The 144,179-nt window shown below is 39.2% G+C and overlaps 1 pseudogene; it reads left to right on the forward strand.

Annotated features, from left to right (window-relative positions):
• The first annotated feature begins 16,338 nt into the window (after positions 1-16,338).
• Positions 16,339-91,945, forward strand: LOC142162342 (wax ester synthase/diacylglycerol acyltransferase 11-like; annotated as a pseudogene).
• The last annotated feature ends 52,234 nt before the right edge of the window (positions 91,946-144,179 follow it).

Here is a 144,179-nt window from a genome sequence, read left to right on the forward strand (position 1 = left end):
CCAACTGTCAGCAGCAACTCTTAGCTATTTCTCCACGACTTCTCAGATAACAAATGGCACAAGGATAATCGTTAATAAGTAATAAACTTAAAATAAAGGTTTGATTACACCAACCAACCGACTTTTGAGTGCTGATTTAAGATTAATATATTCTATTTCACGTATGTCTGAGAATTTAATATTACCACTGCATTCACTTTTCTTTTATATGAAAATTGATCACTGTTTACTATATATAATAAAATTTCCAACTACATATTTAACATCTAAGACCATGTAACAAGTGCAAATGCACAATTTTTGGTTATTTACGTACATTTCCTGGCTCATTTATACATATGTTTTTCTCATGTTAAAAAAAAATAGATCTTCTTTCTTCGTTTTCATTTCCCACTACATTAATTATATTAATTAGAATAAGGACTGATGAAATTCAGCCCTTGTAGCTGACCACGGGAAACAATCTCCTTTGCCCCAAATCAGGGCACCTAGATCCACTTCAGTAAAAGAGTTACCTACATCGAGTGTTTAAATCAAGCTATATCATAGTTAAGTGATTTAATTGAAATGAGAATATAAAACAAGTAATCTTGATTAAGTTATAAAAGTGTATGTCAAATATAATAATATATATCTATCGGTTTGGTACAAATATCTGGTGATTTTTACCATAAACTTATCTATTAGCATATTTGCTACGATTGAGGTGACAAGAGCATAATAAATAACTTATATAAATCCTGTTTGAAAGTAGATCTTGAAGAACAATAAATAGAATCGGTAGCTTATAGATAGCGTCCAATTTAATTTGGTAATAACTAACTCTATTCTTTATGTGAGTCAATACTTTAATTAGATCAGAATCCCCATAACATGAAGATTGAAGGCACCACTAGATGGTGTAGGTAAACTTCCTAAAATAATTGTATATATATAGTGGTAACAAATTTTCGCAGAGTTCTAGTCCCATATATATTCCTTTTCTACTTTTGTCTTTAGAAAATATACTTGAATTTAAGAATATTAGATAACTTTGCTACTGCAGTAAACTATTCATTATTCAATGAAATAGCAGAAGACATATTTGTTACACAATCTGGAAGAAAAAATAAAGATAAGGCATAAGAAGCAAATGAATTCTAAAACCCAATGCATGCAGCTTGTTCGTCAAACCTTCAAAACCATCTTGTTACCGTTATAACCAAATCTTAGAATTTCTCTTTTGTAAATTTTCCCTTTAAGTTCATAATTAAGCTTTTCTCAAAAATATATTTTCACAAAAAGCAGTTTAAACAACTCTTGAAACTTCCCGAAAGCTTAAATTATCAAGGCAGTTGTGCTTTTAAAGAAAGTTTCCTTCTACGGTTGAAATATGTCTACTCTGTGTACACCCAATAAATCTTCATTTCTTCTTTAAATAATTGGAGCCTTTAATCAGCATTTGCTTGTAGTTCGATAAGTGATAATAGTAATAATATTTGCTCTAAGATATGGAGTGTGTGGAAACAAGATGGCTCTCAAACCTATACGGGCATCAAAGACATTAGAAAATGGAGAAGAAGAAGAAGCATTATTGAGTCCAAATTCTAGAATGTTCCATGAACCAAACTACAATATGATGTTCACATCGTAGCAATCATGGGCTGGAAAGTACCACTTGACGTTGAAGCCATGAAAACTGAAATACAATGCAAGTTGCTTAAACACCCACACTTTTCCAGTTTGCAGGTAACTAACAAATTTGAAACATGAAAATTAGTACTATATATTTGTCTAACTAATCACAATTAATCTTGCATGGTTTTGCATGGCAGATACAGTTCCCAAGCTTTTCTTTAACCTTTTTTCTTAAGATCATGTCGCGCCTCCTTCGTTAGCCCGGAGGACCTCTTTTTCGTTTTTATAGTTAATTATTAACTAAGCATAATTCAATTTGAAATGATCAATAAAATTTGCTCCACTAATACTAGCATATACGCTTATAGGTTGTTTTAGCCTGCTTACTGCTTGTGGGGGACATATTCCAGATATCATGTAGTTTTGGCATGCTGTTAACTTAGGGAAAATTATGTTAGTTGTGCACATTAACTGTGTCAACAATTTTGACACTATCAACGAAAATAGCAAGTTAATAATACTTACACCTTACATTTCATATAGACAAATACTCGTAATTATATTGTATACATGGTATTGTAAAATCTTTACAAGGTTATTTAAACTTTTTAATTTTGTGTTGAAACGTCAAGGCTGTTTAATATATCTCTACAAGGTTTATGCAGAAACTTAGACCTTTTAATTAATTTGTGCTGAAACATCAACAGGTAATGGATGAGAGTGATGGCAGCGAAAATATGAGATGGGTTCCCACGACAGTGAACATACATGATCATATTACTGTCCCTGACCTGAAGCCAAACCCCAATAATATGGATACCGACAAGTTGGTAGAAGATTATATATATGTGACGACCCGACCCGTTGTCTCATGAGGTATCGCTCTGTTCCCCCATTTTCAGCTTCTTTATGCTTCATTATCAGTATTTGGTGTGATCGAGTCAATTTGGATTGGTTTTGGTAGGAAATGAGACACTTAGTCTCTTTAAGGAAGGTTTAGTTGGAAAAGTCAACCGGATGTTGACTTATGAGTTAGAGGGCTCAGATATGATTTTCGGTGGTTCGGTTAGCTTCGGGGGATGATTTGTGACTTAGAAGTGTGATCGGAAGTGGTTTTGGAGGTCCAGTGAAGAATTAGGCTTGAATTGGCGAAGTTAGTATTTTGGCGATTTCCGATTGATAGGTGAGATTTTGATTCGAGGGTCGGAATAAAATTCCGAGAGTTGCAGTAGCTTCGTTAGGTGATTTGGGATGTGTGTGCAAAATTTCAGGTTATTCGGAGGTGATTTGGTTGGGTCTTTGATCGAATGCGTGTTTCGGAAGTTTTAGAAGAACTTAGGCTTGAATTCGATGTAATTTGATGGTTTTAGTGTTGTTTGAGGTATTTTGATGATTGGAACAAGTTCAAATGATGTTATAGGATGTGTTGGTGCTTTTTGTTGAGGTCCCGGGGGCCTCAGGGTGATTTCGGATGGCTAAACGGGAAGTTTTGGAATTGGAAATGTAGCAGAAAATGCAGCAGCAGTGCAGGTTAATTTTTGGTCTTCGTGATCGCGAAGGACCCTCGCGATCGCATAGAGGGAATTGGGTGCCTGAGTTTTTACTCTTTGCGTTCACAGCCTGGGGCTCGCTTTCGCATAGGTCTGAGAGCTGGTGCTTCGCGTTCGTGGAAGGTTGCTCGCGTTCGCATAAGTCTGAGAGTTGGTGCTTCGCGTTCGCGGAAGGTTGCCCGCGTTCGCATAGAAGGATCTGAGGTTCCGTTGGTTTTTTGCATCGTGTTCGCGACCATGGGAATGCGTTCGCATAGTTGAGGTTGCGGAAGCTTCGCGTTCGCGGGTGGGGGACCGCGTTCGCGAAGGGTAATTTGGTCAGAGACAAGTTTGTTCATTGCGAACGCGAGAGAGCCCTCGCGTTCGCATATAGTAAAATGACAACTGGGCAGAAGGTTTTTAATAATATTTCATCCGCGAGCCTAAGTTATTTTCCACCATTGTTGATCGATTTAAGAGCTTTTTGGGAGAAATTGAAGAGGGTTACGACTGAGATTGATTGGAGGTGAGTCCTATGAACTAATAACATGATTTAATTGTGGAATTAACCTAGAAATTTATGGAATCTTAGCAAAAAGGGGAAGAACTAGGGCTTGGGTTTTTGAATTTTAAATTGGGATTTGAAGGAGCATTTGAACTCGAATTTTAGAGTTTTTGATATGTATGAACTCGTGGCGAGATAAGGAACCCATTGATGTGAAAATTTCTAAGTTTCGAGAAGTGGGTCCGGGGCTCGGGTTTTGCCAATTTCGGAATTTTTGATATTTTTCGATTGAGTTTTATTCCTTTAGCATATTGTGACGTATTCATTGTGGTTTTAATCAGATTCGACGCGCGAGGAGGACGATTTGAGAGGCAAGGGCATAGCGAGCTAGAGTCTTGGCCGGCTTGAGGTGAGTAACGATTATAAATGATATCCTGAGGGTTGAAACCCCGGAATTGCACAACGTAGTGCTATGTTGAGTTGAGGCACATGCTGTATGATGAGCGTGGAGTGCGTTACTACTGGGGATTGTGACTTGGTCCATCCCGTTGATGATTTTACCGTGTTTTTGACTAAGACTTGTTTATTATCATTATGATTTGGGCTAGTCGCCATGTTTGGGGCCTTGTGCCGACCTGTAGAACTCTTAGGGGCATTTTTATTGATTATCCTCACTTTACTTGTTAAAAATCATATCCTCAGTCATGTTTCTAACTGTTTAACACAATACGAACTGGTTTTTGAAATGCTAATCCTAAATGAAAGTAATATGTGGGTTGAGATCCCTATTTTATATTAGTATGCCCGAGAGGCTGTGATTATATTGACTGAGAGGGGTTGAGAACCCAATTGAGGATGTTTTATATGTTATGGATCGGGCTGCACGCCGCATCAATATACTTATATGGATTGGGCTTGACCTGAAATGTATATATATATATATATATATATATATATATATATATATATATATATTATGGATCGGGCTGCACGCCGCAGCGATATAGCGCTTGGGCTGTAGGAGCCCCTCCTGAGTCTGCACACCCCCAGCGAGCGCAGTCGACTATTGTTATGGATCGAGCTGTGCGCCACAGCGATATACGGGTCGGGCTGCACGCCACAACGGTATATTTATGATTTCGGTTATTGTGAAAAGTATATGAATTGAGTACTGAGGAAAAGTAGCAAACAAGTGAACATTATGCTCGAGGAGTGGATTTTATACTTTATTAATGCCTGTTAAGCTACCTGTTCTACCTGGTTTTAAGGAATTTCACTTGACTTTTCATTGTTTGCTGTTTAAATGGTTTTACTGTCTTTGATATAGAACTGCTTAGTGCATTTACGTGATTTCATACTGTCAGTTCATTATTTATTTTTATTACTCACTGGGTCGGAGTACTCACATTACTCCCTGCACCCACTACTAGTAATCAGGTGATTTCCGTCCAAGGATTCCTGACCGAAATCGGTCGAAAACAAGAGTATTTGGTCGCAAAAGTCAACAGAAGTGACTGACAGCATAAAAAATAAACTTTCCAACCGATTTCGGTCGGAAAATTTGTCAAATATTTGGTCAAACTTGTATATAATGTAAAAAATAATTATTTATTAAAATATTTTCAAATTTCCGACCGAATTCGATCGGAAACTGGTCAATTTTTTGGTCAACCTTGTATATAATGTAAAAAATAATTATTTATTAAAAAATTTCTAAATTGCCGGCAGAATTTTTTTGTTTCCCGCGCAAGTCAAAATATTGAAATAATTATAACTCAGTATTTTCGACTGAATTCGGTCGGAAAGTTGTCAAATATTTGGTTAAATAACTATTTATTAAAATATTTTCAAATATCCGACCGAATTCGGTCGGAAACTGGTCAATTTTTGGTAATTAAAAAATTTCTAAATTGCCGGCAGAATACTTTTGTTTCCCGCGCAAGCCAAAATATCGAAATAATTATAACTCAGTATTTCCGACCGAATTCGGTCGGAAAGTGGTCAAATATTTGCTGTACATAATCTACAAAAATATTTATTTATTAAAATTAACCAACTGAAATAATTATAATTGAATATTTCCGACCGAATTCTTATATACAAATTAAAATATAAATTTAATTATATTGTGTGTGTAAATAATAAAGAGGTTTTAAATAAACAATATTTAATATAACTTATATATATATAAGCTATATTCGATCTCTCTCTCTCTCTCTCTCTCTCTCTCTCTCTCTCTCTCTCTCTCTATATATATATATATATATATATATATATATATATATATATATATATATATATATATATATATATATTTAGTAGTATCCTTAAGTAATATTAGGTTTGATTCGACCGTAAATTGATAATTATATTACGTAGAAGTGTATTAGTGACAATTAGCTTATATAAATTGATAATTACACTAAGCATAAGTGGATTGGCCGATGATTTATTCTAAATTCGTAATCATACTACCTAAATGTATAGAATATCGCTTATATAATATACACTTAGTGTATATATATACACACACATCTTAAATTGATAATTACTGTAAGTAGAACTGCATTAATGGTATCCTTAAGTAACGTTAACAATCAATGAACTAGTGGTATCCTTATATAAGTAACGTTAATGATTGATTAGCCGATACATTGATAATTATACACTAAATGGAAGTGTATTAATGATATTTGTGAGAAATGTTTGTGATTCTTTATCTTTAGATTGATAATTAAAGTAAGTGGAGGTTTATTAGTGGTATCATTATGTAATATTAGTGTTATTCTGTAGTAACGCTAGTGATTCATTAGCCTATAGATTGATAATTATAAGCTATATTCGATATACTATATTGTATATAGTATAGTATACTATACTATATATACTATACACACTACTAAAAATATTTGTTTACCGGCGCAGCAATACCGACAAACGTTTTTGTGTCGCTTATAGTAATTAGTAAGTGTATTAGTTGTAATTAGCTTATAGATTGACATTACACTAAGTATAAGTCCTTTAGTAGTATCCTTAAGTAATATTAGGTTTGATTCGACCGTAAATTGATAATTATATTACGTAGAAGTGTATTAGTGACAATTAGCTTATATAAATTGATAATTACACTAAGCATAAGTGGATTGGCCGATGATTTATTCTAAATTCGTAATCATACTACCTAAATGTATAGTATTTGGTCTATAAAGCACACACACATATAATTACTTGATTGAAACATATTATGTGACACATGAAGCCATTAGTTGTAACTACTTAAACAAGAACTTATTATCCAAATATTAAACAAGATCTTTAGGTTGACTTTGTCTAATATTGACAAAATCCGATAGAACTTTAGGTATTAGTTTGTCTAATATTGATCTGTTGCTACTTTGATTTTTGGAATTCATTTAAAAGCTTGGTTCACTGCATAAATTGCAGGTTCTTACAAATGGCATAGAGGTGAAACTACAAAGGAATGCTTTAGGTAATAATGAGATGATGATGACCTTGAATTTGAAAATGTCCACTGGAATGGTTCAGATATGGGTAAGTTACCTAATTTATGATTAACCTCAATTTTTTTGGGTTTGGCTTGCTATATAGTAATAATTTTGGTTATTTTGAGTTTCCAATTCACAAAATTTGAAGTTTGACTTAATTCTATTTCAAATTAAACTCAAACGATCAACTGCTTTCCATTTTCTTTGTCTTCTTAGGTTGATGATTTACTTATAGTGTTAGATGCATCGAACAGGTGGTTGGCAAGATGGTGCTGCTGCAGTATGTGTTTTGTGCCTATATTTGTACACATGTAGAAGTACAAGCAGTTTGTTAACTATTCTATCTAGGTGAGGTATCAAAGTTTCTGGCTTGCCCGGCACACAGAAGAAGCAGAGAGTTACTAGTTTGGTCAATCATTGCTATTGTTTATTTGTTTGGTTTCAATTAGTTTATGTGTCGATGCTATTTTGGTTTAAGTACTTTGAGAGACATTTATTTAGTTTATAAGCTTGTTTGGCTGGTGTGATAGCCATATTGTTGCATTCCAAATTAATATTCCGATATTTCTTTTAATTGGTAGTAGTTCATAATGAGGACTGTTTTGGTTGTTTAAAGCTCTAATTGATAGTATTCTGTTATTGAAAACCCATGGGAAATGTCTTTTTTTCCCTCCAGAAATTCAAAATTTTCGACCGAATTCGGTCAGAAATTTCAAATAAATTCTATAGATTTTTAAAATTTTCGACCAAATTCGGTCGGAAATTATGAATTTATATTTATTTTTTTAAAATAAATTAACAATTTACAAATAATTATTTAATTAAATAAAATTATTATTTTTTAAAATTTTCGACCGAATTCGGTCGGAAAATTAAATTTTGTTAAAAAAATAATAATATTTTCCGACCGATTTTGATCGGAAATTTTAAAAAAAAAAGATATTCAATAATTTCCGACCAATTTCAGTCGGAAAATAAAGTTTGACAGCCAAAAATTAAATATTTAATAATTTCCGACCATTGAAGTTTCCGATCGATTTCGGTCGGAAATTTTCGACCAATAGCGGTCGGTACGCATTTGCGACCATTGTTTTTCCGTTCAATTAAAATCGGTCGGAAATTGCAGACGGAAATCACCTAATTTCTAGTAGTGACCGTGTGTGCAGGTCCAGGTGTCCCTGAGGTGTAGTGCGAGCTCTTCAGCAGTTTAGTTTCCACCGGAGTTATCGAGGTAACTGCATGGCGTCCGCAGACCCGATGTTCTCCCTCTATCTTTTACATTTTTGTATTCTAGACATATCTCTGTAGTAGGCTTTTGAAACCTTGTATTTAGAGGCTCAGACTTGTGACACCGGATCTAGCGGGCTATTGTAGAGATGTTTTATGATTTTCCGCAGATTTCCTATATACTGTTTAGACTTCTATTGATATTAAATTGGCATTTAACTCTAGTAACTAATAAAGAATTCTATATAAAAGGGTTGCTGCGTGTTTGATGGTCGGGCTTGCCTAGCATTGTGTTGGGCGCCATCACGATCGGGGTTGGGGTCGTGACAAGATGGTATCAGAGCCGAGGTTACTTGGTCTTGCAAGTCATGATCCGGTTTAGTAGAGTCTCGCGGATCAGTACGGAGACGTCTGTATTTATCCTCAAGAGGTTGCAGAACCTTTAGGAAAACTTCATATTCTTGAAATTCTTGTCGTGCGCCTTTGTTGATCCGAGAACTAAACTTCTGTTATTCTATTCTCTCGCAGATGGCGAGGACTCGTGCTACCGGACGAGGTGGACGACTACCAGTGCCACCCACTGAGGCCACTAGAGGCCGTGGACGCAGTCGTAGTCATGGCAGAGGCAGGGTAGCGGCACCTGTTGATCCACCAGCTGTCCCAGCTCCAGCAGCAGTACCAGTTCAGGCACCGGCAGCGCCTATTGTGATTCCGGGTCTACAGGAGACTTTGGCTTAGATATTGACAGTTTGCACCGGCCTAGCTCAGGCAATATCAGCCACCACAGTAACAACTACTTCACAGGCCGGGGGAGGCAATCAGACCCCCGCTGCTCGCACACCTAAGCAGGTGGTACAGGGATTGCAGACACTGGAGGCACCTCCAGCCCAGCCGGTTGCACCAGCCCAGGAGTTCGTAGTGCCAGTTATGCCAAATGATGAGCAGCGTCATCTTGAGAGGTTTGGTAGACTCCAACCTCCGTCATTTAGTGGTGTTGAGGGCGAGGATGCCCAGGGTTTTCTTGACAAGTGTCAATGTATGCTCCGGACAACAGGGATTCTTGAGTTTAGTGGTGTGGCATTTACCACTTTTCAGTTTACTGGGTCTGCCTTCACTTGGTGGGAGGCATATGAGCGGCGTAGGCCGGTTGGTGCAGCGCCCCTTACTTGGCAGGAGTTCTCCACTCTCTTCTTAGAGAAGTATGTACCGCAGTCCCGCAGGGAGGAGCTGCGTAGACAGTTTGAGTGGCTGAAGTAGGGAGATATGACTGTGTCTCAGTATTAGGCGAGGTATTCTGAGTTGGCTCGTCATGTCAGTTGGATGATTCTGACCGACCGTGAGAGGATTAGGAGATTTGTGGATGGCCTTAACTACCATCTTCGTATCTTGATGACTAGAGAGAGAGTATTGGGTGTCTCCTTTGAGGACGTGGTTGATATCGCTCGTGAGATTGAGACGGCTCGCCGGCAGGATAGAGAGGAGAGAGAGGCCAAGAGGCCTCGAGGTTCTGGCAGTTTCAGTGGTGCTCCTTCGAGGGGCCAGTTCCAGCATGGTAGAGGTCGTTCTTTCAGGCTCGCTCAGTCGACCAGTCCAGAGTATCGTGGGGCATCTTTAGGCCATAGTTTTGAGGGTTCTCAGCAGGGCCAGTCATCACTCAGTGCCCTCCCAGCTCAGAGTTCATCTCGTGCCCCATCAGTCCAGGGTTCTTCCGTGGCAGGTCCTTCTACTAGTCCTTCTGGTGCCAGGGGTTCCCTTCAGTCCCTACCTCCAGCATCGGGTAGTTGTTATGAGTGTGGAGAGTTTGGGCATATGAGGAGGCAGTGTCCTCAACTTCGTGATGGTCAGTATCAGTAGGGGGGTCAGCCCTCAACTTCTGCTCCAGTTACTTCACCACCTGCCCAGCCAGTTAGGGGTGGAGGTCAGGCAGCCAGGGGTCGTCCAAGAGGTGGAGGTCGATCAGGTGGTGGCCAGGCTCGTTTCTATGCTATCCCAGGCAGGACATATGCCATTGCTTCAGATGTTGTCATTACATGTATTGTTTCAGTATGCCACAATGATGCCTCTGTATTATTTGATCCAGGTTCCACCTATTCATATGTGTCTTCATATTTTGCTCGTTATTTGGGTACGCCCCGGGAGTCTCTTTCTTTACCTGTTCATATATCTACCCAGTGGGTGATACTATTGTTGTGGACCGTGTGTACCAGTCAAGTGATGTGATTATTGGGGGTCTGGAGACCCGAGTTGATCTATTGCTATTGAGCATGCTGGACTTTGATGTTATTTTGGGCATGGATTGGTTATCTCCGTGCATGCTATTCTAGATTATCATGCTAAGACAATCACTTTGGCTATGCCGGGTGTATCGAGGATCGAGTGGCGTGGTATAACTGATTATGTTCCTAGCAGAGTGATTTCTTTCTTGAAAGCTCAGCGTATGGTTGGGAAGGGTTGTCTGTCATATCTAGCTTTTGTGCGAGATGTTGGAGCTGAGACTCCTAGTATTGATTCTGTCCCAGTTGTGAGAGATTTTCCTAATGTATTTCCTGTAGACCTGCGGGGCATGCCACCCGATAGGGATATTGATTTTGGTATTAACCTGGTGTCGGGCACTCAGCCCATCTCTATTCTGCCCTATCGTATGGCACCAGCGGAGTTGAAGGAGTTGAAAGAGTAGCTTCAGGAACTCCTAGATAAGGGGTTCATTCGGCCTAGTGTGTCATCGTGGGGTGCAACTGTTCTATTTGTGAAGATGAAGGATGGCACAATAAGAATGTGCATTGATTACAGGCAATTGAACAAAGTAACGGTAAAGAACAAGTATCCCTTGCCTCGCATTGATGATTTATTTGACCAGCTTCAGGGAGCGAGGGTGTTCTCTAAGATTGATCTCCGTTTGGGCTATCACCAGTTGAAGATCAGGGATTCAGATATTCCTAAGACTACTTTCAGGACTAGATATGGTCACTATGAGTTTCTTGTCATGTCTTTCGGGCTGACCAATATCCTATCAGTGTTCATGCATTTGATGAACAATGTATTTCGGCCTTATCTGGATTCGTTTGTTATCATATTCATTGATGATATTCTGGTGTACTCGCGTAGTCAGGAGGAGCATGCAGAGCATTTGCGAGTAGTATTGCAGAGATTGAGGGAGGAGAAACTTTATGCAAAGTTCTCCAAGTGTGAGTTTTGGCTCGGTTCTGTGGCTTTCTTGGGACACGTGGTGTCCACCGAGGGTATTCAGGTTGATCCAAAGAAGATAGAGGCGGTGTAGAGCTGGTCTAGGCCGTCCTCAGCCATAGAGATTCATAGTTTCCTTGGATTGGCAGACTATTATCGCCATTTTGTTCTGGTATTTTCATCCATTGCATCGCCCTTGACCAAGTTGACTCAGAAGGGTGCTCCATTTGTATGGTCGGACGAGTGCGAGGAGAGCTTTCAGAAGCTCAAGACAACTTTGACCACAACTCCAGTGTTGGTATTGCCATCAACTTCAGGGTCATATACCATATATTGTTATGCTTCGAGAGTTGGGATTGGTAGTATGTTGATGCAGGAGGGTAGGGTTATTGCTTATGCTTCTCGTCAGTTGAAGCCCCATGAGAAGAACTACCCTGTTCATGACTTAGAGTTGGATGCCATAGTTCATGCTTTGAAGATTTGGAGGCACTACTTGTATGGCGTATCTTGTGAGGTATTCACTAATCATCACAGTCTTCAGTATTGTTCAAGCAAAAGGATCTTAATTTGAGGCAGCGAAGGTGGCTAGAGTTGCTAAAGGATTATGATATCACTATTCTGTATCGTCCGGGAAAGGTTTTGAGCCGAAAGACAGTGAGTATGGGGAGTTTGGCATATATTCCAATTGAGGAGAGGCCCCTTGCAGTTGATGTTCAGGCCGTGGCCAATCGGTTTATGAGATTAGATATTTCGGAGCCCAGCCGGGTGTTGGCTTGTGTGGTTTCTCGGTCTTCCTTATATGATCACATCAGAGAGCGCCAGTATGATGATCCGCATTTGCTTGTCCTTAAGGACAGAGTTCAGCATGATGATGCCAGAGATGTGACCATAGGTGATGATGGCGTGTTGAGGATGTAGGGCCGTATCTGTGTGCCCAATGTGGATGGGCTTAGAGAGTTGATTCTGAAGGAGGCCCATAGCTCACGGTACTCTATTCATCCGGGTGCCGCGAAGATGTATCAGGACTTGAGAAAGCACTATTGGTGGAGGAGAATGAAGAAGGATATTGTGGGGTATGTAGCTAGGTGTCTCAATTGTCAGCAGGTGAAATATGAGAATCAGAGACCGGGTGGCTTGCTTCAGCATATGGTTATTCCCGAGTGGAAGTGGGAGAGAGTCGCTATGGATTTTGTGAGTGGTCTTCCTCGGACTTTGAAGAAGTTCAATGCTATTTGGGTGATTGTGGATTGGCTGACCAAGTCCGTGCACTTCATTCCGGTGTGTACTACTTATTCTTCGGAGCGGCTGGCAGGGATCTTTATCTGGGAGATTGTTCGATTGCATGGTGTTCCAGTGTCTATTATCTCAGATAGAGGTACTCAGTTTACTTCCCAGTTTTTGGAGGACTTTTCAGCGAGAGTTAGGTACTCAGGTGGAGTTGAGCACATCGTTCCATCCTTAGACGGATGGGCAGTCCGAGCGTACCATTCAGATATTAGAGGATATATTGCGTGCCTGTGTTATTGATTTTGGAGGTTCATAGGATGAGTTTTTGCCGCTTTAGAGTTTGCCTACAACAGCTATCAGTCCAGCATTCAGATGGCACCTGTGAGGCCTTGTATGGAGACAGTGTAGATCTCCAGTTGATTGGTTCGAGCCCAGAGAGGCTAGGCTATTGGGGACAGATTTGGTTTAGGATGCCTTAGAGAAGGTGAAGTTGATTCAGGAGAGACTTCATATAGCCCAGTCGCGTCAGAAGAGTTATACGGGCTGGAAGGTTAGAGATGTGTCTTACATAGTGGGTGAGAAGGTCTTGCTGAAGGTTTCGCCCATGAAGGGTGTTATGAGATTTGGAAAGAAAGGAAAGTTGAGTTCGCGGTTCATTGGACCTTTTGAGGTACTTAGGAGGGTTGAGGAAGTGGCTTATATGCTTGCTTTGCCACCCAGCTTGTCGGGCGTGCATCCGGTATTTCATGTTTCTATGTTCTGGAAGTATGTTGGGGACCCGTCTCATGTCTTGGACTTCAACACGGTTCAGTTAGATGGTAATTTGACCTATGATGTGGAGCCAGTGGCTATTTTGGATCGTCGAGTTCAGAAATTGAGATCAAAGGATATAGCTTCAGTGAAAGTGCAGTGGAGAGGTCTGCCCGTGGAGGAGGCTACCTGGGAGACCGAGCGGGAGATGCGGAGCAGATATCCTCACCTGTTTGAGGCTTTAGGTATGTTTCTTGACTCACTCAAGGATGAGCGTTTGTTTTAGTTGTGGAGGATGTGACGACCCGACCTGTCGTATCATGAGTTACCGCTCTGTTTTCCCCATTTTTAGCTTCTTTATGCTTCATTGTCGGTATTTGGTGTGATCGAGTCGATTTGGATTGGTTTTGGTAGGAAATGAGACACTTAGTCTCTTTAAAGAAGGTTTAGTTGGAAAAGTCAACCGAATATTGACTTATGAGTTAGAGGGCTCGGATGTGATTTCCGGTGGTTCGGTTAGCTTCGGGGGATAATTTGTGACTTAGGAGTGTGATCAGAAGTGGTTTTGGAGCTCCGGTGAAGAATTAAGCTTGAATTGGCGAAGTTAGTATTTTGACAATTTCCGGTTGATAGGTGAGATTTTGATCCGAGAGTCAGAATGGAATTCCGAGAGTTGCAGTAGCTTCGTTAGGTGATTTTGGATGTGTGTGCAAAACTTCAGGTTATTCGGAGGTGATTTGTTTGGGTTTTTGATCGAATGCGTGTTTCGGAAGTTTTAGAAGAACTTAGGCTTGAATTCGATGTAATTTGATGGCTTTGGTGTTGTTTGAGGTGTTTTGATGATTGGAACAAGTTCAAATAATGTTATAGGATGTGTTGGTGCTTTTGGTTGAGGTCCCGGGGGCCTCGGGGTGATTTCGGATGGCTAAACGGGAAGTTTTGGACTTGGAAATGTGGCAGAAAATGCAGCAGCAGTGCAGGTTAATTTTTGGTTTTTGGTCTTCGTGATTGGGTGCCTGAGTTTTTACTCTTCGCGCGTTTGCAGCCTGGGGCTTGCGTTCGCATAGGTTTGAGAGCTGGTGCCTTGCGTTCGCGGAAGGTTGCTCGCGTTCGCATAGGTCTGAGAGCTGGTGCTTCGCGTTCACGGAAGGTTGCCCGCGTTCGCATAGAAGAATTTGAGGTTCCGTTGGGTTTGTGCGCCGCGTTCGCGACCATGGGGACACGTTCGCATAGTTGAGGTTGCGGAAGCTTCGCATTCGCGGGTAGGGGACCGCGTTCGCGAAAGGCAATTTGGTCAGAGACAAGTTTATTCATCGCGAACGCGAGAGAGCCCTCGCATTCGCATAGAGTAAAATGTCAGCTGGGCTTTGACTGGGATTGATTGGAGGTGAGTCCTATGAACTAAAAACATGATTTAATTGTGGAATTAACCTAGAAATTCATGGAATCTTAGCAAAAAGGGGAAGAACTAGGGCTTGGGTTTCTGAATTTTAAATTGGGATTTGAGGGAGCATTTGAGGGAGCATTTTGGAGTTTTTGATATGTATGAACTCGTGGCAAGATAAGGAACCCGTTGATGTGAAAATTTCTGAGTTTCGAGAAGTGGGCCCGAGGCTCGGGTTTTACCAATTTCAGAATTTTTGATATTTTTCGATTGTTTTTGATTGGGTTTTATTCCCTTAGCATATTGTGACGTATTCGTTGTGGTTTTGGTCAGATTCGACGTGCGAGGAGGCCGATTTGAGAGGCAAGGGCATAGCGAGCTAGAGTCTTGGCCGGCTTGAGGTGAGTAATGATTATAAATGATGTCCTGAGGGTTGAAACCCCGGAATTGCACAACGTAGTGCTATGTTGAGTTGACGCACACGCTGATGAGCGTGGAGTCCGTTACTACTGGGGATTGTGACTTGGTCCATCCCGTTGATGATTTTACTGTGTTTTTGACTAAGGCTTGTTTATTATCATTATGATTTGGGCTAGTCGCCATATTTGGGGCCTTGTGCCGACCTGTAGAACAATTAGGGGCATTTTTACTGATTATTCTTACTTGTTAAAAATCATATCCTCAGTCATGTTTCTAACTGTTTAACACAATACGAACTGGTTTTTGAAATGCTAATCTTAAATGAAAGTAATATCTGGGCTGAGATCCCTATTTTATATTAGTATGCCCGAGAGGCTGTGATTATATTGACTGAGAGGGGTTGAGAACCCAATAGTGAGGATGTTTTATATGTTATGGATCGGGCTGCGCGCCGCAGCAATACAAGAATTTTAAGCTCCTTAATTAGCTCATTGTATTCTTATTAGAAATTTAATTTAATTTTATGTACAAGAATTTTCTGGAGTTCATCCTCTACCAAGGACGACCAAGTAATGTCCTGCTCAATTGCACTCTATCTCTATAACACAATAACATATTGCAAAAGGCATAATCAGTCTGTCATGAAGAATATTAACCGAGGAAATAAGTAAATAAACAGAATTGGAATTCGGCCTAGCCTCAAAACCCTTAAATCATGCTAGGTGATAGTCATAAAGTCACTTTTGCAATTTGGAACTATTTTTTTTAAGGGCAAAGGAATTACGGTTGACATTGCTACATTTTAAATTGTGGGTGTGTCTAATACGTAAATTTACTTTTGTGTGTGTGGGGGGTAGCAATAATCTAGAAATTTAAGGTGATTATAATCGAGATCCAATTCGACCGATCTTTATTGGAGAACGAGAAGGTTAAAATGCTTTTCACCATGAAAGTCAAACTTTCTATAATTATTGTTTCTTCATATATAACATGGCAATAGAAGTTGAAGGCAAGAGGAAGTTTTCGTTAGAACAAATGAGATGCAGAGCCACTGTTCTAATGAATCTGCGACCAACTTTAGGAGTCCAAGTGAGTAGTTCCTCATCTACAAGCTTAACATTATAATCTTCCAAGATTGTTTTTAGGGATAAAAAGATTGATGCAGATTGATAATTTTGTTATTGCAAAGTAAAATTTCAGACTGGTATGTGCCTAATCAATTAGTTTCACCTGACCATATGACTGTGATGACCCCGCCAGTCGTCTCATGAGTTACCGTTCCGTTTCCCCTATTTTTGCTTCTTTATACTTCGTTATCCGTGTTTTATGTGATCGAGTTGATTAGTTTGCGTTCGGAGAGGATTTGGTAAGAAATGAGACACTTAGTCTCTTTTAAGGAGGTTTAAGTTGGAAAAGTCAACCGGATGTTGGCTTATATGTTAGAGGGCTCGGATGTGAGTTCTGATGGTTTGGTTAGCTTCGAGAGGTGATTTATGACTTAGGAGCGTGATCGGGAATTAATTTTGGAGGTCCGGAGTAGAATTAGACTTGAATTGGCGAAATTGATATTTTGGCGATTTCCGGTCAATGTTGAATGGGCATCGCATTCGCGTCTGGAACGTCGCGTTCGCGTAAGACAATTTTTGGTCAATGCGAATTTGTGCATCGCGATCGCGAGGTTTTGACCGCGATCGCGAAGAAGGAAGGGTCAGACCTGGGCAGAATGTTTTAAGTCATTTCATTCGCGATTTTGGGTCTATTTTCTTCCATAGTTGATCATTTTGAGAGCTTTTTGAAGGAGATTAAACAGGGATTCAAGGAGAAACGTTTGGAGGTAAGAATTTCGGACCTAAAACTCGATTCTATTGTGAAATCTACCTAGAAAATCATGAAACGTAAACTAAAAATGGAAGAAATAGGGCTTGAAATTTTGGACTATTGAATTGGGATTTGAAAGACCATTTGAGGTCGGATTTGAGAACTTTTGATTTGTATGAACTCGTGGGGAGATAAGGAATCTAATGATGTGAAAATTTTTGAGTTTCAAGAAGTGGGCCCGGGGCTCGGGTTTTGCTAATTTCGGGTTTTTTGGTATTTTTCGATTGTTTTCGCTTGGGTTTTGTTCCCTTAGCATATTGTGACGTATTCGTTCTAATTTTGGATAGATTCAACGCGCGTGGAGGCCGATTCGAGGGGCAAAGGCATCACAAGCTAGATATTTAGCCGGTTCGAGGTGAGTAATGATTGTAAATGATGTCCTGAGGGTTTGAACCCCCAGATTGCATATCGTAGTGCTATATTGAGGTGAGACATGCGCTTGATGACGAGCGTTGGGTCGTAAACTACTGGGGATTGTGACTTGGTCCGTCCCGATTACTGATTTTACCGCGTACTTATTTGTTATCATCATGATTTGGGTCGATTGCCATATTTGGGCTTCGTGCCAACTATTTGAACCCTTCGAGGATTTTTTATCATTATTTCCTCACTATTTTGACCTATTATTGAACTCAGTCATGCTGTTTTCCACTGTTTTACTACTCAGCCATTTTTACTCAGTTTTGAGACTTAAATGATATTTTAAATGATGTTTTGGGTTGAGAACTACTGTTTTACTAATGCCTGAGGGGCTTGCGATGATTTTCAGACTAAGTACGGCCGATGGCCAGATGTGAGGATATACTGATACTGATATGAGGCCGAGGGCCTGAGATACATATATATGCCACGAGGTGGTTTGACTGATATGAGGCCGAGGGCCTAGATTTGATGCCACGAGATGGCTTGATATTGCGCTTGGGCCGTAAAGGGGGCCCTCCCGGAGTTTGTACACCTCCAGTGAGCGCGGGTACCCATTGTAATGTGAGATTGAGCCCGAGGGGTTGGTATTGTTCTGAGATAATGCCCGAGGGGCTGGTACTGTTCTGAGTTGTTGCCCGTGGGGAGGATTTGTTGATACGGTTCCCGAAGTGCAAATTTCCATTTGTTATTTACCTGTCAAATTACTGGTTTTACTTGTTGAAAAAGGGATTTACTTGATATTTCACTATTTTATTGTTTTAAGTGATTTTTTTTACTGCTTCGGTATAGAATGCCTTGTGTTTTTACGTGTTTTCTTACTTTCACCCATTATTTATATTTATTACTCACTGGGTCGGAGTACTCACATTACTCCCTGCACCGTGTGTACAGATTCAGGCGTAGCAGGTCTCGCTCCCGAGGGCTGACTCATTCCAGCTTCAGACGGATGATTCGAGGAGTCTTTAGGTAGTTGCTGGCGTTCGCAACCTGGAGCTCCTCTCTATCCATTTCTTTTATGTTCTATTTCAGTACTTGAGACTCTGTAGTTACATTTGAGGATTTAGTATCTTAGACGCTCGTGACTTGTGACACCCCGGTTAGGGCTGTGTCGGGCGGTTTTCCACTTTGTTACCTTTATTTCCGCGAAATATTACTATTAATCATGCTTTAAACTATTTTTATGTTGATTAATTGCTTAAAAGGATGGATTGTATTAGACTGGCTGGCCTTGTCTTCACGAGAGGCGCCATCACGATCGGGTTCGGGGTTAGGGTCATGACAAGTTGGTATCATAGCCTAGGTTACATAGGTCTCATGAGTCATGAGCGGGTTTAGTAGAGTCTCACGGATAGGTACAGAGACGTATGTATTTATCATCGAGAGGCTGCAGAACCTTTAGGAAAAACTTTATATTCTTGAAATTCTTGTCGTGCGAACTTGATGATCCGAGTACTAATCTTCTGTTATTCTATTCTCTCACAGATGGTGAGGACACGAGCTACCGGACGGGGTGGACGACCCCCAGTGCGATCAGTTGAGACCACTTGAGGCCGAGGATGCGGTTGTGGTCGTGGTAGAGGCAGAGCAGCGAGGGCAGCACTTGTTGATCCACCAGCTGCCCCAGCTTAGGATCAGACTCCAGCAGCACCAGTTGTGCCCATCGTGATCCCGGGTCTTCAAGAGGCCTTGGCACAGATCCTATCAGTTTGCATTGTCCTAGCTCAAGCAATTTCAGCAACTACAGCAGCAACTACTTCATAGGCCGGGAGAGGCAATCAGACTCCCGCTGCTCGCACACCTGAGCAGGCAGTGCAGGGACTTCAAACGCCGGGGGCACCTCCAGCCCAGCCGGTTGCACCAGCTCAGGAGTTTGTTGTGCCAGTGATGCCGGATGATGAGCAACGTCGTCTTGAGAGGTTTGGTAGACTCCAGCCTCCGACATTCAGCGGAGCATAGGGCGAGGATGCCCAGGGTTTCTTAGACAAGTGCCAGTGGATGCTTCGTACAGCAGGGATTCTTGAGTCTAGTGGTGTGGCATTTACCACCTCTCAGTTTTCTAGGGTTGCCTTCACTTGGTGGGAGGCATATGAGAGGTGTAGGCTGGTTGGTGTAGTGCCCCTCACTTGGCAGCAGTTCTCCGCTCTCTTCTTGGAGAAGTATGTACTGTAGTCCCGCGGAGAGGAGCTGGGTAGGCAGTTTGAGTGGTTGCGACAGGGGGATATGACTGTGTCACACTACGAGTCGAGGTCTTCTGAGTTGGCTCGTCATGCTGTCTGGTTGGTTCCGACAGATCGTGAGAGGATCATGAGATTTGTTGATGGCCTTAATTATCATCTCCCCAATGGCTTTATAATTAACTCTTAAGATTATTCCCAAACTTTGCGTGCATGTCATGTCGCTAGAATTGGCGTTTGAACAAGGACAAAACAAAAAGATAAAAAGAACTAAACAAAGAAGATGACTGGAGGTAACAAAATTCCGGAATTTGCATTAGACATGAGACCTGTACCAGCCTTCCATGGCTTCTATGTGTTTGGTTCTATGGTTTCACGACCAGACTTCGAAGGAGTTTGGTCTAGTCCTTACTCGACTGGTGTTCATGGCCTTTCTCCGACCATCCACCTCTTAACATCATGGTACCATGGCTGGGTATTTGGTCCCGCCACGATTACATTACAATAACCGTGTCTTTCCCTGATTTGGATTTCCAAGGGATCGGACCCCCCTTCCCTTTTTATTTGTTTTCATCTATTCCTTGTAGAATTGTTTAAATCTTTCATCAAATTCCTGCCCCTTTTTACCCTTTCTCAAGTACCGACTTACTTGTAATGTTGTATGTGAACCTCTTTTTACTTGAGCCCTTAATTGCTTATTTGATTATGTGAAGTCAAATAATATATAAAATAATAAACTAACATATAAAATAATAAACAAACATATTAAATAATAAACAAACATATAAAAAAGTGAACTAACTTATAAATATTAAAGTAACATATAAAATAACAAACTAACATATATAATATAAAATTATAATATAGAAAATGTATCAACCTGATGAACAATTTAGTAAAAATATTGAATAAATTTTAATATTAAAAATATTACAATATATTTAAATATGTTAAGCAATGATAAAGAAAAATACTTTAATTACTATTGTTCAATTTACAGTAGTCGTGAAAAAATCAAAATTTCTATCATAAAGAACTAAAAAGGATAAAATTTATTTAAATTTGATATAAAAAAGTTTTTTTTAAGTATGATAAAAAATGTCCATGATGTGGATAAAGCCACATAACTGAAGTTTAATAGATTAAAAAATTTAAAAAATCAAAATATTAATAAATTAGAGATAATGTGAAATTATTTATACTAAGAATTAGTTTTAAAATAAAATAAAGCAAATATATAATTCTTAAAAATATTATTAATAAATTTAAACAATTTGATAATTTTGGGTATTAATTTTAAATAAAATAAATATTTATTTCAAGATTAAAAATCATACATCTATTTATATAATAATATTAAAGGATATAAATAGATTAAGATATAAAATAAATAATAATGATAATAATATCCTGGCAAGGGAACAATAATGATAATAACATCACTGCAAGGGAACAATTATGATAATCATCATATGAAGCGCAAATTATTTTTGCTTGGGCTTCGTTCCCTTAGCATATTTTGACATCCTCGTTCTGATTTTGGATAGATTCGATATGAGTGGAGGCCGATTCGAGGGGCAAAGGCATCGTGAACTAGAGATTTGACCGGTTCTAGGTGAGTAATGATTGTAGAACTCATGTTGCCTTCGCAATTACGAAGAATTTGTCGCAATTGCGATATTAGAGAGCTGTGTTATGCAGAAATGAAAAATTGGAAATTATTTCTAAGGCTGGTTTTCGACTGTCCAATTCCTCCATGATATCCTAATGCTTGTTCCACCATGGAGGGGGCGGATTTCTCTCACATGACTGCTATAAATAGAGCAGAAGTTGTAGAGAAAGAAGAACACACCGGAAAAAAACACTCGAAACACTCAGTATACAATTGATATACACTCTGTATACACTCAAACTACACTCTGTATACACTGTGTGAACTAGATTGATGGTACTAGGCTGTTGGTGAATTGAAAGTAGAAGTTAAAAATGGAATTCGACTCCAGGTATGTATGACTAACTTTAACCTTTGTAAATTCACCTTGTTGGTGTACGAATAATTGGTATGTGTATCATGAATGGCCATGTGGATAATACCGAATGCAAGAGTTTTGCCAGTTGGTGCACCAATTGTGCATGGCGCTGAAACTTTTGCATTTCTGAATGACCTCGGATTCGAGTTTTGATTATTCTGTTAGATCCAGATGATAATTTTGGACTCCGGCATATGCACGGATTTGCAATTGGATATTTCTAGAAAGTATAAAGCGACTTATAAATTGCATTCAATAAATGCGACTTATAAGTCACAAAATAGCAGGATGGGACTTCTAAAGGGCCTTATAAATTGCATTCGGTAAACGCTAACTTACAAGTCGCGTTCACCAATTGCGACATATAAGTCAAAATCCTCAGAAGCCACGTGGACAGTAGTAAAACATGTTTTTCAGTCCAAAATATCATTTAAAAGATCATGTAAGAGTAAAAATAGAGTAAACATGGCCTCAAATGTTGGCTGATGCTCTTATCAGTCTCATAACCTACATCTCTTACGAATACTTTAATACTGTCCTTGCCATCTAGGCAGCTGTTCTGTGAATTAATCCAAAGGGGGACATCTCCCGGACCTTCCACTTCTGCTGGTCCCTCGACTTCAGCTGGCCCGTGGATTCCATCTTCCCGGGCCCATCCTATCACCACCCACCAGCTGAGCCAGACACTTCATAGCTTGAATAACTGGATAACGAATCGGTCAAACACAAACTACTTATTTTGCAAAAGTACTTTTTCATAAAGCACTTTTCAAAATGAGTACTTTTCAAACGGGCTCTTAGCCAAACACCCCCTTGGTCGTATAACCATTTTTGGTTCAAATAAATGAATTGTTCCAATTTAGAGTTTAACTTGCCAAAACTAAAGGAATATCAAAGTAAAAAAAATCATATCGAATCTTAAAGTCCTAAATTTAGTTTTACCAAAAATAAATTATTAATTGTAAATACAAAGACCTTCAAATAAATTTAAATCTCAATAATAGAAGATGTTGAGGGGGAGTGGAAACAGTATCTTTCAACAAAGGTAAGAAGCAACTTCCAAAGGGCAATCCGAAAAGCTTCAACAAATTAATGGAGAATCACAACATCTCAGGTTGTAAGCATTAAAATTTTATCGAATTTAAATCGATAAAATAATATGAACTATATTTTAATATGCTAGTCCAAATAAATGGCATGAGTACACCACAATAGTATCTAGTAAGTGTCAAGCCTAACCTCGATCGAGTAGTGACGAGATAAGGTCAAGGTCCTACTGATATAAATATAATGAAATAAGACAGAATGAAATATCACAGTCAAAATAAATACAAAAATCTAACAGAAATAGAATCATAGAATGACAACAACTCAGAATACAGAGACAACAACAGGGGATCTTCCGAGATATCGTCTCGTAGTCCCAAACGTAGATGTGCAGGGAGATCTCCTGGAATACCATTCTGTAGTCCAAAGTAAATATGCAGAACAGGGAGATCTCCCGGAATACCATTTCGTAGTCCCACAGTAAATATGCAGTATTTACTATAATCGTGGAGGAGCATATATTCACAAATGACTTTTAAACATTGTAAATGATATTTTTTACAAAAAATATTTTTTTTTGAAATATTTTAATTAAAAAACGAAAAATACTTAATAAAATACTAAAAAATATGAAAATTATTATAAATATAGAAAAAACAATGGAGAACGGATCCAGGATTTAGAGACTCTGGGTGCCAAAATTTTTGAACGTAGTCATATTACAATTTACTAAATAGGGTATAAATTTAATCGGTTCGGTCTATTTGGATTTCGGTTCGGATTATTCGTCTTTGGAGTTAATATAAACAAATCGATCGAGCAAAAAGATTACGTAATAATTATGATAACATGGAAAACAAGTAAAAAAATTCAACTGGATTATGAATTTTGTATAAGAAAAAAGGCTCGTTATCATTTTAGCTACTTAAGGCAAAAACTTATACTAATACGCACTCTAAAGATTAAGGAAGTTTACAGATATTTTTCAATTTATATTTTTTATGAAAATTAATTCACTAGATATTATATACAATTGTCCTACTTTAGAGCAATTTGACAACAAAATAAATCCTGGAGAAAAGAAAAAAAAGGGGGCGGAAAGAGCGGTATACACTCGATATACACTCTAGATACACTGGATATACAGGGGCAGAGAGCTAAGAAAACATTCTGAAAATACTGGGAAAAAAACTAGAATTTACTGTTTCATTGATTTCTATTTTTGGTTTTCAATTTCGAATTGGCTGAAACCATCTTCCATATACTGTTTCGGTAGTCTAAACTTAGAAAGAAACAGGAAGAATATACCTTTGGAATATTCTTTGTGCTGTACCTTTCAATGTTTTTTGGGGAATGTCCCTTATAAATAGGAGATAGTAAACAAGAAGGGGACCGACCATTTTCGAGAACTGAGAGATATTGTAAGATTTAGAAAAGAACATACGAAAAAGTTGTCTTATTCATTTCATCCATGCACATGTTGTTCATCATTTATCTATAAATCTCATGATCCCATATAGATATTGACTGCTTTCCTTTCCACGTCGTAACGAAGTGCCTTGGACACATTATTTCTTCTGAAAATATAAATAATAGGGGCAAAGTGTGAGAGAACAATAATTATGGGACATTTGTTTTTTTTTTTCTACAAATAATCAGATTAACAAATCGAAATAGAAAATTTTCGTGCATTTATTATTTTTATGTAAATAATAAATTAATACTATGTTTTCAACTATTACTTAAATTAATCAAGACAAGATACGTAGAATTATTTATATTCTAAGTTATAAATATTACTATTTTTTTAAAAACGAATATTTTTGCTACACTAGAATATTTTTTGTATCAAGAGAAACTTTTTATATACAACAAAAATATTCGTTTTACACTATTGTGCAAAATAAGCTTTTGGCAAAAAATACTGTTAGAATAATTTGCCAACACCTAATTTTACTCTTAATCTCATGAGCTAATTTTTGAAGCGAAATTAGTTACTGTATTTAATTATTAAATAGTAAAGATCTAGCAACTTCAAAAATCAACGAGAAAAAGCGTTTGGTAGTTGTCTGCCTGTAAGTTTATTTATTTTGCCGCCTTGATATGTTGACCGTTCACACGGTCTTTGGATTGATCAAAATTTTCATTTAAATACTTTCTTTTTTGCTTAATATTTTTTTATTTCATTTTGTTTTATTTGTATGTTAGAAAAGACTTCCTAGAAAAATTTACTATTTTTAATATCGTGAAAAAAAAAGAGAAAATAACAGTGTAGAGATATAACTACTTATTTTTAAAAGAAAAAATAAATAAATGTCCAAGTAGTGGCGAAACTCTGCCGAATTTTGAAAAAAAAAGAGATAATATTACTATCCAAAAAAAAAATAAGTAGTGTCTTGGTCGTTTAGGAGTATTTTAATCAGTTAGAATAAGTAATTAACAAATCGAAATTGGGAAATTGCATGACTTTACCTCAGGCAAGTCGCATTTGACACCTGCGATTTGCCTCTGCCCCAGAAAAACAACAATCTTTCCCGATACGAAAATGGGCATAACTCTTTTATACGATGTCCGAATTCGACGATTCGTTTTGCTATGGCTCTGTAATTTTAATACGAATCTAATGATTCAATAAAAATTGAATTTGGAGCTCATTTTCTTAATTTTTAAATTAATATTTATATATTATTAATTGTCTCAGTATTTTTAGTTTGCTTTTAAAATTATATTTTACTATTTTTATAAAATAAAAGGGAAAACTAGCTATTTAACATCTAGCCTCATTCCATTTCAAATATAGCCTTTTTACCTTTCAATTTTAACCATTATTTGACCCAATCTTAACCCATTTGGACTGGCCCAATTTTTAATTTGACCAAACCCACAACCCGATCCAAATGACCCTTACCTGGTTTCCACCTACCCTCCTAAATCTGGGTCGTTGATCACACAAGATCAACGACCATAACTCACCCTTCCATAATTAAACCAAACGACCTACCCTAATCTCCCTCATTCTCACCTGACCCGCCGCCTTTGAATCCCAAACGCTCTCAAATCCTCTCATCAGCTCTTCGAAACCCTAGCCTCCTCCTACCTTATTTCACCATGTTTCCATCGGAATCAAGTCAGTACCCAAAAGCCTAGCCTTATCCGGCTCAAACGATCCCACCGGAGTTCGACGTCATCTCACATACAAATACTCATACGAAGCCATCTAAATGCTCGTATAGTAGTTGTTGCTGTAGGCAAACTCCGCTAATATATTTAACTTATATTAAAAGAATTAAGTACTTTTTAATTTTATTTTCATATTTTACTTAAATAAAATGAATTATTTTTTTAATTATTGCATGTAATAACAAAATTTTGATATTATTTATTTACTTATAGTATTAATTATTAAGTAAATCTATTCATGTCCTTATTCGTAATTTGACACTTAAAAGCACTTTCTAAAAAGCTTGGCCAAACACAAATTATTTCTCAAAAGTGTTTTTCAGACTGATTAGCCAAACACAAACTGCTTCTCTCCAAAAGTACTTTTTTCAAAATTTCTTCTGAGTTTCGCCACTAATTAATATTCCTAATTCGAAATTGAAAACCAAAAATAGAAATTTTGATCTCATTTCTACTTCCGGATTAGGTAATTACTACGAGTATTAATTAATTATGTTAAGCCTCTATTGTCCTTTACCTCCATTTTAAGACGTGTAGTAATTTAAGGAGGGAACAGTTTTTGGTGTGTAGTTAATCAGAGAGTTGAAAACGAGGCAGAACATGTGAAAGCATTAAATGATTTTGGTTTTGCTACTTTATACGCATGTCAAGTACTCTTCATTAGTGATGAAGTTCCTCATCTTTTAAGAATTTACGCTCTTTCAATTTAATTCAAGGCACAACAATATTTTTTCTATATTTAGAATTAAGCGGCGAAAAATTACTTATTTTGTTCAATAGTGTTTTTCGAAAAAGTACTTTTGAAAACTACTCTTTATTTAAGAATTACTTTTTTGCAAAATTTGACAAGCAAATTGTGTTTGGCTAATCTTTTTAAAAAGTACTTCTGAATATCAAATTACTATAAAGGACAGTAAAAGTTTGTTTACAAGTAACATTATTTAAAAAGAAAAATTTTAAATTTTTATTTATAAAATAATTTAACTTATTTTAGCTATATTTTGGCACAAATATGAGAATCCAATGAATGAATTACCAAAATGATAATATTGGAAATATTATTGGATTTTTTATGAATAAAATAGGGAAATAAATTGGTTTAAAAATCTTTAAAAATTAAGAAAACAATTAGACATACCTATATATGTGCACATATGCTATTTTAAAAGTATTTTGCATATTAAAATATACAGGGAAAATTGGGTATCAACAACTGCCCCTCTTTACTCAGTGCCACTTCTGGGCACGTTGTGCGGACCGCGATCGTTTTTATGCGGTCCGCGGTGCCCTAGTGCGGTCCGCAATACCACTTTGTGCGAACCGCACTGATGATATTGTGTTATTTACATTATACAATTGAATTGAATATATTCAGGCCATTTGGAGTCGGGTACTGGTGGCAAGAGCGTGGTTTCAGATTGAATTTGAGCGGGTTCGAGGTAAGTGGCTTGAACCTTATGTGGGGGACTTTCTCCTTAGGATTGGTATTGTGATAATTGAAATGCCTTGTACATGAGGTGACGAGTGCATACTTGTGCAAATCCGACAAAAGTTACAAAACCCGAAAGCTCATTCCCTCACGAGTCTAACGATACCAAATTTACCAAAATCCGACCTCATTTGGTCACTCAAAACCCCCAAAGTCTGAAGTTGATAGTGCGGCTGCACTACATTTTGTGCGGTCCACACTGGTGTGACCAATGTGAGGACTCTCTGAAGTTTGCCACCGCGGCCGCATGACATTTTGTGTGGTCCGCGGTGGAGCTCTGCGGCCGCAGTTCATTTTTTGCGGACCACATGGGCCTGCCTTATCAGGTTTGATTTGAACAAGCCCAGTGCGGACCGCGGTCCCAAGGCGAATGGGTGATGTGATTTTGGTCCGAACCTTGCGTTTTGACCAAGCGGGCTCGGGATCAATTTTTGGGATTTTGGGAAGAATGCTTGGAAAGCTATAATTAGGCATTGGGTTCGCATTGTTTAGCATTTATTGATGTATTGAAGTCATTATTTTATAGATACAATCGATTTTCGTTTTTTATAGATATTTAAATTTATAAATAATAACTAATTATTTACTAAATAACTAATTAGTAACTAATTATGCTATGTGACTTTTTTTTAGGCTGCCTACTTGGTTTAAGGAGAGGGTTTTGTCCTCTCCTTTTAATAATACTTGTATTGATAAACGTGTGTTGCATGTTAATAATAACACGTGATGATTTAAATATTTATTTATATGAAGTAACAAAATAATTTAATTAATTAATGAGAGAAATTTCATGGAATTGGTTTCAAATGATTCTGGGGTTAGATTGGTTGAGGCTAATGTTGAAATAAATATGGCTGATTTTATTGATCTCAAAAATAAGGAAAATATAGAAACTGAGCACGTGATTTTTGCCCTATATATGAGTAATTCCCAAAAATTCAAACAAAATAACTTTTTTCTTTATTTTTACAATTTTTTGTGAATTTTGGTGTCATTTTGGGTTAATTGTTTGCATTTTATTTGTGCATTTTTATTCACATGAAAATACAAAAAATATGCATTTTTTACTCGTTTTCTTCAAACATTAACATCTTTTCACATGATTTCAACTCAAAATCAATGATTTTCATGAGGGAAATTGGGTGTTTTGGGTAGAACCTAGGTTTTTAAAAAATTAGTGATTTGGACCTCAATTTGATGTCCGATTTCAAAATAAATTTTATATTTGAGTTCGTGGGGGAATGAATAATCGGGTTTAACAAAAGTTGTAGCCCTTCGTGTCTAGTTTCCAGAAAAGTAAAGAAATCACAATTTGGACATCTGTAGAGAAAGTTATGGCCAAAATACTAAAGTATGTCACTGCAGTCCACATGAGAGCTGTGAGAAAGTCTTTTCTTATAAAAGACGCCACTCTACGAGGGAAGATGCAGATAAAAGGTCAATAGCCTGATGTCAGCTTCTACGGCATAAGCTTTAGATCTATCAACGAATAATAAACATTTCATAAGAAAATTGTGGATCCCGGTAGCTCGACCAACATTATCAGGTCGAGGGTGGTGGAGCAGCTCGGGCTGCTCGACCAGATCGTGCCCGCCTCTCGAGTCCTCAACGGATTCAACATGGAGAGCGAGACAACTAAAGGGGAAATCACCCTCCCGGTCAATGTGGCCGGACGAAGCAGCAGCAGCCATGGTGGTTGTTGAGGTCATTCATGGCTGCTAGACGAAGAAGAAGAAGCAGCGAGGGTGGTCGACGTCGTTCATGATGGTTCGTTTCACGACGGAGAATGAAGACGAAGCAGCGGCAGCAGCTGGTCGGGAGGGGGAGACTGGTGGACTGGAGGGTGGTCAATCCGTAAAATCAAATTCCGAACCGAACCGAATTAATTTGGTATTTTGGTTTCGGTTTATTCGATATTTCGATAGGTTCGACAGTTACCAGCACATGGGGTCGGTCTTGCTGATACTACACGATGCACTGTGTGCAGGTCCCGGTGCTGGAGCATTTAGAATTAATCACCTCTCCCCAATTTTTCCTCGGTCTACCTCTACCTCTCCTTACACCTACCACTTCCAACAATACTTTTTGCTATTGTTTCAAGAGAACTTTTGTATCTTCATATCAAACTATTCGTGAAGTTTGTCCCATAGCAAACTGTTTCAGATTAAATTTTTTTTTTTTGTATTTTCAATTTTTTTGTTTTTTTTTCTGCCCACCCACCCCTGCCCACCCACCCCCACCTCCCCCATTTACTTTTTTTTTGTATTTCAAAAAAAAAATTACGTTTTTTTCTATTTTTAATTTTCTATTTTCTGTTTTTTTTTCGTTTTTCTATATCACCCACCCGCCCCACCTCCCCCTCCCCCACCCCCACCCCCAAAAAAAATTTCGACTTTACCATGTCCGATATCGAGTATGTCGTTCAGTCTTCCAAGGCCTCGATACGAAGGATCTCTGGCCTCGATTACGATCTAGAGGATCCGTACTCCCCCTTCGTTCTCTCATCGGAGAATCGGGGTAGTCATTGCCACGCGAGACTGCGTCAAGCACCTCTCTATGGGGCTCACTAAGGCGGTTTAAGATATTTGGACCTATATAGGATGCCTCCAACCCGTTTTAAGTCTAGAAATTTTGGTTTAATTTCATCAAGTCGCGATTGGGTTTTTGACGTGAAATGTGAGTTAATTGTTTAACGAGCGAAATGGGTATTGAACTGGGCAAACAAGCTCCGAATTGAGTTTCGATTAAAGGGTTGTGTTCATATTATTATTTGTGACTCATAGGAATAAGAATCGTCTAATTCCGAGTTCGTATGATTGGGTCAGATGGAGATTTTGAATTAGGATTTTGAAAGGCTGTTCGCCGACGTCAACTGATAGAAGCTGGAGAAGGTTCCAGTAGGTGTTTTATGCTTTTAATATAGTATAGATTTCTATTAGGGGTGGTGGTGGGGGGTCGAGGGTAGGGTGGGGTAGGGGGTGGGGGTAGATGTGTGGGGGATGGGTCGGTGGAGGTTGATAAACCTATAATTTTTAGATTTGTTACACTTTTTATTATAGGGTAAAAATACAAAATTTAAAAGGTGAATTATTACTATTAATATTATTTTATTTTTATTTTTATTGTAAAATAATAAAACAAATTCCGAAAAATATTAATTTTTTTTTAATTTTTGGGAGTGATTTAAAAAATAAGAAAAAGGGAAGTATTGAATAAAAAAATAAAAGTAAAAGTAGGTGGAATTCTCTTTTAAAAAGTAAAAGAAAGTAGAAAATTAAAAAAAGTAAAGTTTTGTGGAAATTTTAAAAAAATAAAAAGTAAAAGAAATTTAGAATTAAAAAACAAATATAAAGGTATCTGAAAATTAAAAAAAATTAAAGTAAAAGAAAATAGCATTTTTAAAAGAAAAGCAAAAGAATGTGGAACTCTGATTGCTTTACTTTTTCTGCACTTTGCTTCTTCAACTGGTATGTTCCTAGTTCAAATTCTGAAATTCAACCCTATGTAATCCCTTGTTTGCCAATCCCTGTCTCTTGGCTTGGCGGTGGAGGGGGTGGTGCTTTCCCAGTTATCCATGCCTGATACATGTCTGCCATATGCTGTCTCAGCATTTTCACTTCTTCTACCAACCCGTTGTTCTAAAATGCTATATTTTACAATAGGCGCCAAAACGCTCCCGGGTTATCTAAAACCCGATCCGCCTGCACCTTCATAATCGTTTTAAAGCCAACAACGCCTAGAAATCATGCCTATAGGAGTAACCTTTGAATCTGATTCCCTTATGTCATCTTATCTTATTTTTAAGATGTATTTCAAAACAAACATTCCTTCTTTCGAAATACATTTTTCGATCACAAGATAATCAGCTTGGGTTTTATCGCCTAGCTGACTAGCACATGTGAGCCCATATTCAAGCTATTGAGGAAGGATGCAGCGATCAAATGGACGGCTAAGTGTCAAGAAGCTTTTGACAAGATCAAAGAATATCTTTCAAATCCCCCAGTTTTGGTCCCGCCAGAGCCAGAGAGACCCCTGTTCCTGGTGAAGGCTGGAATTTTAGCCTTCGCGTTCGCGAGGAAGGCTCTGCGTTCGCAACGGGCTGATTGTTTGGGCATCGCATTCGCGGGTGAAGCTCCACGTTCGCGTAGAGGAAATTGGCCAGTTGGGCTTGAGGTGTTTTATTCATCGCGTTCACAAGAGATGTAACGCGATCGCGAAGGGTCAAGCTGAGGAGCCATGTTTAAGCTCATGGATGAAATATTGATTTTATTTTATTTTAATTTGAAGATATTAGGGTTTACATTAGAATTTGAAAGACAATAATCTAAAAATCTTCGAGTTACACCCTGAAATAACTCGAAATGCAGAAAAGATGGCAAGACTGAACTACCGGGACTCCCGCCTAGCTGGGAATGAAGTAACCTTCCAATTTTGAAGTTTAGCATTTGGCCCCATATATTGCACCTCAGCAGTGCTTGAGCCTTCACCCAATTGGACCATGTGAACCTCGTACAAAGAATAAAGTTAGGCGGGAGTCCCAAATTCTGTCACGACCCAAACCGATGGGCCGCGATGGGCACCCGGTACCTTACTTGACCGAGTACCAAATTCCAAACGATAAAGTTCGAATCCTTAATCAAAACCCAAAATCGACCAAATATTACATCCAGGCCCGCGCCTCGGAACCCGACAAAACTCAAAAAATTTGACAACCCATTCAATTACGAGTCCAACCATACTAGTTTCACTCAAATCTGACTCCGAATCGATGTTCAAAATTCAAAAATTCACATTATAAAACTTTAGGCCAACCCCCCCCCCCCCTTAACCAATCAGGAAACAAGGGACTACTTACGCTCGAGCCCGGTATTCGGACTGATCAGTAGAGTCACGTGCTCAGATTCTTCACAAACGTAAATAAAGGGAGATCCAGTACAAATCGGAGAAAAATTGAAGAAGCATTTTTGTAATTATAAACGATGATTACAAAAGCCCACAGAGGGTCCTTACACAGAAACAAAGAAGCAAAAAAAATTTTCAATTGGGACAATTTTAATCTTGGCGTGAAGGGTATAGTCACATGCAAGACAAGAAAATCAAAAATTTAATGACTGCTATTGAAATAGAAATACTCACCTTGGAATGTCCCATAATTAATAGAATGAGTGAGTATTAATTAATTATCTTGTAGTCATAAGTATTTCAAGTAATGTCCCATAATTAATAGAATTATTTAGGGCTTTTTTATTTGCCTATATTTTGTCCTATCCAAAAACTCGATAGGACATAACCGATACACCATTCACCGAACAACACCCAATTACTCTTCCCGCTCGACAAAATTTTTAAGTATATGTTACTTGTTTCACCGTAGGTGTAATGAATTTCTTTGGTTCCAGACATCAAATTGGGCGTGGTTGTCAATTTTGAGCACAGTGACTTGAGGTGTTTCATGTGGAGCAGTGTTTGGGTAGGATCGCGCATTGCAGCGAAACTATGTGGAGATATGACCTTGCGGGTTAGATTCGTGTGTTGTATCTCTATGATGTGAGATGAGTTCTCAGCCTCATGTTGTGGTGGTTCTGGTGAGCTTGAGGTACAGCATTAGGCCGATATGGCCTTAAAAAGAATGGTTTTTCTCCCTTTTCGGCTTAGAAAGTTAATCGTATAAAAATTTGTTATGCCTTAACACGAGATAAATTTGTACCCATTGGGGTTTTCGAGGGTTCCCTGCCACCTGTTCCACCCCCTGACCCTGGCCCCACACTCTATCCCACCCGAGGACATGCCCTTATTCTATCATTCCAGACTACAACCACTACACTTACGACAATCTAAAGAAGACTTGCTAGTGCACAACGGACAACAAATCAAACTAGAAGGAAACAAGTGACTACTAGTACACTATTTTAAAGATCAAACTATTGTGAACTAAAGTAACATCCACGAGTGTTTTCTATGATTGACTTGTGCTTAGTTTACCATCAGTTGAAGATTCGGGAGCCAAATATCCCAAAGACTGCTTTTATGACTCGGTATGGTCATTACAAGTCCGACCGAAGGGTGAATTTTTGATAACGAGGTTGGATTTTGATTACAAAAATGGTAATATCTCCCTTACATCAAATATGACTTGTGTAAAAAATTTGAAGTCATTGCAGATTGATTTGATATGTTTCGACGCAAAATATAGAAGTTAGAAGAATTGAAAACTCATAATACGATTCATGGCGCGATTCAAAATTTTAGTGTTGTTTAGCGTGGTTTAAAGCCTCGACTAAGTTCGTATTGTATTCTGGGACATGTTGGCATATTTGGTTAGAGTCTCGAGGGGCTCAGGTGAGTTTCGGAGTGGTTTCGGGCCATTTTTAGGCCAATTTAACTTGTTGGTTTTTGACAGCATGGTTCGAAAATTCTGATGCGAGGAGCATATATTGGAAGCTTATATCTCGAAATATATAAAAATTTTGAAAATTTGCAAAGCATGAAAGATGCAGCCCTTGCATTCTAGTTTCCAGAAAAGTAAAGTATTCATCATTTAGATATTTGTACAGAAAGGTATGATCGACTGAATGAAAGCTTACCGCCCATGGTAGTTGGAAAGACACTCCATTTTTGGGTCAGCCGGAGAGGATCTTTGATGGTTTATTTTGTTGTCATTTCTGCTGTCTGGATTATTCTTAGGATTGTAATCCGGATATTGTCTTGTGTCAAACCCTCTCATCCTTCCATTTTTGCCACAATGGTTTATTTAGTTTTGTCCAGGTTTATGGTGTACTTTGGTTTGTTTTGCTTACTTTGTTATTCAAACCATTTCACCATTAGTCTAATGCAAAATCCGGTCTTTAGCAACCATTTTTTGTGAATTGTATAAATCTTTATTTTCAGGTCAAATTTTAAAAAAGATTAACTAAAACTTTATTATTTTTAGCCAAATAAAAAAAATAGCCTAAGTAATATATCCGGGTTTTATTATAAACTGTATTCGAACAAAATTATCTAAAAAAGTAACATACTTAAAAATGTAAAATATATTTTATTTTTCAAACAAATGCCACATATAGAGAAAATCCACATGGCAGGGGAGGTTGGTTTTTGCTTCATCTGCCGGCCTTGCTTTGCTCCGCCATGGAAGCCCCTCTTGAGTCCCCTTAGGTAGCACTTGACTGTTATGAAAAAATAAAATTTTCAAAAGATATGCATTCATTGATAAAATAGAATTGTTTTTTTGTTTCTTTAATTGAATGTAATTGGATTGTACACAAAATATTAATTTAGCATTTCATATAGCAGTATAGTTATAGGTACGCGCAGGTGTATAGCAAAACAACTATATACTCTGTTGGTATACTTGTATAGCATACTGGTATCATATAATATTTGAAAATATTTTTTGTTTCTTTAACTGAATGTAATTGTATTGTACACAAAATATTAATTTAGCATTTCATATAGTAGGGGTACATACTTGGAATTAGAAAAGTCGGGAAATCACTCACTCACTCTATTGAGAATGTGTACTATGTCAATGGTCTTAAGTATAGTCTCTTAAGTGTCTCTCAGATTTGTGATAAAGGAAACAAGGTGGAGTTCTTGTCCAAGATATGTACAGTTACAAAACTGGTAACTGGTGAAGTGGTACTTGTGGCCAAGACATACAAGAACATCTAATAGCCACTTTAATAGAGTTTCAAATTTCACAACTGATACTCCAAGATATTAGAATTTGAAACACCATGACGTTGCAGTGATGAATTAGCCAAAATTATAAATAAAATAAAAAAGAAGAAGAAGAAAATATGGCATTGACTATTTTTCAATTAAAATCGAGTCTCTACCAAAGCAAATGGTACACCAGGACACTTTGAACACCATTAAGAACAGATGCTCGACTTTAGATTTAGCTGGTTCCGCCATAACACTTTTACAGAGGCAATTTCCTTAGTTCTCAATTTTCGGACCGCACAGAATGGACCGCGGCCGCGGAGGCTTCCAATGCGGTCCGCGCAAAATGGACTGCGGACCACACAGGCTTGAACCCTGGCACTTGACATCTCTCTGAACATTGCTTCTGCGGACTGCATGAAATGGTGGTGCGACCGAGATATCTTATAATTAGCTTTATTTAAAAAATAAAAAAATAAAAAAATAACTACCATTCAAATTGGGGAGTAGTTTTGAGTTGGAGTTTTAAAGTTATTTTAAAAAAAACCTCTTTAAAACATCTTTTAGCAGTTCAAATGAGTGAATGAAAACAGGGAGTAAAGATAGAAACATAAATCAGCCCCTCGGGCTATCTCACATTCACTCATACCAGCCCTCGGGCAATAACATGGAACAACAGCCCCTCCTCTTCTTTTTTTTTTTTGCTATGTGGAGAAGCCTCTGAATTTTTGACTTTTGCAACATCAAATCACTAATTTCACATAGGATTCAAGCCTAAGAACTCCAAGAACTCTTAAATTATGTTTTCGGGACACTAGGTTTTCTCATTCTTAGATATCTGAAGCACAGATATAGCATAAATTTAAAAGAACAATCAGAAAAAACCTCGAATACCTAGGGTTTCAGAGGAACCCAGGAATGAGAAAGGCTTGATTGCTTGCACAAATTTGCATACCCAATTGGTCTTGAGAAAGTCAATTCGGGCAAAATCACTCGAACCACCGAGAGGTGTAGAGTGAGTAGAATCGTGCAATGGTTATATCATATTCCCCAAATGTGACAATCCTTTTACTGGATCTGACATATGCCAGATAGACTGTAAAACACATTATCTATAATCTTTAAACTGGAACTCTTAAATTTTTAGAGCACAACGTAAGCGAGATCGATTTGATTTTGACTATTGGACCTGTGGATTTTGAGGTGACCTTTCAAGTCCTAGACATGGATACTTCTTATAATTTCCTCTTGGGAAGGCCTTGGATTCACGCGGAGGAAAAATAGTTAAAATGCCCCAAAGGGTTTCTACAGGTCGGCACAAGGCCCCAAACATGGCATATAGCCCATAATACAATATAAATATCCAAAATACAGAAAACTGCATTTTGTATAGATTTGACTTAGAATTATGTTAGCTTAATCCCTGTATCAACGTGATTTTGATTCAGTTTCAGCTTCAGCTTCAATGATTCTGTTGGGTTCTGTGTGGTGTTAATATGATTTTGATTTAAATTCAGTCCATTTGTTCCAATTAGAATTCAGCTTTAGTCATTCAGTTGTTAGGCTCCGAAGCAATCCAAAATTTGCAACCGTGACTTCCACACTAGGTAGACCTTCTGTAAAATTTAAAGTTATTTCTCTAACTCCTCTGATACTGAAGTATTGGATAAACAATTTTCTTCAAAAAATTATTTCTTGGGCTTGAGAACTCAGAATTCAATTTCGGGCATACCCCCAAGTTCCATATTTTCCCTATGGACCCTCCGGGACCGTTAAATTTTGTATTTTTACCCTATAATAAAAAGTGTAACAAATCTAAAAATTGTAAGTTAAAACCCCTAAAATATTTACATAGAAGAAGTGATAAAAAATTAAATATATTAAAAAATTAGTCACATGACTCACCTTATCTTTGCTTGAAAACTCTTCATGTTTCCAAACAAAGAGAGGCAGCTGTGAGCACCTAATTTTTGACAATATTTAATTTTTTAATCAAAACTTGAGTCGGTGTTCTAGACTGTGTACCCGAGCGGACAACTCAAGTCGAGGAGGGGGCAACTTACCGGGCAATTCCCTTACTTCAGCATCAACCACATCGGCTGTTGCCATGGAGTAGTCTTTCTGGGTTGACATCTGAAATTAAACAACGAAAATGTTAAGGCATGATTAACAATTCTTGCAGCACTGAAACGAAAAAGATAACTTGCATGACGATTGTACCTGTTGACCAGTATTTATTTAGTTGAGCATTTGGCTGTTTAAAATTTAAGAACCAAAAGCAGTTTAAAATTACAACCAAGTTGAAAGCAAGAGGCACTGACCACATCAAGTTCATATTTTAAAAGAAGGTATTTATAGGGAATACAAACTAATCTCTCATTTAGGGACTAAGTGTCCCAAAACTCACCGAAATTCAAAACCGAATATCCCGGCAATTCACATTAGCAGAAATAAACTTTGGGAAAGCAGTTAATAAGGGATCGGGGCGTTAATTCTTAAGACGACCGGCCGGTTTTGTTTCCTCGTTTTCTTGGATATTTAGGTGTCAGGTGTGAAAATTAGTGATGTTACATATCAAGATATCTATGGAAGTTCAGCAACACGAGTCGCAATAAAATTTGATTGCAGCAAAAGAAATCCATGCCAAGGAATAAAATTGGAAGATGTACATCTCACTTATAAGAATCAACCAGTTGCTGAAGCTTCATGTGCTAAGTACTGCAGCGTTTTCGAAGTGATTTGATCACAAAGAGCTTCTAAATTCAATATCTTATGATGTGCCTGTTGGAATGATTATTTGGTTTGTTTTGTGAGCTAATCGGGTAGATATTGAAATAAAGAGAGGACTATTGGGCTAAACTCTAAGAATGAATAAGTTGAGAAAGAACTTGATAGGCGTAAAACCTTTTAATAACCTTTTCTGTTGTGTGTGGCATGATTACGGGTTCCAGAATTAAGACCCACGTATGCGCAATGTTGAGCAAAACAATATTAATCTTTAAAATACAATTGTGATTGTGTACACTGTATTCATTATTTGTATAATAATAGAGTTAATGAATTACATTCATTTATCACTAGGTTATAAGTCGATGAATCAGTTATAACAGCTGCAGAACGAGGTTCCTGACTTGCTGAATGGTGTCGTAAGCTGGCAGCTTGCTCGACTTATGATAAGTGCAAATGGAAAGACCTGTCCAAGGCACTTATACTACCCGAAACTTATTCCAATTAAGCACTTCTTTGATAATCAGCCAAACTTACAAAGTTTGTGCAATGCACTCGCTGCTGGCGTGGCGAATGACGAATAAAAAAAGGACATATATTATTCTGAATAAAAAAAAGGAAAGAAAACCTTGTATTCAGTTTTTCAAGTTATACAGGCGGAGGTGGCAAGTCTAATAGAAGCCAGAATCCAACACAATCATCAGAATTCAGGCCATTTTGAATAGCAAGGAAGTGCAAACCTCCACATGCTTTCTTTGCTGCTTCCCAAGCTTCTGCTTCACTTGTCGATACAGGGTTTTTCTTGTAAATGGCATAAATGTAGCGAGTAGAGATACCCACAGACAAAATTAAGGAAGCTCGGGCAACATCAGCTTCAATCGAACAGACTTCCAAACCATTCATCCAAGCTGTAGTAGTGCACAACAAAAAGAATATAATTATCTTTATATGCAACAGAATATAATTATTCACACAGGCCGTCTCGAGGATGTAGCTTAGAGTGGTGGGGCCCAACCCCGATGTTATGCTTTCCCAGCCAAGCCTGAGGCTGAGGCATCCAATACCGTTATCACATGTACGGGTTGGGTCATTTGAATTGGGTTAGGGGTCGGGTTAAATGGAACTAGGCTGGTCCAAAACTGGGCTTGAAATTGGGTTAATTAAGGGGATCAAATTTGGCTATAATTGAAATAAAAATGGGTCAGATTTTAAATAGCCAGGTTTTCCCTTTCTATTTTATAAAAATAGTAAAAATGATTTTGAAAGCAAATTAAAAGTACTGGATCAGTTAAAAATATATAAGTATTAATTTAAAAATATTGAAACCAATTTCATAATTATAAAATGCTATTAGTCTTAAAATAGGCTAAAATTGCAATTATATGCAATTTAGCTTTTAAAATACCAAATAAATTTGTAAAAAATGTATAAAAATTATCCTAGCTATCATCCAAGTGAGTAATACAATACCAATAAAACATCTGTAAGTTAAAATACAATGTCCCTTCTGAAATGCACACCCATTCTCTTGAAATATCAAGCAGTAATAACATTGATCTAAATATCTAAAATTGGCCATGCTGTCCAAAATTTGTATCTTTTTCTTCAAAACTAAACTACCACCTTATACATGCAGTTCTCAATCCCACATGACACACCACCCCTATTAGACCATCATAGATCCCCAACAGAGTCGCCAGAGCTGTCACACCTCCTTTATACCACCCGAGAGGGGGTATATAAGGGAATTTTTCCAATTAAAGTGACATTATTTGATATGGGATTATTTTATTTATTTTCAGAGTCGCCACTTGGGATAATTTATTTTGGTGTCCCAAGTCACCGGTTTATTTTTAAATCCCAAATCGAAGAAAATCGACTTTATTTGGAGGCAAAACCATCGGAAGAGGCAGTTTTGGTATCGTCACTTCAGCAACGACAACAGACTTCTCCATTGATATTCCGTCGACAATCGCAGTATCTTCTTGATGTTTTTGTTAGCGGCTACTACGGCTCCATTCATCTGAGGTCTATAGGCTGTGGAATTCTTGTGTTTGATTTTGAAAGTTTCACACATGGCCTTCATCAGATCACTGTTGAGATTGGCTTGTCTTTCTTCATCTTACGCCACCAATAGTGCTGCCTCAGATTCAAACGGGTATAAACCAATTAAGGAAAAAATTAATCAAACACTTTGTGCAAAGTAGGCAATAAGGGTGAATAACAGATATATAAGGTTTTAGATGATGCACAACCTATCAAATGAAATGTCTTTGAGTCTAGTTTCTAACGCTTCAAACCGTTTGACATTTGGACTTTTCTACAAGAAGTTATGACCAAATTACCAAAGGCTGGCGGAGGACTGCACGGATGCGAAGCATCCGAGGCAGCATCCAAAAAGAGGAGCTGGCAGTGAAGTGCTGCCAAAGCATCCGATGACTTGGGTAGATATTTACCCGGATCCCATAATCAAAATTTCAAAATTTCGTTGATCTGAGTGATCAACGGCCTGGATTAAAACGGGTAAGTGGGGCGGTTTATGAAACTGGGGTTGAGCCTGGTCTGATGGGTTCAATTGGGTTGAGAATTGGGTTAAAATTGGGGTAGTATTTAGGCTATGATTGAAATGAATTTGGGCTATTATTTAAATAGCCAATTTCCTCTTTTAAAATTATAAAAAATAGCAAATTGATTTCTGGAAATAAATTAAGGTACTAAAATGATTTATAACACATAAATATCAATTTAAAAATGGCTAATTTAATTTTTATATATTTTTATAATTACATTTAGTATTTTTAAAAGCTAAATTGCATATAATTGCAATAGTAGCCCTTTTAAGATTTAATTATGTTTTATATGCATAAAATTGGATCCTGTATTTTTAAATTGTTAATTCTATATTATAAATCATTTTACTATTTTTAAATTATTTTTTCCTGATGAAGAAGTAGGAGAAGACATTAGCGAAGCATACGACGATTGGAGGATGTTCTTTGATGGAGCTACAAATTTCAGAGGAGTGGGCATTGGAGCAGTTATGGTATCAAAGACGGGTCAAAATTATCTGGTATCTACTAAACTCAAATTTCCCTACACCAACAAGTAATATAGTAGTAAGTAAAGTATCGTTCCCACGATGAATTGTGATCAACTTATCGACTGATGTAGACTCAAACAATTATCAATTCAAGCTAAATTATCACAAAATATATAAAGAATCGAGGGGCAAAGGTATTGCGGGCTAGAGATTTGGACTAGATAGAGGTGAGTAATGATTTTAAATATTGTCCTGAGGGTATGAAACCCCGGATTACACATCGTTGTGCTATATTGAGGTCGTGTCTAGTAGGGTCTTATTTATAGATGTGTGGTGCGCCACATTATATAAGTAGGGGACTACAGCCATTTAGGAGTTGGTTACCCTTCTTTCAAATCTAAATCGTGTTGTTGCACTGAATTATAGGAAAATTACAAAAATAGGCATCGTTTGCATTTTTAGCATTTAATGTCCGAATATACAATTTTATGCTTAATTATTACTTAATTGTGCGTTAATTGTTATTGGGAGTTAATTTGCGCTTTTATAACTTAATTTAGTTCTTAATAATAATTTAAGTATTTTTATAATTTAGTTTTAGATAAATAAAAGAAGAAAAAAGAAAACAAAAATACAAAAAAAATGCTAAAGATGCCTATACTTTGCAAGTAACCACATTCTTGCCACGAGTACTCGACTCCAAATAGCCCAAATCTATTAAATTCAAATGCATATTGTAAATATAACTTCAAGTAAATGATTCCACAAATAAATTATAAGCTAATACGCGAAATTAGGTAAAATGACCAAAATGCCCTCCGGGCCTACGTCTCGGAATTGGGTAAAATTTACATTTTCAGAATCCTCATACTCTCACGAGTCTAACTATACTAAAAATATCCAAATCCCCAATCAAAACCCGAAATTTAGGTCTAAGAACTTTCCCCCAATTTTCCACCATAAATTCAAAATTAAAGGATGGATATAAGTATGTCCCAATGTCCTATTATTTTTTCTTAATTTTTTCAAAGATTTTAAAGTTAATTTACTGCTCTATTTTATCAAGAAAAACCCAATAATTATCTCCAAAATTATTTTTTGGTGATTTATTTCTTATTTTTATATTAAATATAGCTAAGATATTTTTCACACATTTTTACAAATTTATTAGGCATTTTAAGGATAAAATTGCATAATTGCAATATTAGCCATTTTTATGTTTAAATCCGTCTCATGTTTATAAAATGGGATTCTGTATTTTAAATTGATAATAATACGTTATAAGTCATTTTAGTTCTTTTAATTTGTTTTCAGAAATTTGTTTATTAAAATTTATTATTTTTTATAAATTAAATGGGAAAATGGGCTATTTAACTTATAGCCACATTTGGCCTAATTAAACCCAAGACCCAAGCCCAATCCTATATCAAAGAATACTAAACATATCATGTTGCGATCTATCTTATTTGAGCACATTAGATCATATTATTTTAACAAACTTCTTACTATCACTTTGTTTTTATCTAAAAGTTAAATATGTCTTATTCATCACATTATTTTTATGCAAATTCTTTTTTCTTTTTTTTCTTATAGTTATTGTATTATTTATTATTTAAAATTATTTTACTATCATATAATTTTTTATTATCTTAATTAATATCTTTCTTATTATTCTTTTAATAGTCTTTAATAACTATAAATATTTTATTCTTGAAATTTGGTATATTTTTATGCATTCAATTTTTTTTAATCATTTAAACTTATTGTAATATTTTTAAATATAATTAAATTTTTTAACTCCCGGTCTCCAGCAGACTGGCATTAAATATCTACCCAAGTCACCGGATGCTTTGGCAGCACTTCACTGCCAGCTCCTTTTTTTGGATGCTGCCTCGGATGCTTCGCATCCGCGTAGTCCTCGTCCAGCCTTTGGTAATTTGGTCATAACTTCTTGTAGAAAAGTCCAAATGTCAAACGGTTTGAAGCGTTAGAAACTAGACTCAAAGGCATTTCATTTGATAGGCTGTGCATCATCTAAAACCTTATATATCTGTTATTCACCCTTATTGCCTACTTTGCACAAAGTGTTTGATTAATTTTTTCCTTAATTGGTTTATACCCGTTTGAATCTGAATCTCTTAACTAAAGGGAGTCTTGTGTAATTGATGGACAATCAGCTCTTCAATTATGTATAGACTCGTGGCGAGATAAGGAACATTTTGATGTAAAAATTTCTGGATTTTAAGACGTGGGCCCGGGGCTTGGGTTTTGCAAATTTCGTGATTTTTGATATTTTTCGAGTCTTTTCGATTGGGTTATATTCCCTTAGCCTATTGTGATAGATACGTCGCGCATGCCATGTCATTAGAACCAGTACAAAGAGAACTGTTCAGAAGAGAAAAAGAAGAAGAAAAATTAAAACAAAATAAGGAATGAAGAAAAAAGTCTTTGTTATTTTTTCTTTATTGTAACTCCTATCTTACTTTTTAGAAGTTGTTTTTAGGAAACCTGGGCTCAACATGAAGCCCAGCTTGGCAATCAGATCGCTGAAGGGAAATATAATCATAATTGGGCCAATAAGGGCAGCCCATTTAAGGGAGCTGAAAATCAGATTAGAGAGGGAAAAAAAGAGGGGGGCGGAGAGAGCGGTATACACTCAATATACACTCTGGATACACTGGATATACAGGGGCAGAGAGCTAAGAAAACTTGGAAGAGATTCTGAGAGAGGGAGAACATTCAAAGGGGTAGAAGGCTAGGAAATTCGGAGAGGAAAAAAAAAAGAGGGGGGCGGAGAGAGCGGTATACACTTAATATACACTCCGGATACACTGGATATACAGGGGTAGAGAGCTAAGAAAACTTGGAAGAGATTCTGAGAGAGGGAGAACATTCAAAGAGAGTAGAAGGCTGGGAAATTCGGTGAGGAAAAAAAAGAAGGGGGCGGAGAGAGCGGTATACACTCGATATACACTCTGGATACGTTGGATATACAGGGGGCAGAGAGCTAAGAAAACTTGGAAGGGATTCTAAGAGAGATATAGGAAGAGAGATACACAGAAATAGATACAGAAAAAAAACTCACCCGAGCCCTTGAGGCTCCAAACCAAACATGTACACAAGTCATAAGACATCATAGAACTTGTTCGCGTGATCAAATCGCCAAAATAACATCTAGAACTATGAATTCAACACCAAAACTCATGGCATTTGGTTGTCTGAAAGGAGCATATATATTAAAATTTGAACCCTTGTAGCCATGTTTGTCCCTTTGTTGTCACCAAGCTAAGTTTTTTTATTTTATTATTATTATTATTATTATTATTATTATTATTATTATTATTATTATTATTATTATTATTATTATTATTATATTTTTAGGGTCCCAATAATCTTTTTTTTATCTCTTAAAAAATACTTATTTAGTAAGGTAGTTAAGTTGTAGAGATAAAGGGTCGCAAAACAAAGAAAACAAAAGGGAACTCACCCTTAAGCCCATCGCAGGCGCACCACATGACAACTGAGAATCACTGACCTCCTGGAGGGCTCTGCTTTCAGCGGTGGAGCAGAGAAGATCAAACTGCGGCGCCAAATCCACCGTATCCTGCAGCAGGTTAAGATCCGACGGGATTTCGAGTATGAGGGAGGGGCTTTCCGCCCTTACCACAGTCAAGCCAAAAGTAACAAAACACAATCCATATATGCCAAGGAACCAATTCTACAAAATAAATTACTAAATTGGACTCAAATCCTAAAATCGACTCAAACCCGGCCCCCGGGCCCACGTCTTGAAATCCGACAAAAATCACAAAACTAGAAAGCCCATTCACCCACAAGTCTAATCATACCAATTTCATCAAAATCTGACATCATTTGCTCCCTCAAATCTCAAAATTATTGATATTGTTAAACAATATGTTACTTGTGCTTTTAGCATTTATTGATATTGTTAAATTAATTTGGGCTAGATACAAGTAAATTGGAGGCAAAATCTAAATGAAAAGCGGTGTTTGAGGCTTAAGTTGGTCGTGGAAGTTCGAGGTAAGTGTTTGGTCTAACCTTAGCTTGACGGAATAGGTATTGTGCTTTATTCATTAAGTGCTAGTGTAGTGTATGACGTATAGGTGCGGTGACGAGTATCTATACGTCAGTGTCAAGCATGCCCGTGAGTCTTAAATTGTGACCGTGACTACAGGACGACACCCGGGAGATTTCCCTGTACTGGATATTTACTTTGGGACTACGGATTGGTATTTCGGAAGATCCTCTGCCCATTTATGTTTGGGACTACAAGACGATATCCCGGGAGATCCCCTGTTGCTATTTCTGTATACTGAGTTACATTCTCCTTGTGATTTTAAAAAATCAGTGTAAATGATATGGACACTAAGAATTATGGGGTTGAAATGAACCCAACCCCCGATTTAAAAGGACCTCACTGCCTCCAGCAGACTCGGGTGCGCATTTATGTGACCCAAATCCAAATCATAATAGCGTTAGATAAAATGTGTTGCGGACTGCGGGTGCAGAGGTTTGTCAGTGAGCAGGAATATCACAAATTTAGGGAATGGTGGCCTCAAAGGTCACTCATACTTGAGTGTCAGTTTATAGAGCGGGATCTTCTGCCCTACAACCCCAACGTGAAGTGGCACTTTGATGAAAGAGTGGGGTGGAAAGTATGATGACACCCATTTGCTCGTCCTTAAGGATATGGTACGGCACGGTGGTGCCAAGTAGGTTACTATCGATGATGATAGGGTGTTATGGATGTAGGGTCGGATTTGTGTGCCCAATATGGATGGGCCATAAATGCTGCTGGTGCGTTGGTCAGCCCAAAAGATATTACAAGAAATTCATAGTGGCCATAACGAGTCCTGAATGCCGTCTTTAGAATATCCGAATCCCGAATTTTCAATTGATGATAGTTAGACCATAAATCAATTTTTGAAAATACCTTGACCCCTTGTAGCTGATCAAATAGGTCATCAATACGGAAAGTGCTTAAACCATATATAAGACCTGTACCGGACACCAGAACCAAAATACGGGCCTGATACCATCACTTTCTAATCAAATTTCATTTCCATTTTCCTTAAATATTTTCAGAAAACAATTTTACTCAAAAATTCATTTCGTGCTTTACACTCTTCCTTACCAAGCATATGAGAATCATTGACAAATAAGGCAGGAAGCACAAATAACATTAAGGAGTATAGTATCTCATGAATATGGGCCGTAGTAATATAATAATGATTTCGCATAGAGATGACCAAATTTGACAAGACCCTCACGAACGTGATGGTTCTTCAAACTTACCCTTCGCGAACGCACACCCTCTCTCGCGAACACGATGAACAAACTCGACCTCAGACCCAGCTGACCAAAAGACTCTACGCGGACGCAACTCCCTTCTCGCGAACGCGACCAGCTTTACAAAGGGGCAACTACAATAGCTATAAACAAACAGCACTAGCAATAATGACTGAAGCACTATGCCCTGTTTTCTGGAGCACTATCCACGAAATGGTCCAGGTCGTATGTTTGACCCAGCAATCTCTGAGATGGCTGGTATGCGACAAATTCTTGAAATGGTTGAGTTTCAACGATGGGGGAATCTATTCCAAATAGATTAACCTATGGAATGGAGTAAAAATCATATATTCTTGATCCTTAGGTTATGGGTAACAACTTTCTTTAAAAAATTTTGAAATCTGGGCACGTGGGCCCGAGATTTAGGACCCAAAGTCCCAACAATTTTAGTCATTGCTGGGAAAAAATTCTGCAAGATTCAAAAATAAACAAACCCCATCAAATAAAAAACAATCTTTAACCAAATAACACATAAAATCACATGTAAACATAGATCTAACGCAATAAATATGTTAAAAAAATAATTTTTTTAATTTTTTCTAGCTAATATAGAAAAAAATCTATGAGTAGATCAATATATAAATATAAATATAGATATAGACACAAATATACATATAAATTTAATTCGGAGCTTATTTGCCCAGTGCGATATCCATTTCGCTCGTTAAACAATTACTCATGTTTCGCATCAAAAACCTAATCGCGACTTGATGAAATTAGACCAAAATTTTCAGATCAGTCCTATAATTCATTATCAAAATTCCGGAAGTCTCGGAATTAAATTTGGATCTCTAGAACTAAAAATGAACCTTTAGATCATTACATTTATGCTCAAAACAACAAAAATCTTCCAAAAACTCTTCCAAAATTTGTCCGAGCCTCTTGGGATCCCAAGCAACTGGAACGTGGCACACCTCAAGAGATACTATTGCTGATGAACATCACCTGTACTAAAAATATCTGCTGCACTCTTTTTCCCTTTATTCAGTTTTTGTCTTAATTGGGTTTTTCTGCAAAGGTTTTTAATGAGGCAACAACGGAAGCATACTACCAAGAAAGTTTCATTAGCAGCAATAAGACCTTTTAATAACAAGGCACAAAAGCGATATATGTCAAATTTTAATTTCATCATAAAGAAGTTGGGTGACGCTATTTTGTCAAGACATAGCCGAATGTTCCCAAAAGGGACGCCGGAAGACTGACTTTGCATAAACAGCCACCTTTTGGGTCATGTTTAAGATTTGGTCCAGTTGACCCACATAGCCTTAAAAATCTTCGTCCCCGAGGCGTTGAAAGGCCGTGTTTGCAATATTGAGTTCTCTATTTGGAAAAACGATAAAAAGAGTCATGAATAAGTCGGGTGAGGCCGACGGCTTGATTGTGGGGATATCTATCTATCTATCTATCTATCTATCTATCTATCTATCTATCTATCTATCTATCTATCTATCTATCTATCTATCTATCTATCTATCTATCTATCTATCTATCTATCTATCTATCTATCTATCTATCTATCTATCTATCTATCTATCTATCTATCTATCTATCTATCTATCTATCTATCTATCTATCTATCTATCTATCTATCTATCTATCTATCTATCTATCTATAAAAACACGAATAATTTATGCTAAATGTTGAACGACTTCAACTTATCAAACATGAGTTTTATTATTAAAAAATGGCTAAATTCTGACTGATAATTTCCGGCTGAAAAAAGAGTCCGGAAATTTACGACTGTTCGAAAATACCAAAAAGGAGTTAATTTTTTTTTCTTAAAATATTTTGGTTTTGTTTTTGTTGATATCCAATTTATCCTCAAACAATTTTTTTCAAATTTACATATATGCCTTCAAAATCGCTTTTTATAATGGTTGGTATTTTTTTCATAATTTTTTCATATTATTTTCTAATTTATTCAGTACTTTATATCCAATAATTATTCATAAATTACATTACAAGTAATTTCGAAGTATTTCTTAGCTCACTATATCTATTTTAATGCTATTAGGATTTAATTATTTCACAAATTAGCCAATTTGGTAGTTTAATTCTCGGTTACATATGTTTCCGGGAAAGTTGAAGTCAAAATGGAGGGGCCCATTTGAAGTTATTGGTATGACGCAATTTGGTGCATTGGATTTGAAAAATAAGAATGATGAAGTGTTTAGAGTCAATGGGCACCGGGTGAAGCACTATCTCCAAAATCGATTTAAAAATGGTGAAGAAAGGTTGAAAATCGCGAAGGATGAAATATATACTTTCTGACCCAGGGAATCCACACCTGCGGTCCTTTTCCGCTTCTGCGGTCTAACCCACTGCATCTGTGATTACCTCGAGAACCGACAAAAGCTATGTTGAATCGTGGGATGACACATGTTCGGGGTATCAAATGCGGAGAGACGTGCGTCTAATAAACTGTCAGAAGCCTTTATGTCCAAACGGGCACTTAAAATGTCCCAGCCATTGTTAGCCTTCATTCGTTCAATAATAATAATAATAATAATTTGCAAAAAGACATATTTTATCTCATGGTCATATTTTTTGTTTAATTTTCTATTACGCAGTTAAATTTTATTTGAAGGTCTTTGTATTTATTTAAAATTTTCTCAAAAGAAGATAGTGAGATTTAGTTTCAAGTTTGTAAATAAATAGAGGGGGAGCTGGACAGAAAAAAGGAGGGGGATTCGAGAGAGAATAGGGGAATTTTCTGAATATTAAGATTGCGGATTTTTCGGAACAAAAAAAACATTCTGAAAATCTAAAGAGAGAGTAGTATACACCCGATATACACTCTGGATACACAGAGGGAGAATTCATTTTGAAAAGAAAAAAAAATCGAAAAGGAATCTAAAAAAAAGGGGTTGATTTTTGACATCAGAAATTCAGAGTTTAGGAGTGTGTCCTTTAGATGTGTTTTAATGATGTGTTGTATGTAGTTGTCAAATTAGTGCATTTATTTATTATATTAGCGGTTAAATTTAAAAATGCCTGAATGATGTGTTGTATCGTATATCACATAACGGCTCACAATCGAGGTTCTTATCGAACCGTCGAAGAGTCGGACGAACAAAAAAATTCAAAAAGTCTTTAACGAGGGAAAAATAAAGTCTATACTAGAGGTCATACCGACCCTATGCATAAGACATAAAAAGTGCCAGGAAATTGAAACAGAGGACATGGGTCCTTCCAAAGCCGGTCCCACATCTTTCCAGATCATTTGTCCAGTCCGGTACAAGGAGTCGCCCAGTGTCAGCAATTCCCAACGAGGTCGAATGTTTAAGTGATTCGAGCGAGGTCGAATGTTTAGTAATTCGAGCGAGGTCGAATGTTTAGTAATTATTACTGAAAATATATATAAAAAATATTTTTCCACGAGAGGGGGGCAGAAAAAACGAAAAAAACAATAAGTTGAAATTACAATTTTTTTTTGCGGGGGGTGGGGAGGGCAATGGGGTGGGGGTGGGGGTAGCAGCTGGGTATTTGTCCGAGCTGACTAGCCAAGTTCAGGGTGTTGAAGGAAGCAAGGGAATCGAGGGATTGAACTACGAAGACCTCTGCATAAAACCAGATGTCGAACTGCCCGAGGGGTACAAACCTCCTAAGTTCGAAATATTTGATGAGCTGAGACATAGTTGAAGTGCTTCCTACACCCCCATACTTCTCAATACACTCGTACTCTTCCAAGGTTGTCTGTGAGAATGTTTGCTTACAGGTCCCTACTTTACATGTTCCCAGCGGAACCTCAAAGTATTTGAATACTTGCATGAGCAAGAATCCATAGGGAATCCCGTGATTGCCATATTTGAAATTAGCCATGCTATAGAATGCTAAAAAATATAATTTAATCATTTCGGGGCGGTGGAAATTATTTCTTAGGCCATATTTGATGTCCGGGATAAAACCTACAACTAAAATGATTCCTTATTTAATGAATTGTCTATATTTTCTAGAAATACTATTAGCATGGTGGGTAATATGCAAATTATGAACATATTTGATAATATAGTTTCCTATATGGTATAGGAACAAAAATTTCCCTAAAATATAATGGGTTAACTTGAGTTCAGCCCACATTTCCACTTCTGAAATCATCTACAAGATCAAAATCTCACATCTATACTCTGAATAAGTACGAACAAGCTGTAACAAACCATATCTGCACCCGTAGATGCAATCACAAGATATACCATAAAACTCAGACACTAACCTTGTTTGTCTTGCAGAAAATGAAGAATGAGGTCCCCAGTTTCAGTATGGTTAGCATGCCCCCACTCTTGCTAGACTGGTGGAGGCCGTTTATGCAAAGTCAGCCTTCCGTCGTCCCTTTCGGGAACATTTGGCTGTTTTTGACAAAAACAGCATCACTTGATTTATTTATGACTCTTTTTTTCAGAATGGTGACCCGACATTGGGAACATTGCCTCGCAGAGCCTCAGGGACGAGGATCCTAAGGCCATTGGGCAATTTGGTCAGAATTTTAAAAATGACCAAAAATGGTTGTTTATGCAAAGTCAGTCCGATGAATTTCGTCAAAACTTTCGCTCCATGCTTGATTATTATAAACCACCTCTTGTGGTACTGCTTGAAACGCATTTATAGGATCATGCATGACTAAGAGATGACTTAACCTACGAACTCGGAATTAGACGATTCTTGTTCCTATGAGTCACAAATAATAATACGAACACAACCCTTCAATCTAAACTCAATTCGGAGCTTGTTTGCCCATGGTCAATATTTTGAGAAAACAGACCCAAATCTGTGTTCCGGCGATCCCGGGAGGTCCGCAGTAAAATATGAGACATGGGCATATGCCCAGAAATGAATTTCGTGGTCCCAAGCCTTGACGAAATTGATGTCGATTCAGTTGTTCTTGACAAAGAACAACAGATTCGACATAAGTTTGGTTGAGTTTTCTGTCTCCGTTTGGTTCCGACCATGGCCGGGTAAGTTCTTTTTCAGGACCAAGTGTCCTTAACTTTTGAACTTGTAACTGTAAGTTCATGATCCATAATGTAACAGAAAATCAAAAATACATCACAGAAATCACAAATCGAAATACATCTACCACCATAATGGCAAATACAAGTGACTAAGATGTACTATAAAATTTTAAAAACTTTATATAAAAGTATACATATATATAGGGTATAATAATAAATTTAAATAGCTACTTTTTCGGGCAAAGATACGTGAGCAAATACGAGCGATTTTTGCCCGTTCAAATATTCCGTTGTGAAGCATTTTTGAAAAGTTTGACCGCATCCTGCTTCAGAGGTTGCCTACATATCCTGGGCTAAACAGGAATTTGAACTGTATTCCCTCGTTATCCAAGTGAGCGCCTGATTGCTAAAACTTGAAACTGTATTCCCTCATTATCCAGGTGGGTGCCTGATTGCCAAAACTTGAAATGCATTCCCTTGTTATCCAGGTGGGCGCCTGACTGCTGACTTCGAAGTATCTTCTTTATGTTCTTGTTAGCTGCCTCGACTGCTCCATTTGCCTTAGGGCGGTACGAGGTAGAATTGCGATCTGTAATCTTGAACTGCTGACAGAGTTTGACCTCGATCGAACGACGATGGGTTGCTATTTTGATAAGTTCGAAATAACACCCTTAAATGCTAGGGGCCTTCGCCAAAAAGAAGAGTTCGACCTCGATCGAACGACGACGGGTCAACAAATCAGGTATAAGTTATCCCGATATTAATTTTAACATCGGGATAATTTATACCTTATAGAGGGTGGAGTAATTAGCACCGGTATAACTTATACCTTCTTCTTAGAAATTATGCAATTTTTTTTAAGATTAAAAATGACTACAAAACATTAATGAATCTATTTTTGTAATTTTTGTTTTATTGTAATAAAATAAAGTAAAAGAGTCAAAATTACTTAAAATATCTATATTATGCCTAAATTAATATTTTACGCTAATATATCACAATATGGGGAACTGTAGAGGAAGAAGCCTTAGCTGGGCTGAGAAATTTGTTTCTGGAGGACGGAGATATGGACTATAGTGTGATAATTACATGTATTTTAGCCAAATCCGAGTTAGAATTACTTACCTCGATGAATTTCTTGAAAAACCTTCAAAAAATTGTCAAGATCCGAGCTCTCTAGGTCAAAATATGAAATAACAATCAGGTGTCCACTTGGAGAACAAGGGAATACAGTTGTAGTTTTGGCAATCAAGCACCCACATGGAAAACAAGGGAATGCAGTTCAAGTTTTGGACTTTGCAACACATACCTCGGGATCAAAACAGCGAGGCCAATGCCCTTGCTAACTTAGGATCGTCGGTGAGGACGACGAGTTCAACTCGGGTGCAGTCGTACAACTCATGAGATCGTTAGTGGAAGAAGGCCATGCCGAGGTGCCCAAAAACAATTGGTTGAACAGGACAATGGGTTGATTTTTAGCAAACAGATCCGGATTCGTATTTTGACGATTCTGGAGGGTCCGTAGGAAAATATGGGACCTGGGCGTATGTCCGGAATCGAATTCTGAGGTCCCTAGCCTGAGTAATGAATTTTTATTAGAAATTGTTAAACTGAAATTCTAAGGATTTAAAGAAATTAAATAACAAAAAGAATATTTTTTTCAGTTTTTTAAAGCATTTTTTTTGTAAAATTGATTTTTTTTTGTAAAAACAGAAAAAATTATTTTAAATAAAAAACGAAAATATTTTGTTGAAAATATTTTTATTTAAAAATATTTTGCAAAATATTTTTTTAAGTAATTATTTTTAATTCAGCATTGACCTAACGGTCAAAGCTCTGTCTCCATCTACATTTCTGCATTGCATAAGGCTACCATTCTGCCTTCCGAGACGAAGCTCTGTCTCCATCTACATTTATGTATTGCATAAGGCTACCATTCTGACTTCCGAGGTTATGCTCTACCTCCATATGCATTCTTGCATCGCATAAGGCTACCATTCTGCCTCTTATTAAATACTATCCATGCCTAGATTGATGATTATCCATGTTGAGTAAGACTTACGATCATTTTCTCGATATTTGCCTATTGTTGAGTATTGGCTCAAGTTGAGGTTTATTTTGTGAAGTTAATTATTAGAACGAGATTGGTTATAGCTGATTCCCTTGTCGGGACGTATTTATGTCTATTGTTAACAATATATATTGTGTCCTAAAGTACACAATATATAATAATTGGATCATAATCAAATATTTAATAAATTTCTTAATACAGATATAGGGTCAGAGTTAACACTATTAATATCACGTGAAAGGTCTATCGGCCTGATTATAATAGTATCTGCTTTATACGAAAAATTGCAGGTAGTAATTAATGTCAACCATGTGATTACGCACTAAGCAGCAATTATATATCATTCGGGCCTCGGAAATAGCAAAAAACTGGCATTAAAGTCGATTTACTCAGAAAAAAGAAGAAGAAGAAAATATATGCTTCTTCATATGCTCCTCCTCTTCCAGTGCCTCCTCCACGATTCGTTCATCCTATGGGTCTTTCAAGGGCTCTTTCTCCAGTGCCTCCTCTACGAATGTTTCGTCCAGTAGGTCTTTCAAGCTGGCCTCCTGCTCCCGTGTCTCAGCAAATTTTTCGTCCTATGGTTGCGCAGATGGTTTCTCCAATGCCTCCGGTGGTGGATACTAGAAGCTGGGCAACAAGAGTAGCTTCGTCTCCAATGCCTCCGCACTTCTTTTTTGCTTGAAAGCATATCAGGAATTTCTTCAATGGCCTTAATCTGTGCGGGATTCACTTCAATACCACAGTTAGAAACAAAAAAACCCAAAAACTTACCTGACGCGATACCAAATGCACATTTCTCCGGATTTAATTTCATAAGGAGGACAACTCAGAAGTCGAATGGAAATTCTGAGAGGAAGGAATGCAAAGTATAGCCAATGTTGAATTCTTACTGAAGAGAATATCAAATTGCAATTCGTTTTTTCAGTGTATACGCAATGTATACAGAGTGTATATCCAGTATATGCAGAGTGTATATCCAGTATATGCAGAGTGTATATCCAGTGTATGCGAAATTGTGCTTGCACATGAGGGTTGAGAGGGACAAGATCGGCATCTATGAACTTCCTCTCCAGAATTAGTTTCCTTTTGGGCCACCACTCCCGGAATCTGTGGAAAGCAACCTCACTAACAAACCTGTCTGCGAGAACCCTCACCGCCTCCGCCGTGAGCCGCCTGCCGGAAATCGTCTCCGCCGCTGGCGTTGGTCCAATCACTACCAAATTAACACCATAGATTCCCCTCCTTCTCCTCTTCCCAAATCTCCAAACCCCCTCCCTCGAATCCTGCTGGAAATAGTCAAATCTTCAATCGAAAGTCAGACAAAAAACCTAATTTCTCCCAAACCACTCCAAATTGATCAAAGCCTAAACATTATATTGTGACATTTTTGGATAATTATTTGCATTTTTCTGTGCATGTTTAATTTCATTTAAATCATGAAAATACAAAAATATTCTGCATTTGCATTTAGGATTTATTTTTACATTTTTTGGTTAATTAGTAAATTATTTGTTTTATAAAAATGAAAAATCAAAAAAAAACTCACTTTGCATTTTAACTTTTTAATTTTAAATTTTGTAGTTTTTATTTTAATTTAAAAATTATTCAAGGATTGTGAGATTTGGCCTAACTGAACCTCTAAATTTCTAATTGAAGTATTATGGGAAGACAACTGATCATCAGAATCTGCATTCTACTTCATCATTTGTTCAAACATCATTTCAATTCTCCCCATTCCTGATGTCCAGTTGCCTGCGGGGTTTAAAATGCCGAAGTTTGACTTATATGAGGGACACAGTGACCCAGTAGCCCATCTGCGTGGTTTCTGTAGCAAAATGAGAGGTGCTGGGGGAAAGGATGAATTGTTGATAGCATAATAACGCAATAACCTTTTCCCATATCCCATATACATATAATATACATATATACGCATATATAACACCGTCTGGTCATGGGTCAATGTACATATATAAATGAACCCTTTTGCTTAAATATTGATAATCCATTGCATGGCTCAGCATGATCACCTTCATAATTTTTGTCCACTGGATTATACCCTCAAGGTTTCATTGTTTTACTGCATTTTTCTGGTTTTACTCTGCCTTTCTATAACAAGTTGTTGTGTTTTTACGTGATTTCTTATCGCTAAGTCTTCATTTATTGTTATGACTCACTGAGTTGGAGTATGCTATAGCCCATGCCTTCCGCCTTGGGCCCGGATGGATCCGTCGTGGAATCGCCTAATATTTGTCCCGGACATCAAATACGGCCTAAGAATCAATTTCCACAGCCCCGAAATGACCGATACTCCAGTAAGCCTTTATTCCAGACCCAAGATAACCAATACTATCCCCAGAGCCTACTTTCAAGGCCCCAGAACCTTACTCCTACACTCATCATTTTGACCTCCCTGTTGAGACTGAGAAACCACCTAAAAATCCACAATCAAAGTTCAGATCTGACTTCACAATCAGATATATGCCACAGAACTCAATCTTAATAAAAAAATTCACAAATATTGCACGGAATCAACATCAATAGTGAAGAACAAATAAGTTTTTTTTTTGAAGTTCTTCACATTGGCTTTACCCAAACACCAAATCTCTAAATGGGGTTAACACTTTTCATGATAAGAATTTTTGTATTGGTTTGGATCACTTCCTGCTTACTCTGTTGCAACCGAGCCTCTAACGTTTTTGCCTCAACAGCTTATGCTTCCAGCACCGGGAGGCGAGAAGCAATTTGGTCCCTCTCGGCCAACAATTGGTCTCGTTTGGACTTGAGTCCTTATTTAGCGAGCATAAATTTCTGAAGGCCCTCGGAAGCAAGGAAGTTGGCCTGCGAAGCAAAAAACTCAAGTTAGAAACCCAGTTAGCAAGTCAAGAAGAGGGTGAATATATTCTGTTGGTTTTTTAAACGTCCATTTCAAACCGGGGGCGGGGTTGTTTGATCCTGGCCGTTCGATCAAGCACGATTGACGGCCTGGATCGTTTCATTTAATGGCACGACGCCATTTGGTCTCTATACGAAATTGGGCCGACCTTGGGTGAAAATGGGTCGGGTATAGAGGAGGCCTTGAGGCCGTTGGATCAAGATAGATGAACGGCTCAGATCTGATCACCTAAAACGGCGTCGTTTCAATTATGCAGGGGCTGAACTGGACCGTTTGATTGAAACAAATCAACGGCCCAGATTTGAGACTCAGAAACGACGTCGTTCGAGTCTTCTGAGGGACTGGCTGAAATGGACCGGGTCTTTTGAATGTTTGGGCCTGATTTTTGGTCTAAAATTTTGGCCCAAATTCGATTTGCCTTATATTTTCAACTCTTTTCATTTTATTCTTTTACTTAATAATTAACAAAAATTCTAAAAATAAATTGTAAAACCAAAATTAAACTACAAAATATTAATTAACTCTTAACAATAATTAGCACACAAGTTAAAACATTTAATTAAAATAAAATCACACGATGGCACACTTTAAATGACATAAAATAGACTAAATACATATTTTTGTTTTTGTATTTTAATGCACCACACCTATGGTCCCACACACGCAGGTGTGGTTATGACACGTTCAATAAATTCAAATTCTTCCTAAGTCCAATTCAATTTCCGTTAAGCACCTGAAACTCATCCGAGGCCCCGGGACCTCAACCAAACATGCCAACTAATCCTAAAACATTATTCAAACTTGTTCCAACTTTCGGAATGCTTAAAACAGCATCAAAACACCAATTTAGCATCAGATTCAAGCCTAAGAACTTCCAATTTTCCTATTGTGGCCCTGTACTCATTCTCCTTAGCCAACCAAGCCCACTGTTCTTGCGACGCCTCAACGAATTCCTGAATGTGAGGCTTTTTGGCTGGTCTTTCTGGTTCGGCCCTTACAGTGTTCTTTCTATACCAGGCAAGATAGGCGGGTGATACTGGAGACCGTAGCGGTACGGGTACTTTGACTAGACACATAAAGAAATACCCTAGAGATAAAGCTAGATATTTACAAATGAAAGCTGCGCAAAAGGGTAGAAGTTTAGATACTGAGGTTAACCCCAGTACAGGGTCAAATCTAGTTCAACCGCGAAGTGTGTCAGAGTTCACAAAGGTCTCAATTGGACCCCCAACAGTTCTCACACTAGGGAGGACAATAATAGAACCGAGGTATCATTGGCTTTCACCCAGCTAAGAATGAAGAGTTCAGAATAACATCTAGAGTATTGCATAAATAGTTGGTTTAATTCATTGTTTACGTTTTCCATTTGGTATATATAAATTATACACTAATTATATATGATTATACATGACAATATACATATTAGATATAGATATACATATATTATACATCCATCAATTATTTTTAGTTTTAGTGGTTGGATAATTCGTGGAAATAACTTCTTGCAGAAATGCAGGGTAAGCCTGCGTATAATAGGCCCTTGTGGTCCGACCCTTCCTCGGACCCCATTTGGGAGATTTAGGGTGTCCCAAGTCACCAATTTTAATTCCAAATCGAGGAAAAACATGACTCTGTATTACAGTCCGCGAACCAGAAATCCGGATAAGGAATTTTGTTAACCCGGGAGAAGGTGTTAGGCATTCCCGTATTCCGATGGGCTAATACTATACTGAGAGTGAGCCAGAGGGGCTGATACTGTTCTGAGCGATTGATACTGTATCCGAGGGGCGGATTTCTACTTGTTATTTGCCTGTTAACTTACCTGTTTTACTTGTTTTAAAAAGGGATATCATTTGATGTCTTCACTGATTTATTGTTTTAAGTGATTTTACTGCTTGATATAGAATTGCTTTGTGCTTTTATGTGTTTTCATACTTTCAGCCTTCTTTTCTTTTCCCGAAACCACAAACCCTTCAGGTAAGAGCTCGAAATAACCTTGAGGGGAAGGTGTTAGGCACCCCTCGCAGTCCACAACGGTGGGTCCCGGCCGAACTTAAATTATGTGAATTAGTCATTTAAACAGATAAACAGTTTTAACGCGAAGAACAAAGCTGGCCAGGCCCAGCTACTCTACACTACGCGAACGGGAAGGTCACTGACCCAGACCTTCACGAATGCGGAATAGCTATCGCAAACGCGAAGGTCACTGACCCAGACCTTCGCTAACACGGAATAGATATCGCGAATAACACTGCTGTGGATAACTCTGCTGAGTAAATATGTTATCTTACTCCTTCCAAAATTACTTCCTTTTGAGTAGGATGTTTCATTCCTCTACAAACTACTTCCCCCTTTCTTTTTTTTCTTTCTTTTTTTTTCTTTTTTTACCTTTTTATCTTTGAACCCATGTTGTTCCTGATTTCCCACCAGATTCAGCATTTTCGCGAAATTGTTTACTCAGATCGCGCAAACATTGTCGATATGGTATGAGCTTCAAATCCCTTGTTTCCCATTCACCCTGAATCTGATGCACCAGGAGGTCCGAGTCTCCCAAGACCAAGACGTTCTGGACATCCATGTCTGCAGCTAGCCGTAGACCCAAAATGCATGCCTCATACTCAGCCATGTTGTTGGTACAATAGAAACGCAGTTGAGCCGTAACAGGATAATGATGTCCTGTTTCAGAAATAAGTACCGTTCCTATTCCAACAACCTGAGAGATTCAATGAGACAATCATTAAGGATGGAAATGGGAGGTCAATTCACACAATTAGTTCAAACATTCCAAATCATGATCAAAATGAACAGATGATTAAGCAGGAAAATGGAGCTCAACTTTTTAGTAAAGGTCTGAAAACTGCTGCCATGGTTAATAGTGCGTTGTCTAGGACCAACACGTATATTTTAAGCTCATGAGGCTAATCCTTGCCTCTATACCAGCATGAGGCTAACCCTTGCCTCCATACCAACTTGAGGCTAATCCCCTCATCCATATCTGCATGAGGCTAATCCTTGCCTCCATACTTGCATGAGGTTGAATCCCTACCTCCCTATCTTGCATGAGGCTAACCCCTGCCTCCATATCTGCATGAGGCTAATCCCCGCCTCCCCATCTGCATGAGGCTAATCCTTGCCTCCCTATTTGCATGAGGCTAATCCTTGTCTCCACACTTTCATGAGGCTAATACTTGCCTCCCATGTCTGCATGAGGCTAATCCTTGCCTCCTGTATCCGCATGGGACTAAGAATTGTCCCTCTTTGCATGAATATTGCTCTATTTTACTATCTACTCGCTTTTCAATCGGGCTAAGCTCTGTCCTTTATTTCACAAGACTAAGCCTTGTTCTTGTTAACATCACATTACTGCATATCATAGGCTAAAATATTGCCAATCTATCCAAAGGCGCCATAGTCTAAAAGGCATCATCCTTATAGCCGGAAGACACCATGCCATGGCTTGAGGACCCCTCACATTTGCATATCATTATTCAAAGGCGTCATGGTTCGGAGGCGTCTTGTGCTCATCACCCTCTGCAATCCAAACTTGCCAATAACCTGTCTTCAGGTCTATTTTGGTGAACACTGTCTCACTACCCAATCTATCGAACAAGTCCGCCATTAGCGGAATAGGGTACTTGTTCTTCACAGTAATTTTGTTTAGAGCCCGATAGTCCACACAGAGTCGTAGACTATTTTAAAGCTCAATTTTAGGCCTAGTGTGTCACATTGGGGTGCGTCGGTTCTATATATGAAGAAGAAGGATGGCATTATGAGAATGTGCATTGATTATAGGCAATTGAATAAAGTAAAAATTAAGAACAAGTATCCTTTGCCTCGCATTGATGATTTATTCGACCAGCTTCAGGGAGCGAGAGTGTTATCCAAGATTGATCTCCGTTCAGGTTATCACCAGTTGAAGATCAAGGACTCGGACATTCTTAAGACAACTTTCAGGATTTTCCGCTCTTTTCTTTCTTTCTCTCTTTCTTTGGTTTTTCTTCTTTTCTTCTTTTTTTCCTTCTTTTTTTTCTTACGATTACGGTCGAATCCTATGGAGATTGCCTACATATCGTGACCCCGCACGAATCAGACTAAGCGTAGTTCATGAAAATAAATGCAAAAATAAAGGGTGGAAATAAGAATTTTTTGAAATTTTCAATTTTCATTACTAAAACAAACTATTACAAACTCAACACTTTTCGGAATGAAACTAACAGATGCAAATTAAAAGCAAATTAAAAGCAAATACAGACTAGAGATGTTGTAGCAGAGATGTTGAAATGTAAATTAATGCTGTCCTGGATAGCTTCATTCTAATCCTATCTCTCTTGGTACACCCACACATCCATCTCAACATCCTCATCTCTGCTACTCTCATCTTCTGCACGTGGGAGTTCTTGATTGGCCAACACTCAGCCCCATACAGCATAGCCAGTCGAACCACCACTCGATAAAACTTACCCTTAAGTCTCAGCGGCACATTTTTCATGCACAATGGATTCAAGCCTAAGTTTCCAAAATTTTCCAAATTACGCTTCCGATAAAAAACCCAACCAAACCACGTCCGAATGACCAGAAATTTTGCACACATATCCCAAATGACACCACGGAACTACTGCAACTTCAGAATTCTATTTCGACCTCTATATCAAAATCTCATTTATCAACCGAAAATCGCCAAAATATCAACTTCGCCAATTCAAGCCTAAATCTACTCCAAACCTCCAAAACTTATTCCGTTCACGAACCGAAACAAAACATCAATAAAAAGCATACCTGTATGACATCATCAGGTACAACGGCCTCAAGCCTACTATATGAAACACATTATTGGGCCGGGCCTCCCCCTCTTTGGAGTCCTCTACTCACGTGAATAGTCTGCTTGGACACATCTGTTGGCCCAAAAACATGTGAAGTTTTGAAGAATGACAAATGAACTCAGTCATGGACCAGGTCCATCTTGTGAAGCACTGTCGTGATCAACCTACACATGTGAGATGCATGTGAAGGAGATAAGTCCTACTAATCAAGCAGCAATATCTCCTGATCTGATCGAAAAAGTTGCATATTGGATAAGGAGAGAAAGTCTCCTTATAGGAAGAGAACACAATCCGGATAAACAGAGTGTTAGAGTTAAAACTATATATACTTTGCTTAGGTATATATTTATTTATATATGAGCAATAGAAAATATCTCTCAGTAGATGCATATTAAATTTTAATTTATATGTATACCTAATCCGGATTGTGCAAAGTAACACCCGAACCCGGATCAATAATTCTCACCTGACCCATGGGCTCCAATGTTTTATGTGATAGAAATGTAATTCGGACCACGCCTGCACAATATAGCGTTTATAATGTTTAGGCTTTGATCTGCTAATCATATAATTCTATACGGTTTTTCTCATACTTTTTTCCTCATACCCATAGTGGTTATTTCTTGATGTCATCTCACTAATTTCCATTGATATTTTGTACTCAGTCATATTCATGCATTCATATCAAACCTGGTAGTAGCCCTTTCGAAGATCCACCTTGGTAAAGTACTTGGCTTGCCCAAGTCTATCGAACAAGTCAGCAATGAGCGGGATCGGGTACTTATTCTTCACTGTAACCTTGGAATCGCCTAATATTTGTCCAGGACATCAAATACGGCCTAAGAAGCCATTGTCACCACCCTGCCATGACCAAATAACATTTTTTGGCATGTATTTGCACGTTAAGAAAGCGATAAATACGACAGTTTTATAATCTAAAGCATCAGTTAAAGGAGGGAAACAAGAAAGATATGTCAGTTTTGCTTTTGAAGAAGAAATTGAATGCTTAAAGAAATTAAATAAGTAATTGCACATAGGGAGTACAAATTCACAAGAACAATCTGCAATGGTAAAAGCCTAAAAATCCCCAGCAGAGTCGCCATGCTGTCGTCTGGGGGTTGTCCAGTGTGAATCTGGGGAGGTTTGGTGTAGATCTGGGTTTGGTCTCGAATCTTCAAATCAAGATTAGAGATGGAGGGGGCTGATTCAAAACTGTTGGTATCGGTGCTAGTTTAAAACCCCCGCAATATGATTTCGACGTGTAAAAAAAATATTACGAGGGTTTACAAAACCCCATTAATATGATCATAATAGTTCAAAAAAGATACTGTGGGGTTTATAAACCCCCAACATATGATTTAAATATTTTTTTTCTAACGTATCAAGTATTTAATAATGAATTTGGACTCCTTTCTGTCATCAGATCTTTGTCTTTAATGTCTTCTAATCCGTTGGCCGTAAATAATTTAAATTGGTACGAGACTCGTATCTATACTTCGTCTCATGCCTATTATCGTAATTGTGTACACGTTCGCGTGACATAATTACGATTTCTAAAAACAAAATCGGAGTAGGTCCCGGGCTAAACGGTCCCGGGCTCGTGGGCTTATCAAACAAGACCAGCCCGCCACGGGCTTAAAAAGACCACCAGGACCGGTCCACCAGGCCCGTTAAGACCGCGGACCGGTTGGGTTGCGGTCGTGAACAGTGTTCCTTTACCATTTTAAGTAATTTTAGAGTAATTTTATTTATTGAATCTTCAAGTTTTAGCTTGTAATTAAATATTATGGGTTTTCTTCATCTATTTCTTTGTTTTTGTCTATAATTTGGTCATTTCGGGGCGGTGAAAATTATTTCTTAGGCCGTATTTGATGTCCGGGACAAATATTAGGCGATTCCACGACGGATACAACCCGAAATCACCCAACGGAGCTAATGGAACCATCCGAATTCCATTCTGAGTCCGTCTTCACATTGTTCTGACTACGGCCAAATTTCCAAAACTTAAGCTCGCATTTAGGGACTAAGTGTCCCGAAACTCTCCGAAACTCCAAATAATTCCTCCCGGAAACTCGCAATAGCAGAAACAAGATTTTGCCCCCGAATTGTTTCCGCAGGGGCCTTTGTGAACTTCCCTCAAAACATATTCGGTGTCTCCCGACCCCAAGCATATGGTGAGCGGGCTGTCGAATAGAAAAATGACCAAAATGCCCCTAGACCCACATCTCAGAATCGGGTAAAATTTATAAATTCGGAATCCTCACACTCTCACGAGTTCATATATATAGAAATTACTCCAATACAACATCAAAATCTTGATCCAACCGTGGTTAGCGACACATTTCGACTCCGTTGAGATTTGGATTTGGGTCACATAAATGCGCACCCGAGTTTAAGAAGATAACATTATTAAATACGCGCCTAAAGCGACCTGATGCGGTTATGAGTACGACCGGGCATGGACGGAACTCGGTCCTCCGGATTTTCAAGGGCCGCCGGGGGCGCACCGGACACCACGTGACGTGCGGTGCTCTTCCAGCCGCTGGACCCTACCTCCGACTGAGTCGTTTCTAGATCACCCCTCCCAAAACCCGTTTTTACCCATTCCCTGAAAATCTCCCTTGAAAATGCTCCCCAAGGCTTTTTCCCGTTTGAAAAGAGGTGAAAATAACTCAAATTCGCGAAGGCAAGTATTTATATGGGCGCCTGATTTCTAAAACTTGAACTATATTCCCTTATTTTCTAGGTGGTTGCCTGATTGCTAAAACTTGAATTGTATTCCCTTGTTTTCCAGGTGGGCGCCTGATTTCCAAAACTTGAACTCTAACCTGCTCAGCTCACGGCAACGTGTGAACCAATTTTCAAATTGTTAAAGAAAGATGCCGCGGTCAAATGGACTGATGAATGCCATGAGGCTTTTGATAAGATAAAGGGGTATTTGTCAAACCCACCGGTATTGGTTCCGCCAGAACCAGGGGGTTTCGGTAGGCTCGTGGGGGTAGATAGGCATTTTGTGGAGCTGGGTACTGGGAAAGTGATGTACGACTTTGGGAGTTATATGAAGAGAAGTAACATTGGGGAGGGTTATCTGGTGCACAAGGATATCCACGGGGATAATGTTCTACATTCAATGCAAAACCTATCTAATCACATCCGATTGATCTCAAATTTTGCACGCAAGTCGTATTTGACATTACGGACCTATTCCAACTTCCGGAATCGAAATTCGACCCCGATATAAAAAAGTCTTCTTCCGGTTAAACTCCTCAAAAACCTTCAAATTTCTAACTTTCGCCAAATGACCCCAAAATGACCTACGAACACCTGAAACACTATGTGAAATCTAAGATGCAAACTGAGCTGACTGTCCCACAAAACCTCTAGCATGCCGTACTCTTCCTCCAAAATAGGTACCTGTGGATCTCTGTAGTCTACGAGGTTTTCTCACTTCCCTATACTCTCTCTCCTGACCTCGTCTATCCTCTACTTGGTGAGAGGTCCTCACCACCCACCCCCGTTTGGCTATAGATTTTGTCAAAAAAAATCAGTTTTTTTTTGACAAATACATGTTTGTTTATAGATTTTATCCATATTTTAGCAAATTTCCAAATCTCAAAACCAACTCAAGAGTTGTTTTTGGCCCAAAATATTGTCAACTGCATAATCATGAGCTTTCTTCTCCACCATTTCTGGTGCTAGATAGTCTAGAGTTCCGCACATTGTATGTCTCTTGCTTTTAGATTGTACAGACCACCCAAAGTCTGCAATCTTCAAGCGGCCCTACATTTCCCAAATCACCTAACAAAGCTACAGCAACTCTCGGAATTCCATTCCGATTCCCGGATCAAAATCTCACTCGAGCCCTCGGAACGCCTGGAACAACATTAAAACTGTGAAACACACCCTAAAACCAATTGAATCAAACTTATGAACTTCAAGTTCTTCAATTCGTGGTCGATCATAATGACTGAACATTCCAGTTGCTTGGAAACTTTTCTCCATCCTCGCCCTCTACGCCACTAAAGGTCGGAGGCTGCAATCTACCAAATCTCTCCAACCTCCGTTGCTCATCCTCCGGCATGACAGGAACCACATGACATGCGTGCACAGTTTAGGCCTAATCTTAAAAGTTAATCATAAAGCCGTTGGGAGATGTTCGGGACACTTAAGGGAAATAGGAACACTTTGAGGTCCTTTGAAGCCCGAGCCACGTGAAACTGGGGCAAGTAAAACATAAAGAAAACCTCCCCAAATTAAGTCTCCCACAGATGTGGGAGTTTGCCATTTTCAACAGTTCCGACATCCCAACCAGTGAATCACTAAGATTCCTTTTTCAATAGAATCTTTTGCATTCACAAGTAACTTTATTTGAGGGTTGATTTTAGGAACGTCAATCCCCAAGTCTTTTAATGGGGTAATCTAAATAATTTCTTGGTTTTATGACTAAGTTCGAACTTAGTCTTAGATTTTTTTTTACATATTAAGACCCGGCATGCCCTCCCGTCAAGCAGAAATTGAGGAAGTTCAAGACAAATATGAGTGTGAAGATTAAAGAGGAAGTAACCAAGCAGCTGCAAGCAAAGGTTATTCGGGTCACTCGATAAAAAATATGATATATTGATATTGTTTGTGATGCAATACAAGAGGTGCTATTTATAGCTACTCTATACAAAGGGGATACTACTCCTATTCCAATGTGGGACAATTACATAGCTATCTCTAACACTCCCCCTCAAGACGGACGGTTCGAAATCAGAAGGATTTGATTTTAGGGTTTGGGCTGTGATTCTTAGATCTAATATTTGAGACGTTTCAGGGTGATTCGAAAGGAAACGACCACAGATTGGGGTTGAGGAAGGGCTGCCATACATGGAACTCCACCTGTTGAGAAATTCAAATCAGATCAAAGACAAGAAACTCACTTGCCTTCTCAGCCTTTCTCTCTCAAATACAGGGCGTGAACAATGGCAGCTAACTCAAGGTCGTGGACAGGGTAGTTCTTCTCATGTATCTTCAACTGTCTGGACGCGTAGGCAATCACCCTACCGTCCTGCATCAACACCGCTCCGAGGCCAACCCTCGAGGCATCACAATAGACCGTATAAGACCCCGAACCTGTGGATCACTGCCACCACGTGGCTGTCATCAAACTTGCCAAGATAGTGCTTCACTCTGTGCCCATTAATTCTGAAGATTTCACCATGTTTGTTTTTCAAATCAAGAGCACCAAACGAAGTTACAAGCACCACCTCAAAAGAGCGTCCTTGTTTTGATCCGTTGTTTTGATTCGAATGAACGGTCCCGATCAGGTCGCTCATTTAACCACAACGACGCCGTTTCAGGGCGTTTGATCTGAGCCGTCCAACCCCTTTCAATTATAAGCAACACATATAGTTTTCCAACTGAATGATAGGTATAAAAGTACATAATTTAAGCCTATTAACAAAACATGTAAAGGATTATACTAATTTTGAAGCCTTCTCATAGCCTAAATCAAACTGGCCCTCACTTGAGATTCTTATGCAGAAAAAAAAACAGCACATGAACAGGGGGACCTAAACGTTGACTTGAACAACAATCCTATAATATCATAAATAAGTGGACGGCGTGCCACACGATCCCATAATATCATATATATAAGTGGACGGCATGCCACACGATCCCATAATATCATATATAAGTGGACGACGTGCCACACGATCCCAATTCATCTGGCCATGTCCTGCGACGTCCTGGCACGTCCTGACACGTTCCATGACCATGTCCTGCGACGTCCTGACACGTCCTGACACGTTCCATACTGTTACCGTATATTGCATATTATTATAGTATATTTTAACAATATATTGTATACTATTGATGTATAACTATATACTCCTATAGTATATTGTATATTGTAGCAGTATACTGTTAGGTAACTGTGTTCTTCTTCGATTATTACAATATACCGTTGCAGTATATTGTAAACTATAATAGTATACTGTTGCAGTATAGCTATATACTCCTACAACATATTGTATACCGTAGCGGTATACTATTGGGTAAAAATTACATCCATTTGACGTTATATTATATACTTGTTGAATGTTGACCTTAAACTTTACTTACCAATACATATTTTTAGATGACTTTGATTGGATTTTTCCAAGTCAATTTAACAAAGTACTCCCTCCGGTCCAAAATAAGTGATTTTTTTTGTGATCCAAAATAAGTGATTTTTCTAAATTTCATTCGGCCTCACTCGAATTTAACTCGCTTTGACCTCGGTCGAATTAATTAAGAGTAATATTCGACCTCGCTCGAGTTTAACTCGCTTTCGACCACTCGGGTGACCACAGAATCTTCGCATTTCACCGTCAAATACAGGGCCCTATTATGCTTAGTGCCCTTCGCGGGCAACTCATCGTCAGAGAAAGTAACCTTGTTCACCTCAAATATCTTGTTAGCTATCTTTTCCAAGTGGTTTACTGAGATTTTGTCAGGAACGTGGGCCTCGTTTAAGATCTTCATCAAAGCCCAATCGTCCATACTTTGAAGAAATGAAGAAAAGTGAGCTAAATCCGTGTATAAAAGAATCTGCCTGTGCTTCGTCGAGTTGTACCTTGCACTTGTGCTATACAAGTTGTACATCCTATTAAAATTGTTCCTTGTCGGACACCTTCTGTTTAAACACCCATAACGTCTTGTATAAATATCCAAATGACAAACGGTTTGAAGATTTAGAAACTAGACTCAAAGATCTTTAATTTGATATTTATTGTTAGGAATGATTGCAAACTCAGCAATAATTCTAAGTGTTGAAAACTTAAATGATATTTTTAAATGTATTTCGGGCTGATATATTCTAGGACTTTAAATCTAGTTTTCTTGAAATCAAATGGTTTGCCATTTCGATATTCCTACACCAAGATATGATGTTTTAGGTGAGACTGCACAAATCTGGAATTGATAGCGTGGTGCAATATAAAGTTGATTTCAAAATATTATCTGGGACGATTCTGAAGTTGTTTGATTGAAAATTTTGGATATATTCTAGATTTTGAAGTCTCGTTTTCAAAAAATCAAACGGTTTGCAATTTCAATATTTTTACGCCAAGATATGGTTTTTTTGGTGAGACTGCGCAAATCTAAAATTTTCAACGGGGTGAAATCTAAAGGTGGTTTCAAAATATTATCTGGAGAAATTCTGAAGGTTTACCCCAGCCCAAGGTACTCCCTTTTCTTTTTGTTTTTCTTGGCACAATTTTCCTTCAACATTTTTTATTAAATAATTCTATAGCAAATCAAATTTTAAGTCAGTTTTAATGTGCATGACCATATCCTTCACTATGAAAGCCAATTTGATTCGGACTTGTGTGTTGACCGGCTTTTGAATATCAGGAATATTGTGCAATTGAGAAAAAAAAGAAATAGCGGTTAGGGAGTTAATTGTTTATTTTGAAAAAATCCAATGCCCAAATACTATCGAAATTCTGCCGAAAAACTTGGAAAAAATGAAGAAAAAAAAATGTTTTATTTTATTTCACTCAAAAAGATAAATAAAAATAATAATAAAAGCATTCGACTTTTCCTTAGGTTGTTATAATAATAAAACCTAAGGTCCGTCTAGGACAGGTATACCCCAAAAAATAAAAGACCATCCTGATGCATCTTATGTACTACATGTTGCATTTCTTCAAGGGTAAAAGGATCATTCGACTCAAGGCATCAGCCGCCACATTGGCCTTGCCCGGGTGATACAAAATAGTGATATCATAGTCCTTCAGCAACTCCAACCACCTCCTCTGGCGCAAATTAAGATCCTTTTGCTTGAACAAGTGCTGCAAGCTCCGATGATCAGTATAAATCTCACAAGGCACACCGTACAAATAATGGAGCCAGATCTTCAAGGCGTAAACAATGGCAGCTTACTCTAGATCGTGGATAGGGTAGTTCTTCTCATGCACCTTCAACTGTCTGGACGCGTAGGCAAGCTAATAGGTCTTTGACACTTGGTTCTAATTCATGCTGTATAATTCCTGCTCACCTAGATATCATGTTCTAAGTTTTATGCCTGAAAAAATTGTTTGAGACGTGCATTTATTTGTTCTGCTTGTGGAGGTAAAATGAGCCATTATTTGTTCTTTCTTTATGTGCAGTCCTAATTATTTTGATTGTCGGTAAAACCCTTCTTGGGATGAAAACCCAGCCGAAGGAAAAGAGTACAACGCATGCTTTTGAAACGTAAGGTCTTCGGGCTGGGAAGAGCTTCGGTTGTATCGGAGCGACAAAGGGCTGAATCTTAGTGGATCGTGGCAGCAATGCCACTCTGCCATGGGTCTGTCGCGTTTGCGATAGGTCTATCGCGTTCGTGATGGGTTTGGACCAATTGACCATTGCGTTCACGATAACAGGCTCGCGTTTGCGGAGCTTCAGCCCCCAGAGCCTTCACATTGGGCTGGGTTGGGCAATGACCCATTTATTGACCTAACCCCTCTTGACCCGCTCAAATTCAGCCCAACCGGTCCACGGACCTCCGAATTCACTTCCGATCATGCTCCCAATACCAGAATTACCATACGGAGCTATTCCCAGACTCGGAATCTCAAACAGACATTGATAACCCTAAAAAATATTTTTCATTACTTGCTTCTTTAGAAAGCCTTTCTTTTAGACCCTAATTGTTCTTTTTTTTTTAAAAAATATACAAAAATATTTTCTTTTAATTTCTTCCAAAAATTCAAAAATATTTTCATTCTTCTTTCAAAATTGAAAAGAAAATTCAAAGTTCAAAAATATTTTTTAGAGGCATTTCTTGCATAAATTCAAAATAAAATTCCAAAAATATTTTCGTTCTTCTTTTGAATTTTTCTGAAGTTTGTTTTTTCTCAAAGGTGCGTATATTGCTCAGATGCCCCGGGGCATGGCATAGAGAAGTGTTGGAATCTGAAGAAAGCAATTCAGAAGCTTATTGATGCAGGAGACATTGTCTTGCAAAATCCAGATGCCACGAAGTGTTTTGAACTTAGGAAGTTTCAGATTTTCAACTGCTATGTGTTGCAGGTCTGCAGGCTTCGCAATTGCGAGCTCGCATTTGCGAGAGACCCATCGTAATTGCGATGATGGGCTAGGGCAGGAACCCTCGCAAATATAAATATATATGTATGTATATGATCCGGGCTGCATGCCACAACAATATATGGATCGGGCTGCACGCCACAGTGATATAGTGCTTAGGCTGTAGGAGTCCCTCCGGAGTCTGCACACCCCCAGTGAGCACAGTCGACTGTATATATGGATCGGGCTACACGAAATTCCATCAATTAAATACCTTTAAATCCCTACCATGTTCATGTATTTAAATTGGAAATTTATGGCCTCCAATCAACATACTATAAGTTGTAATACATGATCGAACTGGCCGAATTTGGCAACATTTTGGGATTATAAAACATAATAAGATCTAATGGTAATTGATGGAAAAAGAATTAGGTTATTATAAAGAAATTACTTAAAGAAGATATTCAGTAAGTTAATCAATCATTAAAAACTTTAAAAGGAGGTTCGGACCAAAACCCGATTACTCATTCCCCCACGAATCCAAATATATAACTTGTTTTGAAATCGGACCTCAAATTGAGGTCCAAATCCCCAATTTTAGAAAAATCTAGGTTCACGTTGTTGCCTCGTTGCAGCTTAATGATCTTGAATTATAAATGAAGAAGATCAATTTATGATTGTTAAAACATCCAATCTTTACATGCAAAGTTACATGAGTTTTAAATATGGTTGTTTAAGTATAACCAAAGCAAACGATGCCTATTTTTGTAATTTTTTTATTTTTTGTAAAACAAACTTAATTACTAACAATTGTATAATTAAATCCTACATGCAAAATGCGACATATTTTTGTATTTTTAATAATTTAACAAATAAACATGCACAGACAAACATACAAATAGTTACACAAAATATCACAAAAATTGCACACCAAGGAAAATTATTTTATTTTTGAATTTTTTGGGAGTAATTCTCATATAGGGCAAAAATCACGTGCTTACAGCTGCCCCTCTTTGCCCGAAGACACGAAGGGTTTTCGTGCAAAGATAAAGCGAGCGATTTTTGCCCAAATGACACTCAAGGTAAATGTATAAATTTTTATCAGATTCGCCACTTAGGACATTTGAAAAACAATACACAAAACTATTTAGATAGATAGCCAAAGCCGTTAGCTCCCGGACAATGGTGCCAAAAAGTGATCGGATCCAACCCTACACCACTACAAAGTGGCAAGAGCGGTCGATGCAACTTTTATTTTTTTAAATATAATAATCAAGTAACATGATGTCTTATTTATTGAATCCAAACAGACGATATATTATTTTTAATTCTTAGTGATTATGTAAAGTCAATCAAGATATTATCACAGTTTGAAGACGTGCATACCGAAAATTGTTTTCAACTGTTTTCTTACTTATCTGTTAATTAAAATTAAGAAAATAATTTAAGAGGAAGAAGTTTAGCATTTTGATACCAAATATTCAAATGTGATAAAACATTAGAATAATTGCGGTAATTGTTTTTCTAATATCTCTAAACAAAGTTATAGTGAGCAATAGAAAAGTCACGTTTGGACTTATAGCCCCTCCATAGTGTATAAAATAAGAATGATACACATGGGTTAACATCATCAAATCTCTCAACAGGGATAAACATATAAGTGGGTCACAAAATTCAGCCATAAATTTTGATAAAGAATATTATTCGTTTCTCTTTTTAAAATAATGGGTTGAATTAAATTCAGATCCATTTTTCCGTGTGAACCATGTTAGATTTAAAGATGAATCCAATCAAAAGCATTTATACTGGGAGAAATTAAAAAATAACTAGATTTACAAGTGGTCATTCAAAAATAGCCACAGTTTCAAAAGTAATCGAAATTTAGCCACTTTTTATGTAAAGATAAGTCCGTGAGCTAGTGACACCAGACTCTGGGTAGCATTTTGGTTCAAACTTCTGCACTTTTGGTTTTCAGTTGCTTTAGATTTAAGTCTTCCGCTTAGATTTTGTCTCGTTTATTATATTGTTTGAAAGAAAGCAGGAAAGGTGTTTTAAATATTTGGCTTGCCTAGCTCCGATAGTAGGCGCCATCACGACACCCGATGGTGGGAAAATAAGGAACTTTCTCGAATGAAGATTTAAAACCCACTATAAACACCTTGTCCCATAATTAGCCTCATGCAGATATGAAAGGGAAAAAGAGAATCGGAAGTAGACATAAGTTCCATAAAGTAACCGAAGCAAGGTGAAAAAGGGTACGAGGTACCCAGTTAATGAAGATTATCGCTATTTTCAACTCATCCAGAGAGATTTTTTTACCCTAAATTACATGTTTTAGACTTAGGAATTCAATAGATATTGATGAAAAATGAAGAAAACGAGTTGAAATTTACTAACCCAAGAAGTGTTGGTGAAAGAGAGCTTCAATGGACGCCTAAAGACCTTGGAGAAGGAGTTCGTGTGTTTTTATAAAAATCCCGCAACTACACTGTTCTGGAATTAAAAATTATAACTGGGCAAAATTGCCCTTCGCGTTCACGGAAGGAAGGTCGCATTCGCGAAGGGTAAACTTAGCAGACCATCACGTGATTTTTGCCCTATATATGAATTATTCCCAAAAACTCAAACAAAATAATTTCTTTCATTATTTGGCAATTTTGCGAATTTTGGGGCATTTTCTGGTAATTGTTGCATTTTATTTGTGCATGATCAATTCATATAAAATACAAAATATGCATTTTTTATTTACGATCTAATTTCATATGTTAGTATTAATCAGGGATTAATTTATTTTATAATAGAATATATGGAAAATAACAAAAATAGTCTACTTTTGCATTTTTAATTATTTAATTGCGAATTCGTCCCGGAATAGTTTTTAAAATAACTTTAGGAATTAATTAGTTTAATTCCTAATTGCAATCTTATATTTGAGTTAATAAGAGAACAAGGAAGACAACTCAGAAGTTGAATGGAAATTCTGAGAGGAAGGAATGCAAAGTATAGCCAATGTTGAATTCTTACTGAAGAGAATATCAGATTGCAATATTTTTCCAGTGTATACGCAGTGTATACAGAGTGTATATCCAGTATATACATAGTATATATCCAGTGTATACAGAGTGTATATTAAGTGTATACAAAGTGTTTCGAGTGTTTTTTCCGATGTGTTCTTCTTTCTCTCCAACTTATGCTCTATTTATAGCAGTTATTTGAGACTCAATTCCTCATATTTAGATCTGAGGGTCTGAATGGAATTCAGAGAGTTGTTGTAGTTTCATTATGTCATTTGAGATGTGTGTACAAAATTTCAGGTCATTCGGACGTGAGTTGGTTGGGTTTTTGATCGAAAAATGTATTTCGAAAGTTTTTAGAAAGCTTAGGCTTGAATTCGATGTGAATTGATGAATTTGATGTTGTTTGAGGTGTTTTGATGATTGGAACAAGTTCGAATAAGACATTGGGTCATGTGGGTGCTTTTGGTTGAGGTCCCGGGGGCCTCGGGGTGCTTTTAGCATGATTGGAACAAGTTCGGGCACGTGGGAAGGAATGCAAAGTATAGCCAAGTATTTTTGTACATGGTCGCAAATAAATTTTATGCTATGAAGATTTTGTAGGAAAAAAACCTGGAAAAACCGAAAAACCCGAGAAAAACTGTAATTGAAAAACCCGACTTTTATTGGTTTGGTATATAAATTTAAAAATCCGAGACAATTGGTTTGGTAATTGAAAAATTTGAACCAACCCGGCTTGTGTTGTATTCGTTTTTTGCCCTCTGTAACAAGGGAAACTTTTTTAGCTGAAGATAATGCTAGAGCCGCTAACACAACATTCAGAAATGTCTTTGTTCCTTTCCCTACTTAACATTGGAGAATCCAATGGCTATAATTGTTAAGTTATGACAACCCAGGCGAATCTCATATCATGACCCAATGCCTTATTCGAACTTGTTCCAATCATCAAAACACCTCAAACAACATCAAATTCATCAATTCATATCGAATTCAAGCCTAAGCTTTCTAAAAACTTTCGAAATACATTTTTCGATCAAAAACCCAACCAACCCACGTCCGAATGACATGGTTGCTGGATCGATCTAATTATGGTCAGGATCTTGGCGCATAATAGTCATATGCAAGACAAGAATTATCACTACGGCCAGGATCCCGAAGGGGGGTGTTCGGATAAGGGCGTAGGGTAAAGGTTTAAGCTTATATACGTAGTGGGCGGTTAGATCCTGGCCGTTGGATGAAGTGAGATCGATGGCCAGGCCCCATTTTCAGCACCACCACCTGCTCGGGGTGCTCCAGCGCGTCCCTATTTCAGTGCCATACCAGAGAGTTCTTATCGCCCACCAGCTATTCAGGGTTCCTCCAATGTGTATTCAGGTCCTCCGGATTCTTCTAGTTCCTATCAATCGATAGAGAATGAAACGAATTAGAAGGATCGGGGGTTGATTTTATCGTCGAGAAGAAAAATCGAGGTCGATTCGAGGGAGAGAAAAAGAAATTAGAATTGGGGAAAAAATTTGTTGACGAGAAAAAAGGGTAAAGGTGGGTCAAGGGAAATTTGTTATTGGGGTGCCCCGAAATAGTAAAGCGGGTGGTCAAAAGGGACTTACCTATATCCGGTCCAAAATCTAGCCCACGATGCCTTTGCCTCTCACCTCGGCCTCAACTCGCGTCGAATCTATCCAAAATCAGAATCATGACATCAAAATATGCTAAGGGAATGAAGCCCATGCAATAATAATCAAATTATAACACAAATCCCGAAATTAACCAAATCCGACCGCCCGCGCCGCCCGCGAAGGGGCACGTAAGAGAGTTTTTTCCAATTAAAGGACAATCGAAACGGGATTTGTTTATTTATTTCAGAGTCACCACTTGGGAGATTTAGGGTGTCCCAAGTCACCAATTTTAATCCCGAATCGAGGAAAAGAATGACTCTGTATTACAGTCCGCGAACCAGAAATCCGGATAAGGAATTCTGTTAACCCGGGAGAAGGTGTTAGGCATTCCCGAGTTCCGTGGTTCTAGCACGGTCGCTCAACTGTTATATTCGGCTTGATTAACTGATATAATACATATTTGCTGTAATTTGGTTGAAATTGTTTAGGTGAATTGGTTATAGCTGATGGGGTAGTTTGGTAAATTGCAGTACGTTCAGGGGTGAATTGGTAATTTCAGTAAGGTCGGAGGGGTATTTTCGGAATTGAACATTTGATACAATTATTTAATATAATGGGGGACAAGACATAAATTAGTGGGGGAATAATGTAATTCTTTATGTTAAGCATGAGGGACAAGATGTAATGGGGTGGGGTTGATATAATTGTTTAATATAATGGGGGACAAAACATTAGGTAGTGGGATTAAAAGGGGGATGAGTGGGAATATAGTGGATTTTAATTTAAAAAATGCTGAAAGATGGGAATAAATAGGGAAGACTTGGACAGAATTTAGGAGAGCTCAATATTAAGAAAAAAGAGACAGAAAGAAGAAAAACAATAGAGAGAAAAAAGCACATTTGTAAGAAACTTTGGTCCGAGGACATGTGAGCACATGTTTACTATCTGGACACGTAGGCAATCACCCTAGCGTCCTGCATTAAAACCGCTTCAAAGCCAATCCTTGAGGCATCACAATAGACAGTATAAGACCCCAAACCTATAGGCAATATCACAAAATATGGATATTCAAACGGGCGTTTGGGAACTTCCATTAAATAAGAGTCAACTTCCTCGATTCGGGATTTTAACCGGTGACTTGGGACACCATAAACCTCCCAAGTGGCGAATCTGATTTTTAATAAATAAACAATCTCGTTTCGATTGTCCTTTAATTGGAAAAACTCCCTTGTATTTATACCCTTCACGGGGTATGGGTAAAAATGAGGTGTGACAGCTCTGGCGACTCTGTTGGGGAACGAACCCATAACCCATAACCTTATTCAAACTTATACCAATCTTCAAAACACCTCAAACAACATCAGATCAACCAGAACTCAACGGATTCAAGCCTAAGTTTCCAAAATCTTCCGAATTCCGCTTTTGATCAAAAACCCAACCAAACCTCGTCCAAATGACCTGAAATTTTGCATACACATCCCAAATGACACAACGGAACTACTGCTACTCTCATAATTACATTCCAACCCCTATATCAAAATCTCACCTACCAACCGAAAATCTTCACCTCAATCCGGTCCAACTCTAGCCCACGATGCCTTTGCCCCTCGAATCGTCCTCCACTCGCGTCGAATCTATCCAAAATCAGAATCATGATATCAAAATATGCTAAGGAAACGAAGCCTAAGAGAAAATAATCAATTTACCACACAAATCCCGAAATTACCAAAACCCGACCCTCAGGCCCACGTTTCATTGTGACTAGAGTAATGTCCAATGGTGCTTTATGTTTAACAGATATCGAAGGAAAATGCATAGACATGGCTATCAATTCTGATGCAGTCAAGAGATATTATGTATGATTTCTTTGGTATATTTGTTGATTGTTTGTATTTGGCATTGTTTCGAAGATTGGAATGACGAAGGTAATTTGTTCTGCTATCTACAGTCTAGTGGTACAATACATTGCATATATATGTATACTTTTATTAATAACAGAAATATAAAGAACGAGAAATGGGATGAAATGGAGTTGACAACATATCCAACCTTACACTTTGAATGAAGAAGACGAGGGGGTGGTTGTAATGGCATAGAGATGATTAGAAGGTCGACGATGGGGTGGGTTTGGTTGAGTGAGGCAGCGGTGGTGAGTTATAACTTTTCTGTTTTTGTTTCTCCTTTATCGGAAGGGGATGTTTGGTACGTGGATGGGGAAAATTTTTATTCTCATGCAACTGACACTAGTTGTATGAGGCAATTGCCAAAGCCTTATGTGACTTGGGGGAAAGCATTAACTTGATGCCTTATTCTGTTTTCAAGACATTGGGGATTGGGAAACCAAGACCCACATCCATGAGGTTGCAAATGGCGGACCGAACAATGAAGAGGCTCCTAGTACTAGAAAGCGCCCAGTGACGCCGGTTCCTAGTTTTGTGAACCCTAAGGTGGGTTGGGGGGTGTTTGTGAATTAAAATGGAAAGGAGCAATCGTGGCCGTTGATCAAAATGATCAATAGCCTGGATCAAAAGGGAAGGCCAGGCGGGTTAGATTAGTTGGGTCAGGGGCGGGTTAAATTGAAATTGGGCCGGTCAATTGGGGATTTGAAATTGGGTTAATTGGGGGGTTGATTTGGGCTATAATTGAAATGAAATAGGGCTAGTGTTTAAATAGCCGCTTTTCCCCTTTTTATTTTATAAAAATAAGTAAAATGATTTTTGAAACAAATTAAAGGTACTAAATTAATTAATAATATATAAATATTAAATTAAAAGGTTACCCATTCTAATTTTAAGAATGCAAGTATTAACCATCACGACACTAATTTCCTTCTTGAAAATATCTTCCATTCTTTTCTCAACCTTTTGTGCTTCCGAATGTGCTTTAATAAAAGAATCTGCAAGCTCATCAAAAGAATTTATAGAATTTTCAGATAAAAGAGAATGTAAGCACGTGATTTTTGCCCTACGAAAGAATTACTCCCAAAAAATTCAAAATAAAATGATTTTCCTTGGTGTGCAATTTTGAGAGTTTTTGTGACATTTTTGGATAATTATTTGTATTTGTCTGTGCATGTTTATTTGTTAAATTAATAAAAAATACAAAAAATATGTCGCATTTTGCATGTAGGATTTAATTCTACAATTGTTACTAATTAAGTTTGTTTTACAATATAAACCTACCAGTTTCTCCGAAGTGCGGCAACGTGACTTGGTGACCCTAGTTTAAAAATCCATATTTCTCTACCCCGATATCGTATGAATAAATGGGGTATACCATTGGAAACTAGGTTCCAAGACCTTCATTTTGGTATGATATATTTCCCAAAATGAAACCATAAGATTACGTTAAAGTTAAACTATTCCTAAATCCTAACCGTATATATGCAAGTCTGGACTAGGGGTGTTCATAAAAATCCGAAAAATCGAACTAAACCAAAAACCAAACTAAACCTATAAAAAAAAATGATACTTTTTGGTTTGGTTGGTTTTGGTTTTGAAATTTAAACACCGATCAAATTTGGTTTGGTTTTGGTTTTAATAAAAAAAACCGAACCAAACCGAATATACGAGTAGCTATTTTAAATTTATTATTACACCTATATATATGTATACTTTTATACAAAGTTTCAAAATTTTTATAGTATATGTTAATTGTTCGCACTTTATTAAATACTAGACTGTAAGGTATCTTTGTACCTAAACATTTTGGTAATGGGGAACAAGACATAGTGGGATTGCGGGGGCTCAAAAAAAGTTGTTTAAATAAATAATAATTGTATTTTTATGTAGTAGTGGGTTTGGTAAGAGAAAGTGGTTATTTTATTAATTGATTAAAGAGTTGGGGATGAGGGATAAATGAACTTGATCAGATTTTAGGGGAGGGGAAAAAAGAAGATAGAGAGAAAAAAAAGGGGAGCTGAATATTTAAGAGAGAGAAAAATTTCGAAAATATTAAGACTCCCAAAAAATACAAATAAAAGCATTCTAGAAATTAAAAGAGAGAGTAGTATACACCTGATATACAATTTAAATATTCTGATATACGGATTCAGAAATTAAGGGTTGAACATTAATTAGTCTTTCAAATCTGAAAAGATTCCCTTGGCTTCTGTCTGCTGATTGTTGTCGGTGTTTCTGGATTTTATCTTGATTTTAAAATCTATCACGGGTTTCTCATTGCTGGTTGTTATTGGTTGCTGGGTGTTGTTGTTGTTGTATGCTACTGAATTTCTGCTGAAATGGGGCCTACTATATGGGACATATTACCTAAAACCTTATAATGTTTAGACTCCTACCGCTACAGTCTAGTGGTACAATACATTGCATATATATGTATACTTTTATTAATAATTTTAGTACCTTTAATTTATTTTCAAAAATTATTTTACTATTTTTTATAAAATAAATAAGGAAAAAATGGCTATTTAAATGTTAGCCCCATTCATTTCAATTTTAGCCTTATTTGAACCTCCAATTGAACCCAATTTTAAACATGAGACTACAACAAAAACCCTAGACACCATAAAAACCACTAGCAGCCGCCAGTTTACCCCCATCGTCGGATCTCTCATGCCGCCGACCACCCACACAGCCGCTGCCATCTCCAAAAAAACAACCAGCCCCGTCTCCGCTGAGCAACCACCAGCCCACGACCATAGCTTCAGCTCCATATCCATCGTCGTGCCACCCCAAACACCAACAAACGAGCCACGTTTGACCACTACTAGAAAACCTCCATTAACGTCGCCACATGAAATTACCAAAACCAGAGAAGATTATTTGTGAATATATTTTTAATTTTTTTAAAAAAATATTCGGTTTTGATTTGTTTAAAATTTGAGAAATTTGGGTCAAGTTGGTTGGGTTGTGTTGCAACTCATTGTTTAGCCCATCTTGACCCAACCCATCTTGACCCAAATGAACTTTGGGCAGAGACTCTTCTAAATAGCATGACAAATTTCTTCATGTTTAACGTGTCTGTATGCTTTTATATATGAGGAATCTTTCTTCAGAATGGTTTTCCAAAGAGACTAAGTGTCTCATTTCACTCCATGACCACTCCTAACACAGAACAACTAACACGATGTGATGAAATACAACTGAAACAACACATAAAGAAGCAGAAATGGGGGAATGTAATTGTCTATTCGGCTTGCGTAGTACTGCGATTGGCACCATCACGATCGGGGCGGTTTAGGGTCGTGACAAGTTGGTATCAGAACCTAGGTTACATAGGTCTCACCAGTCATGAGCCAGTTTAGTAGAGTCTTGCGGATTTGTACGGGTGGTGACTCAGAGCACTTCCCTGTGTTGATAGGGTTGCACCAGGGATCGGCTCTTAGCCCATTTTTATTTGCCTTGGCGATGGATGTACTGTCGCAACAGTCTATCCCCAATAGCCTGGCCTCACCTGGCTCGAACCAACCAACTGGAGATCTACACCGCCTCCCATACAAAGCTTCATATGGAGCCATCTGAATACTCGACTGGTAGGTGTTGTTATAAGCAAACTCTGCAAGTTCGGGCCTCTTATCAATTATTAGATTACAAAGATGCTAACGCAAAATTGCGATCGAATTTGCTCAAAAGAAAATTGTTTCATGCCTTATTCTATAATTGAACATTGTTTGACTAGCAGTATCAGGTGCAGATGGTTGTATTTCAAAATTATCAGGTGACTCAATATTATCTAAATTATTATATATACCATAATCTATTTGTAGTTGCTCATAGTCTACATTTATATTTTCAGGTAAACTTTCAGAAGCTATAGTCCATGCCTTTCGCCTTGGGCCCGGATGGATCCGTCTTGGAATCGCCTAATATTTGTCCTGGACATCAAATACTGTTTTAGAAACCATTGTTATCGCCCCGCCATGATCAAATAACATTTTAATGTCTCTGTACTTGTGTATGTTGCAATATATATCAAATAAAATTATGTTCCACAATCTTATTACATCTTATTTTTTAACGTGACGTTTTGATATGGAAAGTACCCATTTTAATTTAAAATACAATACTAAATGGATTATTACCTTTAACATGAGAGTTAATAACTTAAAACTTAGTAGAAATTTCTTTTTAAGTAAAATACTACCTCGGACGGTCTAAGGGAGTTCGGTCTCGGTCCAAAATTGCCCAGGCCTCGAACCTATAAATGCAACCTCGTAAGGCATTAATGAAATAAAGTCAAAGCAAGGGAAAAAGGAAAATTAGAAAACTAATTAATAGTTAATAATAAATTATAGTTGTTAGTAATTACTAAAAATAAAATAATATTGTGGTGCATGTGCGGGGTTCGTATACAAAACATATAATATGTGAGGAGTTGCGTTGTGTGTTTTGCCTTTTAACCTTTTAGGTTAACTTTTTGCCTATCTCAGTTGCAGAACCAAGTCGGGTTTTTTAATCGGTTTGGTTTGACTTTTCGGTTTGGTGCGGTTTTTCGGTTTGATTTGTACAGCCCTAACCGAGGTGATTGTTGAAGACACCTCGGAATTCGATTTTGGGCCCGAGTCCCATATTTTACTATAGCCCCCACGGGATCATAAAATCACGGGTCTGGGTCCGTTTGCCAAAAACGTTGACTGAAGTCAACTTTTTTTTTAATATTATAATTTTTTTCTCTTTTAAATCTGTCACACCTCCATTTTACACCCGCAATGGAGTATGAGAGTTTATCCAATTAAAGTGACATTATTCGAAATAGGATTATGTATTTATCAGAGTCGCCACTAGAGATAGTTTATTTGGTGTCCCAAGTTAAATTTGACATTTTCATAAACAAACAAATAAATAAATAAAAACCATTTTAAAACAAGACTCTTTTTCATGGCAAGATAAACTATTTTCCTTTTCTATTTTTTTTTAAAAACTGTGTATACCGAAATAGATATCATAAGTTTATTTTTCTTCTTTATGTATATCAAAATTAATTTTCTTTGTATACCAAAATATTATTTACTCCCATAATTATATTTATTATTTTTATATTTTAGAACTTGCTTAAACATGCTATATCAAAAATTTATTTTCCTTTTTTGATCAATAATTAATAATTATATTATTTGTATATCACAGTGTATAACATAATAATAATGTGTATATCAAAATATATTATTAATATTTTATTTTCTTTCTTTGTATAACACATTTCAGATTTGACCGAACTTTTAAAAAAAATTAGAAGTGCTCTTTAAAAAAGTACTTTTGGTAAAAAAACTAATTTGTTTTAGGCTAATTAATTTATAAAGCACTTTTGCACAAATTGTGTTTGGTCAAGTTTTTCAAAATATACATTTGAGTGACAATGAATGAAGGCATGAAAAAATTTACTTAGTTGTTAACATTATTTAATTAGATAAATAGTTTTATATATTTATTACCAAATATAATTATAATTTGATATATTTTTTTTTATTTGTTTGTTTTTGGCTTTTTTAGCAAAAAGTGGGGTTGGACCCGATGAGGGTTGCCTACGTATCTCACATCCGGTGAGAATCAAACCCGCGTAGTTCGGGCAAATAAACTATTTTTGAGAAGACCCGTTTCCATTTTCTATATTTTTTATTATTATTATTATTATTTTTTTATTACAACAAATAAACAAACTATTATTTTTCATTCGTAAAACATAAAACATTCCTTCTTTTCTTCTTTTTCAAAATTTCGGCAGAGTTTCGCCAAAATTAAATAATAGAAAGAGGTTTTTCACTGATTATAGAAAAACGAAAGTTCCGCAGATTTTAGACAATATTGCAACTAATTTTAAACTTGCAGATGACATAAGGGAATCAGATTCAAAGGTTACTCCTATAGGCATGATTTCTAGGCGTTGTTGGCTTTAAAACGATTATGAAGGTGCAGGCGGATCGGGTTTTGGATAACCCGGGAGCGTTTTGGCGCCTATTGTAGAATATAGGGGCGAAACCTTCAGCAAGACCTTCTCACCAACCATGTAGGACACATCTCGAACTTTCCGGTCTGCATAACTCTTCTGACGCGACTGCGCTGTACGAAGCCTCTCCTGAATCACCTTCACCTTCTCTAAGACATCATTAACCAAATATGTCCCCAATAGCCTCGGATTATCCTTATTCAAACGGGGAGGCAAGGATTAACCTCATTCAAATACGAAGTCAGGGCTTAGACTCATGCATGTATGGAGGCAAGAATCAGCCTCATGCAAATTTAGAGTCAGTTCAAGTTTGGGTAATCAGGCGCCCACATGGAGAACAAGGGAATACAGTTCAAATTTTGGCAATCAGGCGCCCACCAGGAGAACAAGAGAATACAGTTCAAGTTTGGGCAATTAGGCGCACACCTGGAGAACAAGGAAATACAATTAAAGTTTTGGCAATCAGGAGGGGCTTAAGTCCAACAAGATCATGAGTTATTCAGCGATCAAAGCAACCACTCAGGCCATTCAAAGCGACACTGGGGGTGTATTGTCCCCGGTTGACAATTGAGAATGATGTTCTGATCTGAATATAGAAAAGTGGTGAGAGCAACAAAGTCATGAAAAATGATGGAGTTGATTGTAAAACTACTAAAAAATGTGGATATATACCATATGGTAGGATTGGGTTGTACGTCGCAACATGTGGAATAAGGGTGGATTGATATGGTGGAATAAGGGTGAATATGATACTGATTTTGATATATGGAGGGATCAGGTTGCGCGCCACAATATATTTACATAAAGGCCATCTCTTATTTTAGAAGTCAAATCTATGTTCCGAGGCCTTAAAAAAACCTCCTTTTATCTCACCTCAATTTGAGAAAATTTAAGTTAACTTCGGTCAACGTTTTGGGTAAACAGACTCGGACCCGTGATTTGACGGTCCCGGAGGTGTAGATATGTGATTGGAGGAACATGCTCCCTAGTCAACTCAGGTTCAACATTCACTTCCTCCTCCTCCTCATCACCCTCATCATGGAAGGGTGTGTCATCCCCAGACTCATCCGCATTGTTGTCATAATCACTATCATCTCCCTGACTCTGCAAAATCTTAAAAATTGCATAGAGGTTTTGCATCTATGACACTAAGATAAGCTATAAACTGTCTAAAGACATAAATCTTAAAAATTGCTGGTTGCTGGATCGATTTATGCCTTTCACTAATTTATGTCTTGTCCCCCATTATATTAAATAATTGTATCAAATGTTCAATTCTGAAAATACCCCTCCGACCTTACTGAAATTACCAATTCACCCCTGAACGTACTGCAATTTACCAAACTACCCCATCAGCTATAACCAATTCACCTAAACAATTTCAACTAAATTACAGTTAGACGATCCATGGGAAATTTTATTTTCTTCATTTGATAGAAATTAATGTACTATCCCATTAATTAATAGATAGTATTCTTATGACTAGAGAGAGAGTGATGGGTGCCACGTTCGAGGAGGTGGTTGATATCGGTCGTGAGATTGAGACGGTTCGCTGTCAGGAGCGAGAGGAGAAGGAGGCCAAGAGGCCTCGAGGATCGGGCAATTATAGTGGTGCTCCTTCGAGGGGCCAATTTCAGCATGGTAGAGGCTGTTCTTTCAGGCCTGCTCAGTCAGCCCGCCCAGAGTATCGCGGGACATCTTCAGGTCATGGCTATCATGGGTCTCAGCAGGGCCAGTCATCACTCAGCACCCTCTCATCTCAAAGTTCATCTTGTGCCCCATCAGCTCAGGGCTTTTCTTTGCCGAGTGCATCTGCTAGTCACTCCAGTGCGAGGGGTTCCCTTCAGTCCCCTTCTCCAGCACCGAGGAGTTGTTTTGAGTTTGGAGAGTTTGGGCATATGTGGAGGCAGTGTCCTCGTCGTGCTGCTAGTTCATCCCAGCAGAGGGGTCATCCCTCGACTTCTGCTCCAGTTACTTCATCACCCACCCAACCAGCTAGGGGTGGAGGTCAGGCAGCCAGGGTCGCCCCAGAGAGGGAGGTCGATCAGGCGGTGGCCAGGCTCATTTCTATGCTATCCCAGGCAGGCCAGATGCTATTGCTTTAGATGCTGTCATCACAGGTATTGTTTCAGTCTGCCACAGAGATGCATCTGTATTATTTGATCTCGGTTCAACCTTTTCTTATGTGTCCTCATATTTTGCTCATTATTTGGGTATGCCCCGGGAGTTTCTTGCTTTACCTGTTCATGTATCTACCCCGGTGGGTGATACTGTTGTTGTAGACCATTTGTACTGGTCATGTGTGGTGACTATTGGGGGTCTTGAGACCCGAGTGGATCTATTGCTATTGAGCATGGTGGACTTTGATGTCATTTTGGGCATGGACTGGTTATCTCCGTGTCGTGCTATTCTGGACTGTCATGCTAAGACAGTCACTTTGGCTATGTTGGGTGTATCGCGGATCGAGTGGCGTGGTATGACTGATTATGTTCCTAGTAGGGTGATCTCTTTCTTGAAGGCCCAGTGTATGGTTGGGAAGGGTTGCCTTTCATATCTAGCATTTGTGAGGGATGTTGGAGCAGAGACTCCCAGTATTGATTCTGTCCTAGTTGTGAGGGATTTTCCCAATGTGTTCCCTACAGACCTGCCGGGCATGCCACCGGACAGGGATATTGATTTTGGTATTGACCTGGTGCTGGGCACTCATCCCATTTCTATTTCGCTGTACCGTATGGCACTACCGGAGTTGAAAGAATTGAAGGAGCAACTTCAGGAACTCCTAGATAAGGGGTTCATTCGACCTAGTGTGTCACCTTGGAGTGCGCCGGTGTTGTTTGTGAAGAAGAAGGATGGCACGATGAGAATGTGCATTGATTATAGGCAATTGAACAAGGTAACAATTAAGAAAAAGTATCCTTCGCCTCGCATTGATGATTTATTCGACCAACTTCGGGGAGCAAGGGTTTTCTCCAAGATTGATCTTCGTTCAGGTTATCACCAGTTGAAGATCAGGGATTCAGATATTCTTAAAACTGCTTTCAAGACCAGATATGGTCATTATGAGTTCCTTGTTATGTCTTTCGGGCTGACCAATGCCCCAACAACATTCATGTATTTGATGAACAGTGTATTTCGGCCTTATCTGGATTTGTTCGTCATAGTCTTCATTGATGATATTCTAGTGTACTCGCGTAGTCAGGAGGAGCACGCGGAGCATTTGAGAGTCGTATTGCAGAGATTGAGGGAGGAGAAGCTTTATGCAAAGTTCTCCAAGTGTGAGTTTTAGCTCGGTTCAATGGCTTTCTTGGGGCACGTGGTGTCCAGTGAGGGTATTTAGGTTGACCCAAAGAAGATAGAGGCGGTTCAGAGTTGACCCAGACCGTCCTCAGCCACAGAGATTCGCAGCTTTCTTGGTTTGGCAGGCTATTATTGCCGGTTTGTTAAGGGATTTTCATCCATCGCATCGCCCTTAACCAAGTTGATTCAGAAGGGTGCTCCGTTTGTATGGTCAGACAAGTGTGAGGAGAGCTTTCAGAAGCTCAAAACAGCTTTGACCACAACTCCAGTATTGGTTTTGCCATCAGCTTCAGGTTCATATACTGTGTATTGTGATGCTTCGAGAGTTGGGATTGGTTGTGTATTGATACAGAAAGGTAGAGTTATTGCTTATACTTCTCGTCAGTTGAAGCCCCATGAGAAGAACTACCCTATTCATGATTTGGAGTTGGCTGCCATAGTTCATGTATTGAAGATTTGGAGGCATTACTTGTATGGCGTATCTTGTGAAGTGTTCACCGATCATCGCAGTCTTCAGTATTTGTTCAAGCAAAAGGATCTTAATTTGAGGCAGCGGAGATGGTTGGAGTTGCTTAAGGATTATGATATCACTATATTGTACCATCTGAGAAAGGCCAATGTGGTGGCCGATGCTTTGAGCCGAAAGGCAGTGAGTATGGGGAGTTTGGCATATATTCCAGTTGGGGAGAGACCCCTTGCAGTTGATGTTCAGGCCTTGGCCAATCGGTTCGTGAGATTGGATATTTCGGAGCCTAGTCGGGTATTGGATTGTGTGGTTTCTCGGTCTTCTTTATATGATCGCATCAGAGAGCGCTAGTATGATGATCCGCATTTGCTTGTCCTTAGAGATAGAGTTCAACATGATGATACTAGAGATGTGACCATTGGTGATGATGGAGTGTTGAGGATGCATGGCTGGATTTGTGTGCCCAATGTGGATGGACTTCGAGAGTTGATTCTAGAGGAGGCCTATAGCTTGCAGTATTCTATTCATCCGGGTGCCGTGAAGATGTATCAGGATGTGAGGCAGTACTATTGGTGGAGAAGAATGAAGAAGGATATTGTGGGATTTGTAGCTCGGTGTCTTAATTGTCAGCAGGTGAAATATGAGCATCAGAGACCGGGTGACTTGCTCCAGCAGATGGTTATTCCTGAGTGGAAGTAGGAGTATGGACTTTGTTGTTGGACTCCCACGGACTTTGAAGAAGTTCGATGCTATTTGGGTGATTGTGGATCGGCTGACCAAGTCCGTGCACTTCATTACTGTGTGTACTATCTATTCTTCAGAGCGGCTGGCAGAGATTTATATCCGGGAGATTGTTTGTTTGCATGGTGTTCCGATTTCCATCATTTCAGATAGAGGTACTCAGTTTACTTCACAGTTTTGGAGAGCCGTGCATAGAGAGTTGGGTACTCAGGTAGAGTTGAGCATAGATTTTTATCCTCAGACGGACGGGCACTCCGAGCGTACTATTGAGATATTAGAGGACATGTTGTGTGCTTGTGTCATTGATTTCGGAGGATCATGGGATGAGTTTCTACCGCTTGCAGAGTTTGCTTATAACAACAGCTACCATTCGAGCATTCAGATGGCTCCATATGAGGCTTTGTATGGGAGGCGGTGTAAATCTCCAGTTGGTTGGTTCGAGCCCGGCGAGGCTAGGCTATTGGGGACTGATTTTGTTCAGGATGCTTTGGAGAAGGTGATTTAGGAGAGGCTTCGTACAGCGTAGTCGAGGCAAAAGAGTTATGCTGATAGGAAGATTCGAGATGTGTCCTACATGGTTGGAGTGAAGGTTTCACCCCTGAAGGGTGTTATGAGATTTAGGAAGAAAAAGAAATTGAGTCCTCGGTTTATTGGGCCTTTTGAGGTGCTTTGGAGGATCGGGGAGGTGGCTTATATGCTTGCTTTGCCACCCAGCTTGTTGAGTGTGCATCAAGTATTTCATGTTTCTATGCTCCGGAAGTATGTTGGGGATCCGTCTCATGTTTTGGATTTCAGCACGGTTCAGTTGGATGATGATTTGACCTATGATGTGGAGCCAGTGGCTATTTTGGGTCGTCAGATTCGAAAGTTGAGATCAAAGGATATAGCTTTAGTGAAAGTGCAGTAGAGAGGTCGGCCCGTGGAGGACGCTACCTGGGAGACCGAGCGGGAGATGCGGAGCAGATATCCTCACCTATTTGAGGCTTCAGGTATGTTTCTTGACTCGTTCGAGGACGAACGTTTGTTTAAGTTGGGGAGGATATGACGACCCGACCAGTTGTCTTATGAGTTACCGCTCTATTTACCCCATTTCTGCTTCTTTATGCTTCGTTATCTGTGTTTTATGTGATCGAGTTGATTAGTTTGCGTTCGGAGAGGATTTGGTAAGAAATGAGACACTTAGTCTCTTTTAAGGAGGTTTAAGTTGGAAAAGTCAAGCGAATGTTGACTTATGTGTTAGAGGGCTCGGATGTGAGTTCCGATGGTTTGGTTAGCTTCGGGAGGTGATTTATGACTTAGGAGCATGATCAAAATTGGTTTTGGAGGTCCGGAGTAGAATTAGGCTTGAATTGGTGAACTTAATATTTTGGTGATTTCCGGTTGATAGGTGAGATTTTGATATAAGGGTCGGAATGGAATTTCGAGAGTTGCAGTAGCTTCGTTATGTAATTTGGGATGTGTGTGCAAAATCTTAAGTCATTCGGACGTGGGTTGGTTGGGTTTTTGATCAAAAGCGTATTTCGGAAGATTTTTAGTAACTTAGGCTTGAATTCGATGAGTTTTGGGTAATTTGATTTTGTTTGAGGTGTTTTGATGATTGGAACAAGTTTGAATAAGGTTTTAGGATGTGTTGGTGCTTTTGGTTGAGGTCCCGGGGGCCTCAGGTGAGTTTCGGGTGGTAAATCGGACCATTTTGGAGTTTGAGAAATTGCAGAAAATCAGCCCAGCAGTTGTAGGTATTTTGGCCTTCACGTTCGCGAAGGGGAGCTCACGTTCGCGAAGGTCTGAGTTCTATGAGCTACGTATTCGCGAGGGTCTAGGCAGCGTTCGCGAAGTCTAGATAAGGGATCTCATCACGTTCGCGAGTGGGTTACGTGATCGCGAAGAAGGATTGGAGTCAGATTTGTCCAAGGTGATTTATTCAACGCGTTCGCGTGAGGGCTTCCGCGTTCACGAAGGTTTAAGTGGAATGGGCATCGCGTTCGCGTCTGGAATGTCGCGTTCGCGTAAGGAAAGTTTTGGTCAATGCGAATTTGTGCATCACGATTGCGAGGTATTGACCGCAATCGCGAAGAAGGAAGGGTCAGACCTGGGCAGAATGTTTTAGGTCATTTCATCCGCGATTTTGAGTCTATTTTCTTCCATTGTTGATTATTTTGAGAGATTTTTGAAGGAGATTAAAGTGGGATTCAAGGAGAAACATTTGGACGTAAGAATTTCAGACCTAAAACTCGATTCTATTGTGAAATATACCTCGAAAATCATGGAACTTAAACTAAAAATGGAAGAACTAGGGCTTGGAATTTTGGACTATTGAATTGGGATTTCAAGGACCATTTGAGGTCGGATTTGAGAAATTTTGATATGTATGAACTCGTGGGGAGATAAGGAATCTAATGATGTGAAATTTTTTGAGTATCGAGAAGTGGGCCCGGGGCTCGGGTTTTGTTAATTTCGGGATTTTTGGTATTTTTCGATTGTTTTTGCTTGGGTTTTGTTCCCTTAGCATATTGTACCGTATTCGTTCTTATTTTGGATAGATTCGATGCGCGTGGAGGCCGATTCGAGGGGCAAAGGCATCACGAGCTAGATATTTAGTCGGTTTGAGGTGAGTAATGATTGTAAATGATGTCCTGAGGGTTTGAAACCCCGGATTGCACATCGTAGTGCTATATTGAGGTGAGACACGCGCTTGATGACGAGCGTGGGGTCGTAAACTATTGGGGATTGTGACTTGGTCTGTCCCGATTACTGATTTTACCGCGTATTTGACTGAAACTTATTTGTTATCATCATGATTTGGGATGGGCTGATTGCCATATTTGGGCTTCGTGCCAATTGTTTTTACCCTTCGGGGATTTTTATCACTATTTCCTCACTGTTTTGACCTATTATTGAACTCAGTCATGCTGTTTTCCACTGTTTTACTACTCAGCCATTTTTACTCAGTTTTGAGACTTAAATGATATTTTAAATGATGTTTTGGGTTGAGAACTATTGTTTTACTAATGGCCGAGGGGACTTGTGATGATTTTTGGACTGAGTAAGGCTGAGGGCCTAGTTGTGAGGATCCACTAATACTGATATGAGGACGAGGGCCTGAGATACATATATACGCCACGAGGTGGCTTGATTGATATGAGGCCGAGGGCCTAGATTTGATGTCACGAGATGGCTTCATATTGCGCTTGATATTACGGTTGGGCCGTAAGGGGCCCCTCTCGGAGTTTGTACACCTCCAATGAGCGCGGGTACCCATTGTGACGTGAGATTGAGCCCGAGAGGCTGGTATTGTTTTGAGATAATGTCTGAGGGGCTGGTACTGTTCTGAGTTGTTGCCCGAGGGGCGGATTTGTTGATACGGTGCCCGAGAGGCAAATTGCTATTTGTTATTTACATGTCAAATTACTGGTTTTACTTGTTGAAAAAGGGATTTACTTGATATTTCATTGTTTTACTGTTTTAAGTGATTTTTTTACTGCTTCGGTATTGAATGCCTTGTGTTTTTACGTGTTTTCTTACTTTCAGCCATTATTTATATTGATTACTCACTGGTCGGAGTACTCACATTACTCCCTGCACCGTGTGTACAGATTCAAGTGTAGCAGGTCCCGCTCCCGAGGGCTGACTCATTCCAGCTTCAGACGGACGATTCGAGGAGTCTTTAGGTAGCTGCTGGCGTTCGCAGCCTGGAGCTCCTCTCTATCCATTTCTTTTATGTTCTATTTCAGTACTTGAGACTCTGTAGTTATATTTGAGGATTTAGTATCTTAGATGCTCGTGACTTGTGACACCCCGGTTAGGGCTGTGTCGGGATGGTTTTCCACTTTGTTACCTTTATTTCCGCGAAATATTACTATTAATCATGCTTTAAACTATCTTTATGTTAATTAATTGCTTAAAAGGATAGATTGTGTTAGACTGGCTGACCTTGTCTTTATGAGAGGCGTCATCACGATCGGGTTCGGGGTTAGGGTCGTGACAATGACAGGAGGCATCTGACATGATTGAGAAGAATGCAGTAGTGATACAAGGAAATTGTTTTGGCTTTGTCACAATTCCCTTAAATATAGCGCAATTAGAGAATCCTCTCGTTTATGTTCGCAAAGCTAGGACAACAATGGATCGAAAGAAGCATTCTCTTGAGTCCTGATGCACCTTTTATGTTTTACAACTTATCCTCGAGTTCTTTGGCTTTAAGGTACTCCATTATTTTTCTTTACACCTTAGACTTGAGATGTTTATTTTTTCCCCTTTTAATTGTTTTTATAATCTAGACCTAACTAATTTTTTTCTCAATTGGCATTGCACAAAGGGTGTGACAAGACTTGCAAAAAGAGTTCCATCTCAAACAACACTAGCCTTTTCAAATGTAGCCGGTCCGCTTGAAGAAGTTTCTTGGTCAGGCCATCCATTGGCATTCCTTGCCCCAACATGTTATGGACATCCTACCGTAAGTTTCCTCAATCAATCAAGCAACCACATTTCAATCACAAACTAGTTGAATCAATTATACGAATCTTCTATATATTCATACTATTATTATAATTTGAAAAACTACTAAGTTCAAAATCGCTAAATCCAAGTGCATATTGTAGGGGCTAATGGTTCATTCGTGTAGTTATGCGAAACAGTTAACATTTGTAGTAGCAGTTGATGAAGGAATAATTTCAATCCGAACCAGCTTGGGGATGATTTTGTCGATTCATTCATGCTTATCAAAGAGCCCGCCTTCTCAAAATTCAGAACTAAGGTTGACTAGCTTATTACATATTTAGGAGCTCCTCAACAAAACTTGAAAATTTGGTGTTTATTTCATGATCATAGATACAAGATTATGAGTTTGTCAGCACGATTACTTTTATGATATGTATATATATATATATAGCTCCAAATATTAATTGGTTAATATTGTCGTAACACCGATAAGTTGCATTATACATTTATACTTGTGTACCAATATTATTGTTAACAAGATGCTTCCTAATAAGATCAAAAAATAAACTACATTTGAGCCATAAAACTAGGAGAGCAAACTAAAGATATGATATATCTTGTCAAATACATTTTATTCATGACAAAAGCCTCTCTCTACCCCATCATTCTGGATAAGCTTTGAAGATTGTTCAAGATCATCCAATAATTGACATGGATTAGGAATAACACTTTCCTATACTGATAGAACTATTGTCATCTTGTTTGTATAGCTTTGAAAATCATCAATGCCTGAAATTCATATTTGGGAGTAAGATGTAAAGATCTAAACAAAATCAGTAATGTACAGCTTGTATATGGGTAAAATCGGAGGAAAAGTTTTCCCTAATTCCCCAATGAAGGAACAAATAGTTAGCACGACTCGAAATGATTATAACCGAGGCTAGGAGCTCCTCGTCTCAAATCCCGAGAGGAATGAACGATGTATTTGAGATCGGACATGGTGAAATGATTGACTCTGGCCAAGTATAGCTTCAGGACCTTGGGGGACGCGATGAACGATTATGCATGACAAGCAGGAGGCCGTAATATTTGCCCTCAACCGGATATTACAGCGTGAATCTCGTCCAGTATCAACTGTAGATCAACATTTATCGGAAAAAGAAGATTTTTACTTTTTTAGACTTGTACTATAACTGAAATTTCCCTGTTATATAAATGGGAAGGTTTTCTTTATGCTGACACATTGTTATATGCAAATCAAAGCAATGAAAGTTTACTTTTATCTTCTAGCTATTATGTAAGGCCCCGGAAAATTTTGCTAAGTAAACTAGGATTTCGTGGTGCCACGTAGGCTTATTAAAATGTTTTATGTGCTATTAACATGGTGTAAATCAATTGGATTTGGTAAATATGTGTATATGTCTTATGGTAAGTAATTTGGGGTCCAAGGAAAGGCCTAAGTCTAAGGAAAATTGGAAAAGTTCATAATAGGCTAAGATTTCCAAAGGTACTTGCACAAGTCCCCAGTTTGAACAAGCACATCTAAATATGTATAATGTTTTGTGTGATTAATAGCATATCAAATGAAAGGTCTTTGATTCTAGTTTCCAACTCCTCAAACCGTTCGTCATTTGGACATTCCTACACAGAGTTATGATCAAATTACCAAAGGTTGGATTTCCGACCAATTTGCTATCGCAAAACGACCATACGAACCGCATATGCGTCGCATAGTGAAGCAGTATCGGGCAAAACATTATGCTGTCGCATGTTGATTATGCTGTAGCATAATCGATTATACTGTCGATTATGCTATCGCATTTCGATTATGCTGCAAGAATGCTGCCCACATTTCGATTATGCTATAGCATAATTGCACCACATTTTTGACTTCGGGGGTCATTTTTGGAAATTTTTATATCCGAACCCACTTTGATAAATAAGCTTTGCGGCTTCATTTGGGACTATTTTTACACTAAATCTAGAGAGAGGTGAGAGCATTTTAGAGAGAGAAAGAGGAACCTAGCCTCCTAATCATCAATCTTGCTCAAACCCTCAAGAATCAAGCATGCTACTCTCTAGCTCACTATTTTCCGGGTATGTCCTACTTCTAATATTTCATATATGAGATTATGAGTTCAAAATATATTGTGGGGTTAGAAATAGGCCATGCATGTGTCACTAAGCTATAGTATGTGGGATTAATGAACTATTTTGGGTAGTTCTTGATGAAATTGGATAATGGAAGAAGGAATTTCCATTGTTGAACCTTGTAGTCTACTTCACTTGTTAGGTGTTTGATGAAATTCCTAAGAGGGTTACATCATGGGTAATCTTCCTAATTATTAATTGATTTCTGCTATTTCCTTATAGATTGTTATTGCTATGGGTGTTGGTGTATTCTAAAAATTTAAAGGAAAGCTCTTTGAGGTATGTATGACTAACTTTAACCTTTGTAAAGTCACCTTGTTTGGTATACGAGCAATTGATATGTGTTACTTATGTGGACTATTTGTGAATTCTTGTGATTAATATGCCTTAAACGTTGTTGGTTAAGTTTCCCGATATAATGGTGTACGCAAATAGCAACAAACCAGGTGTGTGTGTGTGTGAATGTGGTAATGTGATAAGATCTGTGTAACAAATGATGGAAAGAAATCGTAATTGATTCAATTGAGACAACTGTGGTAATGTCATATGTGATTTGTCGTGGGCAATTATCGTTGTGATTTAATTGTATACGGGTTGTTGTATATGATAGGTATTGATGTTTATGAAAATTCTTTATGAATTATTGCTATTGTTGTGTGAAATGTGATTGTCCCGTGGGATCGGGTCGCGTGCCGCAACACGAAGTAATAAGGTGTGGGTTATGGTGATAAAGGTGGCCGAGGTAATAAGGGTGGAAAAGTGATCGAAATCACTATTGAAATGAAAATATGTGAAAGTTGTGAAATCATTAATGTGATGAAATAATGTTGAAAGGGGAAAAGGAGATATTGTGAAACTTGTTTGGCCTTGGTTGCTCCTTTCATGTGAATTAATTGTTGATTCTATTACTGTTCGTTATCTGTGTATTGATTGATTTTACTTGGGATAAAGTTTGTTCATACATACCAGTACAATTCAAATATACTGACGTCCCTTTTGCCGGGGGCGCTACATTCTTGTTATGATTGTAGGTGGTTCTATAGCAGGTACTCCAGTCCACCGACAGTTGCACCTCTTCCACTTTCCGTCAGCTGTATTGGTGAGCCCCTTTCCTCTCGGGGCCATGTGTGGCTCATGCTGCTTTTCTTCCTGGAGTCTTATTTTGGCATTTGTGTAAGGTATAGCCGGAGCCTTGTTACCGACAAGTATTGTAACACTCTTTTGTATCCCCAGAGGCTCCGTATACAGGAAACGTGGGTTATGTACTTATGTATTTGGGCGGTATAACTTGTAGATCACGTAAAGTAAGCATGTATGTTATTATGTCTCGTAAGAATGTGTTTAATTATAAATGGCTGCTTCACTTGAATAATGAGTATTGAAATCTTGAGGTAACACGTGGGATAGGAAAAGAACCCAGGTCCGCTTGACTGGGGCTACCCGGTCAAGCGCCGGTCGCGTCTCCCGGTTTTGGGGCATGACAAACTTGGTATCAGAGCCTAAGGTTTTAAAGTGTCCTAGGATGTCTCGGAGCCGTGTCTAGTAGAGTCCTTATTATCGGTGTGTAGTCGACCACACTATAAGTTGGAGGATATTCGGACATTTAGGAATTTCACCCTTCTTTGGTACTCCAAGATCGTGCAGTAGAGCTCAACATAGGTAGCTAATTTCCATTCTATGTCTTAATCTTAAGATGAGTAATCCATGATTTTGGAAGAAATAAGGAGGGAATGCCCCCACCATTGAATACGAGGGAGATTGCCCAAGCGTTTGTTAAGAGAATGTATGGAGCCATACAGGGATTGGTAGAACTTCTTGCTAAGGGGAGTACCCTTGTTTCTATTAATGTCTCTGCACCACCAGATCATGTAGTATATCAGTAAGTTACCTACGTACGTTAGGGATGTTGAGTCGAGGAGTATTGATTAAGCTATTGCCATACCAACCTAAAGTCATTAAGTGAGTCAAATCAAAATTTCTACTCATTGTATATGTACATCCATATTGAAGAATTCTCTTAAACATGGTCTTGATAAGATGTGAGTCACAAAGACTTGTGTGTACCTACTCCTTGAAAAAGGCCGTATTGTTCGTGAACCCACTCTATTACAAATTCTCTTATTTACATCCTCTTGTGGAATTAAGTTCTATAAATACGTCCTTGAATGGAGTTATAACTCTAGGATTAATACTTCCCACTTTCTTTTCCTAAATTCTTAACGAGGGACTATAGCTGATGAATTTCTTACAGTATATTTTATTGAAATGGACAACATCTGCCCGCTTGTGCCTATGCATGCACCGTCGTAAAGTTTACCTATGTGGTGTCGAGTTCCATGTAAAGCATCCCAATGTTGCGATCCTTCTCAAGCCACTCTTTTACTCAGTTGTGTATATGGCTTATATGGTTTGAATAGTCAATCTACTCTCTAGCAACTATCATCGAGAAAGCTTCTCACTGCCTAGTAACATAAGAGCATACCTTAACACCTATCACATGAGTGCATGTCAATCAAAATGGTCACCGTGTGCATAAAATCTCTCTGAAAATTGGGATCCTCACATCCCCGTCATAGGAAGACATTGTGTCGCCACAACTTTCGTGTCCACTTGGGACATCTCGCAGTAGGTAGCTCACTTTGTCCTAGTATTATGGCTGCTCGTAGCATGGTTGTATATTGCAGTTGGGAGTTAATATAGCAGAAGCATGTTCAGCTCATAACAAATGTTTATTTTCTCTTTACACCTCCATAACATGTGTTGATTGTGTTCTTTAGTTAGTGAATTCATTGAACTAGTTTCCCCACACTTGTTCAATAACCATGAGAGAACGTATCCTTCTATGAATCATTGTAACACTTCCTTTCTCGTAAGGACCCTTACTAGGATCTCCGTCAAGACCAAGCACACCTTTGGGGGTTATTATAGTGCAACGCCTGTTTCTCATGTTTTTCTGTCTTTCATTAGCATCAGGGTAGTTCTCAAGTCAAAATCCATGAAGAACTCATTATGAGCATCTGCAAACCTTCCATGATTAACGGTCATGGGAAAGCCAAAACTTGTATATAATAAGTCAATACTGGGTCGGTCGAGACTCTTTCTTAGTAAAGTGGGAAGACAACACCGAATTAGACGGGCACAGAAGAAGTAGATATCCGGATTTCACCCCTACACACGAAATTTATTCTATACTATCTCATTGGGTTCCCATACCACTTCAACTTCATCAAGGGTTGATAGCATGCCGCAATTGCTGAGATTGAATGATCGCCTTTCGATAGTGCATTATCTACACCTGTGTTGGTCCAACGATCTTCTTATCAGTCTAACTCTCCCCTTTTTGTTTTGGGTTGACCAAGGAACAATACCCCTAGTAACACATTCATATGCCAAAACTTTTCCCTCAGTCTAGTCTTATAGCGTCTCCCAATTTGGCGGGTAATAGTTGGTTGTGTAGAAGTGTGCTATAGTGCTTTATTGTGAAGTGAAGTTGCTAAACATAATTGGATTTTTTTTTGAATTTTGGAACTATACATCATGTGACTACATATAGAGATCTTCTTTAAAAAATGTAGCTTCTCGTCATCGCTTTATATTACCATCATTCCTAGTGGTTACAATGTAAAGACTACTTGTAAGGGCTCTCTCACTTTCTTTCCATTTGTCTTGCATCATGTGTTGTTTACCCGTAATCTTCAATGCGATATTATCTCAATGTCTCGACTAGTTATCCAATTATATGATCTGATTTAATTAACCTCACCTTTATGTACTCTACGCGCGCATTGAGAGTGGGCAAATTCCCTCTTTTATACAGATTTCTGATGTCTTCAACTTGGTTTAAGCTTGTTGGTTCCAACTGGTGCTCATTAGTTTGCTACCCTACTATCTACTTCATCTGATAACTCTAAATGTAAAATTCATTTATGCTTCATGGCATCAAAGAAGAAGTCTTATAGCATTAAGGATGGGGACATATTCCTTTTGTTAGAATAAATAAATATTGCTGGTATTCCTTGTAGATGTTTTTCTAACAACCATTTACTTGCTATGCTTGTCCCTGTGACTAGATAACCTGGGTTACTTTTCCCCGATAAATGCACTAATACGTCTCATTCTTTCAAACTTATCCATGTGGGCACTTTGAGGCCTTGTTTTATACCAACTCGTAATGGTTTTAAGCACCTTCTTGCCATTGTTGATGATTTTCTAGGACTATGAGGGCTTGTCCATGGGTTCCAAAAGTAATAATTTCCCCTAAGTTCAAGCTTATTCTAGGACTACGAGGGCTTGTCTCATGGGTTCCAAAAGTAATGCTTTTCCATAAGTTCAAGCTTATATTGCCGTGATTTCAAAACCAAAGTGCGTCCCCTTTTCAAAAGTCTTAAATGGGTCGTATTGTATGGGTTACGTGGCCTCCTGCTCACTCGACTTCTAGGATTATTGACAACGTCATTGTCATGTGCGGGAAATTTTGCTACCCCTGGCGTTCCACCTCCTTAAGGAGGATATGAGTTTTAGTTGTCTTTCTTCCCGGAGCATTACGTCAACCATTGGAACTCCTCTAACCAATACATAATTTCACCCCTATGGTAGGATGTCCTAGCTATGTGGTTTCACTCGTGAAAGGTTGAGATTAGATGCCTTTAGCTTTTTGCACATATCATGAGCATATTGATTTGGAAGACAAGTTGTCGTATCTTTAGTTCTCTCATATAGGATCAACTATCAGGAAGGGTTAAGCTGTTTGAAATATGATAACCTCATAAGTGTTCAACTTCCTTTTCATTCTCGTGACCTTACGACATAGATTCCTTGTGTCAGCTAATGTCGGGAGTGTAATTCAACTTCATGTATCTTGAAACCCATATCGCATTCAAGGTGCCAAAGTATTCTCATTTTTTTGATAAATTGATTATCCCTACGCTCTAGGAGATGACTGGGTTATGTACTTGAATATTCCTCCTTGATGATTCCTATTGCCAATGTACTACTTACCCCTATGCCTCATTTGTGTAATAATTGATGTCGTCACAGTGATTAACCATGTCAGCATTGTTAGTTGTAACTTTCATGTCCCTTAGCATATAACCTCAGAAAGTACTCTACTCAACGCATTAATGAATTCCTGGATAACTCCAGCCCAATCTTGAACTCTGTGTTCCTCATTGCATTAAATTTATTAGGTATTGAAGGTCCAAACATGTCAAATGGGGATCATCCCCGTGTGATCACATATGTTTGATAGCACATCTTAAAGTAATCATCGAAGGTCATCAAAGGTTTAGCATGGGTGTTCGAGTAGAGATTTAGAATTCAGGAGGGTGAACCGGTTATTCTCAAAATTTTCCCATGTAGATGTTATGTGAATTGATAATGAAGGGTACGTAAGCGCATTTCCCATTAGGTCGCACTAGGAGTATGATGTTTCCCCATAGTTACTCCTCACAACTTTGTATTTTCATATGTCTATGTCTAAGAAGGTAGGTGGAGATCATTTGTATATCATCTTGGTGTAAATTATTGAAGGTGAATGTTTATGGATAGTTAGCTTATGCGAGGTATCTACCTGTCATCCTTGTTAGATAAGATTAGGGGTTGGAATTGCTTCCGTGAATGTGTTATGACAAAGCTTGTGAATCGAGGAGGCCACCTTGAAGGCCGAAAGTATCATGGAAGGGAAATATTTTCGCTTGATTGTATATCAAAAAGCTTTGACTTGAAAGATACCTTCTAGGTATTATGATTTATAAATGTGCGGTTCATGTCCAGGTATCCTTATGATAATGCAGTACTTGTAATAGTGAAACTGGTTTGGTCAATATATACATTGCGGTGCTTTGTCTCGTTGTGGAAGTGTTGTTATGATGGTTTTGGTGGTTCTCTGACAGGTGGATAGGCCTAGTTACAAAGGAGGCTCTGCCGAAATTTCTGAAAAATTTGGGAGTTAGTCAAAATTTAGGGACTTGAGGTAGGTTAGAAAGGAGATGTATTAAGTTAAGCATTTAGGGCGAACTCTACTCCTCATTCGAGGACGAATGATCCTGGGGGGGGGGGGGGGGAATGTAAGGCCCCGGAAAATTTCGCTAAGTAACCTAGGATTTCGTGGTGCCACGTAGGCTTATTATAATATTTTATGTGCTATTAACATGGTGTACATCAATTGGACTTGGTAAATAAGTGTACAAGTCTTGTGGTAAGTAACTATGGGGTCCAAGGAAAGTCCTAAATCTAAGGAAAATTGGAAAAGTTCATAATAGGCTAAGATTTCCAAAGGTACTTGCACAAGTCCCTAGTTTGAACAAGCACATATAAATATGTATAAGATTTTATGTGATTAACAACCTATAAAATGAAAGGTCTTTGACTCTAGTTTCCAACACTTTAAACCATTTGTCATTTGGACATTCCTATACAAAGTTATGATCAAATTACCAAAGGCTGGATTTGCGACCAATTTGCTATCGCAAAACGACCATGCGGACCGCATATGCGTTGCATAGTGAAGCAGTGTCAGGCAAAACATTATGCTGTCGCATGTTGATTATGCTGTAGCATCATAGATTATGCTGTCAATTATGCTATCGCATTTCGATTATGCTGCAAGAATGCTGCCCACATTTCGATTATGCTATAGCATAATTGCACCACATTTTTGACTTCGGGGGTCATTTTTGGAAATTTTCATATCCGAACCCACTTTGATAAATAACCTTTGGGGATTCATTTGGGACTATTTTTACACTAAATCTAGAGAGAGGTGATAGCATTTTAGAGAGATAAAGAGGAACCTAGCCTCCTAATCATCAATCTTGCACAAACCCTCAAGAATCAAGCACGCTACTCTCTAGCTCACTATCTTACGGGTATGTCCTACTTCTAATATTTCATATATGAGATTATGAGTTCAAAAAGGTATTGTGGGGTTAGAAATAGGCCATGCATGTGTCACTAAGCTATAGTATGTAAGATTAATGAACTATTTTGGGTAGTTCTTGATGAAATTGGATAATGGAAGAAGGAATTTCCATTGTAGAACCTTGTAGTCTACTTCACTTGTTAGGTGTTTGATGAAATTCCTAAGAGGGTTACATCATGGGTAATCTTCCTAATTATTAATTGATTTCTGCTATTTCCTTATAGATTGTTATTGCTAGAGGTGTTGGTGTATTCTAAAAACTTAAAGGAAAGCTCTTTGAGGTATGTATGGCTAACTTTAACCTTTGTAAAGTCACCTTGTTTGGTGTACGAGCAATTGGTATGTGTTACTTATGTGGACTATTTGTGAATTCTTGTGATTAATATGGCTTGAACATTGTTGGTTAAGTTTCCCGATATAATGGTGTACGCAAATAGCAACAAACCAGGTGTGTGTGTGTATGTGTGTGTGAATGTGGTAATGTGGTAAGATCTGTGTAACAAATGATGGAAAGAAATCGTAATTGATGCAATTGAGACAACTGTGGTAATGTCATATGTGATTTGTCGTGGGCAATTATCGTTGTGATTTAATTGCATACGGGTTGTTGTATATGATGGAAATAGTATTGATGTTTATGAAAATTCTTTATGAATTGTTGTTGTTGTTGTGTGAAATGTGATTGTCCCGTGGGATCGGGTTGCGCGCCGCAACACGAAGTAATAAGGTGTGGGTTGTGGTGATAAGGGTGGCCGAGGTAATAAGGGTGAAAAAGTGATCGAAATCACTATTGAAATGAAAATATGTGAAAGTTGTGAAATCATTGATGTGATGAAATAATGTTGAAAGGGGAAAAGGAGATATTGTGAAACTTGTTTGGCCTTGGTTGTTCCTTTCATGTGCATATATTGTTGATTCTATTACTGTTCGTTATCTGTGTATTGATTGATTTTACTTGGGATAAAATTTGTTCATACATACCAGTGCAATTCAAATGTACTGACGTCCCTTTTGCCGGGGGCGCTACATTCTTGTTATGATTGTAGGTGGTTCTATAGCAGGTACTCCAATCCACCGACAGTAGCACCTCTTCCACTTTCCGTCAGCTGTATTGGTGAGCCCCTTTCCTCTCGGGGCCATGTGTGGCTCATGCCACTTTTCTTCCCGGAGTCTTATTTTGGCATTTGTGTAAGGTATAGCCGGAGCCTTATTACCGACAAGTATTGTAATACTCTTTTGTATCCCTAGAGGCTCCGTTGACAGGAAACGTGGGTTATGTACTTATGTATTTTGGGCGGTATAACTTGTAGATCACGTAAAGTAATCATGTATGTTATTATGTCTCGTAAGAATGTGTTTAATCATAAATGGCTATTTCACTTGAATAGTGAGTATTGAAATCTCGGCGTAACACGTGGAATAGGAAAGGCACCCAGGTCCATTTGACTGGGGCTACCCGGTCGAGCGCCGGTCGCGTCCCTCGGTTTTGGGGCGTGGTATATTATTTAAAGCATTATTCATTTGTTCTTATCTTTACTCGCGACCGAGCTTGTACCGAGGGTCCAATTGAGGATGACTTCCACTATTCAATCTAACGATCAAGCTTGGTCAGCACATTGCGATAGGTTTGATAATTAATTTTATCTTTAACTCATTTACCCATTATTCTTATTTATTCATATTGAATTAAACCACACATTCTTTAAACCGCTTACAAATTTAATTGTTACTTATTTTTTGGGGTAACCAGTTTGGTGCCCACCGCGGGGCTAAGGATAATAGTGATGATTTGATACAAATATCCATAACACACCCTATTTTATGGTTGTTCTTTGAAATTTTGATTCTAGGCTAGCTTAAGGATGTCAAACTCTCAGTCTGATCTGTCACGCCCCGAACCTAAGGAGGCATGGCTGGCACCCGGTGCCGTACTGGCCCGAGTGAACCATTCTGTAACTCATTCTTTCTGTGACCATTGTGGGCCAACATGGCAACAACTCGTAGTGCATAACTGTAAGTAGGCAAGACTGAATCAATAAACTATCGTTCTTAAGACATGAATATATATGGGCCGTCAAGGCCTTTGACATACTGTACAGACTGAACCTCTGTCTACAAAGCCTCTAAGATTATTTGTCATCAAATGGGATAGGGTACCAACCTGCCCATCAGTCTGAAGTAAAATTTTGACGCGATGTCTCATAGATTCGACTGTACTCCAAATGATGTGGAGTCTTACTGATCCTTCGCTAAATGCTAACCTCGTCTACAATGAGGGTTCATCAAGTTGATTACTTATACCTTCAGGCATGAATAAAACGTCCACAACAAAAAGACGTCGGTACGAACAATGTACCGAATATGCAAGGCATGTAAATCGATATATAAAGGATATAAAAGAAACATGGAGTACATGACTCAACCTGTAAGTCTGGATAAATCTATATATCATTTAATACTTATAGTGTCATGCATATGCATATGAATGTCATGTTGTGCATAGGTACATGTTTTCATAATATCATCAAGCCTATGAGGGCATCCCATTATATCATCTCAGCCACTGTGGGCAATATCATCATCGTATACCAGCTGATCAGGTGGTGGTGCGTATATAATGCCATAACCTTTCCCATATCCCATATACATATATATATATATATATACATATATATATATATATATATATATATATATATATATATATATATATATATATATATATATATATATATATACACACACACACACACACACACACACACACACACACCATCCCATCATATAATATCGGCCACTGTGGGCAAATCATCAACGTATACTAGCTGATCAGGTGGTGATGCGTATATAACACCGTAACCTTTTCCCGTATCCTATATACATATATATACATTATACGTGTATATAACGCCATCCCGTCATGGGTCAATGTATATGAATGCAATGCATAAGAAGTACGTCAATAATATCTCTTGAAATGCATTTGGTAATGCTAATTTAACCTTGTCACAACCAAAACACCTTATGACTTTACGTGTGAAAAGCAACTCAACAATTCTATCTCTTCTCAATTTGAATTCTTTTCGATAATCTACAGCTGCCACCATTACAGCATATTCAATTACATTGAACATATCTGAATTTGCTATCTCAAAATAATCCCTCCATTTATTAAGTGTTCCAGTAATTTTGGTCATAACTAGGATTAAACAACCCTTGAAAACAAATTCTAATTTACAACCCAACTAAAAAGATTAAATTTTTATAACACCCAGATAGTAAAAATTCAATCTTGATTTTGATTATACTCAGAAACTAAAATTGACTCTTTGATAAAAATTCTAACCAGAAACAAAGACTTGTAACGGTAAATCTCTTATTTCAATCAAAAGATTGACTCAAATAAATTTCTAGTGAACTCTGTGGAAATAAATTTAAGAAAAATATGATACTTGGGGAATTAAGAACATAAGCATCTCTAGTATTTCTATGAATACAGTCATTTATAAAAGTTGCATGTTTTGCTCGTTTCATTTGTATTATTTGGATCATGCCAAAAAGAAAGAAGGAATATGTCACGACTCGAAATTCCCACCCTTGAAGATCGTGATGGCGCCTACTCGTAAAAGCTAGGCAAGCCATAAATCTTTGCAATTCAATAATCTTTATCATTTCACACATGTCTAAACAATTAAATTACTGATGGATAAGCAATTATAAACAGCGGAAAACAAACTTTTAGCGGAAGTCTTAGATAATACGAAAAATCCAAATTTGCATAATATCCAATACATGTCTCTACCCAGTACCTGGTGTCACAACGTACACGGACCAACTAAGAATGCTAAATACAAGGTCTGAAGCAATAGAATAACACTCTGTCTCGGTACAAGGGAAACATGGCATAAGAGATAGAAGAATGCCGGGCCTGCGGGCGCCTGCAGGACTACCTCGGGATCTCGTGGACTGAATGACGGCTCCCTGGCTACTGCTGCGCATCGTAAGCTGCTCTGTCACCTGGATCTGTTCAAAAGAGCACAGAGTGTAGCATCAGCACAACCGACCCCATGTGCTGGTAAGTGTCTGGCCTAACCCCGGCGAGGTAGTGACGAGGCTAGGACCAGACTCCAGATAAACCTGTGCAGTTATATAGTATATGGCGAAGAGATAACCGAAAATAAACAAGTAAAAACAAGGGAGGGGGAAGACATGCTTTGGGGATAACAGAACAAGCAGAATTTCTCACGAGATAATAAGGAAATCAACAATTAAGCTATTAACACAGATAAGGATAACCAAAGGCAACATTTACTTTCAATACTCATCTCGTTGCAGGCATGCAACCCGATCCCATTTCTCATTTCTCGTGGTAGGCGTACCACCCACTCCCATTACAATATAACTCGTGGAAGGCGTACCACCCGCTCCCATTTCATCAATATATTGGGGTAGGCATACCACCCGCTCCCATTTCAATATCACTTGTGGTAGGCGTACCACCTGCTCCCATTTCAATCAATACAATATCACAATACAATCCCGGCAAGGGCACAAAGCAAAGCAATGACTTCCCGGCAAGTGAAACAATAATATCAAATCAAACGTCCCGGCAAGGGAGAGTCAGCTATAACCAATCTTATCCAACCTCTACTTGGCACAATTAATGCCAATACTCAGTCATAACTAAAGTCCACGGATATAAACTAAATCCTTACTCAGTATCGAGAATCACCAATCAAAACTTTCATAAAACCAATTAAGAATACAACAATTATAAATTTAAGACCCACGGTCATGCTTGACTCCAACGTATAGATATTCGTCACCATGACTATACATCGTACTCAACACAAAACAAGTAGCAAATATGACTCAACTCCTAATCCCTCAAGCTAAGGTTAGACCGAACACTTACCTCGATGCTTTGAACTCAACTCAAGTCTCAATTATAGCTTTACCCCTTGATTCCACCACAGATCCGCTCGAATCTAGTCACAAGTTACTTAATTACATCAATAAATGCTAAGTGAATCAATTTGAATGCATTAAAATGAATTTCCCAAAGTTTTGCCCAAAAAGTCCAAAATCGCCCCCGGGCCCATGTGGTCAAAACCCGAGGTTCGAACCAAAATCCGATTACCCATTCCCCCACGAACCCAAATATATGATTTGTTTTGAAATCGGACCTCAAATTGAGGTCTAAATCCCCAAATTTTAGAAAAACCTAAGTTCTACCCAAAACCCCCAATTTCTCCCATGAAAATCTTTGATTTTAGGTTGAAAACATGTTAAATGATGTTAATGATTGAAAGAAATGAGTAAAAACTAACTTACAATTGATTTGGAAGAAGACTTGTTCTTGGAAAATCGCCCAAAGAAGTTTGTGTTTTTAAAGGATGTTAAAAATGGTTCAAAATTCGGCTAAGTGTAAAATATGCAGGTCTCAGATGTGAGAATTGCGAACTGGGGTTCGCATTTGCGAACCTCGACCTCTGCAGATGTGGGAAATGCAAAACAGGGTTCGCATTTTTGAACCTTTTGAAAAATCCCGGAATTCGCATTTGCGACTGGCTCATTTTCGCATTTGCGAACCAAATGGTCACATTTGCGACCCAGTTGCAGACTCCCTTTTCTCGCATTTGTGATGCCAGGCTCGCATTTGCGAGACCTGCTTCGCAAATGCGAATATTGCAGAGTTGAATATACCAGATTTTCTCAAGGGTTCAAAATGCATCCGTGGCCTATCCAAAACTCACCCGAGCCCTCGGGGCTCCCAACCATACATACACACAACCTCAAAAATATCCTACGGACTTATCCGTGCGATCAAATCGCCAAAATAACGTCATATACATCGAATTAAGCGTCAAAATCCATAATTTCTTCCAAATTTCATAAAACATCAAATTTTCCAATTTAAGTCCGAAACACGTCAAACGACGTCCGTTTTCAACCAAACTTTACAGAAATATCTTAAATCATATATATGACTTGTACCGGGCGTCGGAATTAAAATACGGGGCCGATACCATCACTTTCTAATCAGATTTCATTTCCAATTTCCTTAAATATATTCAGAAAACAATTTTACTTAAATATTCATTTCTCGAGCTTGGGACCTCGGAATTCGATTCCGGGCATACGCCCAAGTCTCATAATTCCCTACGGATCCTCCGGGACCGTCAAATCATGGGTCCGGGTCCGTTTATCCAAAATGTTGATCGAAATCAAATTTATTCATTTCAATATCAAAACTTAGTATTTTTTTCACAGAATTTCATATTTAAGCTTTCCGGCTACGCGCTCAGATTGCGCACGCAAATTGAGGCAACTCTAAATGAGGTTTTCAAGGCCTTAGAAACACAAAATGGGTGAGAAAACAGGTGATGACCCTTTGGGTCGTCACATTCTCCATCTCTAAAACAATCATTCGTCCTCGAACGGACAAAAGAAGGAAGTACCTGAGTCGGGGAATAGATGGGGATAACGACTATACATATCGGACTCGGACTCCCAGGTCGATGCCTCAGGAGGCTGACCTCTCCACTGAACACGAACAGAAGGGAAACTCTTGGATCTCAACTGACGAACCTGTTGGTCTAGAATAACTACCGGCTCCTCCTCATAAGACAAGTCCTTGTCCAACTAGACAGTGCTGAAATCTAATACGTGGGATGGATAGCCGTGATACTTCTGGAGCATGGACACATGAAAAACAGGATGCACGGCTGATAAGCTAGGCAGCAATCCAAGTCTATAAGCCACCTCTCCCACTCGATCAAGAATCTCAAACGGGCCAATGAACCTAGGGCTAAGCTTGCCCTTCTTCCCAAATCTCATCACGCCCTTCATAGGCGACACTAGGGCAATACCCGCTCACCAACCATGAAAGCCACATCTCAAACCTTACGATCCGCATAGCTCTTTTGCCTGGACTGAGCTGTACGAAGCCTATCCTGAATGATCCTGACCTTGTCCAAGGCCTCCTGAACCAAATCCGTACCCAATAACCGAGCCTCTACCAGCTCAAACCATCCAACCGGAGATCGACACCGCCTACCATATAAAGCCTCATAAGGAGCCATCTAGATACTCGACTGGTAGCTGTTGTTGTAGGCAAACTCTGCTAAAGGCAAGAACTGATCCCACGAACCTCCAAAGTCAATAACACAAGCTCAGAGCATATCCTCCAATATCTGAATAGTCCGCTCAGACTGCCCGTCCGTCTGAGGATGAAATGTTGTACTCAACTCCACCTGGGTTCCTAACTCTCGCTGAACTGCTCTCCAGAAATGCGAGGTAAACTGCGTACCCCGGTCCTAAATGATAGATACCGGCACACCATGAAGGCCAACAATCTCCCAGATATAGATATCAGCTAACCTCTCGGATGAATAGGAGACTGCCATGGGAATGAAATGCGCTGACTTGGTCAGCCTATCAACAATGACCCAAACTACATCGAACTCCTTCCGAGTCAACGGAAGTCCAGTAACGAAGTCCCTAGTGATCCGCTCCCACTTCTACTCGGGAAGCTCAATCCTCTGAAATAAACCACCAGGCCTCTGATGCTCATACTTAACCTGCTGACAATTCAAACACCGTGCCACATAAGCCACAATATCCTTCTTCATTCTACGCCACCACTAATGCTGCCACAAATCCTGATACATCTTCGCGACACCGGGGTGAATAGAGTACCGGGAACTATGGGCCTCCTCTAGGATCAACTCTCGAAGCCCATCCACATTGGGCCCACAAAATCACCCCTGCAATCTCAAGACTCCATCAGCATCTAATGTAGCCTGCTTGACACCTCCTCGCTGCACCGTGTCTCTAAGGACACACAAATGGGGATCATCAAACTGTTTATCACGGATACGCTCCAATAATGAAGAACTAGCGACCGTGCAAGCTAACACCCGACTAGGCTCAGAAATATCCAACCTTACAAATCGATTGGCCAAAGCCTGAACATCCAAAGCAAGCGGCCTCTGACTGACTGGAATATAAGCAAGACTGCCCATACTGGCTGACTTCCTACTCAAAGCATCGGCCACCACATTGGCCTTCTCTGGGTGATATAAGATAGTAATATCATAATCCTTCAACAACTCCAACCACCTTCTCTGCCTCAAATTCAACTCCTTTTGCTTGAACAAGTACTGAAGACTCTTGTGGTCAGTGAACACCTCACATGCCACGCCATACAATTAGTGCCTCCAAATCTTCAAGGCGTGAACAATAGCAGCCAACTCTAAATCATGCACTAGATAGTTCTTCTCATGAATCTTCAAATGCCTCGAAGCATAGGCAATGACCTTGCCATCCTGCATCAACACTGCACCAAGCCCAATACGGGAAGCATCACAATAGACTGTATAAGGCCCTAAACCTGTGGGTAAAACCAATACCGGTGCCGTAGTCAGAGCTATCTTGAGCTTCTGAAAGCTCGCATCACACTCGTCCGACCATCTGAACTAGGCACTCTTCTGGGTCGACCTAGTCATCAGGGCTGCGATAGATGAGAACCCCTCCACGAACCGACGATAGTAGCCTGCCAATCCCAAAAAACTCTGAATCTCTATAGCTTATGCTGGTCTAGGCCAGTTCTTGACTGCCTCAATCTTCTTTGGATTAACCTGAATACCCTCTGCTGATACGACATGACCCAGGAATGCAACTGAACTCAACCAAAACTCACACTTCGAAAATTTTGCATATAGTTTACTATCCTTCAGAGTCTGAAGAACCACTTTGAGATGCTGCTCGTGCTCCTCCTGGCTGTGGAAATATATCAAAATATCATCAACGAAGACTATCACTAACGAGTCCAAATAAAGCCTGAACACTCGGTTCATCAAATCCATAAAAGCTACTGGGGCATTTGTCAACCCAAATGACAAGACTAAGAACTTGTAATGCCCGTACCGAGTACGGAACGCTGTCTTAGGGACATCGGATGCCCTAATACTCAACTGATGGTAGCCAGACCTCAAGTCTATCTTTGAAAATACCTTGGCACCCTGAAGCTGATAGAATAAATCGTCAATCCCCGGCAATGGATACTTATTCTTGATTGTGACATTGTTCAATTTCCAGTAAAAAATGCACATTCTCATCGAACCATCCTTTTTCTTTACAAACAACACTAATGCACCACAAGGCGAAACACTGGGTCTAATGAAACCTTTCTCAAGCAAGTCTTGCAACTGCTCCTTCAACTCCTTCAACTCCGGTGGGGCCATACGATATGGCGGAATAGAAATGGGCTGGGTGCCCGGAGCCAGATCAAGGTAGAAATCATTGTCCCTGTCGGGTGGCATCCCCGACAGGTTTGAAGGGACGACCTCAGGAAACTCACAAACCACGGGTACCAAATCAATAGAAGGAACCTCGGCACTGGAATCACGAACGTAAGCCAAATAGGCCAAACACCCCTTCTCGACCATACGCCGAGCCTTCACATACGAAATAACACTGCCGGTAGAATGACCAGGAGTCCCTCTCCACTCTAAATGGGGCAAGTCCGGTAAAGCTAAGGTCACAGTCTTGGCATGACAATCAAAGATAGCAGGTACGGGGATAACCAGTCCATCCCCAATATAACATCGAAGTTGACCATGTCTAAAAGCAACAAATCAACACGGGTCTCAAGACCCCCAATCACCACAATACAAGAACGATGAACTCGATCGACCACAATAGAATCACCCACAAGTGTAGACACATAAATAGGAATACTCAATGAATTACTAGGCATGACCAGGTATGGTGCAAAATAAGATGACACATACGAATACGTAGACCCTGGATCAACGAGCACTGATGCATCTCTATCACAAACCAGAATAGTACCTGTAATGACTGCATCTGAAGACTCGGCCTCGGTCCTGGCGGAAAGGACATAACATCGGGGCTGGCCCCCACCACCCTAAACTACCTCTCTAGGATGGCCTGCTGCTGGTTGGCCTCCACCTCTGGAGGCCTAAGCTCCACCTCTAGGACCTATACCTCCACCTCTAACACCTCTGCCCCCACCTCTAGCTGGCTGGGCAGGCTGTGGAACCTCTGGTGCCTGTACCATAGCACGAGAACTCTGATGAGGAGAACTACTCGAAGGTCGAGGGAAATACCTAGCAATGTGCCTCGTGGTGCCACAAGTGAAACAAGGACGACCCTGGAAACTCTGAAGCGGCGGTACACTGATAGGTGCTGGCGGTGAACTGTAAGGCTGCTGATTAGAATAGTGCGTCTGAGAACCACGACCACCTGAAGTACCATGGGAGACCTCAAGAGCTAACTGAAAGGGCCTAGGAGGATGGCCTCTACCATATGAATCTCTACCTCCAGACGAGGTACCACTGAATCTGGCTGAATTATGGGGCCTCTTATCCGACCCATGACCACCTCCCTGTGACAGAACCATCTCAACTCTGCGGGCCACAATGGCCGTCTCCTGAAATGTAATCTCACTCCTGGCCTCCTTGGCCATCTGAAGACGAATCGGCTGAATCAGACCATCAATAAACCTCCTCACCCTCTCTCTCTCGGTGGGAAGCATGACAAGGGCATGGCGTGCTAAGTCAATGAACCTAGTCTCATACTGAGTGACCGATATGGAACCCTGCTGGAGGTGCTCAAACTGCATCTGATAGGCCTCTCGCTGAGTAACGGGGAGAAACGTCTCCAGAAACAACATTGAAAACTACTCCCATGTCAAAGATGGCGACCCGGCTATCCTGGCTAAGCAATAATCCCTCCACCAAGTCTTGGCGGATCCAGATAGGCAAAATGCAGCAAAATCGACCCCATTGGTCTCAACAATGCCCATATTCCGAAGAACCTCGTGGGAGCTATATAAGAAATCCTGGGGACCCTCATAAGAAGCATTGCTGAACGTAGTAGTGAAGAGCTTTGTGAACCTATCCAGTCTCCACAAAGCATCTGCGGACATAGCCGCTCCATCGCCGGTCTGAGTCACTACACCCGGCTGAACTGCCACAGTTGGCTGAACCGCTGGAACCTGAACCTGGGGAGCTACCTGCTCTGGAGTGTGTGTAGCAAGAGTCTGAGCCCCTCCTCCAGTCTGAGAAGTGGCTGGTGTTATTGGAAGCAAACCCACTCGGATGACACTCTCCATGAGGCCTACCAATCAGACCAGAGCGTCCTAAAAAACTGGAGTGGCAATGAACCCCTCTAGGACCTGAGCTGGGTCCACCGGAACTGCTGGGGCCGGAACCTCTTCCTTGAAATCAACCTGAGGCTCCGCCAGAGGGGCTGCTGCCCGGGGATGAGCTCTGCCCCTACCTCGGCCTCTAACACGGCCTCGCCCTCTGCCCCTCGTGGAAGCTGCTGCTGGGGGCTCGGGCTGCTGAGCGGTAGATGAGAAAGCGTGTGTTCTCACTATCTGCAAAAAAACAGAGTACAAAGGCAATCAGTATTGGGAACAAAACCGCATGACAGGAAAGAACAAATGTGAAGTTTTCCTAACTCTGTAGCCTCTGGGGGATAAATACAGACGTCTCCGTATCGATCCCTCAGATTCTACTGAGCTTGTCCGTAAGTTGTGAGACCTATGTAACCTAGGGCTCTGATACCAACTTGTCACGACCCGAAATTCCCACCCTTGGGAGTCGTGATGACACCTACTCGTGGAAGCTAGGCAAGCCATAAATCTTTGAAATTCAATAATCTTTCTCATTTTACACATGTCTAAACAATTAAATTACTGATGGATAAGCAATTATAAATAGCTAAAAACAAACTTTTAGCGGAAGTTTTAGATAATACGAAAAATCCAAATGTGCATAATATCCAATACATGTCTCTACCCAACACCAGGTGTCACAACGTACACGGACCAACTAAGAATGCTAAATACAAGGTCCGAAACAATAGAATAACACTCTATCTCGGTACAAGGGAAACATGGCATAAGAGATAGAAGAGATGTCGGGCCTGCGGACGCCTGCAGGACTACCTCGGGATCTTATGGACTGAAGGACGGCTCCCTGGCTACTACTGCGCACCGTAGGCTGCTCCATCACCTGGATCTATGAAAAAGAGCATAGAGTGTAGCATCAGCACAACCGACCCCATGTGCTGGTAAGTGTCTGGCCTAACCTCGGCGAGGTAGTGATGAAGCTAGGACCAGACTCCAGATAAAACTGTGCAGTTATATAGTATATGGCAAAGAGATAACCAGAAATAAACAAGTAAAAACAAGGGAGGGGGAAAACATGCTTTGGGGATAACAGAATAAGCAGAATTTCTCATGAGATAATAAGGAAATCAACAATTAAGCTATTAACACAGATAAGGATAACCAAAGGCAAATTTTACTTTCAATACTCATCTCGTTGCAGGCGTGCAACCCGATCCCATTTCTCATATTTCTTGGTAGGCGTACCACCCGCTCCCATTTTAATATAACTCGTGGTAGGCGTACCGCCCGCTCCTATTTCATCAATATCTTGTGGTAGGCGTACCACCCACTCCTATTTCAATATCACTTGTGGTAGGCGTACCACCCGCTCCCATTTCAATATCACTTGTGGTAGGCGTACCACCCACTCCCATTTCAATCCAATACAATATCACAATACAATCCCGGAAGGGAACAAAGCAAAGCAATGACTTCCCGGCTAGGGAAACAATAATATCAAATCAAACGTCCCGGCAAGAGAGAGTCAGCTATAACCAATCTTATCCAACCTCTACTTGGCACAATTAATGCCAATACTCAGTCATAACTAAAGTCCACGAATATACACTAAATCCTTACTTAGTATCGAGAATCATCAATCAAAACTTTCATAAAACCAATTAAGATTACAACAATTATCAATTTAAGACCCACGGTCATGCTTGACTCCAACGTATAGATACTCGTCACCATGCCTATACATCGTACTTAACACAAAACAAGTAGCAAATATGACTCAACTCCTAATCCCTCAAGCAAAGTTTAGACCGAACACTTACCTCGATGCTTTGAACTCAACTCAAGTCTCAATTATAGCTTTACCCCTTGATTCCACCACAAATCCGCTCGAATCTAGTCACAAGATACTTAATTACATCCATAAATGCTAAGTGAATCAATTTGAATGCATTAAAATGAATTTCCCAAAGTTTTTCCCAAAAAGTCCAAATTTTCCCCCGGGCCCACGTTGTCAAAACCCGATTACCCATTCCCCCTCGAACCCAAATATATGATTTGTTTTGAAATCGGACCTCAAATTGAGATCCAAATCCCCAAATTTTAGAAAAACCTAAGTTCTACCCAAAACCCCCAATTTCTCCCATGAAAATCTTTGATTTTAGGTTAAAACATGTTAAATGATGTTAATGATTGAAAGAAATGAGTAAAATCTAACTTACAATTGATTTGGAAGAATACTTGTTCTTGAAAAATCGGCCAAAGAAGTTTGTGTTTTGAAAGGATGTTAAAAATGGTTCAAAATTCGGCTAAGTGTAAAATATGCACATCTCAGATGTGGGAATTACGAACTGGGGTTCGCATTTGCGAACCCCGACCTCTACAAATGTGGGAAATGCGAAACAGGGTTCGCATTTGCGAACCCTTTGAAATATTCCGGAATTCACATTTGCAAGCAAAAATGTCGCATTTGCGACTGGCTCATTTTCGCATTTGCGAAACAAATGGTCGCATTTGCGACCCGGCTGCAGACTCCCTTTTCTCGCATTTGTGATGCCAAGCTTGCATTTGCGAGACCTGCTACACAAATGCGAATATTGCAGAACTGAATATACCAGATTTTCTCAAGGGTTCAAAATGCATCTGTGGCCTATCCAAAACTCACCCGAGCCCTCGGGGCTCCCAACCAAACATACACACAACCTCAAAAACATCCTACGGAGTTATCCGTGCGATCAAATTGCCAAAATAACATCATATACATCGAATTAAGCCTCAAAATCCATGATTTCTTTAAAATTTCATAAAACATCAAATTTTCCAATTTAAGTCCGAAACACGTCAAACGACGTCCGTTTTCAACCAAACTTTACAAAAATATCTTAAATCATATATAAGACTTGTACCGGGCGCCGGAACCAAAATACGGGCCTGACACCATCACTTTCTAATCAGATTTCATTTAAAATTTCCTTAAATATATTCAGAAAATAATTTTACTTAAAAATTCATTTCTCGGGCTTTGGACCTCGGAATTCGATTCCGGGCATACGCCCAAATCCCATATTTCCCTACGGACCCTCCGGGACCGTCAAATCACGGGTCCGGGTCCTTTTACCTTAAATATTGACCGAAGTCAAATATATTCATTTCAATATCAAAACTTAGTATTTTTATCACAGAATTTCATATTTAAGCTTGTAAAATACGTATATTTTCTCAACTTCTAATTTTCTAATCTCATACCCAATCTCATATAAAAAGTATAAATTTTCGTATTAGAACTAATCTTACTTTTAATTGTAGTTAAATATAAAATTTGAGACTGAGATAGTACAAGTTTTGCCTGAATCACAGTACTTACAAAAGTTTTAGTCGTAAAGAAAATGAATAACATCTGGGGATTATGTGTAGGTGGTAGTACATGTTACCAAAATATTTTACAGTATGTGAACACTAGCTTGTAAAAAAGAGAGTTGTATAGATATAATATCTAAGTACTACTGTATATATGAGACATTGATACATTTTGTTAATATTCATGTTGTTTTAAGCCGTTAGACTTGTCCTTAAGCTTCTCGATCAATCATAAGCATACTCTAATTTAATACTAGTATTGTTAATGATATCAAGTGTTTGTCACATTTTAAGTCAATGCCTGATATGAAGTCTTCTTAGCATTCCAAATTTGTACTTATATAGGAATACTTTTTTCCCATAAGAAACATGAATTACTATGAGTGAAGAACAAGTTCTCCACATCTCTTCAAATTTCTTGGTAATGTTTAAATGTCATGAATCAAATGTGGTTAAACTTATGGGGTGTAACATCCTTTCTCCCTTTAGAACATTCATCATTGAATGTTAATTTTTAGTGATTTGCAAAAAATTTACTAGGGCCTCCTCTGTAACTTAAACTAAAACTAAAACTATACCTCAAGTCTCAACTATTCACAAACTTTTGTACTTGAGTATCTCATCTTCTCTTCATCTTTACCTTACTTACTTTTCAATCTCGCATCGTATCTTCTGTTTCTTTTATAACCTCCCTTCAACATTATGCCCTAAAGCTCTACTGTGATACCTGCACCTCTGGTGCATACAAAATCTGGCGAAAGCTTCATATTAACTTATTACGACTCAGCTCCATGACACGATCTGGAAACAAAAGAAGGGTAACATTTCTTAAATTCCCAATAGCCTCTCAATTATAAATGTGGTGCGCAACACACCCATAAGTGAGACTCTACTAGGCATGGCTTTGTAGACTCCTTAGGACACGAACTGCTGTGATACCACTTTGTCATGCCTCCCTAGGTTTGGGGCGTGACATGATCACTTTAACGCTGACGCCGAGTCAGGCCATCATGGCAAGAACAATAACATGATGCCTAGTAATGATGTGCCTCCTATTGATCCCAATGGTGTCCCAGCCACCGACCCGGTCGATCCTATCTCATAGGTGGCCATCAACATTAATTTACCAACTGATCCCGAAAATAGTATCTGTGGGGGAACCCGACCGACAACCTGAGAAGCACCCGAGGGTGAAAGTGATGGGGTAAGCCTGCGGTTGATCTTTGAAATGTTACAGGCTCAACAAGAACCAATAGCACAAATACAGAACCAAAGTCACGCCCCTAATAGGGTCGAACTCGATCAGTACCGAGAAAATACTCGAAGGGAGGAACAAGTTGTCGTGGAACCGGGCGAGCTCAGACCCATGGAAACTTTCGAGATGATGAAGATGCTCGAAGCATTGACAAAACGGGTAGAGTCAAGCGAAAAAAATATTGAGGCCAACGACAAGAAGGTGAAAATGTATAACTCTAGGGTCGATCAGATTATGGGAGTGCCTCCGATATTGAAGGGGTCAGACTCCAAAAAGTTTATTCAGAAGCCTTTCTCTCCAAGTGCGACACCGAAACCAATCTGAAGAGGTTTCGAATGCCCGACATTCCCAAGTATAATGGGACCACAGATCCAAATGAGCATACAACGTCCTATACATTAGCGATCAAAGGGAACGACTTAGAAGACGACGAAATCGAGTCGGTGTTACTGAAAAAATTAGGGGAAATCCTTTCCAAGGGAGCGATGATATGGTATCACAACTTGCCTCCGAATTCCATCGACTCATTTGCTATGCTTGAAAACGCGTTCGTGAAGGACCATGCCAGGGCCATCAAGGTAGAAACTAGGAAGTTAGAACTTTTCAAGGTCAAACATAAGGATAACGAGATGCTTAAGGAGTTCGTGTCGAGATTCGAGATGGAATAGATAGATTTGCCATCGGTTGCAGATGATTGCGTTGTTCAAGTATTCACTCAAGGGCTCAACCCCCGAAGTTTCGTGGCCTCTCAGCAGCTAAAATTAAATTTAGTGGAGTACTTGGTGGTCACCTGGCCGACATCTACAACAGGTACCAATCAAAGATCAGGTTTGAAAGAAGATCAACTCGGGCTCCTTTTGGGATATGTTTACCCTATCAGAACCGATGACAGATCTAAGAGAGTCATTTATCAGGAGCCAAGGCCGGTGTGAGATCGATATCAACCATACAACATGGATCGTAGGGGAAATAGATCTGGGCGCCTCCCGACAAGGAATGAAAAGAGAAATGATCGAGGACTGAACAATCGGGGCTTGATGAGCGAAATGGGGTTGACAGGTCGCTTGGGTGTAGGGAAGCACCAAGATTATCAGAGTATAATTTCATCGTGGATGCTACAAGCATCGTGTGGTCCATAGGGCGCATAAAAAAGACCAAGTGGACTCGACCATTGCAGTCAGCCTTGCCTAGAGAGATCCTAATTTGAAGTGTAAGTATCACAGCACTCACAGTCATAGGACCAAAGATTGCCGACAGTTAAGAGAAGAAGTTTCTCGATTGTTTAACAACGTGCACCTCCGAGAATTCCTAAGCGAGCAAGCCAAAAACCACTTTAGAAACAGGGACACCAACAAGCAGGTCGAACAAGAGGGGCCTCAACATGTAATCAACATAATCATTGGGGGAACAATGTCCTTCAAGGCCCGATGATAAAACGCACTAAAGTGTCTATTATGAGGGGAAAACTCACTCGGGATTACGTCCCAGAATGTGCTATCTCCTTCAGTGACAAAGATGCTGAGGGCATCGTACATCCTCACAACGATGTATTGGTAATATATGTACTTATCAATAAATTTCGGTTTAAGCATGTGTTGGTTGATCCAGGTAGCTCGGCCAACATCATCAGATCTAGGGTCGTAGAGCAACAAAGGTTATAGGATCAAATTGTAGGCAGTCCTGGTATTGAATGGATTTAACATGGCATACGATACCATGAAATATGAGATAACTTTACTAGTAAACATTGTCGAGACAACCCAAGAAACAAAGTTCTATGTGATCAAAGGGGATATGAGGTACAACACTTTGTTCGGAAGGCCGTGGGTCCACAATATGAGGGCGATACCTTCAACCTTACACTAGGAGCTAAAATTTCCCACTCCGAGAGAGGAGGGGTCAAAATAGTCTATGGAGAACAGTCGGTCGTATGGAAAATGTTCGATGTAGATGAAGTGATCCCGATGCCCGACGTTTTGACATCAAGAAGCATGAAACCGACCAAAAAGGAAGAAACTAAATAACAATCAATGATATCGACCTTAGCTGAACCGCAAAAACAGGAAGATATAAGAGCGGACAATGAGGACGATTATCGTGTCCCGAGATCATTCATAGAACCTGATGACACCAAAGCAACCAAATCAATGGTCGAGGAGTTGGAGAAATTTATATTGATCGAGCACCCACCGAATCGAAAGGTATACCTGGGCATGGGGTTAACCCCCAAGCTCAGGAAAAAACCTTATTGATTTTCTTAAAGCTAATGCCGATTGCTTTGCCTGGTCCCATCTAGACATGATAGGGATCCCATTGGAGGTAACCACTAACAAGTTGAGTTTGAAGCAGAAGTTCCATCCAGTTAAGCAGAAGAGAAGGACACAACCCAAGATCAAACATGCGTTCATGAAGGACGAGGTATCCAAACTTTTGAAAATAGGTTCCATCAGGGGAGTTAAATATATTGGTTAGATAACGTAGTAGTAGTACTTAAAAAAGGAAATAAATTAAGGATATGTGTAGATTATAAGGATCAAAACAAGGCATTTCCAAAGGATTCTTTACGTGTAGATTATAAGGATCAAAACAAGGCATGTCCAAAGGATTCTTTCCCTTTGCCTAAGATCGATCGAGTGATCCACGAGACGGCTGATCGAGTCCAACCCTACACCACTATAGAGTGGCAAGAGCGGTTGATACATCTTTTACCCGAAAGGTCGGGATCAAATCCACAAAGAGCTAAGATATGTTTGGAATTGAGTTCCTATCTAATCTAGCAATATGCGATGTTCTTAATTGCACTTCCAATCATTCTTTATTTGTTTACTATTCTACTTTAATACTAATGATGCAGGAAAATAAGCTAAGTATGATATTTTTGTAGGACTTTCTTAATTGGTCTAAAGCACTAGGGAAGTGACTTGCACCTAGGTGGGTATCTAACGGGATCTAAAACTTAGGGCAAATTTGTTATAATTGGGGTTTTGATATAGACATTGCACATAACTACTCACTTTATACCTCTCGGTAGCTTGAGTGACTTTGCCTGAATTGGCTTTCTCAAGCCCAATTGGGTGTTCAAACAATGCAAGCAAAATTGGCTCAAGTCGAGTATTACTATATCTAGATTTAACCCTTTAATTGGGGCTATAAATCTCTTGAATGCACCCCAATTTCTTGTTGGCCTGAATTTCCTAGACTTAGTCTCTCTTTCTCAAGAAGAGCCTAAGTCAAAAAGGCACAAATCAGTGTTTGCAACCACTAATTCAACATTTAAAGCATAAATCAAGCCAGATATCATTCACCCATAAACATTTAAGCCCTAAAATTGAAGGCCCACTAAATACCCACACTAGGATTGAGACACAACCCTAGCTAATGGGTTTATCTACTCATAATCAAAGATTGAGATAAAATATAAGCCATAAAAGGTAATTACAAGATTAGAATCTAAGTTTAATTACTAAAGATGTTCTAAAATTACTCAAAAAGGTAAAAGGAGGTGGTTCATGTGTTCTACCAAACAACAGATGACCTAAAAGTCTAAAAAAGAAATATTTATATACAACTAAATTTGTCGGACAAAAATGCCCCTACAGAGGTTTCGCTAACAGTGGAAAATGGACCGCTACAGTGCTATAAATACCGTGGCCGCGCAAAAGCGAGCGCGGACCATGGTCTTCAGTTTTTAGCTCCATTTTTTGTTCTTTGAATCTGGCTTCTGCTGAGGGCGGTAACTTCACCGCGGCTGCGCTAAAGCTACCTCTGCGGTGACTTGTTAAGCCCAAAATACACTCTCTGAACTTTGCCACCACTGAGAGCAAAATCAAGACCACCTCAGCGGTGGACTCTCCGCGTCCGCATTTGTTTCTTCGCTGTCAGCGCTCTTTTGACTTAGATTTTGACTTGTGCAGGTTTCATTCCTTTTTGAGCTGGTTATGACATCATTGTCTCTTTTTGACCAAATACTGCAAACAAACACAATAAGTTAGCTTTTGGGAATACTTGTACACACTTTTAATCGAAAACCAAAGCAAAAAGGAGCATAAAATAGGCTTGAATCCCTAGTTATCAACGGTCGGACATGAGATACTCAGTTTTCTCGATGCCTACTCCGGGTACGACCAAATTCGAATGGATCCGGACGATCAAGAAAAGACTTCTTTCATAATCAAGTTTGGCTCCGACTACTATAAGGTATTGTCGTTCGGATTAAAGAACGTCGATGCTATATACCAATGCCTAGTAAACTGGATGTTCGAAGAATAAATAGGAAAATCAATGGAAATTTATATTGACGACATGTTGGTCAAGTCTCTGCGAGCAGAGGACTGCTTGAAACATTTGCAGAAAACCTTCAACATATTAAGGAAGTACAACATGAAGCAAAACCCAGAGAAGTGTGCATTTTGGGTCGGTTCGAGCACGTTTCTCGGATTCATGGTTTCTAATTGGAGAATAGAGATCACCTCTGACAAAATAAAGGCCATAAAGGACATCACCGTAGTCGACAACGTTAAGTCAGTTTAAAGATTGACCGTGCAGATAAACACGTTGGGCCGATTCATCTCGAGATCATTGGATAAGAGCCATCAGTTCTTCTCACTATTGAAAAAGAATAACAATTTTTGTTGGACTCCGAAATGCTAGTAAGATTTGGAAGAACTCAAGTGATACCTATCGAGCCTCCCTCTACTGCACACTCTGAAGGCAAACGAACAACTGTACCTCTACTTGGCGGTTTCAAAGGTAACGGTAAGTTTTGTCCTAGTCCGGGAGGAAGAAGGTATATAATTTTCTATTTATAATATTAGTAGAACCCTTGGTGATGCCTAAACAAGGTATACTCACCTAGAAACAATTAGCGCTCGCCTTACTAAGCGCTTCTAGGAAATTAAAACTGTATTTTCAATACCACCCTCAATATGTTTCTGACCTCTTACCCACTGAGGAATGTCATGCATTAGCCCGAGCTCTCAGGTTGGTTGGCCAAATGGCTATAGAGATCAGCGGGTACGATATCAAGTACAAACCCCGGACTGCCATAAAATCTCAGATCTTGGTGGACTTTGTGGTCGACTTTATACCAACCTTGATACCCGAGGTCGAAAGGGAATTGCTGCTCACCTTGGGGGTTAGGTCGAGGATCTGAACCCTATTCACGGATGATTCCTCCATTGCGAAAGTGTCCGGGCTTGGTATCGTATTAAAACCACATGTGGTAACATACTTAGATAGTCCATTAGAACTGTAAAATTGAATAACAATGAAGTCGAGTATGAAGTTGTGGTTGCAGGTCTAGAACTGGCTAAGAGCCTCGGTGCCGAAGTGATTGAAGCCAAATGTAGCTCTCTTCTCGTTTTAAATCAAGTCAACGGAATGTTCAAAGTGAAAGAGGAACGAATGTGGAGGTACATGGACAAATTGTAGGTAACCCTACACCAACTAGAGGAATGGACTCTGCAGCATGTACCTCGGGGTCAAAATAGTGAGGCCGAGTCACTGGCCAACTTGGGTTCGTTTGTTGACTCCGATGAATTCGACTTGGGTGTTGTGGTGTAGTTGATGAATTCGGTGGTAGAATAAGGTCACGACGAAGTAAACTCGACAAGTTTGACTTGATATTGGAGAAACAAATACATATACTACCTGAAGATAGGAAAATTGCCATTGGATCCCAAAGAATCGAAAGCCATGCGCACCAAAGCTGCCAGGTTTAGCTTAGTCGAAGGGAAATTGTTCAGAAGATCCTTCTTTGGCCCATTGGCTATGTTCTTAGGTTTGGGAGAGACCAAATACGCCATGAGAGAGGTCCACGAGGGCACTTGCGGGAACCATTCAGGGGGTAGAATCCCTATTTCAGAAGATAATTAGAGCTGGCTACTACTGGAATGAAATGGTGAAGGATGCGAAAGCCTTCATACGGAAATGCAACGAGTGTCAAAGACATGCCTCAGTGATTTTTCAAGAGGGAGAGATGCTTCACCCGGTCCTATTACCATGGCCATTTATGAAGTGGGACTGAAATCGTTATTCCCCTGCCATGGGTGCCAGGTAAGACCCAATACATACTAGTCTTGATCGATTATTTTTCCAAATGGCTCAAGGCTAAGGCATCCGAGAAGGTCCAGGAGAAAACTTCATCTAGGATCAGATAACATGTTGATTTGGGATATCGGCTGAGATCGTTTGCGAAAACGAAAAATAATTCATCAATAGCAAGGTAAGTAAGTTTTTCGAAGACCATAAAATCAAGAAGATATTATCAACGCCTTACCATCCTAGTGGGAACAGGTAAGCGAAATAGACCAACAAAACTATACTCTAAAATTTCAAAAAGAGATTGACCTATTCGAAAGGAAAGTGAAAGGAAATCTTACCCGAAGTCTTGTGGGCATACAGTACGACTTCGAAGTCTAGTACCAGAGCAACCCCATTATCTCTAGTCTACGGAGCGGAAGCCTTAATACCAGTCGAGGTAGGTGAACCGAGCCTCAGGTTTTAGTATTCTACCAAAATGTCAAATAATGAAGCCATGACCACGAGCTTGGAGTTATTAGATGAAAGGTGGGAAGCCGCCCTGGTCCGGTTGGCTGCCTAGAAGTAACGAGTAGGGAGGTAATACAATCGAAGAGTCAACCTTAGACATTTTCAAGTTGGGGACTTGCTGTTGAGAAAAGTAATGTTACACATCCGGAACCCATACGACGGGAAACTAGGCCCGAATTGGGAAGGACCGTATAGAGTTAATGGAATAATCAGGAAAGGCTCATATAAACTCGAGTCGGGAAACAGTGTACAACTACCGAACAACTATAAAGTGGCACACTTAAAGCAGTACTACTGCTAAGGTGCGAGCTCAATTCCCTTTTTCATTTAGTTATACAACGGACTAACTTACGTAGGTACTCGGCCGTGGGCAAATATAACTATTAGGTCTGAAAGTATGTGTTGTACTTTTTTTTTTTCTTAAACCGGTTTTTTTCGAATTGGGTTATTCGGCAAGGTTTTTAATGAGGTAACAGTAAATTGTGCTACTTTAGTTTGGAAGGTCGGCCTTAAACCGGAGTTGTTGATCATTTGCACCGAACCAACAGAATACTAGGGGTCATTACCCCTAGGTTAAGATCTTTAGAAAGTGCAATCACTTGATATTAAAGCCAAGGCTTGGTACTTAGGATTCATTGTAAGGGTCAAACGATCAAACAAGTTGTACCCATGTAGCTCACTCTAGCCACGGCACAAGGCTTATGCGCCTCAAATTATGTACTCTATATACAAAATAATGAAAGAAATCTTTGCTTTCTTTATACTTTATTACTACGCATTTCCCTTTGTCAATGCTTCACAACGGATCCTAAATCCTAAAGCCCATGGGCTACCCCAATTCAGGGACTATCATTTGATAGAAAATCAGATGGCTCGAGCTATCGAATCCCGGAGGCACCAAGCCTATTAGGCAAGGCCCAAACATGAAAAGCTATGGCTTCCGGCTTGGAGATGTCCGAAATCCGTACGCAGAAAGTAAGGCACTTACGTATAATTAAAATCTATTAAAGGGTTACCCTCGGCAAAATATCGCCGCATATGACCGAACGAAACACTTAAGTGTCTTAAAGGCCTTAGATTTTTATCAAAAAATCCGAAGCCACGAGCAATCCAGAGTTACCATTGAAACAAGGCCCTATTAGGGATATATATATATAACGGCCTCAAAATAAATAAGAAAGAAAATGTACAAAAAGGAAACAAAAAAGAGCTAAGGCATCTATGCTTGATCTTCACTAGAGCTCGACTCGACATCGGAACCTTCTGAACCTTCGGGACCTTCAGTCTCATAAAATTCCTTTGCCTTGGCCTCAAGCTTCTTGGCTTCTTCAATCTCGACCGGAAGATCGAATCCCCCGGCGTGAACCTCCTCAAGGGTCTCCTGTCGGGACAGTTACTTCATATACCCGGTCTTTGTTCGTAAGCGGGTCTTGGCTATCTCTACATCAGTTTTATACTGGCCAACATTTCCTCGACTTCAGAGGAATTAATCAAGGTTGCCCCCAATTTGGACTTCACCGTAGTATATTCCCAGCCAAGGGCATCCCGTTCTGAGGTGGTTGAATCCAATTGTGCCTGGAGTTCGTCATTTAGCCGAGAGCACTTGTCGGCCTTGTCCTTTTCCACCTAGAGCTGGTCCTTGACCGATGCTAATTCCTTCTTTGTAGCCTCCTTTTCTAAAGCTAGCAGGTCTATCCTACTCCGCAGCACCTCGGTCGTAACTTTAACCTCGTTTATGTCGGCCCGAAACTGGTCAATCAAGTCTATCTTCTCTTGGACCTGCGAGGTTTCATCGTAGTCACTATGTATAACCTCTCGTTTTTAACCAAAAAATCCTTAGTTTCTTGGCCAGTTTAGCATGCTCCCGTTTCACGGACAAGGCCTCTTTCTGTACCTTTTCTAGCTTGGCTCAGAGAATTAGGAGATCTTTGAGGGCCTCGTCTTTTTGTTCACTGAGAAACCTACACATGTCCTTCTACCGGACTTGCTCTTTGAGCTTGAACTCAAGCTGGCTGACTTCCATTCGATACCGAAGGAAGCTTTCATGGTGGAGCACCGAAGCTTGAAAAACAAAATGATGAGATCGTAAGAGAATGCTGAGACTAAACAACATTAGCAAAGGGAACAATGAATAGATAACTTACCCGATTTAGTGCCTATTGTGCCTCGTTGAAGAGGATCGATGTTCCTACTTCATTCATCTTTGCCTAGTCCTCCTCGATCACTAGAAAACGAAGATAGACAACCACACCCACTGGAGAAGACATCACCCGAGCGCCCACTGGGATAGTAAGAACGACCATTCTTTTACGGTTAGGATCCACACTCAGAGATGGGAACTGCCTCACCAGTTTTGGGCTCGAGCTCAACTTTCCCGCTCCCGATGGCACGTCTTTTAGGATATCCAGGTGACCAAACTCGGAATAATCCTCCAACATGCTCATGTCCATGTCATAAAAACATGTTGAGGGCATCATCTGTGCCCCATGCCGTCTCATTTGACTTCCTTTTATCGGCTTGAGCCTCGTCGAACACAGAATCCGCGTGAGACAGCGAATCCGCGATGATGATAACACTAGCTACTTCCTTCGGGGCAGGGCAGTTTCTTGGGAGGCCATGACCTTTGATTCTCCTTCTAACTCCCGTGTTAGAGGGGGATCGGCCTCTTGCCCACCTTTTCTGGTTGCTGCCTATTCTCCTTTGTCGATGGTCGACCCATGATCGACAAACTCCAAATCATCGTCCTTAAGGTAATCCCTAATCCGGAAGAGGGACCGGGGTATGGTACCCTAGCTTTGATATCTTTTTATTGCTTTTTCGGACCTGGACAACTACCCTCTCCTTCTTGACCTCGGCATCTGGTGAGCCAGAGGATTTCCTCTTTTTCTTCTTTTTCTCCTCCTTTGTAGCAGCTTCGGGCTGTCCCGAAGCGGAGGGTTCAGCAAGCGAGGATAGGGCCTCGTACACATCCAATGGCCGAAGCTCAGTGGTATTGGGCAAACCTATGAAAAGGAAAAAGACTTAGCAGAAATAAAAGTTAAGTATGAAAATGGAATTGTTCAGGAAGAGGACTCACCATGGGAACGAGCCTCCCACTTGCCCTTTGAAAGCTTTCGCCATTCGCACTCAAAGTAAGACATGTGGTTGCAGATCCCCTCGATCCACTCCTTGAAGCGGGGGACTGTATTGGGAACTTGGGAGAGCATTGTACAAACGATTAACATAGGCAATTAGAAAAAGAATAAAAGGTGTGCCAAGTACTCAGGGATGGGAGAAAACTTACGGGTTGAGTTCCACTTTTCAGGGAACGGTAAGAATTCGGGTGGAATGAGGTCTTCAGTTTTCACCCGAACGAACCTCATCTACCAACCTCGATCTTATTCTTCATCAATACTAGAGAATTAAGCTTTTCTTTCTCGACGAATGAGCTTAATCAACCCCCTTCGAAAGACTCAGGGACTATAGAGATGAAGCAGGTGGTCGAGGGTAAACTGAGGTGCTTCAATGTTGTTGACGAAGTCGGGGAGGAGGATTACAATCCTCTAAATGGACGGGTGAATCTGCCCAAGACAGACCTCATACTTTTTGTAGAAGTCGAGAACTATGGGGTCCATAGGGCGAGCATGAAGGGGTAAGTGTAAACACTTAGGTACCCCTTCACGTGAGTGGTAATGTATTTGTTGGGCCCAAGGACGACCACTTCCTTGCCCTTCAAGTTGCAGTCCACCCAAACTGTGGGGAGTGTGTCCTCGATAATGAAGCATATGTACCGCTATTCTCCCTCGCCTCAGTCCTGTTGATTGGATGCCTTTTCGACTTTGAAGTCGTTCTTAATGGAACAGCCCCTCAGGAACTACTACCTCGGCATCCGTGGTCGGGTTGGAAGTTGAAGGGGCGATCTGTTGAGGTACGAATTTTGGAAGTTTTTGCCATCAGATTTTGGAAAATATGAAGGTTTGAAAGTAAGAATGAAAGTTTGAATATGAGGATAGAGATTTGGAGATAGGGATGAAGGTATGAAGGTCTGAATTGAAGATTTGAAGAAGGAGTATGAACTTTTAAAGATAAAAATATGAAGATCTGGAAAAGAATGGATGAAGGTTTGACGGGTTAGAAATAAGTAAAGAATTCGATGGTAAGTCAAGGAGCTCTGGAATCAGAAAGTAAAAAAGTGAAAAGGGGGTCGAAGCTTTTATAGAGAAACGGTAATCAATGCGTGACGTTTCACATTCGAGGATGGTCAGCCGACGGCTGACACGTGTTCGATTAGAAAGACGCGACTGATAAGACGCTTTGTTGATCCATCAACTCGATTGTAGCATAGGAAGAAGGAACTGGGGTTAATTTATATCTTCTCGTCACTTCGATAAATCTACTCTCCGGGAAACGAGGGGACTATTTGTGTACGGGTAAAATCCTGGGCAAAGTTTTCTCTAATTCCCCAATAAAGGAACAAAGGGTAAGCAAGGCTCTAAGTGATCATAACCGACGCAAGGAGCCCCTCGTATCAAAACCCGAGAGGAATGAACAATGTATTTGAGTCGGACATGGTGAAATGATGGACTCGGGCCAAGTATAGCTTCTAGACCTTGGAGTATGCAGTGAATGGTTATACATGACAAGAAAGAGATCGTAATATTCGCCCTTAATCGGATATTACAGCGCAAATCCCATTCAGTATCAACTATAGACAACATTTACTAGAAAAAGAAGATTTTTACCCTTTTTAGACTTGTATTAAGACTGAAATTCTCCTACTATATAAAGGGAAATATTTTCTTTATTCTGACACATTTTGATACGCAAATCAAAGCAATAAAAGTTTACTTTTATCTTTATCTATTATTCAAAGCATTATTCATTTGTTCTTCTCTTTACTCGCAACTCATATTGTACCCAGGGTCCAATCGAGGACGACTTCCACTGTTCAATCTAAAGATCAGGCTCGGTCACTATATTGTGATTGGTTTGATCATTTATTTTATTTTTGACTCATTTATCTATTGTTTTTAATTATTCGTATTGAATTAAGCCACATATCATTTAAACCGCGTACAAATTTAATTATTGCTCATTTTTAGGGTAAACACAGCTTATAAAAAAACATCCAAAGAAATAAAGGAAGGGGAGAGGGGGCGTTTTCTTGTAGGCCATGAGTCCAAACATATTCATTAACATGGTCTAGCATCATGTCAATTATTCCTAATCAGTTTTTCTGACACACTCTACTTATGGAACATGATTCATGTAAACGAAAAAGGAAAGCAAGAATTTAAAATTAGCATGTGTAATACTTACATGAGGTTGTCCCTAAGAGCTAGGTTCAAGGTAAGCCATTGGGTGCCCATAGAAACCAATTTTCTCCTGAGGACCGATCAAATTGGAGAAACACATTGTTGTATTGATGATAATTTTGTGTGATATTGAGCTTAATATCTGAAATTAACTTTTTTTAAAGTATAAAAAGGGGTCAAATCTTGTAATAACAGACAATATTTTGATAACAAATATCTTATATATAGATCAAGAATTAAGATATATATCTGATCGAGTATTGGTAGGTTAGATGCTATTACCTTTATCCCAAAAAATCTGAGTGCTAATTCTGAAATGAAAAATGTGTAGATAGTTTCAAGAAAGTTTTTCTTACAATCAATGGTTGCCTTACCTTCTCTGATATAATCTAAGGGGTCATATCTTAATGTAATTTTAAAGGGTAGAAGAACAAAGCCAATCAATTTGCCCACTTTGCCTTAGTGTCCTTATCCATCATATCAGCTAAAGCCTATATATTACTACTCATTAATAAGAGGGAATAGCAGGCACCTCAAGGTAAATATGTGTGCTTCTTTGGCATTAAAGGTTAGTTTGAGGATATTTTTGTCATTTCAAATATATCAAGTCCATCCCTGGTTCTCTATATAGCTTAACACGTAGAGCTCTAATTATAACATGTGGCAGTGACCGCTGGATTTTAAGTTCAGTCTAACACTCCACGCCTCTAACGCCATCTCCAGACCATGTGCTCACTGTCTCCTGTTGTTGGTAAGTATGCAACTGAGTGCATTTTCTTCGGTGGATTGTATTTTGTGCTGGGTATCCCTTCTACTATCGCTTCGATTCGTCTTTATCAATAATTTGTTGTGATGATTCGGCCAGTCGTCTCATGAGTTACCATCCCGTTTTCCCTATTTCTGCTTCTTACTGCTTTGTTCAGTTGCATTTTATGTCATCGGGTTGGTCGGATTGGATTCGGAGAGGTTTTGGCAAGGTTTGAGACACTTAGTCTCTCTTGAAGAAACTTAAGTTGGAAAAGTCAATCGGATGTTGACTTATGAGTTAGAGGACTCGGATGTGAGTTCCGATGATTCGGATAACTTTGGGAGGTGATTTGGGACTTAGGAGCATGATCATGATGTGTTTTGGAGGTCCGGAGTAGATTTAGGCTTGAATTGGCGAAACTGGATTTTTGCGTTTTCCAGTTGATAGGTGAGATTTTGAAAAAGGGGTCGGAATGGAATACCGAGAGCTGAAGTAGTTTTGTTGTGTCATTTGGGAGGTGTGTGCAAAATTTCAGGTCATATGGACGTGGTTTGGTTGGGGTTTTTGATCAAAAGCGTAATTTAGAAGATTTTGGAAACTTAGGCTTGAATCCGATGAGTTTTGGTTGATTCGATGTTGTTTGAGGTGTTTTGAAGATTGGTATAAGTTTGAATAAGGTTATGGGATATGTTTGTGCTTTTGGTTGAGGTCCCGGGGGCCTCGGGGTGATTTCGGATGGTTGACGGAGAGTTTGGAATTTTGATGAAGCTGCAGATTTTCTGCTTCTGGTATTTCTGCACCTGTGGATTGGGGACCGCAGGTGCGATGCCGCAGATGCGAGGAGAGGACTGCAGAAGCGATCAAGGAGGCGAAGGGCAGGAGCCGCAGATGCAGTGGGCTGAACGCACCTGCGATGGCGCATGTGCGGCTACATGGTCGCAAATGCGATTTTGGACTTTTAAGTGAAAGCCGCAGAAGCGGCTCATTGACCGCAAATGCGGTACCGCAGAAGCGGTATCTGGGCCGCAGTTGTGGAATCCCTGGTCCAGAAGGTATATATTGTTTCCTTCGCGAAATTTTGCTAAGTTCTCCATTTTTGAAGACATGAAGCAAGCTAAGGCAGTGGTTTCAAGGGAAGATCGAAGGGAATCAGTTGGGTAAGTTCCCTAAGCTTCATTATTTGGGTTTATGATCATTTTCCATTGTTTAATCATGGTATTAGTGGAGATTAAAGAAGAAAATTGGGATTAGGGCTTGAGATTAAGAGACTTTAAAATAGGAATTTGAGAGGTCATTTGGACTCTGATTTCAGTGTTCTTGGTATGTATGGACTCGTGGAAGGATAAGGATTCTGTTGATGTTATTTTTCGAGTTTCTAGACATGGGCCCGGGGGTCGAGTTTGGCCAATTTCGGGATTTTTGGTATAATTTAATTTATTTCGCATGGGTTTCGTCCCTTTAGCCTATTCTAATGTTATGATTCTGATTTTGGGTGGATCGGCACGAGTTGAGGAAGAGGCAAGAGGCAAAGGCGTCGCGGAGTAGTGTTTTCATCCGGTTTGAGGTAAGTAACCATTGTAAATTTGGAACTGAGGGTACAAAACCCCGGTATTCGAATTGTTTTGATAAATGCGGTGACGCACATGCGAGGTGACGAGCGTGAGGGCGTGCACCAGTAGGGATTGTGAATTGGTCCATCACATAGCGACTATTAAGCTGCGTATTTGATTTGAAACCTCATGATGTTCCGTACTTTAGTCATTTATACTGTATTATGGGTTGTATGCCATGTTTGGCGCCTTGTGCCGACTTGTCGAGACCCATAGGGACATTTCTACTGTTTTTACTCACTCTAATTGTTTGAAAAGCATATCCTCAGTCATGTTCTACCTACTTATTTCCTATATATATATATATATATATATATATATATATATATATATATATATATATATATATATATATATATATATATATATATATATATATATATATATATATATATATATATATATATATATATATATATATATATATATATATATATATATATATATATATATATATATATATATATATATATATATATATATATATATATATATATATGTGTGTGTGTGTGTGTGTGTGTGTGTGTGTGTGTGTGTGTGTGTGTGTGTGTGTGTGTGTGCTTATATGGATCGGGTTGCATGTCGCAACGATATATCTATTGGATCGGGCTGCGCGCCACAGCGATATGACGCTTGGGCTGTAGGAGCCCCTCCGGAGTCTGTACACCCCCAGTGAGCGTAGTCGACTATAAATTATGGATCGGGCTGCATGCCGCAGCGGTTACTATGATTATTATTATTATAAGATATTAATGAGCCTGAGTGCTAGAGTGAGTACTAAGTGACGAGAGTTGAGTCACGAGTGACTGAGAGGCTGCCCGAGAGGCCATAGTCTGAGTGATACCTTGCCCGAGGGTCCCATTTATGATATTTTTACTGATTTCACTCTTATTTTAAAATAAGTCTCTGTTGAAAAATTGTTAAGTATATGATTTCAAGTACTCCAACTGAAACTGAAGATTTTATGACGAAACTGATTTTAAACTGTGGAGTTTGATATGTTATTCTATTGTTTATTCCTTTATATGATTTTTAATTGCTCGTCACTGCTTTCAGACCTTATTTACTTTAGTTACTTACTGAGTTGGCGCACTCACGTTACTCACTGCACCTTGTGTGCAGATCCAGGTGTCCGAGCTTCAGAGTGAGGGTCCTCAGCTTATCTAGAGTTTGCTGGAGATTGCAAGGTAGCTGCATTGCATCCGCAACCCTGCTTTCCTCCTTCCTATCTTGTTCTTTTCTGTATTTTTAGACTTATGATGTATTAGATAGTCGGTTGTGTATTTAAAGGCTCTAGACTCGTGATACCAGATGTTTGGGTTGTGTGTCTTATGTTTATTGATTTCCGCACATTTTTAGTTATTTTAATCACTTCTTATGAAAATTGGTATTTAATATTTGGGTTGGCTTGCCTAGTAATGTGGTAGGCGCTATCACGGTTGGAATATTTGGGGTCGTGACATTTGTCTTGAGTAATATTTGAGAAAATTCTTGAACGAATTACCATTTTTATTAAAGTTTTCTAGGTGTTTGAGAAAATTCTTCAATGAATTTCCATATCTATTAAATCTCTTATGCATATTTCTGTCTTGTCTATTGTTTATGTGTTTGAAAAAACTCTTGAACGACCAAACTTATCAATTGGATTAGCTTTCGTAAATTGGAAGAACCTAACATCCTCTGCAATACAAGTTTGCAACATTTGCATCATGAAGCAAGACTTAGGAAAAGGGAAAGTTGTCGTGCACCTAAACTGACCTGATGAAGGTCATTTTTATAGTACTTATATCAACAAATACTAATTAAGTGCAGCGCCGTTTTTTGAAATAAAATTAATTAACCAAAAATACACCTCAACTAATCTTTTCCCTAGGTCATAGGTAAATCATTATATATTTATGAGCTGGGATCTTATAGGGATTTGAGCAATTAAGAGATATGTTATTAAGGTGTTTGGTATAGGAAAAGAAGAAAAATGAAATTTAGTCACCAAAAATGTATGTTTGATGCCTTATATTTCTAATGTGGGATGATTTGTTCTTACAATTTTATGATTATTAATATGCAAGTTGTACTGATAGAATGGAACAAAGACTTACAATCAACGAAATTACACTATCGACTAAAGAATGGACTTGTAAAGTTCAGCCCGTGGACAAACTCCGGCCTAGAGAAACCAGGGATCACTGAGTTCGTATTCAGACAATAATTGTTCAAGAGAAAACGTAAGTCAGGCTACAACTATAAATATAATAAATAGTTGTGAATAGTGTGTGCATGTGTGTGTCAAGGCAATTGGTACTACTTTTGGATATTGTAGCGGCTTGCTGATGTTGTACATTTACATCTTATAACTACAATGCATGGACATTTATGAAAGTTTGCAATATTTATCGTATGGATTTTCCCTTTATACTGCGGATGTCTATTCTTACTATATTATTGCAATATAAGTCTTTTTGCTTGGCTGAAGTGTTTATTATTGAACATAGTAATACGATATAAATTATATTACGGTAAAATACTGTAACGATCCGGCATGTCGTTTCATGAGTTACTGCTCCGTTTTCCCCATTTCTGCTTCTTTATGTCTTGTTCAACTGTATTATGTGGTATTGGGTTCATTGGTTCAGGTTCGGAGTGGTTTTGTTGAGGAATGAGACACTTAGTCTCTTATGTTGGCCATTTAGTTGGAAAAGTCAACCGGAAGTTGACTTGTAAGTAAACGATCTCGGAATTTGATTTTTATGATTTGGTAAGCTTTATGAGGTGATTTGGGACTTAGGAGCATGTTCGGAATGTAATTTGGTGGTCCGTATTAGATTTAGGTTTGAATTGGCGAAAGTGAAATTTGGCGCTTTCCGGTTGGTAGTGGAATTTTTGATATTGGGTTCAGAATGGAATTCCAAATATTGGAGTAGGTATATTGTGTCATTTGTAACGTGTGTGCAAAATATCAGGTCATTCGGAGGAGATTTGATAGACTTTTTGATCGTTTACGGAATTCGAAAGTTTTGGAATCCCTAGGCTTGAATCTGAGGGTGATTTGGTGTTTTGGCAATGTTTTGAGTGTTCCGAGGATTGGTACAAGTATGAATAGTGTTATATGACTTATTCGTATTTTTGGTTGAGGTCCCGGGGGGCCTCAGAATGATTTTGGATGGTTAACGGAGAGTTTGGAAATTTAAGGATGTAGCTGAAGCTGTTGGTTCTCATAACCGCACCTGTGGTTAGGGGACTGCAGGTGCAATGATCGCAGAAGCGAGAATCAGCCACAAATGCGGCCACAAGTAAAAAAGGAAGAAGTCGCAGGTGCGGAGGAAGGAACGCACCTGCGTGACTGCAGGTGCGGATATGGCGTCGCAGGTGCGGTTAGGAAAATTTAAATGAAAACGCAGAAGCGGTTGGATGGAGCGCAGAAGCGGTCCCGCAGGTGCGTAATTGTTGGGAAGAAGGTATAAAAAGGTCTTCGCAAATTTTGCTAAGTTTCTCAATTTTTGAAGATGGAAAGTAAGCTAGGGCAGTGATTTTTCAAAGGAATCGAAGGTTTTCAGTTGGGTTACTACTTAAGCTTTATTACTTATGTTTATGACCATTTTTCCATTGTTTAATCATGGTATTACTGGACAATTAGGGAAGAAAGTTGGAAGATTATGATTTGTAATTAGAGAGTTTTGAATGGGGACTTGAGGGGATATTTGAGGCTCGATTTCGATGTTTTGGTATGAATAGACTCGTGGGTGAATGAGGATTCTTGTGATATGATTTTTATCGGATTTCGAGGCGTGGGCCCGGGGGTCGGGTTTGACCAATTCCAGGATTTTTGATGTAATGTGATTATTTTTGCGTGGGCTTTGTTCCCTTAGCATATATTGACATTATGGTTCTGATTTGGTTAGATTCGGGGCATTTGGAGGCTGAATCGAGAGCAAGGGTGTCGCGTGCTAGAATTTGGCTTAGCTTGAGGTAAGTAACGCTTCCAAACTTTGTTTTGAGGGTTCGAAACCCCGAACTATGTGTTTTATTATTACTATTGAGGTGACGCAAAATGCCAAGTGACGGGCGTGTGGGTGTGCACCGTTAGAAATGCGGCCTGGATCATTCCAGGGCACCGCTTAGTGACTCTTTCTTACTAACATCTGTGTTGTAATTATGTGATTAAGTTAATGAGCTGTGAATGAGCTAATTATCATTTTAAGGCTTCACGCCAATACTGTTGAGACCCGAGAGGTCATTTCTGGCTTTCATGTCATTAGCTTCATTAATATTCTATACTCAGTCCTGTTCATACATACTATATCATGCCTTAGTCTCGATTATTGCTATTTGACATACCATATCATTGTTCGGACTAGTATCATAATATTTTTGATCCCGCGTGTGTAGACTGGAGAGTAATGACTGAGTGAGGGCGAGAGCCTGATACTGAGTGACAGTATGGGATCGGGCTGCACGCCGCAACAAGATATTGATCATGCCTTTGATATAGCGCTTGGGCTAAGAGAAGCCCCCTTCGGAGTCTTTACACCTCCAGTGAGCACAGATGATGAAATTGAGGAATGGATCTTCCCTGGACATGGATCTTGTCCGAAGTAATCATACCTGGAGATGGATCTTCTCCATTGGACTGGAATAACCTTCTTCGGTATTAGATGAATATATATATATATATATATATATATATATATATATATATATATATATATATATATATATATATATATATATATATATATATATATATATATATATATATATATATATATATATATATATATATATATATATATATATATGGGCCGGATGACCATATACAGTACCGAGTGGTTGAGCGTTTGTGAGTGGAGGTATACGGAACATTGATCATGCTATTTGTGCATTGGTACGTAGAGATTTCCTGAGCTTCATACTCGGTACTGGTCATGTTGTATTTACTTACTGCTGAGCTTTTACTTGAACTGCAAGCATGCCTACTTTTTCATACAGTTTATTTGTATACCTATTGAGGTTTGGTTCGTCACTACCTGTCAGTCCATAGTTTCAACTTGTTACTTACTGAGTTGGTGTACTCACGATACCCCCTACACCTTGTGTGCAGACCCAGGTATCTCGGGTCACGGTAGAGGCTGCTGATCACATCAGTTGGAGACTTTTTTCTTAGAGATTGCGAGGTAGCTGCCTAGCATTCGCAGTTCCGCCTTCTCCTTCCTTATCTTCCTCTTAGTACATTTGTTGGATATTCTCAGACTATGTAGTCTTGTTTATTTTGAACAGTTTTAGTATTTTGCTCGTGACTTAGTGACACCCGAGGTCGGGCTTGTGCTTTTTTCGGTTGTTTTGATTTCTACTTTTACCTTTTATCGAATTTTTGTTAAAAATATTGTTCTCTTAAGTTTTAAATGAAATATAGAGTATTTGGTTATAAGTTGGCTGGCCTAGTTTCACGATAGACGTGATCACGATCGGGTCGGTTTTTGAGTCGTAACAAATACTTGGTACATACAACGTCATTGAGCTCGGGCTATGCACCTAGTAGATTATATTAGAAGTGCAGGTTAACAGGTGAAGTAGTCAGCTCTTTGTCGACGTCTCTGCTTGCCACTATAGGACATTGGTCATTCAAAAAGAATTTTGCAGCAATTAGCAACTACTGATACTAATAATCGCGGGTTCAACTTTACGTTTATCCTTTCGTTTTGCATTTTTTGTCACTTTCTCTTGAATTTAGCTACCTTCTTCCTACTGATTTTAACCTTAGATCCATTTGTCATCTAATATTCTCAATTCTTGTTGAGTTTGACTTGTTTCCTCTATCATCCAGGTAAATTATTTCAATCTAACAGTTTATATTCGATTTATTTTTGTAATTTACTACTTATTAATTTGTGTGTTTGTCGAAGTTAAATTTTCGGAGAGAATCTAAAGGCCAAAGAGTTTCAGGCATATGATAGATGGTAAATAATTATTCTCGGTACTTTTACCAGGGAATAGCTCACCCAGATGGTATCCCATGTACAAATGCATTTTGGCAGATCCCACCGATCTTTTAAATAAGGTTTTGCGTAAATAATGTATTTTTGTGTTTGTGAAGGCAATTGGTACTACTTTTGGATATTATAGTGGTCTGCTGATGTTGCCAATAATATTGAAGCAATTTATATACCGTGTGTCTGTAATATCAGGTAATGAAAATTGCCTGGATAATAAACGTACTTTGTTCAGGATGATTTTGGATGAGAATGCAAGAAGATTAATTTCAACATATTGCAGAGTCTACACAAAGTGACAGGAGCATAATTGAAGATGCTCATGGAATTTTTTGAGAAGTTTAAACATATTTGGAGATAATTCAAGAGCGCGTGCAATATATAACTGACTGAGATCATTGAAGCCCAAGTTGATCTAATTCAATTTTAGTGAGTGAGATTTTTGGTTTCCCGTTCTTCTCCCAATCAAAAAGCATAGGCGATTAGCCATGTGGGACTAAGCATGTACAATAAATTACCCTATATCAAATAAGGTACAATTATTTACTTTCTACGTGGAATGTTTAGCTGGTTTGGACTTGTCTAGGAATCATAATGCTTTGAGATGTATTATGTAAGTAGTCCTGTAAAACACCGATTTTTTGTTATTATAACCGCTAAAGCTCTATAGTGTCCATAAAAACAGATTGATGAATCTGTAAATGGTGATTTGGTGCTGTGCATGACACTATGGCACTGGATATATCTTTTCTTTTTACTGATGTTAGATCAGTTGCTTGAGGTAGGAATAAGTTGGTTCCTAAGTTGTTAAAATTGTCTTCAGATATACTGTACACGGTGCACTAAAGACTGGACAAAGAGAGGAACTCAAGTCAAAGCTTCATGGAAAACTCAACATTCTTGTGAGGACTATATATATATCACTATTAATTGTTGGTTAAAGTATGATAAATTTTTAATTTTAACCAAGTTTATTTTATTGTTATAGATTAATAATGTTGGAACAAACATTCACAAGGCCGCTCTGGAATATACTGCTGAAGACTATGCCCACATATTGGCTACAAATTTTGAATCTTCATTGACCTAACAATAGTTCGCCTTGTGATATCTTTCCTTTCACAATGTTGAAACTTGGCCAAATAGAAAAAAAAATTCATTAGCTGTAACTTCTATATTTTACTGATTTAAAATTTACTTCAACTTCGATTTGCAGCAAAACTGTCACGACCCTAAAACCGACCCAGTCGTGATGGCGCCTATCGTAAAACTAGGTCAGCCGACACAATTCTCGAATCGAACCACTATTCTATAAAAATCATTTTTAAGCCATTAGTTAACAGAAATATCTCACAATATATGTTTAAATAAGCAGTGCGGAAATAAAACACAAGCCCGACATCGGGGTGTCACCAGTCACGAGCAACTACAAACCCGTCTAAGAATAAGAAAGGCTAACATAGTCCGAAAATAAAATACTAAGACAATCTGAATAACGTAAGAAGGAGAAGTGCAGGGCTGCGAACGCCAAGCAGCTACCTAGCCAACTCCGGAAACCTGCTGGAAGACTGATCAGCACTCACTATCGCGTCCCGAGACTCCTAGATCTGCACATAAGGTGCAGGGAGTAATATGAGTACGTCAACTCAGTAAGTAATAAAAGTAAAATCAGCTGAGCAGTAAGAAACTAGGTAACTCCACGTCATAACACTACAGCAAAACAGTATATGTCCAGAACAACACAGAAAATCAATTAACTCGTAAAAACTACTCAGTTTCAGTAAAACCTTTTTAAAACTTTTTTCAGTAGTTTCAAACAAATGGTAAATCAATGAGTAAGGATGGTAGAAACGTAAACAGCCCCTCAGGCATAACATGTACCATAAACCGCCCCTAGGGTCAAATATCAACTAACCAGCCCCTCGACTACCTCACAGTCACTCATAATCAGGCCCTCGGGCAATAATATGAATCAACAACAGCCCCTCGGGCTACATCATATCACTCACAATAGTACCCGCACTCTCTGGGGGTGTTCGGACTCCGGAGGAACTCCTACAGCCCAAGCGCTATCACAAGCCATCTCATGGCATAACAAATTAGGCCCTCGGCCTCTCATATATCACAAATTAGTGCAACATGCTGCAGCGCACAACCCTGATCACATAATATCCTCATAACACAGGTCCTCGGCGTCACTCAGTCAGAAACCTCTCAAGCCACTTGGGCAACAGTAAAACAGGATGCTCATCCCAAAATATTATTTAAATATCAAAATAGAGAAAATACGGCTAGGTTGTAAAATAAAAAAAATACAGCATAACAGAGTACAGATATTAAGTCAAAACAGTGAGATATAGTAGTAAAAATCTCCTAAGGGTTCAAACAGTTGACACGAGGCCCAAATATGGCATTCAGCCCAGAACATAGTAATACTTTCCAAAACACAATAGTATCAAATAGTTTTCAATCAAATACGTGACTTAATAGTCGTACGGGATGGACCAAATCACAATCCCCAATGGTGCACGCCCCCACACTCGTCATCTAGCGTGTCTGTCACCTCAAAGTAGCACCATGATGTGAAATTCGGGGTTTCATACCCTCAGGACAACATTTACAATCATTACTTACCTCAAACCGGTCCAAACTCTAGCCTGCGATGCCTTTGCCTCTCGAATCGACCTCCAAATGCTCCGAATCTAACCAAAACCAGATTCATGCCGTCAATACACGCTAAAGGAACAAAGCCCACACGAAAATAATCAAATTTCATCAAAAATCCCAAAATTGGCCAAACCCGACCCCCGGGCTCACGTCTCGAAATTCGATAAAAATTATGTCACTAGAATCCTTATCCTCCCACGAGTCTACATAATACCATGAACATCAAAATCGGACCTCAATTGGCCCCTCATATCCCCAATGTAAACTCTCCAATTTCAAGCCCTAATTCTCAAATTTTACCTTTTAAATTCCAATAATTTCATGTCTAATTAGTTAGAAATCACCATATAATCGAGTATTGAGTTCAAAAATCTTACCTCCAAGCGTTACCCCTTGAATCCCTCTTCAAATCCTCTAAAAAAGCTCCAAACCTGTCTCAAAAATGGAGGAAATAAGCTAAAAATCATGAAGGAATGCTTATATAGTTTCTGCCCAGGCATTTCCCCACCTGCGGCCCCAAACACGCACCTGCACGAACGCACCTACAGTCCAACAGGTCAGACCTGCGGAAGTCACTTATCCGCCCAAAACCGCATTTGCGGTCAAATACCCGCACCTGCACCCTCGCAGGTGCGCTCACCTCACAGCATCTACCGTTTCTGCCCTTCTCAACCTTGGATGCATCTGCAGCCCTTTCTTCGCTTTTGCGGGCATGCACCTGTGGTCCCAAATCCGCAGGTGCGGTTATGACAGGAACATCAGCTGAAGCTGCTCAAACTCAATTCCAATCTTTTCGACAACCTTCCGAAATCATCCTGAGGCCCCCGGGACCTCAACCAAAAAAACGAACAAGTCAAATATCACCATTAAACATCATACCAACCCTCGAAACACTCAAAACAACATCGAAACACCAAATCACCCTCAGATTCAAGCCTAAGAATTTCAAAACTTCCGAATTCCGCAATCAATCCAAAAACCTATCAAGCCTCATCTGAATTACCTGAAATTTTGCACACACGTCCCAAATGACACAATGGACTTATTTCAATTTCCGGAATCCCAATCCGACCCCGATATCAAAATTTCCAGTACCAATCGGAAAATGCCAAAACTCCAATTTCGCCAATTCAAGCCTAAATCTACCAGGGACCTCCAAAATACATTCCGCTCACGCTCCTAAGTCCCAATCACCTCACGAAGCTATCCAAACCATAAAAACCAAGTTTCGAGATCATTTACTCACAAGTCAACTTCCGGTTGACTTTTCAAATCAAAGCTTCCCAAAAAGAGACTAAGTGTCTCATTTCCCTACAAAACCACTCCGAACCCAAACCAACCAATGCAATACGATGAAATGTAGCTGAACGACACATAAAGAGGGAGAAATGGGGAAAACAGAGGAGTAACTCATGAAATGACCGGCCGGGTCTTTACATCCTCCCCCTCTTAAACAAACGTTCGTCCTCAAACGAGTCAAGAAACATACCTGAAGCTTCAAATAGGTGAGGATATCTGCTTCACATCTCCCGCTCGGTCTCCCAGGTAGCCTCCTCCATGGGCCAACCTCTCCACTGCACTTTTACTAAAGCTATATCCTTTGACCTCAACTTTCGAACCTGACGCTCCAAAATAGCTAATGGCTCCACATCATAAGTCAAATCACTGTCCAACTGAACCGTGCTGAAGTCCAAAACATAAGACGGATCACCAATGTACTTCCGGAGCATAGAAACGTGAAATACCGGATGCACACTCGACAAGCTAGGTGGCAGGGCCAGCTCATAAGCCAGATCCTCAATCCTCCAAAGCACCTCAAAAGGCCCAATGAACCGAGGACTCAATTTACCCTTCTTCCCAAATCTCATATCACCCTTCATGGGTGAAACCTTCAATAGAACCTTCTCCCCAACCATGTAGGACACATCACGAACCTTCCTGTCGGCATAACTCTTTTATCTTGACTGAGCTGTATGAAGCCGCTCCTGAATCACCTTCATCTTGTCAAAAGCATCCTGCACCAAGTCTGTACCCAAAAGTCTAGCCTCACCCGGCTCAAACCAACCAATTGGAGATCTACACCGTCTCCCATATAAAGCCTCATATGGAGCCATCTGAATACTCGACTGATAACTATTATTATATGCAAACTCCGCAAGCGGTAGAAACTGATCCCACGAACCCCAATAATCAAAAAACACATGCGCGCAACATGTCCTCCAATATCTAAATAGTGTGCTCGGACTGCCCGACCGTCTGAGGGTGAAACGTTATGCTCAACTTAACATGAGTACCCAACTTTCTCTACATGGCCCTCTAAAATTGCAAAGTAAACTTAGTATCTCTATCTGAAATGATGAAAACAGGGACACCATGCAAGCGGACAATCTCTTGGATATAAATCTCTGCCAACCGCTATAAAGAATAGGTAGTACACACAGGAATGAAGTGCGCAGACTTGGTCGGCCGATCCACAATCACCCAAATAGCATCGAACTTCTTTAAAGTCCGTGGGAGCCCAGCTACAAAGTCCATGGTGATCCGCTCCCACTTCCACTCTGGAATATCTATCTGCTGAAGCAAGCCACCCGGTCTCTGATGCTTATATTTCACCTACTGACAATTGAGATACCGAACTACAAATCCCACAATATCTTTTTTCATTCTTCTCCACCAATAATGTTGTCTCAAATCCTGATACATCTTCGCGACACTCGGATGGATGGAATACCGCAAATTATGAGCCTATTCCAGAATCAACCCCCGAAGCCCATCTATATTGGCACACATATCCGGCCCTGCATCCTCAATAACCCATCATCACCAATAGTCACATCTCTAGCATCATCGTGTTGAACTTTGTCCTTAAGGACAAGCAAATAAGGATCATCATACTGGCACTCTCTCATGCGATTAAACAAGGAAGACCGAGAAACCACACAAGCTAATACCCGACTGGGATCCGAAATATCCAACCTTATAAACCGATTGGCAAAGGCCTGAACATCAACTGTAAGAGGTCTCTCCCCAACAGGAATATACACCAAACTACCCATAATCACCCAATACCAACTCTCGAAGCATAAGAATACTGTATATGAACCTGAGGATGATGGCAAAACTAACACTGGAGCTGTGGTCAAGGCAGTCTTGAGCTTCTGAAAGCTCGCCTCATACTCATCCGACCACCTGAATGGAGTACCCTTTTGAGTCAATCTGGTCAAGAGTAATGCAATAGATGAAAATCCCAGAACGAACCGACGATAATAACCCGCCAAACAAAGAAAGCTGCGAATCTCTGTGGTTGAGGACGGTCTGGGCCAACTATGAACTGCCTCTATCTTCTTTGGATCAACCTGAATACCCTTACTAGACACCGCGTACCCCAAGAAAGCCACTAAACTGAGCCAAAACTCACACTCAGAGAATTTTTCATAAAGCTTCTCTTCCCTCAACCGCTACAATATCACTCTCAAATGCTCCACGTGCTACTCCTGACTACGCGAGTACACCAGAATATCATCAATGAATACGATAACAAACGAGTCGAGATAAGGCCGAAGCACGCTGTTCATCAAATGCATGAACGTTGTCGGGGCATTGGTCAGCCCAAATGACATCACAAGGAACTCATAATGACCATATGGGATCCTAAAAGCTGTCTTAAGAATATCGGAGTCCTTGATCTTCAACTGATGATACCCTGACCTGAGATCAATCTTGGAGAACACCCTCGCTCCCTGAAGCTGGTCAAATAAATCATCGATACGAGGCAAAGGATACTTGTTCTTGATTGTGACCTTGTTCAGCTGCCTGTAATCAATGCACATCCTCATAGTGCCATCTTTCTTCTTCACAAATAGAACAAGCGCACCCCACGATGACACACCAGGCCGAATAAACCCCTTATAAAGGAGTTCCTGAAGTTGCTCCTTCAATTCCTTCAACTCCGCCAGTGCCATACGATATAGTGGAATAGAAATGGGCTGAGTGCCCAGCACCAAATCAATACCAAAATCTATATCCATGTCCGGTGGCATGCTCGGTAGGTCTGCAGGAAACACATCCGGAAATTCCCTCACTACTGGGACTGAATCAATAGTAGGAGTCTCTGCACTAACATCCCTCACGAAAGCTAAGTATGAAAGACAACCTTTCCCAACCATTCGCTGGGCCTTCAGAAATGAAACAACCATACTAAGGACAAAATTAGTCGAACCTCGCCACTCGATCCGTGGCACACCCGGCATAGCCAATGTCACTGTCTTTGCATGATAGACCAAAATAGCACGACACAGAGATAACCAATCCATGCCTAATATCACATCAAAATCGACCACACAATGCAACAGAAGGTCCACTTGGGTCTCTAAACCTCCAATAGTTACCACACATGACCGATATATGTAGTCTACAACAACAGTATCGCCCACCGGAGTAGATACACGAATAGATGAAACAAGAGACTCACGGGGCATATCCAAATCATGAGCAAAATATGACGACACATATGAAAAAGTGGAACCAGGATCAAATAACACAGAGGCATCTCTGTGGCAAACTGAGAAAATACCTGTAATCACAGCATCTGAAGCAATAGCATCGGGTTTGGCTGGGAGTGCATAGAAACGGACCTAACCACCACCTGATCGACCTCCCCTCTAGGGCGACCTCTAACTGACTGTCCCTTATCCCTAGCTGGGTGGGTGGGTGGTGAAGTAACTGGTGCTGAAGCCAATGGCTGACTCCTCTGCTGAGATGAACCCCCAAGACGACAAGGACACTGCTCCACATATGACCCAACTCTCCATACACATAACAACCTCATGGTCCTGGAGACGGGGACTGAAGGGAACCC

Source organism: Nicotiana tabacum, chromosome 7, assembly GCF_000715075.1.
Source record: "Nicotiana tabacum cultivar K326 chromosome 7, ASM71507v2, whole genome shotgun sequence".
Taxonomy (NCBI): domain Eukaryota; kingdom Viridiplantae; phylum Streptophyta; class Magnoliopsida; order Solanales; family Solanaceae; genus Nicotiana; species Nicotiana tabacum.